Source organism: Schistosoma haematobium, chromosome 1 (genome assembly GCF_000699445.3).
Source record: "Schistosoma haematobium chromosome 1, whole genome shotgun sequence".
In the NCBI taxonomy this organism is placed as follows: Eukaryota; Metazoa; Platyhelminthes; class Trematoda; order Strigeidida; family Schistosomatidae; genus Schistosoma; species Schistosoma haematobium.
Genome location: NC_067196.1, coordinates 86,745,407 through 86,889,585, shown reverse-complemented (window position 1 = coordinate 86,889,585; position 144,179 = coordinate 86,745,407). Strand labels below are relative to the sequence as shown.

At 35.6% G+C, this 144,179-nt stretch overlaps 3 protein-coding genes across 6 annotated transcripts in view; 1 reads left to right on the top strand and 2 right to left on the bottom strand.

Moving 5' to 3' along the window:
- The window catches only part of MS3_00002358 (uncharacterized protein), a 45,377-nt gene extending 36,264 nt beyond the window's left edge, over positions 1 to 9,113 (top strand). For both annotated transcript variants that reach the window (XM_051209923.1, XM_051209924.1), the window contains 3 exons: positions 1,606 to 1,932; positions 4,409 to 4,456; positions 7,321 to 9,113. In XM_051209923.1, the coding sequence (XP_051075411.1) occupies positions 1,606 to 1,932; positions 4,409 to 4,456; positions 7,321 to 7,502 (557 nt within the window). In that variant the 3' untranslated portion in view covers positions 7,503 to 9,113. The remainder of the gene's footprint in view (positions 1 to 1,605; positions 1,933 to 4,408; positions 4,457 to 7,320) is intronic.
- Positions 9,114 to 42,832: 33,719 nt separating this feature from the next.
- On the bottom strand, positions 42,833 to 97,398 carry STK17A (Serine/threonine-protein kinase 17A). 2 transcript variants are annotated; one of them, XM_051209921.1, is made up of 9 exons: positions 97,340 to 97,398; positions 96,236 to 96,802; positions 91,248 to 91,509; positions 87,697 to 87,823; positions 75,509 to 75,557; positions 64,685 to 68,852; positions 62,601 to 62,780; positions 50,296 to 51,476; positions 42,833 to 44,556 (listed from the first exon to the last, which is right to left on the bottom strand). In XM_051209921.1, the coding sequence occupies exons 7-9, from the start codon at positions 62,705 to 62,707 to the stop codon at positions 44,486 to 44,488; spliced, it is 1,359 nt and encodes a 452-aa protein (XP_051075408.1). In that variant the 5' UTR covers positions 62,708 to 62,780; positions 64,685 to 68,852; positions 75,509 to 75,557; positions 87,697 to 87,823; positions 91,248 to 91,509; positions 96,236 to 96,802; positions 97,340 to 97,398; the 3' UTR covers positions 42,833 to 44,485. The 2 variants fall into 2 exon arrangements, with proteins under 2 accessions (XP_051075408.1, XP_051075409.1); XM_051209922.1 differs by lacking the exon at positions 64,685 to 68,852 and having other exon boundaries at positions 42,833 to 44,707; positions 96,236 to 96,610; positions 96,644 to 96,802.
- Positions 97,399 to 126,824: 29,426 nt separating this feature from the next.
- On the bottom strand, positions 126,825 to 139,645 carry UPF1_1 (ATP-dependent helicase NAM7). Of its 2 annotated transcripts, XM_051209919.1 has the most exons (12): positions 139,406 to 139,645; positions 139,169 to 139,368; positions 138,721 to 139,137; positions 138,513 to 138,685; positions 138,005 to 138,109; positions 135,330 to 135,983; positions 134,003 to 134,289; positions 132,448 to 132,683; positions 130,858 to 131,164; positions 129,928 to 130,525; positions 127,825 to 128,357; positions 126,825 to 127,383 (listed from the first exon to the last, which is right to left on the bottom strand). In XM_051209919.1, the coding sequence occupies exons 1-12, from the start codon at positions 139,589 to 139,591 to the stop codon at positions 127,111 to 127,113; spliced, it is 3,969 nt and encodes a 1,322-aa protein (XP_051075406.1). In that variant the 5' UTR covers positions 139,592 to 139,645; the 3' UTR covers positions 126,825 to 127,110. The 2 variants fall into 2 exon arrangements, with proteins under 2 accessions (XP_051075406.1, XP_051075407.1); XM_051209920.1 differs by having other exon boundaries at positions 138,721 to 139,368; positions 139,406 to 139,615.
- Positions 139,646 to 144,179: the final 4,534 nt, after the last annotated feature.

Genomic DNA, 144,179 nt, shown 5'->3' with positions numbered 1-144,179 from the left:
GATATTTCTATGGAATATTCAAAATATCCTGTATTAAAAGAGAAAACGATGTAACAAGAATATATATTACTACAATAATTATTATTTCTGTTTTTCTTAAGAATTGATATCGGCCAGAGAATCATTTAAACCAGGAAGCGTTGAACTGTTATTTTATCCCTCATCTGGAATTTTTCAACAAGAAGTCATTACATAACGTTAAAGCTAAAACGTTCAGATTTAGCCAACATCAAATCGTAATGAAGATGACTATGAATTTTTACAAAATGTCAACATCTGACGTGCAAACGAGTGTACCAGTGGTGACATGTGAACCTCATAAGTGAAACTGGTTCTCTCAAGGTTACAGGTACACCTTACTTACATGGGCTAACAAGAACGCATCCTAAGTTCAAGGCTTCTTACCGACTCCTTTCAAAGACCCAACATTAAGATACAATAATTTCAGTGTAATATTTACTTTGTAGTGAAAACTAATGTATCACATTACCGTCTATACATTTTGTTTATTCAAGATGGTAATATGATATGTATAAAAAATGTTTCATTTTATTAATTTAAAATTGTTGTACTACACTCCAATTGAAATCGAGTTATGCACAACTGAAGGATCAACGATAATAACTCATTAGTTAATGCCAGATTCGAAACAAAATCATCTATATTAGTAATAAGTTGCAGTATAGTACCTGATCGCATATGTAAGCTAATTAGATTTGTTGATCGATTTCTATCCGCGTGTACATAAAACTAAATTATGCTCCCGAAGCAGTTGCTATCACGATTGCAACTTATCTATTTTGACACAACAATCCAATAATTGATGTCAATTGTCAATCAATTGGTCAGCAATCTTGAAGAGTTCATTTTCGGATAATTGAGGACGGTGTATTATTAACATCATGCCGTAGTAATGTTATCTCATGACCACAGAAATACAGAAGATGGACACACATTCTCTTTTGACCTAGTTTATTTGTGTTAATGATTCCCTAAAGATCTCGTTGTCAATGAAAAGCATGCTCATATTCTCTATATTCATTAAATATTCGAAATTATATTAATAACCTAGTCCAATACTTCTTTCTTATTACCCATTCTTTCCGAAAAATTGAACAAAAAGTCATTACACCAGTACTTGTTTGTATCCACAGACGTTTCATTTTGGGACCCACACATGGCTCATCATTAGTAGACCCCATTAGGCGAATTGATTCAAAAATTCTATCACCTGATAAATCATCAACCAATCGTCATTTTTAACTCGTTATTCTATGGTCTCATTTTTTCTCTAAGAACCGTGTCCTTCGTATATGATTTTCCCTCATAGTTGAAGGTAGTTGGTCTGATTTTCTTCTCATTTTGTTAGATTTTTTCGTTATTATAATGGTAATTGTAGCATTCACACTCATGCCATATCTCAAGTTATTTATGGCTGATTCCCAATGCCAAATTCAAGTTGTCTGCTGATCTCCAAACTATCATAATTCAATTATTGAATCGATTTATTGATTTTTCACACCTTCAGTATTCTCACTTTCATTTATTGTGATTTCTTCTTACATATTTATATATACAAATATTTATATATTTCACAACTAGCAGCAAAACAGAATTTTCTGCCTACCGGTGAGTCAGAATTAGTCAGTTCATTAGGAACTCCACCGAAAATTAAACAATCATATAAACGAAGTAGTCAATCTAATTTACCGAATCGAACAATCAACAGTGCTAAATTCAATCAAAATGTTAATCTTATACTAACACGTAGAGTTTCATTATCTAATTCACAAATTCCATTTAATGAAGATACAGATGCAGCGGATTGTGTATCCACATTGTCCGGTGAAACTTCTCAAACAATGGAATATAATGAATTTAATAAAACTCATCACGGTTCTGATCGAAGTGCTGCTTCTGGACGATCTAAAAGTAAGCGTACTTATTGCTACTTACTTTCTTTTGTCGTTATATGGATCACCAGATTTGATCTCTTTTTTTCTTCCTTATTTTGATTTAATTTTCTTCATGAATATTTCAAACACTAATGTGAACATGATATAACTCCAATTCCACGTCATGCCAACTAACTTTTTATATCTTCTTAGTGTAAACACATGGTGAAATTAACTACTATTGATATTGTGATGTCGAAAAGTTAGATACAAAGAACTCATTTTAGAAAGGAAACCATCAGCAGATCACATTGATAATTGGCAGAAAAAGTGTTTGCATTTAAACCACATGAAAAACAAACATTGGAGTACACTCTTCAGGCGTTTAGTTATTTGGTTAAGTGTAAATAAATGAAAACGATAATACAGATTAGTTAAAATAGCTTTTGCAACTTAATAACTGTCCTAATTTCAACAGATTATTTAATGTATACAAAAAGAGGCCCCTACAAAGTACTCAGTTTTGAAGGCAAAGTATGTTTATAAGTGATCACAAAAGTAGAAATGTGGAAATGGTTTCAAACTACCAAATAGAAGTTCATATATTTGACTATGATTCATTGTTTCTAATTAAGAATGAATAATATATACTATTTGACAAGGTATTTGACTTTTAACCACTGATTCATAGGTTCACCTATCCCATTATATAACCTTGAAGATAATAAGAATTAAATATTGAATGCTGAAATTTAAGAAGTCATGGATTTATTTACCTTTTGAGTTTCGATAGACCCAGTCATATATCATGATACATGGAAAAATACTATAAATTGATATAAAGTAAAAGATATTACAACCTACTAAGTTGATCATTTGGGAGTCCAAATAAAAATGTAATAATTGTTAAAATTACAATAGAAGCACTTTGGATCATCATAAGACGGTAAAGAAAATCTCTAGTTCTGATAATAGACATTGGTAATGTACTATAAATCGTATGATTTATGTGTAACATTTTCTTTGTCAACATTGGTAACACATGATGGTGGAGAAGATTCAAACACTTCACTTCTATCTGAAGTTTGTGCTGATGATGTCGTTCAGAAGAACGATGAAAGCTCCACGACCAAACCATCCAGCTCAGAGAACAAAACTCCACCAAAATTGGTAACACATTTCAGAGACAAATGACCTGTTTAGATTTCTCTGTAAATGTCTAGAAATGTGTTCTTTTGACATAGGATATGATTTGTTGTTATTACTAATGGTATCATCACTGATTATACACACTTTTTGATTATTTATATTCCTGATATGATCATCGAGTTTGTATTTTTTTAAAAATGTTTTCTCCCTAGCTGAATTAGTTCTAGTATCACTGGCTGATCTGAATAAAAAAGTCTAAAAACCCTCTGATCTCCTTTGTACTCCATTTATTTCCATAGTCACATTTGTTCTCATTTATTAATATGACTGAAGGTGATGTTCATGAAACCTTGCTTGATCTACGCTTCTCATCAACTGTTTCTCGTTAGCATGGTATAGTTACAATTTTAAGAGAATTGATACTGCTTGAGAGATTTGACATGATTCAATCATTATTAACGATTAAATAAACGCTACAACGATCAAACAGTGTGAATGTCTCAGTTCTCTTGGAATTCAGTCGTGATTGCACGACTCAGTCGTAAAGTACTCAACTATAACACTGTATGACTCTAATTTCAACCTTATTAGGATCGGCAAGAATGCGGATAAACATTGTTAACGAATTATAATTGGCGTAAATCGCTAATCAAGCAGATCTTCTTGATAGTTGCCTCCAAATTTCTAATCAACAGTTATTCGCTTGTGTAAGAAAATCCTGGCAGCTTACTTCCCTTTGCACTTTTTTTTATGCTAAAAGTGTTATGCAAAAAGATAATTAATGTTTCAGAATTCAGTCATCCAAATCAAACATTGTTGTTCAACGACTGTTTATCATCCTTCTAAACTATAAATCTTTTCTACTTTTAATATTAATCATTCAAGAGTTGCATTGAAAGAAATATATTTTATTGCGTACTTCACGAATCCACATTATTCTGACAATCATTAAAAACCGGGGGACATTGAATAGCTGTTAGTTATCAACTAAAAGTAATATAGGATGACTGTGCAATATCGCGAATCGATTGAAGCTAGATACCAAAACCAGTGGAATTCGACCTAGTGATCTAAATTTTGGACACTTACCACGAAATCTGGAGATCCTGGGTTTGATTCCCATTGCGGTCATGGATGCGGACCATAACGAAACGATTGTCCGGTTTGTTCTAGTTTTCAATGGTTATCTAGGCGAGGTCAATTGATGAAGCAAAATATAAAATCCAACAATTCCTACAAACTGCTGTACTCATATATATATATATATATATCATCTTTTGTGTTACAGAGTAAATTGTGTTTGATTGATTCGCATGATGGGTATTTACTATCCAAAATCTCTCTTTTTATCGTCCTGATTTCAGGTATCATGGGTGCTAGTGAAGAAGAAGGTCTAAAACTTGAAAATGAAGGTTAGTGTAATATTTCTGTTATCAATAAAATCAATCCATTGCAGATCTAATTATTAATGCTACTAGAAAAATCAACTATTTTGTAAAATTAGGCAAATAAATCAACGAAACTGTCACTTGGTATCTGGTCGATGAATAATAATCAGTGTTAAGCCATGTCAGTCATAAACGAGGCAACGACCCAAACTGCTTCACTTCATATCAAGACGACAAAAATTATGATAATTTGGTGAATAGAATTAATGAATTCAAAGGTTAGAAGTTATGTAGTAATGTTAAACTGAAGAATAATGTGGAAAATTGGGATTTTGAACCCTTTTGTCTAAAATCTTCAAATATCCTCCATATACCTTAAGCAGAAAGTTTACACTTTTAAATATGGTTTAACAAAACAGTCAATAGCCTAATGCACTGACATCATATTTTGATCTGGCTGTCACGAGTCTTTTTCCAACTTGTTTTTATATTAGGAAATATAGTAAACTGATTGAGTTAATAACTGGCCTCCATGGTTAATCAAAGTTCACGTTCTCATTGTTCATTTCCTCATCTGTTTACAGTACATTACATTGAATTTCAATATTTCTCTCTTGGTAGTTCTACTATATATAAATTCTCCAGTTAAACCTTATCGACTCATTTCATACATATTTCAAATTACTTGGTGTGTCACTCTTGTTTTCAGGGTGATTTAATGTTGTTTTCATTTTAATAGTTGATTTCAGATTGATTTAGGTCATGGAACTACGTACTTCCATTACAAAATAAAACTATGTTGACTTCAAGTCATTCAGTAAGCGCTTATTTGCTTTGAACAACGCATATACAGATTATTTGCTATCAATTTAAAGCATTGAAGTGTACAAAGAAAATGCTTAATGTTCATACACTTCAATCAGAATACTTAGATGACTTAATATTTGTTTTTTAAAGTTTCTATGCAGTCTACTCTTTGACTGTTTTCCCATTGATATATTTTGCTTTAGAAATTCCACACACAAAAGCTCACAGAAACTATGATAGTTTCAACTTAGATATAAGTTGAAAACTGATTGTTTTTAAAAAATATAATTAACTAGCTGTAACGATTATGATGGTGCTGAAAATCAACGTACTATGAACCCTTCGTAGATTCAAAGTAGATGTTAAAATATAACGATCTCTAGAATTAAATCTCAACTGATAAAGATCCAAAATGTAATTTGAAGATGAGCATTGGGTAGATACTGCTTCATAGTTTGATATGTCCATCCAGTGCGACTCTAACCAAGATCAAAATCAACTGCCACACTGTCACAATAATCTTATACTAAGAAGCAAGAATTTAATAGTTGACTTTTAATTTAATGATTTATTTAAGAACAACACGTTAAACGGAATGAGTGAATGTCTACTAGCTTGGTTTGGAAAGGCTCAAACAAAGACAATACTTAATCCTATCTTGGCACACACAGTTGATAATGAATGGTAGATAAAACAAAATCATTTTAAGTGACCTATCGCATACATTTGTTATTTAGCAATGGGATTTAATCCCATCTCCTAAATATTAGCAGAACCTGTTAGGATTCGAACCTATAACCCTAGTTTATGTGACTAGAAGAAATTCGTGACACTCCTATCTTGGCCAGATATAACTTGATAAACAATTTTATCAATGTTTTCACATCTCGTATGTGTTTGTTACTTTTCACCTCTTTCCATTTATATTCTTCAATACGTAATTATTTACACACAAATTATGTAATTTTAATAATCTTTTTATGATTATTACTATTTTAAAGTCTAATTATCCAAGTTTGACCTATTTCCTATTTTGAACTATTAACTAGAACTTTTGCGATTTTACTATTCTTATCAGTAGACCCGTCTTTTTACTATCAGTTTGTACTGTTCACCTGTTATTCATAGATCATGGACTCATAAATTATTTTGGTGGAGTTTTGTTCTCTGAGCTGGACCAAACCATCCAGCTCAGAGAACAAAACTCCACCAAAATCATCCACCTGAGCTACAAATCTTCTCCACCATCTCAATTCATAAATTATTTTGACTGGTTTAGTATTCTCATATATATATTAAAGATTGATGACTACCTAACTGAAAATCATATTGTTCACTTATATGTGTTATTTTAATTTCACAACGATAATCTTTACTTATATAAGAATCGCTAATCGACATTATCCGATTGATTGGCATCAACGATTTTAACTTTCCGTTAAATTGTAAAATTCATTTTTCAAGTTGGTTATTGATGAGCAAGCAACTACCGTCATCTATAACTTTTGTGCTTCACCAGGTGTTGTTAGTTTTCAGTGAAAATTATCTGCAAATTCTGCGTACTGTCATTTTTGCGATCTTGGTTAGTAAGTTTAGACTTATTTACTTAAACACTGACTAAGTATTTTGTATGTGTTACATCATTTAGAGGCCATAGTTTGTTTGTGGCGGTAAATAACTCTATGAAGGTAAACTGTTCAACAGGTATTGATCATTTGATGTCAACCTTGTTAATTTCTATTGATTTAAGTAACTGTAAGTAGAGATGATCACGGATACATGCCATTTTCTGTCATATCTTTCATTCATATGAAATCCTTCTATCATACGTTTGATAACCAGTCTAATAGTTTCATCCTCATCTATCTCCACATACCACAGGATATACTGCAGCTCCCTAATACTACTACTACTACTACTGATTTTTTCTCATGAGTGATTTAAATAAAATGTTTAGAAGGGGTTTTGTATTAACATTATCATATTTTGTTATATCACGTTCCTTCATTATAAACTTATTAATTACTTTATGATCTTTTGTTCTTTCTTTTCATCAATATACATATCATGTGTCATGATAGCGTTACGTTCATTATTGAACGATGCTAATCATCTCATTAGTACTATCAAATCGCATACAATAACATTGGAAACGGAATTAAATGCAAAAGTCAACGATGTTGATCGTTTAGCCGAAGAATTATGTCGTTTGAAAAATCGTCTTCTTTTAGATGGATTAACTCAATATTTGGAAAAAGTATAGTAGTAAAAACCATCATCAAACATACACATCAAGGAATTAATTATTTTTTTTCTAAAAACAAAAATACAGATAAACGAGTATTGGACAGTCAAATTAAATATTCAAGTCAGCTTGATCATTATTATTATGATGATGATCAGGAGGAGGAGGATTACGAATATTAAATCTTTCAACTGTTGTTAATTGATTATTTCTGTATTAAGGCTTATTCTCTTATGTGTCTGTCTAGACTCTATTAGTTATTTTTTTTTGTTTTTGTGTTTATTCTCAACTTTCGTATTGTCTATTTGTTGACATGATATTGTTTGTTCTTTGTCTGTCTAACTCTTCCTCGGAATCCCACCACCACCAACCTGTTTTTGTCCCATTACTATTATTATTATTATTGTCTGTGTAAAGGCATTTAATTTTTATTACTACTATTATCACCATTACATGGTATCTATTCACTTTATTTGGTTTGATTCCAATTGTTTTTGTGTAAGTGTATGTATGCTTCGAGGTAGATATAGAACCAGATAGAATTAACGCCCTTTTATAGACTGTTTTCCTAAAAATTATCAAAATATATTGATCTCCTTTTATTCTTTATTATTGATATGAGCTCGTCTGATTAAAATCAAAGTGTTAGCACAATTTTAGAACTAGTTTAAATGGCTGGCATAGATACACCAATTTTCTTTTCTTCTGATGCGTACTATATGTAACAGTTGTCAGTTTTTATATACCTATATGATGCCTATCATATATCTATCGCCATTTTTTTTTAAAAAAAACAAAGACAAGCAATAATCTACAGATCAGATCTTCCAATATTACTTTCATTGTTTATCAGTTTTTGTTTACTTTTCAAATCAGAAAAGAAGAATCAACTCATTTCAGAAGCCGACATTTTTTTAAAAAAGAAATAGAGATGCCTATATCAGAATATTAGTTAATTGACTTATGAACTTTCTTTTTCAATATTACTCTATATTAGGCGACAACTATGCAAGACATCATAGAAACAGTATCGTTTATTATTTTTTTCTTCTCTATTCTAAACAAACACTTATGAACTTTTACACAGATTTTGATGTATACACATTCAGTTGTCATATATTTGCTCAGTGTAAGTTTGAAAGACACTAATTGATCATTTTTTTCCCATTTTTTTTAATTGTTTTTTTTTCTATTTCGAGTTAATCATTTGAATGAAAATAATAATACAACTGATAACCACTTGCTGCATTGTTCTGTTTTGTATAACCATAATAGTTGACATTCCAATCAACCAATCTATCTATCTTGATGGAGTCTTGTTTCCTGAGCTGACCAAACCATCCAGCTCAGAGAACAAAACTCCATCAAAATCATCCATCTGAGCTACAAATCTTCTGTACCATCTCAATCTATCTATCTATCTATCTACTCAGTAAACTTGATTAGGTGAATAATTTGTTTACTCACTAAAACTTACACTTTTCTTCGACTTACCATGTGATCTACCGATGATATGTGGCTTTTGCCTGACGTATCGTTTAACTTATTGAGATTGATGTTTATACAAGTTAATGATACTATTGAAACATTTTTGGCTTCAAATTTTTGGACTCAATAAACACAGACAAGCTTCTATCGTCTTCCCGAGTCCTTAATTCTATTAAGCATTAATGGATCTATAATATCCTTAACGATTATACTAATCATTAATTGAGTTGTAGTTAATGTTATGTTGTCTCGTTTTTAATACAGATCGAATCTTATCGACCGAATTGACCTTTAGCTGAAAATCTGAATGACTTGAGATAGTGGTGATCTTTCTTTAACTTGTGTTTAATTCTGTAAAGAAGTAAAACATTGTTTTCCTTAAAACTCCGTATACGATATGTGAATAAATACCAATTAGTGCAACAGATGATTCTTAGCTTCCTAAACATTGTTATCAATCGCTTCAAAAATTGATGAACTAGCTACTTAAATTCAATAAGGGGCATTTAATAGTTGAACATAACCTAGAATGAACTGTTTGTTAAAATATCTAACTCTAAGTTTCATGTTTATGAATTCGCTAGTTGTTAACTTATATTTACATCTATATACATGAATTATACCATAATTTATCTCAGCCTTTGTTTATTTTGTTAGTATAATCGTTTATCACAGATATTTGAATGTGTTTTTTGGAAATTGAATATAATCAATGAATATAGTATGTAAAAAGTCGTTCAACACTACTTTAGGGGGTTTGATACAATAATAATCATCATTAAACAGTGTACTAGGTTAACTTTGTTGTTCAGAAATTAATGCGTCCGAGCTATTCGGATCTAGACTTGATAAGGAAGCGAACCTAGTGCATTTAGATTTTTCTGATCTTTGAAAGGTGCGAAATTAAATACCATTCATGTTGAAAAAACTGACTTCATGATGAATATCGCAAAGTTTTACTAATAAGTGATAATCTCTGGTGTAAACTATGTCGTTGATTGATTATAGTTTGGACATTGTAGTGGCCCAAATCGTAGGATTAGTTAGACAGTTTACAATGTAGTACTAATAACTACATTTCATACAAAACTGAGAGGTCCGCATACAAACAGAACATAATAGTAGACGACAAAATGAAAACACTGTATAGAAATGAATGCTAATTGTAATATTTCTTGGTGGTAATCAGATACAACTGAAATACACTCAATAAGTCAAGCTGCCCTTGTCTGCTTGCGCTAAAATAGAATGATAGAGTATATATGCTTTACAGGATTTGATAGGAGGAGAATAAATAATCTCATGAAGTGAAGGGTTGCCCGAAAATACACATCAATAGTCAATGATGCAACCAATAAATGCGAAGCAGAAGACGACGAAAAAATATTTTGAGCACAGTTACATCAATAGAAATGAAACACTAATCGTACATGTAGTAATACAAAGCACGATTGATATGTCTGAACTAAACGTATTGAATCTCAACATGGTTAGATATATGATGTCACGGAGCGAGTGCTAACGCAGTAACCGAATGATACCGTTTCGCGTCAAAAATGTGATAATTCGAAGTTAGTTGTTGTGTGAAACCAAGTATAGTAAAATGAAAAAAACCAACTCGTCCGGCTTTTAACAGTTTATGGATGAAAGAAAACCTAACAAACAGAGTATCAACATGGTCTACTCAAATCAGTATTCTTGTTTTTTTTTAATCATTTTACTGACATTTTTCTAAAAGTCTGCAGTGTATATGAAAATCATCCAGTAACTCAACTACTTATTATTGCCGGCAATAGGAAGATTCGAGTAAACAATACCAAGTGAATTTAAACTTCCCACTGCACAAACAGGTGGCTATCAGGACTCAGTAGCTAAGTGGGTAACGCGATGGTGTTTGAAGCAAACGGTACTATGTTTGAGTCTAAGGATGAACATCAACTGTGAGATTCAGGTACATCCAGATGACAAGTCCCAAGTAGGACGGAACGCGCGTCTTGGATTCCACTGCTAGCCACTATCCATCCTTGTTTATTGATCACTATTGTTTGTTCAAATTCTACGAAACACTTAAAAACTGTCAATAAATTAATACACTATTTTACATTCATATGGTCAAATCTTCACTTTCTACAAAAGCTCTTCTCCATTTGGGATGTTGGCACCGACAATGTTGTTCAGTAAACATAATGGATTTGGTAGTCAGGTGGAAAACTCAGTGGCATTGGAAACGAATAATACTGGGTTAGAGTCTTGGAGTTAACATCATCTCTGTGATAAAGGTACATCTAGCTAATGAATATCAAATAAGACGAAACGCGCGTCCTGGACTTCACTGCTAGCCTAATTTCATATATTCCATGTGAAAAATTAGTCACAGTTAAACCATCTAATTCTGAGAACAAAATACAGAAGTTCAATCTAAAAGGATGATGTTATATTTAGTCGTCGCTGATTGCTGTGTCGGAAAAACGCTGATCACTTGTACTCGGAACGAGGGACCTCGGCAATTCCCACGATGCGAAGGTAAGAACACAAGACTGGTATAAGTGAATATTTATTAGCCCAAAAACACTATGACAACGACGAATCGTAATAGTCTAAAATACACTGGTTTATATATTGATTGTACACCCATTTTGATTAATAATTAGGATCAAATCACTTACTGACCATAGTTCCTGTCAAGTGAATACAAAAATATCGTATATTATACAGAAGAAAATATTATACTGGGAAAACAGTCAAATACTACACTGAATGATCCTCACGTTGAATCAAACGGATGTAATGTTGAATAAAACTCAATGAGTAATTCAATCGAAAATTGACTTTTCTTTCCATCATATCAGATGATCTATTAGAAGATCCCTTAATATCTAGGCAATCAGTATTATATAAACTGGCAGTTAATTATCAATCATTTGAATAAATTTCATAAAGTAATAAAGAATTTGCATCCTTCCAATGAAAAGTAATAGTAGTAAATGAATTTGATGAATAAAAACATTAAATTTGAGTAGTTCACCATTTCAATCAATACAGAAAAATTGTGAAATATTTTCTTAGATCGATTCCTATGTCACTTAGTTTCTTTAGTGATTAACTGACAAAACAGCAACTGTATGATCAATATTTTTTTAAAAATAACGAAAGATTTTGTGGAAGTTACCTACTTACTTACTTACTCCTGTTACTCCCTATGGAGCATAGGCCACCGACCAGCATTCTCCAACTCACTCTGTTCTGGGCCTTCCTTTCTAATTCTATCCAATTCGTGTACATTCTTCTCATATCTGTCTCCATTTCTCAGTGTAATCTGTTTTTTAGTCTTCCTCTCCTCCTCGGTCGATCTTGAGGATTCCATTTGAAGGCTTGCCTCGTGATGCAGTAGGATGATATCCTCAACGTGTGTCCTATACACTTCCAGCACTTCTTCTTGATTTCTTCCTCCACTGGGATGTGGTTTGTTCTCTCCCATAGTAGGTTGTTGCTGATAGTGTCTGGTCAACGAATCAAAAATATTTTGCCTAGACAACTATTAGTAAACACTCGTATCTTCTGGATGATAGCTTTCGTAGTTCTCTACCTGGAGTCCCTAAGGGGATACTGCCGGTCTCAATCCCTGATAAAGGAGGAGGGTTGAGTATGGAGTTAGTGACCCCATCCCGTAGAAAAAAACGCCAACCAGAAAAAATAATTCAAACCATTTGTGGAAATTACCAATATTGAAAGAATTATTGAAAACTACAGAGTACTGTGAGACAGTTTGTTTTCGTTTGAAATGCTTTAGAAGTGTTTTACTATCATTCCATGTGTTTGAAACAAGCATCTTTCTACCTACTACTGAACAGGAAGCTGTTTAAACCTAGAAATACAAATTTAGTTGTTTGTACTTGAAAATTCGGTTAATTCTTAATATAACACGACAATTATTTAAAGTGGACAACTGTCATATACTGAACATAACTGGACTACACTACAAATGGTTTTAGATAAGAACTTCGAGAATTTTATCTTATCATAGCTTTTCTATCTGGATTAGATTTAATGATGTAAATAGTAAAACTGAACGACCATCGATAGTCCACTTGGCCAAAGTATGCTTCTTGACATTTGTAGAGATTGGTAGTAGAACTATCCAAGAGAGACCATCGTTCAAACCTCAACAAAAAAAACCATTAATTTCAGAACACATGATCTCTCCAAATAATATTCAAATTTAACTACTACGGTGAGTACTACATCCTCCTTAAAGGATTTCAAACACAATTTTGTGTTGATGAAGTTGTTCAGAAGAAGAGTGAAAGGTCCACCACCAAACCATCTAGCTGAGAGAACGAAACTCCACCTAAATCATCCACCTGAGCTATAAATCTCCCCCAACATGTTGATTTGTGCGTTACCAGATTTCTGTGATCTTAATGGAAGACTAAATCACGACATCGTGCATATTCATTTGTGGTATTTCAGTCCGTACTTCAATTACCAGGCTAAATCAACTTCCCTACTGTCCACACCTATCTCACGGGGACTATTTGGCCCCAAAATGCAAGATAGTTATGTCCGTGTTGAGAGTGAGACTTTATAAAGATGATAAGATATGAAATAACGATTCAGTTGAACATTCTAACTTCTGAAGATTTTCGGGGATTTTATGAATAATATAAAGGAAGCGTATTCGTAAAAAGTGAAAAGTATTTTGAGGGAGAAAAGATCATTCTACCCTATGTGTTGTGAAATACAGTTTTTCTTACTTCAATTTTTGTATGAAGAGACTATGTCAATTACATCTTGCCTATTTATTTGTACAATTACAGCTTTAAACTGAATTACAAATGTAAATTTCGAATATTTGTCATAAAAATGTTTCAGAAAAATAGTTATTCATAAGTATATTATTACAGTAGATAATTTTAAAGTGATTATGGTCAAAATGAGGTTTGTAAAGATTGTAATAATTTAATGGTTGAATTCATGAGTCAATTAAAGCTAGACCACTATGGAAAATTTGCAAGCACTGGACAACCGTTTCGTCCTAGTATGGGACTTCTAAGTAGTGCGCATCCACGATCCCAAGACCTTCATTCTCACGCTAACACTTAACCTCTAGACCATTGAGCTTGCATCCAACGGTGTTAATGTCTAACTTGCATCGATCCATGATTTTGTACAACCCTTCATCCATTGTCTGAGGTGGATCGCTGTTTCATATCAGACATCGATTAAACTCCACTGGTCACGGCTTCTCACTACAACTCAAGGAAATACCTCTTGAAGCCAGTCACTAGTGAGTATATGATTATTTTTTCAGAAAGGGGGTTTTGTGGAGTTTAATCATGTCTGTTGTGAGGCAGTAACTTACTGAAGACAATGATGGACGGTAACTAGTTGAAGTGAGACATTAACACCATTTGATGCCATCTCAATGGTCTTGGGGTTAAGTGTTCACACGAGAATGAATGTCTTGGGTTCGAATCCCACGAGCAGGATTGTGAATATACACTACTAAGTCCTATACTAGAACGAAACGCCAATCCATTGATTCCAGGTTTTTCCATAGTGATCTAAATTTATTCAACTCATGAATTCAATTATTAAAATTACTACAATCTTTACAAAATCCCCTTTCAAAAAAATTGTATATTACATGAAACACTTACTGATTTGATAAATTGCACTAAAATTGATTATAAATAAATCAATAATTTGATTACAGCTCATAACCTTGAGGTTAACAAATCAATACATTTTTTTATTTCATTGAACTTAATCGATAAAATTCTGATTTTTGAAAAGAAACGTGATAGATAGAAGTGAATCTATATAAATGATTCTTAATTTATGGATCTTTTTTTTTTCTTCTTTTATTTGATAAATGATTCTTTTATTATATTTCTAAAAAAGATAAATACTTGACCTGAAATATTTGAATTTTATTAAATCATTTTAATAATTTAATGAAAAAAAGATGTTTAGTAGAAAACAAAAATGCCTAGAACTGAATTTCTAACTAAATTTTAATTATCACTATAATATATTTACAATTTCATCATTGTCTCCAAATGCTCTAGTACGACAGAGGGTGAGGACAGTCAACTTGGCCTCTACAAATGTTCTCACATGGCCATGTGTATATCATCACTAACAGGGAAGTCCTATTCACTGCATTCTCGAAGCATTATTGTTGTTTACGAAATTTAGAGGACGAAAACTGAATGTCCAGTGCTTTAAACGGGTTGGTGGATATGGAGGATCAACCGAGGGCAGTTGAAAAACCTTAATTTCAAAACATTGGTGCACGTGAGCTCCAGGATCCTGAGTGAACAAATGGTGTATGAACCAGTCGTTGATCACCGGCTACCATAGGACTACATCTCTTGACGTTGTTTCGCTGTCTTGTTGATTAGACCTTTAGCTCAAAAGCTCCATGTATGGCCCCCTAAGAGAACAACCTGTTTCGGTTTGGGCACCCGGGTAGTATCGCAGCCCATACACAAATCAAGTGGCTTGTATGGTGCATATGTATTCAGTGCTCCTTTGTACTAAGATTTATGTGTTCAAATAAATAAATAAATAAATATTTACAATTTTGAGGGATCTAATATCCACATAGAATTTGAACATATGTTATTCAGTTACACAACGGAGAAATTTACAGTTGAGATATTTATTCTAATATTTATGTTACCCTTTCTATCAGCGGAGATATTGCTTTATAAAAATAAAACGCAATTATTTAGTATCTACAGTGTTTATTTATTGCTTTTTTTTTTCTTTACCAAAAGTTGTGGATAGAAACCGAATTAGACTGCACTTGCTACATACTTAATTACTTGCACTCCAAATGAAACATAGGCCACCGACCATTATTCCCCAACTCACTCTGTACTGGACCTTCCTTTCTAATTCTATCCAATTCGTGTACATTCTTCTCATATCTCTCTCCATTTCTCAGAGTAATGTGTTCTTTGGTCTCCGGTGATCTTGAGGATTCCATATGAAGGCTTGCCTCGTGACGCAGTAGGATGATATCCTCAATGTGTGTCCTATACACTTCCAGCAATTCTTCCTCCACTGGGATGTGGTTTGTTCTCTCCCATAGTAGGTTGTTGCTGATAATGTCTGGTCAACGGATCTGAAGTATTTTGCGTAGACAAGTGTTAATAAACACTTGTATTTTCTGGATAATGGCTTTTGTATTTCTCCAGGTTTCCGCCCCATACAGTAGAAATGTCTTGACATTTGTATTGAAAATCCTGACCTTGGTGTTGGTTGACAGTTGCTTTGAGTTCCAGATGTTCCTCAGTTGTAAATATGCTGCTCTTACTTTGCCGTCTCGCACCTTCACATCTGCATCAGATCCATCGTGTTCATCAATGATGCTGCCCAGATATGTAAAGGTTTTTACATCCTCTAAATTTTCTCCATCAAGTGTGATTCGATTGTTGCATGTTAAATCTTGCTTTTCCCTTTGTATATATTGAGACTTATTTCTGCTAAGGCTGTTGCTGCTACACTTTTTCTCTTCTCCTGCATTTATTGCTGCATGTGCGATAGAACAGCCAGATCATTTGTGAAGTCTAGCTCGTCCAGCCACATACTGGAACTAAATCATTTTAGTGATATAAGTTTTAAATGAATTGAAATTATATACCTTTTTCGATTATATAATTAAATACTTCTTATATTTATCTATCGGTTATTAATCAAGTTGTTATGAACGGGGAATTAAGAAGCCCAGACAATTACGAAAGCTATTTTCTTGGGACGTTATTGCATTTCATTCAAAACCTGTAGAACACTTATATTTATTTTTGTCCCTATCTTATTCTACATAACACGAGCTTTCGTTCTATGTATCATTCATTAGCATACCCTTTTTTGTTCCAAAAATATTGTAATTTAAACATTATATTTTGCACTGTATTTTCTACCCTAATTCCCTGTTCGTAACATAACTGTATTTTTCCAAATTATCGTACGTCGTGGTCAAGATATGCACTTATTTATTCATGTACATTTTTGTAGTAATCCGAATTCAGAGAATCCAGAGTTTAGTGTTCCAACTGCCTTGTCTTCTTTCACTCGCGTGCTTGCCAACCAATCAGGATTTAGAATAGTTCTCTCTACCCCAATCGAACTCACGCGTATTAGACTCAAGGTTAGGCCACTCAGCCTAACGCGTCAAGGTCATAATTTAGACTACACGACCAAGGTCAAGTCATAACAAGTATCACGGGGTAAAAGCGATTCAAGGTCACAACACAAGTATTACTTAAATTCAAGGATTTCACTCGAATTGATTTTTGTAAATAAGAAGGCAGTAGCTGAAATTTCGATAATGTAATGAGAAGACGTAGTTTATCAGAATTATGTGATGTATTTGCGCAATACATTTCAAACAATCTGATCACACATATACTTGTTAAGAACATTTATATATGAAAATTAAAAGGTCAACTAGACAGGTTAAGGGTAAGCCATAAAAAAAGGAAAAATATTAAAGTACACAAAAACAAATATGATTACCATTTCAGATAATAAATCAGTATTACCATGGTAGGTTAAGTGTAAGGACAAATTGTTTTTAAACACATAAAGGGGGTTTCAATTTCCGTATTGCCAAGGCTTCGATAAACCTTAGCATACGTCCTTGAAGGCTTTTGTACAACACTACAAATGCTGATTTGATGTCAACCTTATGACCCGTCTCAATCAAATGTTTCGCAACGGATGTCTGTCTATCCTGTGGTCTTTTTGACCATTGGAATCCTTTTGTTTCTGCAACCATTTTGGTATGCGTTAACCCACCCTTAATTGCAAAACACGATTACTCCTCCCTATGTACGTGTTACCACACATACATGTAAATTGATAGACACAATGGGATGTGACACAATGATTTTTAATACTATAAAAGGTTTAACTTTATGATATGTCAGAAGGGGTTTGTGGAGATTTTAGAAATTTCACAGATTGAAATTGTGAGTCAATTAAAGCTAGACCATCATTGGAAACCCGGAAGCACTGGATGGCCGTTTCGTCCTAGTATAGGACCTCAGATGTACGCACCCAAGATCCCTCACCCCGCGAGATTCGAACCCAGGACCTATCAGTCTCGCGCCAAATGCTTAACCAACTAGACCACTGAGCCGGCATCCAATGGTGTTAATGTCTAACTTCAACCAATCCACAAAGTTGCGCCACCATATACCACTGTCTTCAGTGAGCTGACATCTCACAACAGACCTGGTTGAACTCCACTGGTAACGGATTCCCACTAGAACTTCAGGAGTATCTCTTGAAGTCAGTCAATAGTGAGCAGATGATTATTATCCGAAGGGGTTTGTGGAGATTTTAGAAGTTTCACAGATTGAAATCATGAGTCAATTTTTTATTTTTTTTATTATTAGAAGCATTATTCAACATTATATTTTTGGTACAACATAGAATTCTCAGCATAAAGTATTTCAACAAGTTTCCTTTTCTTATACCTTGATCGATTGTGACGATAAATTTTGAATGATGACCAGTTAGATGTTAGGAGTTCGGTAATCCACATTTCATTAATGTTCATTCGTTTCAATGCATATTGCCGGCCACCATGATGTCGCTGATTGTACCTTTTTGTATCCCGTATAGCGAAAGGTTGTAAACTTTTCATAAACGCGCCTGAATAGATTGTGTGCACAATAGACATAATGATGTGCTAAAACAAACAACAAAACAGATAACTTGATGAAGTATCTAGATCGGAGGAACAGGTAGCCCAGATATTCAAGTAGGCCGCCTTGAAGCTAGACCACCATGGAAAACCTGGAATCACTGGACGGCCGTTTCGTCCTAGTATGGGACTCCTCAGCAGTGCGCATCCACGATCCATGGTGGTCTAGCTTCAATGGACTCATGATTTCAATTTATGATATATATAAAAAACGAAAACAAGAACAACATTGATAGTAGACATGAAAGAAGAAGAATGCATTTGTAAAATCTCAGCGAAATAATTTGAAGTAATTCCAACGTTTCACCTGTCAATCTAGTCCAAGCTTTTTCAAGGAAAAAATATAATCAAACAACATTGATAGTAATTGCATTACTTAGACTAAATATTTTAATAATAAACCAATAGTAATATATTACTTCTATCAGTAGTATAGATTTCTTTTTCTTTTCTTTTTTCTTCTCTTTTTTTAAAAATAATGACGTAAACAACTCATGTTTAATAGTAAGAATAAAAAGAAAATTTTTCTTTTCATAAATTGACAATCATAATTTAACAATGAAGTATAGGAAAACTTGAATTCTCTTTAACTATAAAACAATAGAATGTTTCATATATGAATATTTATGGAAGTAGATTGAAATGAAATGACAATATTGATAGATATAAAAGACTATTATATATTGAATGATGAATATTCTTTTCGACAAAATTCTATTCAGATTCCTACAATTCAATGTATTCAAATTAATCATCCGAAAGATGATCAGGTTAAGGGTAAAGTACATTTTTCAAAATGAAAGCATGTGAATTTAAGATTGTCAAACAGAACAGAGTAAAGACGAGGATTGGCAAAGCAAGGGTAGCATTCCTACAATTGAAGAACATATGGAAGTCAAAACAACTTTCAACCAATATCAAAGTCAGGATCTTCAATACGAACACCAAGAAAGTTCTACAGTATGGAGATGAAATATGGAGAACTTCTACAACCATCATCAAGAAGGTACAAGTATTTATAAATGGTTGTCTACGCAAGATACTCAATGTCCGTTGGCCGGATAGCATCAGCAACATCTTACTGTGGGAGAGAACAAACCAGCTTCCAGTTGAAGAGGAAATTAGGAAAAGACGATGGAAATGGACAGAATATACACTAAGGAAATCACCTAACTGTATCACGAGGCAAGCCCTAATTTGGAATCCTGAAGGAAAACGGAAAAGAGGAAGGCCAAATAACACATCACGTCTGGAAATAGAAGCAGATATGAAAACGATGAATAACAACTGGAAGGAGCTGGAAAGGATTGCCCAGGACAGGGTTGGATGGAGAATGTTGATGAGCGACCTATGCTCCTTCACGAGGAGTAACAGGCGTTAGTAAGTAAGTAAACAAAATAGAATAAAATTATTAATGTTGATATGATTCATATGGAATGTTCACCTGAATCAGCTTATATGTTAAATAAAAATGTTAAGATCCATGATCAGAATAAATATGGATCGTATATACAACCTTAAAATCAAACTATGGATCTGTAGAACGATTACAGTCGATTAGGTGTTCAAGTATAGAACTCCTAACTGTTATCCTTTCATCCTTGTAGAACCATACTGGGACATGTTCCCGTATTCGAGTTCCAAGCGAGCGCTGACAACGGCCAACGTACCTTGCTCCACGGGAGCAGGTGAACTGGTAAATACACATGGAGGCGACCAGACCAGGATTGTCAAACAAAACAGAATAAAATTGTTCATGTGGATATGACTCATATAGAATGTTAACTTGAATATGCATATATGTTAAGTGAAAATGTTAGGATCTATAATCAGAATAAATTTGGGTCAGATAGGGTGAGCGAACTAACAATGCAGTTGCAAATTCGATCAAATTTATAGTGGAAGACTATATTGTGTAAAAACTTATTAGTAAGACATATCAATTGGATAAAACCAGGAAGAAAGGCCCAGGATAGAGTGAATTGGAGAATGCTGGTCGGTAGCCTATGCTCCATTGGGAGTAACAGGAGTAAGTAAGTAAGTGAGGCGTATTAAGATGGGATGAATGCATAGCGAATTAGTCATAAATTGAGAAGATTAATAATGATGTTTAATCAGTAGTAATAATAATAGTAAAAATACAAAGATTTGTGAATAAAGATAACAGAGACAATTACATTTGACTACGAAAGGTTGTAAGTACAATAGTTAAATTAGGTCATTTAATAGCTAAGATTACTATTCATTAATTGGCCTTGAGGTAGGTCAAGAGAAGAGGAGTGGTTGAAGATATTTCTTCTGCACACATAGCTCGGGTTTCTTCATCCGGATGGCTACTGCTTCAGCCGTTTAAATGATTTTGAGTCTGACAAGTTTAGGCAGAAAATTACTGACCTTACAAATAATTGAAAAAGATTGGTTTACACTAGCACTATGATCTGTTTGTACTAGATGGGCCAATATTGAGCTGTTCACTTTCTTCATCAAACCTTTATTTAGCCACGCTGGGAGGTGTTCACAAGCACGAAAATGTAAATTCCTAGAACTCCGACCTTTCGTAGTCAAATGTAACTGTCTCTGTTATCTTTATTCATAAATCTTTGTATTATTATTATTATTATTATTATTATTATTATTATTATTATTGAATAAGAAAAAGAGAATTCAGCGAAGAAAATTTTCTTTTCGACGAAATCATTTACTTAAGCTGTACATTCGTATATATAGTTATATGGAAAATATATGTCTATAGAAGGATAGAAACAATTGCATCACAAAAATGGATTCGAGACTAAATAACAAATGAGGTTACTTACTAATCAAGGGGTAAAGAAGAACAACATTTATGGGTCAAATAATAGTCCAATTGACAAATATGAAGAAAAGCGACAAACACAAATGTCACAATAATAGAATGAATAATAGTCAAGAAAACTTGTATAAGGTAATAATAACTGACTAGAGTTTAAAATGCAAAATAGTAATTTTAAAAATTCGATAATAATCAAACAAAAGCGCAGAAAAAAAAGCAAAAACAGAAACATACCCATTAAGGGAATTAGGGCCAAGGAAGGATGAGAGGTTGGACAAATCGTTTCTGCACTTGAAGTTCGGGCTTGAGTTCGTGAATTGTCAATACCTCAGCAGTGCATAGAATATTCATTCGACACCCGTTCGATCCAATTCCTTTGACTCTGTAGATCACATTAAAAGAAGAATATTTGGGAGCGGTGTGTCCAAAATTGATTAAATGCTCCTGTATAGAACTAGTGATTGTCTTACATTCTTCTTCTAAAAGCCAAGCCGGATAGTATTCTGAGATGCGTTTGGAAAGTGATCGCTTTGTTCGGGCTATATAACGAGCCCCACATGAGCACGTAAATTTATAAATACACATTGATGTGGCCCAAAGCAAAAGTTTATCTTTAACGCATCCAGGAATGGTAGGCCAGCTTGAGAAAACAATTCGGAGCTTGGCTGTGTAGAAGGTTTTATTCAATGATTTTGAAATCTGTTATTTAAGATTTCAGCAGCTGTGTCTCCTTTAAATTCCATATTGATGAACAGAGTTTTCTTCTATACTGTCGATACTTTCTCATGATGAATTCTAGGTGTTAAGTTACTATCGACAAATCTAGGTGGATACCCGTGTCTGATGAGTTTGTCGAAGTTGAATTAGTTCCTCATCGGTTGTGTCAGTGGAACGGATTCGCTTGATCCTAGAGGATAAAGAGTGGATTAAGTTCCTCTTTCTACTCAATGAGACTCAACTATGAGAATTAGTGTACTACCCATTCCAAGTAGGTTTTTTATATATAGATCGCTGTAAAAAACCATCGGGCATTCTTTTTAATCGGACATCAAGAAAGTAAAATTCATTATTTCCCTCGGTTTCTAAGGTAAATTGAATTGAGGGGTGACAATTATTGACAATTATTATTATTATTATTATCAGAAGGGGTTTGTGGAGATTTTTAGAAATTTTCACAGATCGAAATCATGAGTCAGTTGAAGCTAGACCACCATTGAAAATCTGGAAGCACTGGACGGCCGTTTCGTCCTAGTATGGGACTCCTCAAAAGCGCACATCCACGATCACGCAAGTCTCGAACCGAGGACCTATCAGTCTCGCGCCAGGCACTTAACCAACTAGACCACTGACCCGGCATCCAATGGTGTTAATGTCTAACTTCAACCAATCCACGGAGTTGGGTCACCGTACATCATTGTCTTCAGTGAGCTGATATCTCACAACAGACCTGGTTGAACTCCACTGGTCGTCCAGTGCTTCCAGGTTTTCCATGGTGGTCTAGCTTCAATTGACTCATGATTTCAACCAGAGTAATTTAATAGTTGAATTCATAAATTGATTTAAGCTGGATCATCCTAGAAAACATGATCTTCCATTGCATCCAAGTTTTTCAGAATGGTCTAACTTAAATCGACTCATGAATTCAACCATTAAATCAATCGAAAAAGCAATAAGCATAGTTTGTAAACGTATCTCATACCTAGAACTTGATTAGCATCAAAAAAATATAGATCAGTGTTTCATAAATCATTAGTTTAATGTCTAAGCATTTGTAATTTTTTTTCCTAAAAATCATTTTTCTTTGTTCCTGGAATGATCATAAGTGTACAGTACTACTAAGAAGTCCTATGTTAAAACAAGATATTTATTCAGTGCTCCTTGATTTTTAATAATGCCCTAATATTAGTCTTGTAATGAAATTCACAAAACTCAACAAGAATATTAGTAATTACACATATTTTCATATAACTTAATTTGGTATTAATTAATAGAGTTTAATCGCTCGCGCGCGAGACTGATAGGTCCTGGGTTCGAATCTCGCAGGGGGCGGGATCGTGGATGCGCACTGCTGAGGAGTCCTACAGTAGGACGAAACGGCCGCCCAGTGCTTCCAGGTTTTCCATAGTGATCTAGCTTTAATTGATTCATGATTTCAACCATTGAAATTATTGATTCACGATGTAATATCTAGTAATTTATCTTATACAATCAATACAGTAATATTTATGAATCAAGGTCATAACTGATTGACTACATCACATGGTTGTCCCCCTATTTCTTTAAATAAGTAGCTTATCAAAGTTACATATTTTGTGCTTAATTAGAATTAATTTTATTCTGAAGAATGATTTATAATAGTTTCTCTTGGTTTAATTCATCAATACAATATAGTATAGCATAGGATGATATGGAATCGGTCTAGGTGAAGAGAAAGAGACTGAAAAATGTCATTTTAATGCAAGTCTAGGCATTACAACTTATTTTGGTAAGAATATGATTCAGAGACCAGTAAAAATATATTGAAGAAGTATGGTTAATTTTCAGCTACTCTGATTGTAAACAATATAAATGAGCACTTTATTATATAGAGACCCAAATGATTATGGTAAGGATTAGAATTAAAAGTTTGAATTAAGAGTAGGGTAAAACAATGTCATGAGATCATATAAATGAATGATCTTTGATTTTAAACATCAAGAACCTTGAAATTACTGCTGAACATTCATAAATCATCGTCTTCATTCTTTAATCTTTCTATTTTTTTTATCAATGATGTCTTTGTTAGTAAATATGAAAGTTATCTATCATCACGTTTTGAATTTCACACAAGACATCAAGAGATTTTTTCTTAAACCTAATTGGTTTGTCAATTAAATGTACATTTTTTAAGTCATTTAAGTCTAACGTTGAGTCCTAAAAATTTGATAGTCGTGCTATTTGATAAATTGACCGAATTTATACGACAACATCATTGGATGGCAACTCAGTGGTATAGAAACTGAGTGTTTATGTTCAAGGCACAAGATCCTGAGTTCGAGCTCCATGTACGGGGTTGTGGGTGCACCCTGCTGAATAGTCCCGTACCAGAGTATCAATGGAACGATTCAAACAACCAATACAAATGAATCAAAGGCTGATATTACTTGATGCATGGGAGAAATCTTGACTGCATATGAAATATTGTTTATGTCCCAACTATAAATTCACAAATGATTCAAAAATCATATAAAAAGTACATGACAGATGATTCACTCAGTATAAATAAATAAATAACTTTGATAAATATAGCTAAACTAAAGAACCTCATTTCTGTTTCGTCTTGACAATAAACGCTATTGATTACCTTATAATCATCATGTTTTTTTGTAATCCGAGTTAACTGCTTATTCTTTGATTCGCAATTTAATCATACTACGATGTATGCTACTGACGTCGACAGATATAAGTAGTAGTATACATCATCATCAATTGAAAGTGAAATACCTAGAGGCAGAAGGTTAAGATCAAAGGAAAAAGAACGAAAACAAAGACTGATTGGTGTGGAAACGAAAGAACAATAAAGTCTGAGACAACTGATTGATATTTTGTAAATGGAACATTTACTGTATGATTCTTAGATTTTACTAAGATATTTTGTAATTTTGTATTCAAATACATTCGACTGTCTCCACTTATGTTCTCATTCACTACAATACTACTTTATTTAAATATTTTACAGATAAATTCTAGCTTAAATTCCGTAAAATATAAATTTACACATTTATTTCGTTGGTCAGTCATCTTATAACGAAACGGCCATCCAGTGCTTCCAGGTTTCTAAAGGTGGTCTAACATCAATCGGTTCATGATTTCAATAAAAAAACAACTTAATAATCTCCACAACCCCTATACTAGCAATTAACATGTGCTCACTAGTGACTAGCTTCGTGAGGAAATTCTCGGAGTTCTGGTGAGAAGCCGTGACCAGTGGAGCTAATCCATGCCGGGTAGAGACAGGTATCTACCTCAGTATAATGGAAGTTGGTCGCGCAATTTCGTGGATTGGTTGATGTTAGACACTATCACCACTGGATGTTGGCTCAGTGGTTCAGTAGGTTAGGCATTCGCACGCGAGCATGAAGGCCCTGGGTTCGAATCCCGCGGGCGGGATCATGGATGCGCACTGCTGAGGAGTCCCACGGTAGGACGAGACGGCCGCCCAGTTCTTCCAGGTTTCCAAAGGTGGTCTAACATCAATCGGCACATTTTTTAAATAAAAAACAAACTTAATAATCTCCTTAACTCCTATACTAGTAAAGCAATTCAGTTAATATTCAGCTATTGGTTTTGCAATATCCACTTGAAATGAACTGTATTATTCCATTTTTACCAATGAATTTACCAATCAATCAACCCTTAGTAAGTGTAAATAGTTTTGTGCGTGAACTTAATGAAATGAACATTGTCAATGTTGCAGGATAATGAATCTTAGTTATCTCGTAAGTGAAAACTGTTATATCCTTGATCTGTCTACCCACTTTTGTGCAGAGGATAACTTGTCTAATCTTGACGCGATAGATTCACTAACTTCACTTTGAGGCTAGTATGCGTGAGTTCGAAGTGAAACTAACTGCTTGGGGTAGGGAGACAAAAACTATTCTATCACCTGATTATCTGACAAGCACGTAAGTGAGGAAAGATAAGTCAACTGGAACACTATTCGATTTATTTTCAATCCCTATCTGGTTCCCGATTTCAAATCAGTGTAAAAAGAGTCATGAATACATGAATAAATAAATGACCAACCCGACCACAACGCACAATATTTATGTCCAAAAATGTGGATTAGCGTAGAAAATAGTGTATAAAATAATACGTTTAAACTATAATAGCTTTGGAACAAGAAGGGCTATGGTAGTGAATCCTACATCAAGCGAAAGCTTATGATCTGTAGAATAGACTAGAGGCAAAAATAAATGTTACTGTGTTTACAAGCTTTGAATTAAATGAAATAACGTCCCCCAAAAATAGCTTCCGTAATTTGTCAAGGCTTTTTGTTCCTCTGTTCACATCAAAAACATTACGAGAATAGGTGAGATATTTAATTAATAAAGATAATCAAAACAAAGCAAACAAAAATGAATTAAGAATTCAATGTACAGAACCATTTGAAAGAGTTTAGTCAATTCGTTACATCATTGATCCATGAACTAACATGAATGAACATTACTAATGATTCTCATAATAGAATTAAAAAAAGCATTCGACGATCCATATTTTTCAATGGTGAAGCTAACTCACTATAGGAAATCCGGAAGCACTGGAAGACCGTGAGCATCCATGATCCCACCTCTCGAGATTCAAACCCAGGGCCCGTCAGTCTCGCTCACGAGCGCTTGACCTCTCGACCACTGAGCCGGTATCCAACGTTTTTCAATGATACCCAAGTAAAATCATTATTTTTTTCTTCTCAATAATCGATCATTTATATTCTTATAAAATAATTATCGATATAGAAAAAAAAAGTGGGTGTGTAATTCTAAGGAAATTCAATGATAAAATAGTTAAGGAGTAATAAATTCATTTTAATTTATTAGCTAAAATATTGATTTCCAATATTATTATTATTCACTTGATATTGTTTTACTTGAATCTTCCCATTGATGTTTTAGGACTGAAATTGATTAGTCTCTTTGCTTGTAATGCTTGTAAATGAAGGCAATATCGAGGCATACGCACAGTATGCACATATGCCAATAAGATACTGATCAATTTCAGTCCTAAAACATCAATGGGAAGATTCAAATAAAACAATACCAAGTGAATTAAACTTCACCCCATTGCACAAGCAAGTGGCTATCAGGACTCAATAGCTAAGTGGATAACGCGATGGCGTTTGAAGCGAACGGTACTGAATTCGAGTCCCAGAGTGGACATCAACTATGAGATGCAGGTACATCCAGCTGACGAGTCCCAAGCAGGACGAAACGCGCGTCCTGGGTTCCACTGCTAGCCACTATCCATCTTTGCTTATTATTATTATTATTATTACTATTATTATTATTATTATTATTATTATTATTATTATTATTATTATTATTATTATTATTATTATTAAATTGTTTGAGTCATCACGAAGAAAAAGAAATGCCTACACATTACATATCATTTTAATTTTTTTCTATTAAACAATTTAAATGATTATTATAATTGATGCGTGGGCGTGAATGATAATGATTGGTTGTTTATTTGGTTTGACTTGTAGATAGTCTGACAGGTGTAAGATGAGTTAATATATTCCCTATCCTTATTATTATTATTATTATTATTATTATTATTATTATTATTATTATTATTATTGATTAATTAATCATTGTTATTGGATGGTGTCGGGTTTTTGGTGTGGAAATATATTTACGTCTAATCAAGCTAATCACGTGTTCTTGATCATCTGAGTTGTGTTGAAATCCTGTAGAATAGACATTGGGAAGGGAATCTAGTGTAGATATTCGTTTAAGGTAAATTAACGTCCCATAACATGTGGGAAACCGAGCGTTATAACACATAATCTGAAATTTCTCAAGTGTATTCATTCATTTACATCATATTTAATTCATTAAAATGTATTGAGTGATAATTTTAAGTACACAAGCTTTAAACTACCATGTTAGAATGCAGTTACCAGATGTAGGTTAACTCACTTTCCAGTTCTTTCCAGTTGCGATTCATCTTTTTCATATCTGCTTCTATTTCCAGACGTGATGTGTTATTTGGCCTTCCTCTTTTCCGTTTTCCTTCAGGATTCCAAATTAGGGCTTGCCTCGTGATACAGTTAGGTGATTTCCTTAGTGTATATTCTGTCCATTTCCATCGTCTTTTCCTAATTTCCACTTCAACTGGAAGTTGGTTAGTTCTCTCCCAGAGAAGGCTGTTACTGATGGTATCCGGCCAACGGACATTGAGTATCTTGCGTAGACAACCATTTATAAATACTTGTACCTTCTTGATGATGGTTGTAGAAGTTCTCCATATTTCATCTCCATACTGTAGAACTTTCTTGGTGTTCGTATTGAAGATCCTGACTTTGATATTGGTTGAAAGTTGTTTTGACTTCCATATGTTCTTCAATTGTAAGAATGCGGCCCGCACTTTACCAATCCTCGCCTTTACGTCTGCATGTGATCCTCCTTGTTCATCGATGATACTGTCCGGATACGTCAAAGATTTCACATCTTCCAGAGTTTTACCATCAAGTGTGATTTGGTTAGTGTTCTCCATGCTGTATTTCAGGATCATGCTTTTTCCTTTGAGGCCTATTTGTTGCAGTCATCAATTAATGTATTTCAAATCTTATCATTTAATGTAAATTTAGGCTGTTTTCAGAGAGCTTATGAGAAAACTTAATATAGAAGTGTAATTTTTGTCTTGTAAACTATTTTAATTAACAGACAGAATGGAGTTTAGACTCAAATGAATTATTACAAAACACTCATAATTCACTCATGATAATTTGACAATATACAGGTTGAATGAATACTTCATACTTTGGATGTATAGTTTCATTCTATTATTTGATATTGAAATTCAAACCCTCAGGCACTTGACCACTTCGTTTATTCTTTTAAAAATGGAATGAAATAGTAAGATTACAGAGATGAATGTAACTTAGGAGAAATGATAATTTGTTCATGAAATCAATCGTCAAATACGAAACGGGACAGAATCAATGATGAATTAATTAAGTAAATGTTTAGCGTTTTTGGCGTTCTTTTTTTGGTGAGTTAGTTTTCTACGGGAATGGGTCGTTTACCCCATACCCAACCCTCCTCCTTTATCCGGGCTTAAAACCAGCAGTAGTCCAAGTGTGGTTCCAAGAGGAGTTTAAGTAAATGTTAGAGACTTATCATTATTCTGTATGTAGATGAAATATTGAAAAAAAAGATAGTATAAGTTACATTTTGAGATAGAAAGTAATTGATTAAGTAATGTAACCAATAAAACTGAATTTCTACTTATTGTATCAATTTCAGTTTCATTTTTTTCATCGATACATCGATACCATGGGATTGAAATTCCTTTAACTTCAGTCTACGTAGAACATATGAGATGAAATACTAAATCAATTGATTATTATTGTGATTGCAGAGTTAGCTAATTTTTTTTTAATTGTATCATTTAGGTAAATCTTGTATTTATGTTACAATAATGAATAGAATCATATTAAATCATCTTATTGTTTAGGTGATATTCATCCAGAAGATACAAGTATTTATTAATAGTTGTCTATGCACAATATTTCGGATTCATTGACCAGACATTATCAGTAACAACCTATTGTGAGAGAGAACAAACCACATCCCAGTGGAGGTAGAAATCAGGAAGAAGCATTGAAAGTGTATAGGACACACATTGAGGATATCATCCTACTACGTCACGAGGCAAGCCTTCACATGGAATCCTCAAGATCGACGGAGGCGGAGAGGAAGACTAAAGAACAGATTACTCTGAGAAATGGAGACAGATATGAGAAGAATGAACAAAAATTGGATAGAAATAGAAAGGAAGGTCCAGTACAGAGTGGGTTGGAGAATACTGGTCGGTGGCCTATTCTCCATCGTGAGTAACAAGCGTAAGTAAGTAAGTACGTTAAGCGATATTCTTTCTCTTGTCAGTTTCTACTTTACAGTAGTTTAATACTCACTAAATTAACACAAGAATCATAGGTGATCAATCGAAAACATCTATTTATACATAAATAATAATGAATATATTTCATTGATTGGTTTACTTTTATATCAGATATTTATTTTTTTCTCTCTGAGTTGGATGGTTAGATCCTGAAGCTTTCATTACCTTTTGGGTAACATCATTTGAAGAAATTTCTAATAGAAGTAAGCCATTTAGATTTCTCTGTATATGACTGATAGTTTGTTTTGACGATCTTGATCATAATCGGTTGGTGAAATATGCTGAAAATCAATCTAATCAAATAGTCACTGCATTCCTATTAGTGACTAATTTCAAAATGAATTTCCAAAGTTCTAAGTACTTCAACTATATCGGTAGTCACATAATTAACAACCAATAGTATTGTGTGGCTATCTTACTATATAGGACATCATTAACATTTGAGTGATGGACTCTGACTCAATAGTCGAAATATGTCATGTTTCACTTAAGAACTGAAGATCATAGATTTATTCCTATACAAAATAATAGGTTTATAATGTCAAACAGTCTAGAATTAGTTATCCAGTCTTCTTTTATTTTCAATCATTTTTCAGTTTACATCAATATCTGACGAAAACTTATTTCTGACTGATCTCTGTTTAAATATAAATCTGCAGTTTCCTTAGCAAAGTTACCTATAAATTAATGAACAAGTTTGTAAATATATACAAATCATTAATTACAGATCAATGAATGATAGACTTTAGTATAGTTAATAAATACTACTAATGTGCATTTGTTTCTTACTTTATAGACGATCAATTTGTTTTCAGTTTAACTATTGATATTCTCAGTCATTTAGTATTAGTGTATTCAATCTAATGGAATTTTTCAATTACCTAGACAAATGACAAAGGCAAAAGAATATCAGTGGCATGTGAAGTTTATCATTTCGAAATGTATGTTTATTATTGAACCTTTTTCTTGTCTAAGCCAAATTGATGAAACAATAAATTATCATTATTATTTTTAGTGGCTTTATTTCAATATGATAATATTGATACATTATAGAATTCTCAGCATAAAATATTCTGGTCGTTTTTTTTACTTATTTCTTGATCGATCCTGGAGATGGTGGAGAAGATTTGTAGCTCAGGTGGATAATTTTGACGGAGTTTTGTTCTCTGAGCTGGATGGTTTGGTCGTAGAGCTTTCAATGGGAGACACAGTCAAAACAAACAAGTAAGCAATGACAAATTTAAGGTCAATAGGAACCAATCAACATTGAGGCGTACAGAACAAGCTGTGAAACGCATATGGAGAAATTCAAACACTTGACTTCTATCTGAAGTTTGTGCTGATGATGTCGTTCAGAAGAACAGTGAAAGCTCCACGACCAAACCATCTAGCCCAGAGAAAAAACTCCATCAAAAAAATCCTGGAGATAAATATTGAGTAGACGCCAGTGAGATGTTAGAAGTCTAGGAATCGACATCTGAATTATGTTCATTCTTTACAAAGGATATTACCAGCCATCACGATGTCTCTAATTGTACTTTTTTGTAACCTGTACAGCGAAACATCATAAACTTTCCACAGACACGCTTGAATAGATTATAGGCTTAATAGACACAATGATGTGCTAAAGCAAACAAAAGTAGATAACTTGTTGAAATATCTAGATGGTAGAAATAGGTGGCCCATATATTCGAGCAGGCCGCCGTCATCGTTTATGAAAGAACAAAACTCAAAATCTTCTGTTACTTTGTAAACGATCATTTATCAAATGGAAATACAAAGCATTTCGTGATGCAACTGAAAATTACTTGAAATAAGTAAAGGTATTTTTGTGTCGGTTACTTATGTTCAGCCCATATACCTTATTCTAGCTTTTGGATAGGCCAATCTATCCATTCTACTTGAGTCATATTTTGACCTTGTTAATTACTCACTTATCAACCGTGACTTTTTATGTAAGCGTATGTGTGTACACTTCTTATCCAATTCATCACATATCTGTAGCTTATTTTTGTGACCATAAATATTAATTAACTCTTGATTAAATTGAGTTGGTTCACATGCCTTCTCCACTGCGCGTCATTTCGCTCTCTCTTCTTCGCTTCCTTAGCTACATCTCTCTGATTATCTGTTCAGATCAACGAAATATATGTATTGGAAAATTCATTCTCCTATTTGACTTAATTCCGTTATTCACTAACGCGATCTAAGTCGATAATTATATACGAGGAATGATGATATGTATATCACAATAGCAATCAGAAACGATCTCACTGAAATCAGATTCCAGGCCACTAAATAATTTTACGGATAGTTACTTGACACATAACCTCATTGATGTGATTAGATTTCTGGTGAAATATATGTAAGTATTCGAGATTTCAAGTGGTATACGTTTTATGATTGATAAATACGTCATCTTCGTTGTGATCATTATCAGTTGTATTGAACATTTGAATACTAGCCACTATAAATCACTAGATGTAAATACTTCTACAGAGAGATTTAAATCGGAACTTTTCTGGATGCAGTCTTGATGAATAGCTTCATTTGATAAATTCTTGAAGATAAAGATGAATTTTCACTTATTTTCTTCATGCTAAACAAATACATAATTCTGTCTGTGAAATCTTAAACTTCTAGGCTCAGTCACTGGTGTTGTCTTTGACATTACAGTGTTATAAATTACAGCACAGAGATGAAATATCCACATACTATCCTTTAGTATTTAACAGAATTTTATTCATATCAGAAGGGTTTTGTGGATACTATAGTAATTTCAATGGTTGAGGTCGTGATTCAATTGAAGCTAAACCAACATGGAAAACCTGGAAGCACTGGAAAGTCGTTTTGTTGTATTGTGGGACTCCTCAAAAGTGCGCATTCACGATCCCACCTCACGACATTCGAACGCACGACCTACCAGTCTCGCACGTGAGCGCTTAACCTCTAGACCACCGAGCCGGCCGGCATCCAACGGTGTTAATGTCTAACCTCAACTAATCCACGAAATTGAGCAACACATCCACCATTTTCATCAGTGAGTTACTAACTCACAACAGACCAGGTTCAACTCCACTGGTCACTGCTTCTCACTAGAACTCCAGGAAATACCTCTTAAAGCCAGTCACTAGCGAGTATATGTTGACTATTATCAGAAGGGGTTTTTGTGGATATTATAGTAACACCATTGGGCACCGGCTCAGTGGTCTAGAGGTTAAGCATTCTCGCAAGAGACCGTTAGGTCCTGGGTTCAAATCTCGTGAGGCGGGATAGTGGATGGGCACTGTTGAGGAGTCTCACAATAGGACGAAGCCTTTGTCCAGTGCTTCCAGGTTTTCCATGGTGGTCAATTGACTCACTATCTCAACCATAGAAAGTTATTCGATAACTCTCTGTAATTGAATTTACCTGCTTATAAAATGATGTATTTTTAATCATTCATCTATCTATTCATGTTTCTTGATTATATAAACGATCAAAATAAGTGAGTTTTGAAAATATTATTATCACTGTGATGTTAATTTTACTTTATTCTTCAAAAATATTTTACTGAAATTAGTATTTGAAAATAAGTAGTATCTATCTAAGTATTATCTATATTGGTATATGTCAAAACATTGTTTAATCGAATACAATGATTTCCTTTCTCTAATAACTTGAAATAGTGATGATTGAACACTTGCGAATGTGAATAGAAAGAATTCAGCGAAGAAATCATTTCCTTAAATTGTACATTCGTAATTATAGATGTATGGAAAATACATGTCTATGGAAGGATAGAGAATATTGCATCATAAATTGATTCGAGACTCTTATTATCAACTGAGGTTACACAATAATCAAGGGGTAAGGAAGGAAATACAAGGATGAAAATAATTTACGGGTTAGATTACATTGGCCGCACAAAGCGATCACTTTCCAAACGTATCTCAGAACACTAATCGGCTTTACTAGTTCTATACAGAAACATTTAATCAACTGTGGACACATCGCTCCAAAGGAGTCTTCTTTGAAGCTAATCTATACAGTCAAAGTAATTGGATCGAAGGGATGTCGAATCAATATTTTATGTACTACTGAGGTATTGGCAATTCCCCAACTCAAGTTGTTATAACTGGTGGCCTGTGTGTCCTGTTAATGTATAACGTAACAATGCCGCCAATTAGAGAACAGTGAATTATCGATCGGACCAATGACGCGTAAAACCCGTGCGAGCAGTCTAGAGTCCTTATCGGTCCTGCTTCCTGCCTAGCCCAGCCAGTTAAGTCCAGAACACAATTTTCAGTCTCTGCGATATGAATCATTTATTTATATATACCAACCAGATAGACCACATCTTACCATAAAATGGGAAATAACATTTGTACAAGATTTGGCCAAATGTGGCTGTGAATGTGGGAGGTAGTGATTAATAAACAGGGCATAATTTGAGAATGCTAAATCGTATGATAATAGGTCATAGGTCAAAACAAAGCTCATAATAAGAGGGACATGAATATGAATGTTTGTTCTTGCTCTATTTAAATTCATAAAGGGAACCAATTACATGAACATGAATAGTTTAGTTATTTAACAATTATACGATAAAAATATACGCATAGTATTCGTCCATAAAGGGATCCCAAAAGTTACCGTTCATCATGCGTATCAGGACATAACACAAATCCCAACTCTACATGCAAAAACAATACGTTCAACCTCTCATCCTCCCTTGGCGCTAATTCCCTACTGTAGTATGTATTTTTTTAAAATTAGTGTTCTGTTATTTTAAACCGTAGTCAGTTATTGTTATTCAGTTTTTATCATTTTGACCTTTATGTTTGTCGTTTTCGGACAATTATCTGACCCGTAAATTATTTTCATCCTTGTATTTCCTTCCTTACCCCTTGATTATTGTGTAACCTCAGTTGATAATAAGAGTCTCGAATCAATTTATGATGCAATATTCTCTATCCTTCCATAGACATGTATTTTCCATACATCTATAATTACGAATGTACAATTTAAGGAAATGATTTCATCGAAAAGAAAATTTTCTTCGTTGAATTCTCTTTGTTCTTATTCGCTTACGAATGTTAAAATTTAATTACTGTGTAATAGTCAATTCATCCATCCATACACATATTTATTATTATTTCTAATAATGCCCTGGTACGGCCGAGAATGGGGAGAGTCCGCTCTCCCTCTCGAAATGCTTTCACATGGACACGCGTATATAGCCTCTGCCAGGGAAGTCCTACTCACTGCCTTCTCGTGGCACTACTGTTGTTTACGAAAATGAGAGGACGAAAAGCGAATATCCGGCGCTTTAACCGGATTCCAAACCAATGGTGCACATGGGCTCCAGTATCCTGCGGGAACAAATAGCGTATAAACGAATTGTTGGTCACCGGCTTCCATGGGACTGCATCTCCTTACGATGCTCCACTGCCTTGTGGATTAGACCTTCAGGTCAAAGGCTCGGAGAGTGGCTTCCTAAGAAAACTACCTGCTTCGGTTCGGGCACCCGGGCAGTATCACAGCTCTCACACACATCGAATGAGATTTGTGTGGCGCATATGTATTTGGTGCCTCCTTGTACCAATATCTATGTGTTAAAATAAATAAATAAATAAGTCATTATGTTCAAATGTCATTACTTTTGTGACTTTAAGTCCGGCTAGTTATCACGTGATTTATTTGCCAATCGAAATACGACTTATTCAATCTTGGTACTGTGCTAAACCAATGACCTTTGACTGGTATGAGTAGCCTAGCACCCTTATTAGTCCTTTGTTCGCCGAGCCCGTCCACTTGAGCCCAGAACATTAATAACAACTTCCACTATACAAATCGTTTATTTCAAACATACTTGGTTTATAAACCAGTGAAACAGACCTCATCACATCATAAAATAGGAAATAACATTTACATAAGATCAAGCCAAAAAGAGTTGCTGTGAACGTAGGAGACTGTAATCAACAAAATGAATATAACTAGACACAATCTAGTTACTGAATAGTTATACCATAAGTATATATATATAACATTAGTCCATTAATAGGTCTCGAAAGTTACTCGTAATTTAATCTTCACTAGGTATATAACGATTACAGTAAATTTCCTCGAGAACAACCGATTAAAAAAATTTAAAAAATTTTTTCCTTCATTCAGATTATCAATTTTAAATATAAATTGGTTTTCAGATAAACTTTCACTTAATCAATAAAAATGAAACCTTTTATATTGATTATCAAGTAGTAACCATATTGACTGTTTGTTCTTATTCAATAAAATATTGTTTATTGAATTAAGTGCTTTGAATTTGATGAGATACTACGTTAAATGAAATAAATCATTATCATATGATCGATATTATAAAATCATTAAAAAGGTTGGTGTTTTCTAATTTTAGACTTTGTAGTGTATATCCTTGATTAGTATTATTATTATTGTTACTAAGTGATTACAATATCAGTGACTTAAATTATTTTAGTAAATTAGCTTTCTTTCAAGTAAATAATCTAATTTAACAGCAGTCCACCTAATTCCATCAGACTGCGAATCCTACAGACGGCCGAAGCAATTGCTATTCGGATAAAAAAAAGACAGCTTTGCATCCAAAAGAAGTATGTTCAGCCACTCCTTTTACCCTGGCCAACTTTGGGGCCAACTAGTTAATAATTAATTTTATAATATGGTGACTTAATCTGATTAATCTTCATTTTATGTCCCATACTTATTATTATTATTATTGCTATTGTGATTATTATTGTTACCATTATTATTATTATTATTATTATTATTATTATTATTATTATTATTATTATTATCTTTATACTTGATAACCTTTTCAGGAATTTATTCAATATCCACCCCTAAATCTACTATATCTGACCTAATTTATATGATTCTACATATTACGTAACTTCAGATTTTTATTCCATTAGTTTCTCTCACACCCCATGTTGACCATATTTATTCTGATCATTATTTATCGCACAATTTCATTTCACTTATAAACTGATTCAAGTTAACACTTTATATTAAACAGCCCCAACATTAACGATCTGAATTGGTTTTATATATGACAAACAACAATTCTCAATTCACATATTACAATTTCCAAATGATGATGTACTCTTTGCCCTTAAATTTGGCCAATTTTATGGATTATTAATTTGGATATGAGAGAATTGTAGAACCTGGTGAGAAATTCATTGAAAAGAATATTCTTCATTCATATAAATTGTGTTTTAATATAATGGGAATTTTTCAGCGAATAATCTAATCTGTAATGATTTATTATCTATTAATTGTTTTAAAAAGTTTTCCACAAGTAAATGACAGTTAACTTCACTTGGTGTTGTTTCCTTGTATCTTCTGATTGTTGTTTAGGATTGCAATTGATCAGTCTCTTGTTGGAATATATGCATCATGTACGGATTGCCTCGATATTAACTTAAGTCACAAGCTTTATAAGCAAAAATGGATAAATTAAATGGATAACGTGATGGCATTTAAAACGAACGGTACTGGATTCGAATCATAGAGTGAACATCAACTCTAAGATGCTAGTACATCCAGTTGACGAATCCCAAATAGGATGAAACGCGCGTCACTGCTAGCCACTATCGAAAAATGACAGTTCTATTGAAATTCTCTCAAAAATGTGAATTCGCTCACTTGATCCTGAATAACTGGGCAGTGTAATGTAATCACCCTATATCTTTAAACGAATAAAATTAAAAATACTATTCCAATTGAAAACCTGTGATAATTATTTATAATTTACATCATGTATACTCGATCCAAGTTCGTTCCTTGTAAGTTTACATGACATAACTATATTACTTACAATTATTCAGTAAATAAAATATTAAAGCATAGATAAGTTTTTTCTGATTTTCTCAGTTTAGGTTTTGTATATCACTATGCCTTTTATTTGATATTTCATATTTTGAATTTAGGAAATTAACTAATTGTACCCCGAATAAGTGAAAATCATTGGGACAAAGCTGAACAGAAAGGGGTACAAGCGGGAGAAATGCTGCTGTACTCCGGTCACGAAGAGGGAAATGCTCCACACACTCAGGGAGTTGTCTGAAGTTGTCCAAAGAAGCACGAAATGCACTTATAAGATGAGAATCTCATGGATCCAGAATCATCAAAGCATCATTCAAAACAAAGAAAGAGGGGATCACAATGAATATTATCCAATCTTATGCACCCACCAATGATAGCAACGACGACGATAAAGATCAGTTCTATGAGAGCCTGCAACCGATCCTAGAAAAGTGCCCAAGAAAGGATTTCACCAACCTGATAGGAAAACTAAATGCCAAAGTCGGAATGGACAGCACCGGATATGAAGATATTATGTGACGACATGGACTGGGCGATAGAAACGAAAACGGGGAGACTTGCAAACCTATGTGCATTCAACAAATTGGTTATACGTTGCATAATATTCCCACACAAACCTACATGGGTGTCAACAGATAACACTATACAGAAACACATCAATTGTATCCAGAAAGTCAATGGAGGGCTTGGGAATCATGAGGGGAGCTGACATACGTTCAGATCACCACCTGGTGGTTGACAAGACGAGACGGAAACTAAAGAAGCGTTGGACAACCGGACAAACAGCATTACATACTGACGAATTCAAGATAGCTCTTATCAACACGTTCCAAGCCTTACAAGATGTTTTCAAAAGGGAAGAAACTACTATGGAGGACAACCGGAAAGGGATCCAAAAAGCACTTACTTCAACGTGTCACGAGGTGCTGGGCTGTAAAAAGCATCATCATAAGGAATGGATTTCTATGGAAACCCTGGACAAGATTCAAGGTAGGAAGAATAAGAAGACATTAACTAACAACTGCCAAACCAGAACAGAACAAGTCAAAGCACAAGCTGAATACACAGAAGCAAACAAGCAAGTGAAGATGAGCATAAGACTTAACAAGCAGAAACACGTGGAAGGGCTAGCAAGAAAAGGAAATATGAAACAACTATATAACGCGACAAAGAAACTGGTAGGGAAATACAGTAAACCAGAGATACCGGTAAGGGCAAGGAATGCAAACCAATCTACTGAAATTCATGGACAGATGGCTAGAACACTTCGAGGAACTCTTAGATAGACCAGCCCTACTGAATCCACCAGATATTGAGGTAGCGCACACAGACCTTCCTATAGATGTCACTCCACCAACGATCGAAGTCAGGACGGTCTGTCATCAGACAAAGTAAGAGTGGGAAAGCAGAAGGAACTGACAGTATACTAGCTGGATCTCTAAGATCAGATATACAAGTAACTGCAACTATGCTCCACGTTCTATTCAGGAAGATTTGGGAGGAAGGACAAGTGGCACTGACAGACTGGAAAGAGGGATTCTTCATTGGAATATCAAAGAAGAGAGATCTAAGCAAATGTGAAAACTACATTGGTACCAGGAAAGGTTTTCAACAGAGCGATGCTGAACTGAGTGGAAGATCCAGTAGATGCCCAAATTCCAAATCAACAGGTCGGATTCCGTAAAGATACTATGCAACGTAGCAACCCTTTGGTTTTTGTTGGGATATTTATGAAAAAAACCCCAAAAATTATTCTGTTAAGTCCAATGCTATTCTTGAACGTGAAAAAGTGTCGTTTTCCTATTGGTCAGTATTTATTTCACGTGTCATTTTCCTGGTGGTCAATTCACGGTCCTCCTAACTGTATAAATATGCATTTGTCTGTAAAGTATTCTTCTTCTTCTTCTTCTTCTCCTGACCCCGTAAACAATTTCCACCTAATGGTTCGTGTTCTCATATATTGGAGATTAGGGAACAGTATTGAGGTCGTACTGGGATATCTGGAGTTGATCAATCAGTAGAATTTAGAGTAGCCATCATCATTGACTTAATCTCTTCATATGCTTCTTAATAAGTTTGCCTGAATATCTTTCCCAGTTAAGTCGGTTTTGACCATTATTTAGCTCTTCCTCAGTCTTTTCTTTAGGATAAAATAAGCACGCCACGATGTGTCAGACGTTGCTCAATGTTGACTAAATATATATGAGGTACAAGACTTTCAGAATATGTATAATGATTATACTCTACATCCTTCTTTTTAAGTTTCTGTCCTATCACTACATGTCCGAGATTTTAAAACGCAATTGCACAAAGCGACCACTTTCTGAACGCATCTCGGAACATCACCCGACACAGATTTTAAAAGGAGACTGAATAACAGTTACCAGTTTAATACGGGAGCGTCTAACCAACTCTAGACACGTCGCTCCGAAAGTCTTTAAAAAAAAATAATCTGCACAATCAAGAGGACTGGATCAAAGGGAGGCCTAATCAAAAGCTTATGTACTGTTGAGGCATTAGTGATCCACCAGTTCAAGCCCAAACTCTGCGTGCAATAACAATACCTTCAACCTCTCATCCTTCCTTGACCCTAATTCCCTCCTGTAGTATGTTTTTTTAAACTAGTGCTTTGTAATTATAAACTGTTATCACTTATCATCCTTTAACAATTTTTCATGATTATTATTCAGTTTTTATTATGACCTCTATGTTCGTCGTTTTTTCTTCATATCTATCAAGACAGTTCTACTGTATGGGGCAGAAACCTGGAGAACTACGAAGGCCATCATCCAGAAAATACAGGTGTTTATTAACAGTTGTCTACGCAAAATACTTCGGATCCGTTGGCCGGACACTATTAGCAACAACGTACTGTGGGAGAGAACAAACCAGATCCCAGTGGAGGAAGAAATTAGGAAGAAGCGCTGGAAGTGGATAGGATACACATTGAGGAAAGCACCCAACTGCGTCACAAGACAAGCCCTCACATGGAATCCTCAAGGCCAAAGGAGAAGAGGAAGACCAAAGAACACATTACGCCGAGAAATGGAAATAGACATGAGAAAAATGAACAAGAATTGGATGGAACTAGAAAAGACGGCCCAGGACAGAGTGGGTTGGAGAATGCTGGTCGGCGGCCTATGCTCCATTGGGAGTAACAGGCGTAAGTAAAGTAAGTAAGTAAGTAAAGACAATTACCTTACATAATTTTGACCCGTAAATTATTTTCATCTTTCTGTTCTTATCTAACACTCCGATTATTACGTAACCTCATTTTATAATTAGTCTCTAATCGAATTCACTTTTTTTTGTTTGCTTGCATCTTCCCATTGATGTTTAGGTCTGCAATTGATCAGTCTCTTGTTGACACATATGCATCATATGTGGATTGCCTCGATATAGTCTTAAGTCACAAACTTTATAAGCAAAGATGGATAATGGCTAGCATCCCAGGTACATCCAGATGACGAGTCCCAAATACGACGAGATGTGCGTCCTGGATTCCACTACTAGCCATTGTCCATCGTTGCTTATAGTCTCGAATCAGTTTATGATGCAATCTTTCCTATCCTTCTATAGACACATATCTAACATACAACTATAAATACGAATGTACAGCTTAAGTAAATGATTTCGTGGAAAAGAAAGTTTTCTTCGTTGGATTCTCTTTATCCCAGTCTTTCGGCAATCACCGTATTATATCCTGTCAATAAATCAAACAGAGAATGCATTGTAGTAAATGACGACTCGCTAAATCATCCTAGCACAAAACCTATCAATCTGGCAACTGTGGAGTTACAGGGTACACAGATGGACGCTTTAGTCAAAATACACTTAGCAAATTCAGAAAATTTGATAACTCAAGGAATGAACTGGTGGTGAGGTCAATAGATGTAATAGAAATACATCACAGACTTCAAAACATCTAGGTTTCTTTCCTTTTGTTAATATATTTTAGTCACCACACATAACCGATTCTTAGATTTTTACTTAAACTATTACAATGACCTTTGATCTTTGATTATCTACCTTGTCATTTAGTGTGTTAGTTTTTTTTTCAATATTTTTCAGATGTCATTGTCTCTGCTATAAATTGAGGATATTAAAGCTCTCATGAATGTCTCGTTTTCTCTTTATACTATTTTAGTCGCCCGATCGATGTAGTTTGTGTAAATCCCGTCTAATAACTAAAAAAGCGTCTTACTCATCCGTCCGTTAAAATAAGAAAGTAATTCATAAATCATAACACTTAGGCTAGACGTTGGTCAAGCTGAATAATAGAAGCAATAAATTAATTATGGTGGGTAAAGAAATCTTAACAAAATTAGAGAAAGCTCTACACAAAATTAAGCACTGGAACTTGAAAATACTGTTGATAATGTTAGATAGATAATGAAACGTTTATCGAAGGATGAATATACTGAGGAAACGTTATCTCTATGTTACTAAAACATTGAAGGAAACTGAAATAAGATGATATGTGTTTAACTGTTGATACTTTCGAATGTGTTGGCGTTTGTTTAAAATATCGAATCAAGATTGTTAAAAAAAATTAAACATTATTCTCCATATGAGAATAAGAAAGTCGGTTAAGTTGTAAGCCTAAATCAGTTGTTTTGAGTAGCTAACATATTAGGTATAACTAGGTAAATACTAACTTAGTATTACATAAATCTCAAGAAGTAATTATTTGTTAGTTTGAATTACAACAAGGAATACAAGCTTCATTGCTAATTTCCATATTTTGAAAACAGAGTAGTTAAAAAGTTCAGACATGTTTCGGTGCTAAAAGCACATCAACTTGAAATGGTCACACTGTAAAAATTATCTATAGTATAATGTTTATCTACATATCCAATTATGAACTAAAAAATATTGAAAACATGTGAGGACGGTTCATGAGTGTACTCGAGGAAGCTCTAAGAAGCTCAGAAAGAGCAGAACATATTCCATCCAATCATCTTTCGGAAGAATATTTCAGAATCCCTACATGTAGCTTCCCTATTGGACAAATGCTGATAACTCCCTGTATGCTGATTGAAGGACTATAATAATTTCATTCTTACTAAAAACTAAGTACCTGACAGTTTTGTACCATAATTGATATTAATTGGAATATTATTTCTTTCACTTGTCGTCTGTCTTCTCATGTGTGATTTGGGAGGGTTCTAGCATTCCAGTATTCAAGTTATATGCGGCATATTAAAAATCTAAGCTCTAGATATAACAAAACAACTAACAATTATCACTTCATATATGTATTGAATTACTCCATTAAACATTTTCCATAAAATTAAAATGTATTCCTAAAATACAACTATATTGAGCAGTTATTTATCATATATATATATATATATATATATATATATATATATATATATATATATATATATATATATATATATGCTGTTATAAGAAATAAGTAATATCAGAATGTCTTTTAGAAAAAGCATACATAGGCAAACAGAAAAGAAAGAAAGAAAATTATCTGTCATTAAATGAAACCAACAAAAACAGTATGCTTATGGCGCATTAAGTCATTCGTTCAATCAGAAATAATATTTTATTCGAAATGATGAGAGATTACATATTGTTTATCATGAATGGATCAATTCAGCGATTTGAATTACTCGATATTCAAGAACTTGAAAATTCGTCTATTATTAAATAAAATGATTAAATTTAATAGACACTAAAAAGGCAATTGTAGTATAGTAGATTTCAACTGAACAATATATAACAGTTAATACATAAAAAGGAAAGGGGGAGAGAACAGAAGAGAGAACAGAAACATCATACAAAACTTGTTTCAAATAAGTGTACCCTTTATACAATTTAATTTCTTCTAGAGATTTAGTTTTCTTTATTAAAGTTTTTCTTCTTCTTTTTTTCTTCTCATTTCAATAATCGAAATAGAATTTTGAATATTGTCGAAAGTGAACATGTACACAAACATATTAACAGATCAAGAAAGAAACGAATTGAGTAAAAACAAACAAACGAACAACAACAACAAAAAGAAGAAGATTAAAAACGAGCGAAAACGAAAAATTATCACTACATATTAACGCAAAAAAAATAAATGAACAAGAAATTGGACAGATTCAAGTTCATTATCAACTGAAATCATTAATATGTAAGATAAAATGATGTCTCCTCCCCCTCGACCCCCCCCGCCCCACTTTTTTTCCTTTTTTTTGTTTTCATTTATTTTCAATAAACTTCTTTTCTTCTTATTTTTTTTCTTAATTTATTTACCAAATAATGATGGTAATAAAAAAAATAATAAATTTAAAAGATTTCTTAAAAATAAATTAATCCAATTGAATAAATCATGAAATAATCTTGTCTTAATTAATTGTATACGATGTACTATGCATGATAATGGTAAATTTATATATTTAATTTGACTAATATTAGACAATTTCATAATTGTTGTTTGGTTTTGTTGATAATGGCATTTTAATTGGTAGCGGTCATAATTATTGAATGAACAGTTGATGAATTGGTTGATGTTGAGAATTGGTTGATTGCTAATGATTGAATTACATCGAATATGATGATGATGATGATGATGATGATCACGTAAAGAAAACAACATTGAAGATGAAGTGATTAGAGGAGAATTGAATAAATTCCATGCTTTATTATCATTTCCACTATTATGATTATGCTTAATCCATGCTTTATTTAATATATAGAAAATGAATAAATTTTAATGCAAGCACATGCATAAATAAAGTATAAGAAATAATGACAAATAATTAAAAAAGATAATACACAAAATGTGGATTATGAAGCAATGGACTAATCATTATTTTTTTGTGAAATCATTCTGATAGAAAAAAAGCAACAGCAACAACAAAACATATATCTTCATGCATAGATTCATATGGTTTAGGGTTGAGAAATGATAATACAGTTGTAGATTGATCATTTTTAATGAATCATCAATGTAAATTATGATATGTGGTGTTTAAATGAAGAGAAGATAAAGTGATCACTTAGTGATTAAAGCTTTTGACCAGTAGGCTTTAGATTAAACTCGCACCCAACACACTTTCAATGGCCTAATGATCAGCTAAGGCTGATAAGTCCAACCCGAACGTTGTTGCTACATTGAAGTGGTGGTCGGGCTTGCCTATCGTGATAAACCAATTGAGGTATACTAGCTGGAACAATCATTCCTCAAAGTTCTACCATGTCAGACAGGTCGGTTGAAGAGTGGTAAGACTAAAAGCAGCAAACCCAGGGTCCGATGGCGAATTCGTACTGCTGACTGTACAGAGGTGTGACGGCAGTAAGGTGTTTCCTTCAGACAACCAGCGTAACAGCGGTGTTGCCTTCCCACAAGGAAGAGTGGGGTTAAAAAAGGTCGACTCTAAAAATGCACACCTCGCCTTATCTCATGGATATCCATCTCGGGCGGCAAAGTCACAACAAGTACGGAGCTAACACAAAAATTGCCCATAAAAAGGTCGTGTGTGACCGACCTCAAGCAGTTGTATCCCTTGCTCATTGCGGTCACGCTCTCAGGTCAGTAAGACCACCTCTAAACCAATTTGTTTTTTAGGTACCTTTAGAAGAACCCTTTCACGGTGTGGGCAACCGGGAAGTGATAACCGCCCTCATACCTCTAACAACACTCAAGATCACTGACTGACTAACTGCTGAGAAGTCCACTCTATTTATAAAAATGCTTTCATACGGTTGGTCATGTGTTTACAGCCTCTATCAAAAACAGTTAAATCGTTACCTTTATATGCTAGAGGATATTTTTATTATACAGTAAGACTACTACTCTATGTCTGCTACAGATGTATACATTTATATAAAAAAAAACCTGAGTAAGTATAAAGATGATGTTAGCTAATCGAATTGAAAGTATATAAATAATTGACTAATAAATATCTTTTCCCCTCAAAAAAATAAAACCATATACATTCTCAACCAATAGAATACAATTAATTCCATGGAAGAAAATCATATTTCATTATCTTTAGCTTAAACCTATATTCTATAAAAGAAACCTAATACTCAGAGAATCTTGAAAAAAAAAACTCATTTATATTCCATGAAATGTTCACATTTTTTTTTGTTATAAATTACATGAACATAAGTAAACAAACAAAAAAACAAAAGAAAAGAAAATTGTTTAAATTACATAAAAATATATTTTTATCTATTTTTTTCTTTTTCTTTTTTTCTCTCTAGAAAACTTATCATAAATATAAGTAAAACAAAATATACAAATTAAAATCAATAAAAAAAGAACGTTAATATTATGAAATTGATAAAGATGAGTTCATGTAAACAATGAAATAGATTTTTTTTTAAAAAAAAAAGAAAAGTAAAGTAATAAAGAAATCAAAAGAAAAAAATAATTGATTCATTCAATATTAAATTTTAACTTTTTTTTGGAAGATAAACTTCAATAAAAAATAAAGACGCCATGTACTTTTTTTTTAAAGAAAAAAGGAAAAAGAATAAAGAGGTACCATAATTCAAATAGAAATTGAAAATAAATAAAAAAAAATAAAACATAAATTTCGAAATAAATCGTGTAATGAGTTAAACAAATAACTTAATCTAAGATAATTATACTTAGATGATTATTATGAGGATAGTGGAGAAGATTTGTAGCTAAGATGGATGATGTTGATAGAGTTTTGTTCTCTGAGTTCGATTAATCAAACCATTCAGCTTAGAGAACAAAACTCAATCAAGATGAACATTATTTTTCGTAATATTTAAAAAAGAAAGTAGAAAGTTTTCTTTATATTTAGTAGTATGTATCACGGAATATTGGATTGGAACTGACCCATAAATTTTGTTCTCTCTTACCCCTTGATTAGTATGTTAACCTCATTTTTTAATTATTCTCGAATCAATTTTGTGATGCAATTGTTTCTATCCTTCTATAGACATACATTTTCCATATAACTATATATACGAATGTACAGCTTAAGTAAATGATTTCGTCGAAAAGAAAATTTTCTCTTTTTCTTACTAAATAACAGGCTGTTTAAATTATACTATAGGATAAGACGGAAACATTTATTGTAATATAACTGATAATAACTTTTGATATTTACGGTGTAGATCAGTTAAACCTAGTAGTCAAAGTACATGGCTTACTAATGTAGTGAGCGAGAACACAAATGGGGATAATCGAATGTACTAGAACATAAAATTACAAAATATCTTAGTAAAATCTGAGAACCATATAGTAAATGGTTCATTTGCAAAATGTCAATCAATCGTCTCAGACATCATTGTTCCTTGGTTTTCACAGCAAACATTCTCTGTTTTCTTTTCTTCGATCTTCTTAACCTTTTGCCTCCAGGCATTTCAATTTCGACGGATGATACATACTACTCATATCTGTCGACATTAGTAGCACACGCCACACTGTTAATAAAATCACATGTCTAGACTCCATTCGAAATGACCGTCTAGGCTCTCATTTAGTAATTCTGTGCTGTTTTAAACTGATTGAATGAAGGCCGAGAACCAAAGGTATAAAAAATTACCATTTTTGGTGTTTGTCAGATAAAGAATGTTTTCATTTGTATCACTGGTATAAACAATAAGTCGTTTTATAAAAGTCACCAAATATGAAACAGGACAACTTTATGTAACTCAAAGCAAATTTTTCGTACATTGCATCACTATACTTAGGTCAATTCGGCCAACATCTACATTGACTGGTGCGGACTACTGATTTAGTCGCACTGCTCACTGATGGTGAGGGAAGATATTTAATATGAAACTAGTAATTAAGCATTATGCATATAAATAAGGTTTACCCATTAGCATTACTAGCATGGTTTTTACCGAAAATTGTCAATTTCTCAGAAGCAATGATAATCAAACGTAAAGAGTGGCCAAACATCATCAACTCGAAAGCATAAAACACAATCGATTTCACTGGTGCGTTACAAAGCAGAACTTTTAGAGTTAAACTGGAACTACATTGTCGCTAAAGATAATTTATGTAGGTAAAAGTCGCTCTACCTTTCACTATACACACATTGACTTCATTTTTGAATTTAACACCAGCACCAAAATATCTACTCAGGTAAACAATTTTTTCAAATATTTCCAATAGTACACCGCAAAAAGTGAAAAAAGTACATGCTGGTCAAACAGTACTTCACATTCAGAAGGTATAGAATACTTCCAAAAACTAATTCCCAACTAATTTAGTGCACAATAATACAGTTTAACGACAGACCACATATATTTCCTGATACACCTTGAAAAGAACATCACCACCGTAAACTGATTAACTGTATTAAATATGTTTGCAGCTTATCCTACGAAATTGACTTTTAATCAAAATAAATATCAATTTTTATTTCTTTCGACTTCAGAATCGATTAGTTATAGACGTACGACGCAGGGTTCGACAAATAATTCATTGTACGAATAACCTTTTATTACAATCTTCAACTAAATTCATAAATATTCTACTCCAAGATCATTCATCATTTTGAGTAGTCAATGCTAAGAGTATTCCTTCACAATATCAACCCATTTTACTCTACACTATCATAATTATGCTTTAGTCATATCAATAATTCATGTTAAGTTGATAAGCGAATAGCTGACAAGGTCAAAATGTGAATCAAGAAGAATAAATAAATTGGCTTGTCTGGAAGCCAGAATAAAGACCGAAGCTACATATATCGATGATTGGACAAAATTTTTAAAAATGTGAACAATTGCACAACTCAATAGAATGTTTACTGAGAAGATAAGAGGTTCTTGACATGCACTACTAAAAAGCCACATAATAAAATGAAAAAGCGGTGCAATGCTCTTTGCTTCTCAATAGTTGTGATTTAAATTTCAACCTGAATCATTTTTAAAAAAACATCCCATGTCAATGGAAACAAATAAATAAATTATCATTTGTGTGTATGACATTAGAAACAGAAACACAGATTCAAAACATGCATTATGCTATATTGCACACAGAAAATTAGCTAAGATTTTACCCAAACAAAATAATATCGAATCATATTTCTTTTGGAAATATTTCACTACTTATAAGTAGTGAATACTAATAAAACTCATAACACGCGAAACAAATTACATTTCATGCATTTATCATGTTATTCTAAGCAAAGTTAAAGAATATTGAATCGCTATAACTGAATAAAATCAACTTTAATCTTTCTATGCACAGTAAATGTCTAACTTATACAGAACTTTATATGATGAGTTAATTTTCATGTATTTTAAAACGACTAAATCATTACTATAACTACTGAGTCACATAGGAACCATGAACAGTACTAAATAACAATATAACACATCTATCGGGTACAGATTCATGTACTTATCTTTGTATTACACGGCTATTTATATTAAATTATGACGGAACCGTGTCGGAATTTGCAATCTAACTACTTACATTTCATAAAATCTAGTACATAAACTATTGCTTCAAATGAATAACACTAATGAGACAACAATTTTACACTTTTCAATAGAAATATGCATCTCAAAGAATCTTAGGAGTTAAGAGATGTTGTAATAGATTCAGGAAATAATAAATAAATATTAATTAAACACTAAGACTTAAATATTTTTGATATCTAGGTTGAATGTTACAGAATTAAAAATTAACTAAATCATATAGTTGTTAAACATTTCAGTTTAAACAACAGAGTAACACTGACTTTGGACATAAAATCCGATTTCAAATATTGAAGATGTATGTGTTAGTCTTATAGATCAGTTAAGATCTGAATAATGCAGTTCATTATGAAGCTTAGTGACAAGAATTCAAACATCACTAAGACCATCGATTAGTTGAAGATAGCAAACAGTGTACTCTATTTGACCTAGGTTTCATGTTAGTTAGCCATCATCATTTAAAAATACCTATGATCTTGGGAGCATTAGTTCTTACAAAAATGAAATTTAATATTTCCCATTTTTGGAAACGAATTATTTGTTCACCAATTCATTAAAATAATTAATCGGTACCATAATCATTCTTCTATTGAATGTTTATATAAGTTTGATTTTACAAATTATTAAAAACAAAACAATTCACCTTTTTTTAATAATTAGATGATAGTAATTTCAATGATTGAGATCGTGAGTCAGTTGATGTTAGACCACCATGGGAAACCTGGTTTCGAATGGTGGTCTAGCTTCAATTGACTCATGATCTTAACCACTGAAATTACTGTAATATCCACAAAACTCCTTCTGATATCAATTAAATTATACTTTAAAAATATCATATAACTTACAAAAGTCATAGGATAAATAGTCTCTTGTATGATTAAAATTATAATGATCATCTGAGGAATTCATTAGTTTCAATTTTTCTTTTATTGATGAATTTAATTCAATACGAATTGTGGAAATATGTGAATTTATAAAATTTTTCGGGATAATTTCATTCACTTTTGGCATTATATCAGTAGTATATTTAGATATTTTAATTAATTCTTTCATTTCATAATTTCTATTCATTACATTTTGAGTTATATCATTTTCATTAGGTTGTTGTTGTTTCTGGTGGTGAATTTTGCTTGACAATGGAGAATTTACAAATAATTCAATATTTGTATTAATAGAATCTTTGATACTACTACTACTACTATCAACAATATTAGTAGTATTATGACGGTTAAAGAAATAAAAATCACGATCAAGTAATTTATAATAATTTAAATCACAAAACATTAAGAATAATTGATATTCTTGTAAATAATTTGAAATAAACAAATAAATTGATACACAATTTTCAGTCGATTTGTTGTTTCTCCAACTATTATACTCAACTACGTTAGAATTTGACAAGTTGTTGATGGATAGTTTAGAATAACTGGTTAATGATCTTGATTCATCATGTATACCGATGGGATGCCTATTCATCAACTGATAACACTTATCAGTATCAACATAACGATTGCCACTGTTCGAATTACTTGAACAAATTTTGGTTGACTCGGAAAGACTTTTAAGTAGATTGAAATGTCCATTGATTAATTTTTTGGATATCTTTCTAATAAACTGTTCGGATGATGATGGGTGGTTGTTTATCGAAGAGGTAAAATGTGTAGATGCTGCTGAGTTGATAATAGGAAGATAGTTAACACATAATTTTAATGAAGGCATTAGTTTAGAAAAATTTGTTTGACTAACAACATCTACATATGGAACAATATATACAGGAGATTGTACTATAAACTGGGCTAAACAATGTGGTGATATAAATTCATCAACAATTTCAACAACTGGATCTACACTGAATAATTCAAGAGCGTATTTCACATTATGATCACTACTACTACTACTATTCTTGTTATTATACAGTGTGGTTTGTGATGATTGATGACTAATGTCTGTTTCGATTATGATTGGTTGATTTAATGACTGGAGGAGCCAAGGATGATTGAGACATTCTTTGGCAGACATACGTTGTCTTGAAAGAGAAAAATAATGAGAATAAAAGCGATGTGAGTAGAGGATAAAACAATACAGTAAACTGATAAAATGCAATCTTCGTTTTAAAAGAAGTACTTACATCAACTAGACTCAACTGAAAAAGTAGAGTTAATGACAGAAATTATGACTCAGGTTTGTAGTATAACAGGAGTAAACACACTAATAATTATAGAATAATTAAGGAGGAACAGTCAAATATTACTTTATGATTAACATGTACCTTTTAAAACTCTTTGTGTAGATAATTATCTCACAGATTTTATTAAAATTCTATGATCGAATAGACAATGGTGCTTTCATATATAATCATTATTCTCTGATTAATTGTGCATAAAATTTGCCAAATACAATAATATAAATCCATTTTATTTCAATTTTTAAATGAAAAACAATATGATTCTCTATCACAAAGAAGTTGTTATAACTTGACCTTGGATCGTTTTTTTACCCCGTCGACAATTGTTATAACTGTGACTGAGGATTAGACGGCAGTGAATTATCGATCGGACCAAAGACGCGTAAAACACGTAAGAACGACCTAGAGTCTTGATTGGCCCTACTTCCCTGTCTAGCCCAGCCAGTTGAGTCCAAAACACTAATCTCAGCCTCTGAGATATGAATCATTACATTTCAAGCATACTGAGTTTATATACCAAACAAACCGACCACAATGTACCAATAAAATATGAAACAACATTTGTACAAGAATTAGCCAGACGTGGCTGTGAATGAGGGAGGTAGAGATTAACAGACAGGGAATAATTCATGAATGGTAAATCGTATAATAATAGTTCATAGGTCAAAATAAAGCTCATAATAAGAGGGGCATGAATATGAACAGTTTAGTTACATAACAATTATACGATAAAAATATATTCATAGTATTGGTCCATAAATAGATCCCAAAAATTACCATTCACTATGCTTATCAGGATACAACAGAAGTAGATTGGAATAAAGTTGGAGATGAGCATAACATGAAATAGTACTAATCAATGAAGTCGTTGAGATTACTCGTCTGAACCATATCGGCAGACGTGTACTTTTCAGTTGCAGCCCCTACGTAATACTAATACTCATTGATTGCAGAAATTGTGTGAAATAGTGCAAAATCGGGTAACAGTGAAACAATTGCGCTTACCTTCTATCTTACCCTAAACTTTAAGTGTTAAGTACTATTATTATTATTATTATTAATACTTCCATTGAAAATATCTCTCTTGTTTAGACTTGCGTTACGATTAAGATATTACAGCAATTTAAAATCGTGTTTTAAATTATTATTATTATTATCATTATCGTACAACATCTTTTTTAAACAAACATGGTTTTCATCATGAATACACAAATAATCTAGTTGTAAATTTGTATAACTTTAAACGGAGGTGAACAATTGCTCAATGTTTAGAAAGCCCAAATGTAAAACAGAGCAGTTCGTTCCGTCCTACTTTATGGCAGTGAAACATGGCCGGTAAGAGTAGAGGATATTCGTAGGTTACTAGTATTTGATCATAGGTGTCTTCGAAAAATTGATCGTATATCATGGGACCATGGAGTAAGTAACACAGTTGTTAGGACACGGGTACTAGGTAAGGATGGCAAATCAATTGATGAAGTAGTGAAACTTAATAAGTTGAGGTGGTTGGGACATGTGTTACGTATGCCCAACCACCGACTGCCTCGACGTGCGATGTTTTATGGTGTGGGAGTAGGTTGGAAGAAAGCTAGGGGGCGGCCAGACCAAAATATGACACAAGTCCATGAAGTCACTGAAAAGTAAACTGAGTCATATTGGTAGGTGTAGACTACCTGGTTGGAGACCACGAGATGATAGCAACCGATGGTTAGAGACCCTGAATGACATGGCTCAAAATCGTTTGCAATGGCGCAGGTGCATTCACTCTTTGTGTTCTCCCAAATTCTTATCTTCTGAATTCTTCATGTCCGTTTCTTTTTTCTCTTTCCAAATTTATTTCACTGAATTATACTCTTTGAATAACATCTTCAAACCCTATTTTTTTATTATGGCTTATAATTTTACTGCATCTAGCACTACGGGATTTGAATCGACCACTGCATCTCTGTGCTAATGTGGTGTGGCAACTCGAACTGATGTACGTCCGTACGAAGTTCTACGTTGTTACTGACTGACTATCTGTTGTTCAATAGCTTACATTAATTCTTTTCAATTTATATCAGTTTCCAATAAGAAGGATTGTGTTTGGCAACAACAGAAAAAAAGTACTTACATCAGTGAAAAAAATATATGTTACTGTCTTTTAGCTATTTTCTCATTGTAATTTCACATGATTTATCTAAGTGTTTTTTTTTTTCAACCACAAAGCAAAAATCTTGATTAAAGGTATTTTAAGAATAATCTTCCTATGATTAGAACTATGGTAAATTTCTTAGAAATATCTAAAGAATTTGTGTGGAATTCTGGACAAATGTGTAGAACTTACATTTTGGACAAGATTATTATCATTATAAGTAAATATATACAGATATAAATAGTCGAATGGTTAGTTACTTAGTTAGTTCATTAGATTATGGCAAGAGAGATAAAATGTTTTATTAAAGTTTAGTATTTCTCGAATATCTTCGAATCCTTATTATTATGATTGAGGATACAAATAAATAAAAGCTTTACAGTAGCATTCATTATTACGTAATATATATATGAGAGATAGAGAGAGAGGGGATGTAATACAAATGTCTTTTCTTTTACAAAATACACTGGAGAGAGGGAAAATAAAACATAAAACCGACTAAAGCGGTAAACTATTGTGATGGAATTTCAAAGGAGAAGGTACAGAAAGTGAAAAAATATAAATAATTGAGTGAAAGTATGTGAAAGAGAGAGTTATGCAAACTATGGAAAATGTATGAAAGCATAAACAATAAATATAATAACCTGTATCTAAACAAAAAATGTGTCCATGTAATGTGAAAAAAAAAGAAGAGAAAAACAAAACAAACAAACAAATATGATTTGATCAAATGAAAATTTATTATTATTAATGATGCACTAGATTGTTAGAATAAAATGTAATTTACTTACAATCAACTAGAGAAATATAGAAACAAGGAAGATTGATTCAGTAAAGAGATGAGTTCTTACAATTTCCCCTATGAATTTACCTTCAAATAATAAGTAATAAGTGTTTTTATTTTTAAAACAACATGAGAAATGTTAATAGTAAAACAATCAGTTTTTCTGTTGATACATTTGAATAATGCAATATGAACTATGAAGAAACAAACCTGAATGGCTAAAAAAAGAGAACTGCAATGAACAAATACGATCATAGCATGAATAAATATCCTCTTTTGCGAAACATTTATGTATTTATTTGAACACATAAATACTGGTACACGTGGGCACCAGTTACATATGCGCCACACAAATCTCATTTGATATGTGTGAGGGATATGATACTGCCCGAGTGCCTAGACCAAAACAGGTGGTTTTCTTAGGGGGCCACATCCCGAGCCTTCGACCTAAAGGTCTGATCCACAAGGCAGTGGAGCATCGTAAGGAGATGTAGTCCCATGGTAGCCGGCGACCAACCATTGGTTCATACGCCATTGGTTTCTACAGGATACTGGAGCCCATGTGCACCGTTGGTTTGGAATCAGGGTTTTCCAACTCCCCTAGGTGGAGTCTCCAATGTCCACCAACCCGGTTAAAGCGCCGGACATTCGCTTTCCGTCCTCTCAATTTCGTAAACAACACCCCTACCTCGAGAAGGCAGTGAGTAGGACTTCCCTAGTAGAGGCTATATACGCGTGGCCGTGTGGGAGCATTTCGAGAGGAAGAGCGGAGTCTCCCCACTCTCGGCCGTACCAGGGCATTTGGGGGCTGCGAAACATTTGGTTGAGATCATTCATAAGGTTAATATCGAGTCACTCTTTTTAGTGTTATGCAATAGGGTCCAACGGTGTATACTCAGGTTTATTGAAGCCCTGGATATACGAAAACTGAAACTCTATTTATGTGTTCAATAACAGCTTGTTTTTATTTTGAATCATCTTTACAAAGATAAACGAAGTTGAATATCAAGTCTTTTTACATCACTACTAATGAAATAGCACTGAAACGAAAAATTGACATCTTAAATATTATAGCAAAACTATTCAACAATCAAGTACAGACTACTGTAGTCAGACCAATGGAAATCTCCTAGTAAAACTCATAAACTTTTACTGTCTTTCCAGATGAAATTATCATCATCAGCATAGACTTCAGATGGAAATAAGCTATGAGAATTTCTTCACAAATCTAGAAAGAAAATGAAAGCTTCACAATTAAATCATCCGATTTGGATTGGAATACGTAATTTCAATGAAATCATCCACCCTTGTTATAAATACCCCCCCATCAACTCAAAACTTTTGGGGTGCTAATTGAAGTGAATTATAAGTAGAACAAGGTAAGAAACGACAATGTACTGACCAAAAGTATAGTGATTAAGCCGATGGAAGCGATCATTCCATGTGTATATAAATGCATATACCCATATATATATATATATATATATATATATATATATATATATATAAAATCGATAAACATGACTTATTATACAATTATTCAATATCAGAATAAATAAATAAATAAACAGACATTCGAAAAACACAAGAGGAAAAAAAGAACAGGGAAGTAAAATGAAAGAAAATTCAAAAAAAAAGAATCCGTGTGCCAAAAATACATTGAAAAAAAAACACACAGCAACAAATCAATAATCATAATAATCGAAAAAAAATTTGTGAAAATGAAAAAAAAGAAGGAAAAATAGCCGCATTACTACTACCACTACAAAATATTATATATCATTTTGGAAATTAATTGTGTTGAATTGCCATTTTCTCTGGGTTTTTTTTCTTACTACCTAAATCACAAACATAGTTTTGTAGTGATTATTAAGTAAATGTATAAACAAAGTGATAAAGTGTGAGAGAGAGAGAGAGAGAGAGAGAGAGAGAAACAAGAAATGTAAGTTAAATGCATAAGGGAAAGATAAAATGGCATAAAATGAATGGAATGTGATAGACTGATGGTGACGAACGTATGCTTTTTTTAAAAAAAAATCACCCATACTATTAAAACTAAGGGTAACAAATATGTATGCAGTGCTTTGATGTTAAAGGGGTGGGACCAACTAGCAACAAGCACACATTTACAATAACTGGCTGGAACTAAGTAATCCAAATCAAGATATCTTATGGGTAGTGTGGGGAGGCGAGAAGCATCAGTTGTCTCAGAATTGACGAGATATATTGATGATAATGATGACGAGTGACAACTGGCATATAATCTGGATAAAAACAGAGCTTCTTGTGGCTTGTGCCTAGTCATATATCATCAAAACATTTACAATTGGTTGATCTCTGAGTAGTAACCAATATAATGTTTGTGTAGCCCTTTAGTGCAAATCGAATTCTATTGATTAAGTTGCAATGTTCCCATTAGTTTTAGTAGTTCGAGATCATATACATCTTGTTGAAGAGGGTCAACTAGCATGAAACCTACATCCAATATCAGTTTCTTGGCGTTTGTTTTCAACTACCTTATGTCGAAAGATAGTATACACGCAATTAGATAAACAGTTAATATGCAATGTAATCGATAGAATTTAGTCAGCACTAATAAATTGACAACATAATGTCAGTTACCACAACTATTTAGCGATCAGTTAGTATGAATGTGTAAAAACGTACAGATAATGACATTTAAACTAACATTCGAAAGAAAAAGTGGAAAACACATTTGATCATAATCTCACATCTCTATGGTCCAAGGTGGATGAAGGCAATTGGATGAAAATTATGAAACAAGGTTTAGTGCTACCTGGTATAAATCAGCAAGAAGCAACACTACAAGCTCGAGAGAAATCATATTAATTGTCAGATTCAGATCCGAGTTGTCCAGACTCACAGTTTGTAATGTCACTACTATTCTCTCTATTATTACTTGAATAGTCGTTATAGTAACGATAATAACCGTGAATATTTTCATGGATAACAACTTTCTACTTTAAACAATAGATAATAATTTGCAGTTTAATATTGGGAATACTAATATTTGTTAAAATGTAAAGACACATTGAATTTATGACGTAAAAATAAAACAAAAAACCACATTGCAGATTCTTAATAAGCTCTATACATTAAGTTTGAGACATTGAATAGTAGATCGATCTCTAGACCCTCCCCCCCCCACAAACTTTGACACTTGAACTTCGCAAGAAAACCAGAGCGAAAGACGTTTCAGTTTCAAAGTTAGTTTAATTTAGAAAATGAAATGTGTTTTTGCAAGGTGTCATCATCTAAACCTAGCCCTAAACCTTAACTGATAAAACGACTAAGAAAAACTGTTGATAAAAAAATTAATGCATTTAAATTGAAAGCGGTTCTTTACGATCGTTCGGTAATGAAAATCACTAACAAAGATACTTACTTACTTAATCACGCCTGTTACTCCCAATGGAACATAGGCCGCCGACCAGCATTCTCTAACCCACTCTGCCTTCTTTTCTAGTTCCATCCAATTCTTGTTCATTTTCCTCATGTCTATTTCCATTTCTCGGCGTAATGTGTTCTTTGGTCTTCCTCTTTTCCTTTGGCCTTGAGGATTCCATGTGAGGACTTGTCTTATGACGCAGTTGGGTGCTTTCCTCAATGTGTGTCCTATCCACTTCCAGCAATTCTTCCTGATTTCATCCTCCGCTGGGATCTGGTTTGTTCCCTCCCACAGTACGTTGTTGCTAATAATGTCCGGCCAATCGATCTGAAGTATTTTGCGTAGACAACTGTTAATAAACACCTGTATTTTCTGGATGATGGCCTTCGTAGTTCTCCAGGTTTCCGCCCCATACAGTAGAAATGTCTTGACATTTGTATTGAAAATTCTGACCTTGGTGTTGGTTGACAGTTGCTTTGAGTTCCAGATGTTCCTCAGTTGTAAATATGCTGCTTTTGCTTTGCCGATCCGCGCCTTCACATCTGCATCAGACCCACCCTGTTCATCAATGATGCTGTCCAAATACGTAAAGGTTTTTACATCTTCCAAATCTTCTCCGTCAATTGTGATTGGATTGGTGCATTCTGTGTTGTATCGGAGAATCCTGTTTTTCCCTTTGTGTATATTGAGACCTACTGCTGCTGAGGCTGCTGCCACACTGTTCGTCTTCTCCTGCATCTGTTGTTGCGTTTGAGATAGAAGGGCCAGGTCGTCTGCGAAGTCTAGATCGTTCAACTGCATCTTAGATGTCCATTGTATCCCGCGCTTCCCTTCAGACGTTGACGTCTACTAACAAAGATAGACTGTCTAAATTAATCACATCTATATGTCCTTACCAATATAACTTTTCCTGTTTAGCAAGTTAGATAGGTCATAAGTAATTGTATAACAGAATGTTATCAGGATGCGTTGAGCAAAGGATAATCAAGATATTAAGATTGATTAGCCCAGGACATATAAGTTGACTCGGAAAAACTTTTAAAGTTATTTACTATAATCCATTAAATTTACCACATAGTTTACGGGTTCATTTTTTACCCAACGCTGAAGCTATCACAATACACATACAGAAACCTAACCTATATACTGAAAAGCTTGTAGATCACTGATTCTACAAGTTTTGAAACTTCTCTCTGTATCTTAACCATAAGCAAAAGTCATATGTTTTATCAAATCTGATTTTTCTTTCACTTGATTGTTTATATATATGGATAGATAGATTAGCAACTAAATATCTGAAAGGAAATCTTCCTCATACTTTTGTAATTATAATAATTCCGCTAAAAACACGGTAGATTTAAGCTAAATTGTCTTTCTTTGTTAATGTTATTATTATTATTATTAGATAAAATGGTCACTATTATAGTCATCATTATCATTTACATCAGTCATAACCCAGACAGAAATTGACATTAAAAAAGAACAACAACATAAGAACAACTAACTAGTAACTACATCATGAATCATACATGATTCACATGTAATATGAATAAGCATGATTTTTGCGACAATTTATTTGAAATTAGAAAAGCGTAACGCACACAGCATCAATAACTTCCCTACTTAACAATAATAATAATAATAATAATAATAATAATAATAATAATAATCCAATATATATAGCATCGATAAAAGGAAGTAATTTTAAAGCATTACTACAATTGTTTCTTCTGTCACTCTCGTTATCACATATATGGGAATGAAAATTTTAATTTCAGAATAAAGTTTGTTTATACATAAATATTTTAAAGGTGATTTTTGTCATGAATATATATCAGTCAGTCAGCTACAACGTAGGACAAGGTACATATATGCATCCATCCAAGTTGACACACCTCATTAGCAAAACAAGACGAACATCAAACTCATAGTAGTTACTTCAATGGTGGTGATAAATAAAAGAAAGATTCCATATAAAGAGAAAAAATTAGATCGTAGAAAGAAAGTTATAAAGTAATTCTAATCTCACAGTTTAAGGGAAGACAAAGAGTGTATACACTGACACCATTGTGATTGATTCTAAGTCATGTCACACACACTCTACAACCAGTGTTTACCATAGTCGCGTCGACCACAACCAAGTAGTCTGCATCTACCAACATGACTTACACCAGAAGTTAGTGACTTCAAGTACTGATACCACGTTTTGGTATGGCCGCCCATAACTTTCTTCCAACCACTCACAACACTAGTCAGCGTTGCGCGTTGTGGTAATCGGTGTTCGGGCATATGTAACACGTGACCCAACCATCTCACTCGATAAAGCTTCACAACCTCATCAATTGATTTACCACCATTCTCTAATACCCATAAATATATATCAACTGGGGAGGAACTAAGAGTCAAGTCAGACAGTTGTTTCATCTTAATTCAGGACTCATCGTCAGTACGTATCCACGACGCTGTTAGTACTGGTAGTTTTCACAGAGACTGAGATGATTTTAGAAGGGGTCGAGTAGGAATTCGCTGAGGTTGAATGTTTCAAATCTACTTAATTTCCAACACAAAACGCTACGGTTATTAATTCCAAATTGGTAAATTGATTGCTTACAACCAATATGATTGAGGTTCACTAATTATAAAACGCTTAATTTTATCAAGCTGTTTATGTGAGTCCTAATGATTCTAGCTGGCTGGCCAAACTGAAATAGGTGGAGTGGGGTTCAAACCTGCAACCGACCGATAGAAAGCCTAATGAATTCACCGTTAACTTCACGTTCCAGTGTGTAAAACCAGTTTGAATATGATCCAAATTATTATGTAAGTGATTGTTTTAACGACTTACAATTAATATACAAATCGAACCATTTGTATCGATGAAGGAAAACAGCGCGAACGCTACGTTAAATGGTTTTAATTTTCAAAAGTGAAACTGAAGCAGCGCTTGTGTATAATGGTACCCACCAAGTAGAGTTGTAAACTAACATTATCTAAAACGTGTGTTAGTTATACGTACTCGACGTCCAATCCTCACTAACATAACAGTAATTTTTAGAAAAAAAAAGAGTTAAGAACTGTCAAATTTAGGTATGGGATCAGATTTCTAAAACTATAAGGTCGTATATCGTAGGGACAAAATGGAATCTTTGTAACTTTTTAACGTCTAAATAAAGGTGCTCAAACTAAAAAACTACAAAATGGAAAAACAAACACACGCAATGTGTAATTCTCTATGATGACCTAATTTATTAGAGAAAAGACGTCCATTTTAGTCAAAGCTAAATAACATACATTTAGTCTGAAATTTAATGATACTAGTTGAGTGAAACAGGATTTGAATTTACAATGAATCAGTTGAAATATATATGCCTAGTTTATTTAAGTGAATACATTATTCAATCATTGGATAAATAGACTGATACAAACAATTTCAAACTGTTACGCACATAAGAATTGTTATCATGAAAATGAACATGCAGAATAATAACTAATATCTAAACGTTATAATTTACAAATACATGAAACTAAATAGTATATCATATCCAATAAATCAATGTGTTGGATTTATTTATCTACCTGCCTACCTAAGTAAGTACCTACCTGTTAGATAAATGAAAAACCGAAAAAGTCGAATGAATTTCGATTTATACTGCAATCGTGAATAATTTAGATTAGAGTACGAACACAACAGTATAACGCAAACAACAATAACACATAAATAACAGAATAAATATGATATGATGTTTTATGAAAGTTATATGATCATTACAGAGTCTATCCACCATGTAAACACAAGTGTTTAAGCTTTAGTAACAGTTCAATACTTCTAAAATCAATCTGTTTCGGCTTAGTAGTATCAAAAAGATGCTTCATATAATCTGAAATGCACAATCAGTGCAGTTAGAGGAGTAAAAGAGGTTTTCACATTCCGGTTGTCCAAATCAAGGAATAGTATTTCTTCATAGGAGACCAGAAAAGGAACTGGTTCAGAGTGGATGTAGAGTTCTGGAAGTGTGACCACACAGCCCAAGAAAGAACTCCTCAAGGTAGGTGAGACGTTTGTAATGTGTTAGCTCCGTGCCTCGAAAGGTCTTACCACTTGCGACCAAAATCCGCGAGGTAAGGTGAGACGTAACATTTCTTGGGTCAAACTTTTCCAGCTCTCTTCCTTCTGTTGGGAAAAGACAATATCGTTGAAGATGCTGGGAGATACCTTACTCTCATCACACCTCAGTACAATTAGCAGTACGACTCCCCCCCTCGGAAAATGAATATTTTGCTTTTAGTCTTACTGTTCCCCAATTGACCAGGTTGAAAAAGTTGGACCTAACGAAGTAATTGTTCCACCCAATATAGCTCAGCCAGGTCATTAGGATAGGCAAGCCCGATCAACAAGTAAAGATAGCAACAACGGTTGGAGAAATACACAATGAAAATTCGCTTCATTTTACCTTCACCTGTCTCCGAATCGAAAAAAATAAAATAAAAGTAGTGGCGTGATATTTTCATCATCTGTTCTAATTGTAGTACCAGTTCAGTAACATTTTTAAGAAGAAGAAAATACTACTCAAACCATCAACGAAATCAATTTTCTAAAACTGAGAAAAATAAAACATGTATGTACTACACAAAACTTACGTCGGTGAACGTTGTAGAAGGCGCTGAATAAAGTCAATTGAATCGGGTGAACGATTATTAAAAAGGGAATCAGGATACGTAATTGTATTATGAGTAATATTTTGCATTGTGATATATTTATCTTCACCAAGAAATGGAGAGATTCCAGTAAGTAGATAATATGTAAGAACCCCAACAGACCTGATAGTAACCATAAAGAAAACAGTATGAAACTAACAGAAGCATAATGGAATATTACTGCTGATACATTTGAGAAGGGGGAACTGGACTGAAACAAATCAAATGTAAAACGATCGGCAGGCAATTCTGGATATCAGTATTGAACTTACCAGTACTCAAAAACAATCTGTATAATACATCATGAAGGGGCTTGTTTTTTAACATTAACTGAAGCATGAATCATTTGGTGCTACAAGTTATAAACGCCATCAACAGAGCATAAATTGTTGACCAAGATAAAATATATGATATTGCTGAGTATTGGAGTTTGTTCGGTATAGGCTTACGGTACTTATTAATTAGAAAACGACCAAGTTTATTCTAATACGAACGTGTCTCTACGACAGACTCAACGAAACGGCAACAAACATACCCACTACAATAATATTCAGTTGCGAAAGAACACAGAAGAAGGTTGAGAGTGCAGTAAAACTTGTTATTCAAACACACAAACTGAAATAATACCACATCGTGTATATAGTAACGAAAACATAACCTTGGAGCAAATATAAAATTAGTTAGCAACCAATCAGACAGGTAATGGAAAAATATGAGTTAGAAAAATTGTTAAATGAAAGAACTTAACATTTATAAACAAAAACTGTGCAACATATGGTCCCTTTAATAGAAAAAGGGATGGGGTCACATTCTATTAAATTCTCAATGCTGACTTCGTTAAAAACGTATAACTAAATGCTAAAACATTACGTTGTACTCCGAAATATTAAGCTAATCATTCCTTAAAAGATAACTAACGTCGTGATTTTAGGACTTGGAGCTAATTCAACTTAAGTAACCGAATATTTTTAAAGCATTGTTAAGAAAATAAGCGACTCGACATGGTGGTGCAAACTGTTTGATGACTGAAATTTAGGGACATTCAGCAGTATAGACTAGGGTCTATGATTCATATCTGTGATCCCTCAACATCATAGCGAACCTGTAACATTGAAGGAATTTAATTATCTTCCACAAACGTGACTAACCCTTTGATGGCTGTAAATAATTACCAGGTGAATTTGACCATGCTTTACATGAAATTAGCAGAAACCCTTGAGATCCATGTTTGGGACTGAGGCGTTAAATGATGCCTTCTCAACTTTCCTAGAAGGTTTGTGTAAGCATGTTAAAGAAAGACGTCAGCAAAATGATGACCATTCTGAGAGCCTTTGTAAACAATACAACTATTTAGAAACCATTTTCCTCTATATAAAGTCAAAATATTGCTCCAAAACAAGTTTGCATTAATATTTAATTAGATCATATCGAGTGTAGTAGTTGAGCACGTTACCTTACCATTATATCTATATTTGTAACCTAATAAAATCTTTATTACAACAATGGACTAATGCTCCCTAACTTTGATAAATATTCTCTCAAAACTGTTTATAGATTAACGATGAACATCATGTAAAAAGTTTTGTTAGTTAATAAATCATTCTTAGTAAACTTACGCATACAATTTATACCCAAATAATTCAAGTTTAAATATAATAAAATGTCTTATGTTAAGTGTTGAGCTTTATCGAGACACATTAATTTTATAGTTTTTGATGAATGGAGAATGATAAAAACAATAAAAAAACATGTTGTATCTCAAAGACTAGATAAATCAACATTGAAAAATACATTTCAGTATAATAAAATGCTAATATGTAATGTATAATTAGTGGTAGCAATAACACTCCTACTCATCCTCCTCCTCCTACTACTACTACTACTACTACCACTACTACTACTACTACTACTACTACTACTACTACTAATAATAATAATAATAATAATAATAATAATAATAATAATAATAATAATGGTAATAATAATAAACGATTGTAAATAATAATACTGAAACAAGTGTAACACACCTTCTAACGATTCATCCTAATCTATCATCATCAACTATTAAAAAAAGAACACAATTCAACTTGGTGAATTCAATCCATCTCATGTTTCTTTCACAGTTTTTTTTGTGGAAGGAAAGTTTTAGATTCATTAAACAGTCATTTTTAACAACAATCATGATTAGGCATAATTATACTAATAAAGAAACAGAAATATATTCGTATACAATAATAAAGTGACTTAACACTCATACATACATACATACACACACACACACACAAAATCAAAGATACAGAGAAACATCAAAAAGCGATTTGACGTTTATGACAGATAAATGGTTGACCTGGAAAGGAATGTAGACTTTGAAAATGCTTTGGGTATATTTTTCACAACGAAAGTAATTGTTCACAATTTGCTTTAAACAAACACATAGATACCGCTTTGTTCAAAAAAAAAGAAAAAGAAGGATAAAGAACGGAATATAACTTTTACAAGAAGTAAAAAAAAACGTACTGAAGGAATATTGGAATTTAATGAATGTGTCATTTTCTCACTAGTTTTGATCCTATAATTTTTCATCATGAATTTCGAGCACATTCTTAAAAGAGTAAGTAAATTCATCATGTCTGTGTGTGTATGTGTGTACATTTTAATCATCAATTATTTAATAAGTAAATGTAATATGTGTAAACGTCGAATCTGACACGAAACTGTGGATGTATATAGCTTAAGTTGGTACATTTTATATCAGAGCAACGAGAAAAAGCGAAAGAAGGGAAGATGAGAGAAGGAAAATGCAAGAGAAAGCGAATGAATCAAAACAATAAAAATGATAATAAACTCAATATTTTTTTAAAAAAAACCTTTTTTTATTTCTTTTTGTATTTGCTACTGCCTTTTTGTTCGTTGTTCAATAAGTAACTTGTTGAAATACCCTGTGCTGAGAATTCTATATTGTACCAAAAAGATAATATTGAATAAAGCCATTAATAATAAAAAAAAAATAAATAAAATCATGAAACATTGAACAGTAATTTAAGCTGTCCATATGATTTAATATTATTTATTGATCAAGTACATATTTAATATAAATAGGGCTTTGAGACGTACTATCCGAGTTACCCAAATCATTCCAAGTGGAATGAGATTCGAATATTTGATCTTAGTTAAAAGTTGAATACAGTTCAAACACTAGGTTTCCATTTCATTCTCTGTTATATGCTTGAATTAAGCCTTTTTTTATTGCTTACAATGAGTACACGCCATCAGTTTAATGTTAACTTGTTTCTAAATAAAATATAAAAGCTTTAAGGTAAGAAGATTAGATCAACAAAGTTAGAATACAACGGTGTGAATTAATAACATAAAATGATATCTATAATGCATCTACACTATACAAATACACTAACCAAAGGTTTTCGTTGTAATGTCTGATTAATAAGAAAGCAAAAAAGTAACTCACTGAAAGATAATAAAAATGTTCACCCTTTTTATTCATGCAACTCTATCATATCTCACAACAAACAATACAGATTCAGATTAGAAGAATTGAGTGGAAATCCTACACAAACCAAATAGTAGTGTTTACATCACTGACATTAGGATCTAACACTTTTCGACTAACATTTATTAATAAATATAGTTTTAGACGATACTTACTAATAAAGCATTCTTCTCATATACTTATCGTTTGACGTCCAATTTCTCTTATTTTATCTTCTCTAACCTTATGTAGGTGACTTTCACTACATTGTGTATGAAGTTTCTATGAAGTTTTACTTTCTAGAGAATAAATCATGAAATAACCATCTTCTTATAGTTTACCATGTAAATAGAAGCCTGAAGACAGTTATCAAATGTTATAAACCATAATTAATACGAAATTCAGTACAAACTACATATCCAAAGTCATTTATATAACTCAGTTGCTATTGTTTGTGTTGTGCTGAGTGATGAGCGCTGAGCTTCAAAATCAAACTAATCAACGGTTATAGAACACAATACAACTAAAAGCATTCATCTAAGTTACAACCTTTCCCCAATTATTTCAAAGACTATTCTGTTGATGTATTCATTGTATTTCCTATCAATGATGTAAAGGTATTTCACACATTGTCACATCCCACGATGTCAATTAACGATGAACACACCCTACAAATAAACAGTCAATTTAGGAAGATAAAATTTAAAAGAAAAGTCCCGATTTAAGTCATAAACATTGTAAATTATTAATTGGATAATCAATATTCTACTATTTTAGTGATCACGATAGCAATAATAATAATCGTTTTATTAAATGTCAAATTATTGAATACTGTGAGGAAATCGATACATAGAATTTCAACAACTTATAAATAAATTTCTTTAATGCTATATGTTTAAGTACAAACAACAATATTTTTGACGGTCGGATTCACGAGTCGATCTAAGCCAGACCACCATTGAAAACCTGGAAACACTGGACAGCCGTTTCATCCTAACATGAGGCTCCTCAGTTTAGATCAATTTGTGAATTCAACAGTAAAAGTACTGCAGTCTTCACAAATCCCCATATCGATAATAATATTTTTGACCAGTTCCGTGTACTCTACAATATTAATTCTCTTTATAATAGTATCAAATATATGATAGCTAGATATGATATTATAGAGGATCAATTATGTTGTGTTTTTTTTTAACAATTTTTCTGTTTAACAAAAGGATAATCAATAGAGAGAGAGAGGGAAAGAGAGAAATACTCGAACTATTTATGTATGTTAATGTGCACCCAATTTCAACACTGTCAGTTAAATTCAAAAAACCAACCTTTTTTAAAATAGGAAAGATGATACGGCGAAATAATCAGAAATTGGGATTTCTTCACCAATGATTTGACAATATCTGATTGACCTACTGTGATCAAAGATCTGCTCAATTGTTTATTATACGTATTTTCATTTGTGTAGATATTTTAATCGACTTTTCTGTTATTAATGTCATTTGAACTGAATAACTATGAATGTATATTGTATGTACTCTCAAGATATTTATAAAAAACTTATAAATTATTGAAATGATAAATACTGGGAAATCCTAATAAAAACACAATAGTTCTTAATGTATATTTCTTTATATTTATCGTTTTAATTGATAAGAATTTATATATCGTATATATATATATATATATATATATATATATATGATGAATCAAACAAAAATGTATATAGTTACAGTAGATGAATTGATAACAATCTCTTGTAACTACAGATAAGTAGTAGATATGGACTATTGAAAAATACATAATAAAACATTTTTTCTGAATAATTATAATTGGATTACATTTTAAACGGATATTTATTGTAATAGTACACAAATAAAGTTGAGAGTTTCATATAGTTGTGCCCCCAAATGCCCTGGTATGGCCGAGAGTTGAGTGGGTCCACCATCTCTCTCGAAATACTCTCACACGGCCACGCGTATACAGCTTCTGCCAGGGAAGTGCTACTCACTGCCTTCTCGAGGTAGGGGTGTTGTTTACGAAATTGAGAGGACGAAAAGCGAATGTCCGGCACTTTAACCGGATCCCAAACCAATGGTGCACATGGGCTCCGGTATCCTAAGGGAACAAATGGTGTATGAACCAATCATTGGTCACCGGCTACCATGGGACTACATCTCCTCACGATGCTCCACTGCCTTGTGGATCAGACCTTTAGGTCAAAGGCTCGGGGTGTGGACTACTAAGAAAACCACCTGCTTCGGTCTGGGCACCCGGGCAGTATCACAACCCACACACAAAAATCTGGTGTGGAGCATATATATTTGGTGCCCTCTTGTACCAATATTTGTGTGTTCATATAGTAACAAAACATTATTATTATTATTACTATTATTATTAAGGGTTCATAATAATTAAAACATGAAACGGTAAGTTAAAGATCTATACATACAAAAAAAAATGCAAATCCCCCCCAAATAAACAAGAAATATACTTATACTACTTAAGTATATTATGATTGACGAATTTGATAAATAATAAAATACATAAATAATTTAATTCTAATTTCTCTACATTAATTATTTATTAAATGTACTTTTAAAAACAAATAAAATTTGACATGATAAAACTTATCTTTTAATGAGAGAAGAAGAATAAAGAAAGTACATTAGTTTCTTCTTGTGATTACACTATGGAAGCAAACAAAATATTTTCTAAAAAAAAAAACAACCAAATTGACGAAAGAAAATCAGTTGCTGTGGGAAAAAAATAATTTAATTTTAAAAAAATCTATTTTTTTTCTGATCTGTACCAACAACAAAAAAAATAATAAGGAAAGACGTACAATGAAGATAAGTACAATTTTCCTAAGGAATAATTCAATTCATTTACTCTCTCTTTCTCTCTATCTCTCTCTGTTTGTGTATGTATGTGGAAACAAAATTTAAAAAAATGGTTAGGTTATAAAATAATTACAAATTTTTTATTTGGGGGAAAAAAGAGGTCAAAAATTACATTTTTTTTCATTTTTTTTTTTACTGGAAAAATAACAATAATTTGTTCGGATTTACTGAATAGTATGATTGATATTAATAATGTATTTCATTATAGAATATTTTGAGATAAGATGATGGTTGGGAGATAGTTAACAGGAAACTCTATAACCATTATCTTATATCAACATAGTGTATGCAATGTAAAGTCACCTAGATTGGTGGTTACATTGCAACTTGATCGATAGGATTCGATTTGCACTTATAAGGATCTAACACATATGACATTGAATATCACCGAGTGATTAATCAATTGTAAATAGAATATTTTCATTGAAATATGTTAGTGAAACTTATATGTTCAAACTTCATTCTCTATGTCTATGATTGAGGATTATAGTGTGGATTAAGCCACTAACTGAGTATAGATTCATACATTTGCCCTTCATACGTAAGTTTTTATCATATAAGAGCCAACGATATTATTCGGCTCCAAAAATTGAAATCCATTAAGCATGCTTCAAAACGCTCTTGTGAATTTATTATGAAGCAATTGAAAAATGATTTAACATCTGGTTAGAATATACCTGTACAGATTATTCATATACGGTGGTCTAATCCTTAGTGTCATTTGGATACCATTAACGAAATTACAACTTCTCTTTGTTTGACCTATGTTTCATGCTTGTAAACATTCGCTAGTACAACGTATTTCCAACTTTGGGGGATTCTAATCCACTATGCATATCATTGAGTGTCACATTCAAAAACATTATTATTGAGGTGTTGAGGCTGAGACCGACAAGCTCCCGTAAGGTTGAGGATTCGGGCCGAGTAAATATATATAACTAAGGATTTGTGTACAGATTCAAACAACTAATGTAAATTAATTAAAATTCATTCTACTACGCAAACTAGTTGCTATCTGGAGTCAATAACTTAGTGGATAGAGCGGTAGTGTTTACAACGAACGATACTGGGTTGCAGTCCCGAAGTGAACACCGACTCTGGAATTCAGGAACATCCATTCACTGAGTCACAAGTAGGAGGAAACGTGCGCACTGGATTCTAATACTAGCCACTATCCGATTCCGCTTACAAAGATTATTTATCTTAACATACAAACACAAATACACGTATGTGAAAAGTATTAGCTAAAGCTAAAATGTCAAATGAAATGGGCGGAAAGGAAATAAATGGAGAAATTGTGAAGAGAGGCCCATTACAAAATAAAGTAACACGATACAGATTACAATTTATATACTATACAGAAATGTTTCCAAAATGGAGATATTGTTGATAGTAGTAGTAGCCAAAATATTAATAATAATAACATAGATGATAAGAATGGATTAAAACTTTTCACCCTTTTCTATCTTTCTTAAAGGGTTGTATCATTTATAGTTGATTAGTTTCATTTACAAGAGAGAAAAATACAGTACTAATAGTGGTATTGAATTTATATATCTTTAGGAAAAGTAGTATTCATACATACACATACAGACGGGAATAAGTACCACAATCTTATCACAATTGATTGATCACTGGGTGGTGATCAATCTCATGCTTGTCTAGTCCCTATTAGTGCAGATCGAATGCTATCGATCATGTTGCAATGTGGCCACCAGTCTAGGTGACTCGACACTGCGGGCACTATGTATTGAGATTAGATGGTGGTTGGAGGTAGTCAACAGGAAACCCTGGACCCGGGTTTCGTGCTACTTGGCACTCGTCAGCAAGGTGTACCTGTAATCTTGAGGGAACTGGTGCTCCCTGGCGGATTCGATCTCGTGTCACCCAGCTTCACAGTCAGAGACGTTACCACTGAGCTGACGAGTGCCAAGTAGCACGAAACCCGGGTCCAGGGTTTCCTGTTGACTACCTCCAACCACCATCTAATCTCACCACAATCTTATGCCAAAAAGTTATCTACCATTTCCCTTTTTTATCTCTCTCTCTCTCTCTCTCTTAGAAAGTCAGTTCACTTTCTTTTTTCTAGAATAAATGTAGACAATCTACTTAAGATTGATAAAAGTTAAATAGATGACACAAGTATATTATTTGTTATACATAAATAATACCATTGAACTTGTTTGGTTATAGACACACCCATAATGTTTAGTTAATCTAATTAAAAATATGAATATTAAATATTTATATAAAATTAGAGAGAAGTAGTAGGAAATAGGAAATAATCAAGGTTTCTATTGAAGTCATGACTCAATGTATGCATTAATATGTCTAATCATCATCAACTATCAATAATATTAAACCTGAAAAGGTACAGGAGAAAAATATTATGAGAAAGTACTGCTTCGCCTGTAAGATGAAGACGATATCGAGGCAATTCACACAGGATAAACATATGCTAATATGAGACTCATTAATTGAAGTCCTAAACATCAATGGGAAGATTCAGACAACCAATACAAAAATAGACAATACGTTATACGTTCCATATTCTGTTCAACTTTATATTTATTTAAGTAATTGATGGTATTATTAGTATTACTGGAACTATCACCGAAACAATATAACTAAAAGTAGAGTACATAAATCTAGACAATTTGTAAATCAAAAATCTTGTTAAAAAGGAAGTAAACAGCTCTGATCAATTATCAAAGCATATACATAACAAAAACCAATTCTTTGAAATAATAAGATCTTTTTTAGGCCTAAAAGATTAAATCAAATATTTGGATAAGGGTTTGGTTTAATTGGTTACTGATATACAGAACTCAATCATTGTTTTATGGTTAAAACATTTGAATTTTAACAACTAAGTCACAAGTTCAAAGCCTTCTCCATTTGGTGAAAAATCTAATTATAAATGAGATAATTCAATCCCTCGCTAATAATATTACAAATACCATACACAATAAACAAATTAGTTGTTAAGTTTAGGGTATAACGCGTTAGAAATTTGAAGCGAAAAATACTATATTCTAGATCGAACGTGAATATCAACACTGGACTGGAGGTACAGTCAATTGACGAGCCCCAAATAGAAAGAAACTCACATACATTCTTCACTCCATTGCCATTCATAATCTATCTATTCCAATGAATCAAGTGGGTGAAAATGTAAAAAGGATTGAAAAATAAGCAGTATGAAATAGTAATTATTATCTACTTAATTAATTTGTACATTTTAACCAAGTAAGTCTACACTTTAATTTATCAATCATTATTATTTTGCGTTTACCGTTTCAAAAATACAAGTTAAAAATATGCAAACATATAACTCAGTTTTTTTTAAATATCAGAAACATCATTTAATTATGTATACTTAATGAGATTATGAAATGAAACCATAGCAACAACATGTATTTCTTATGAACTATCATTTATCAAAACAAAACAAAAAAAAATCTGAGGAAAATTTTGAAAATGTTAAAATATAGAGTAACATGAAATAATGTGGACAACATCATTTCAATGATACAACAGAAATATCAACTTAATACACTTGACTTTCAACAACTGAGTTTATCCACACACACACACACACACATACATACGTGCTAGAACGAGATCGTAAATAAAAAATACACGTAAAAGGTGCACAAAACCCTTAGGGTTTTAAAAGCCAATTTTACAAGTAAACAAATAAACCTAAGTTAGAAATTATTTACGTATATTCCTTGTTTTTATATATATATATAAATTAATCATCAAATCTAAACATATACAAATGCATATTTTGTTTACAAATCAAATTAAATATAAACATTTCACTCAATTATGATAACTAATTCACAATACGATGTAGAAAAAAAAAGAAGAAAAGAAGAATCTTTTTTTTTATAAGCTCCTCAGAATACCACGAAAGAAAAAGGAATTACATATTCACTTAAAATATCATATTAAATGATTTAACACCAATCGGTTACAAATTAAGGATTATTAATTAAGGAAAATCAATTCTGTTGTCATGGTAATATATATATATATATGGAAAAAGTCTGTGATAAAATATAGATCGATGTGTAATGGGATAATTAGACGTATAGTAATTGGGTGATTGTCAACATAAAAGTTGAGGTTTGAAAACTTTAAATGAAAGAGTAGAGTGCTATGTAGATACGGTTTATTGATGCATTGCCCCAAATGCGGTACGGTCGAGGGTGGTGAGAGTCAGCTATCTTTGTCGAAATGCACATACGTGGTTATGCATGCACAACCATTGCCGGGGGTTCTACTTAATGCTTTATCGCGACCAAAAGCGAATGTCCGGATCCTTAACCAGGTTGGTGGATAGAGAGGATCCACTTAGGAGAGTTGGAAAATTCTGATTCCAGACTAATGGTGTATATATAGGCTCTAGGATTCTGTAAAAACTAATGAGGTATGAATCTGTTGTTGGTCACTGGCTATTATGAGACTGCAATCTCTTTACGTTGCTCCACTTTCTTATAGATTAGACTTCTAGGTCAAAGACTCGAGGAGTGGCCTCTCATGAAAACCATCTGCTTTGGTTTGTGCACCCGGATAGTATTCTATCCCTCACACAAATCCAATGATATATGTGGCGCATATATATTTGGTGCCTCCTTGTACCAATGTTTATGTTTTTAAATAAATAAATAAATGGAGTTGTGAATTTTTAAAGTCCTACATAGTTAGAAATCAATTAATTACATGTAATATACTGGAATGTTAAAACAGAGACCAGATTTTAAGGCACTTTTATGAGTCAATGATGTAGATTACACAGATAATGATGATCATTATAAGAAATTTGACAGTATAATTACAAATGTTGCAGTAGTAGTAGTGATAGGAAAAATGAAAACAGGATGATAAAAAATTATAAATATTTCTTTATTGCGAGAAAACAGAAAATACTTATTTGACAATAATCTTTATCACATGACTCTCAACTATTGAAGTGTAAGTTCGAACCCTGTCAGATCTACTCTAGTATGATGAGCCGGCTTGCCTACCTTGTACTCAATACAAAAAGTATGCCTTAAAAATATAGCACAAAAATCTTGGTTTTTAAGAAAGATAGGAACTGGGAACTAATCAGCCTCACCCCCCACACACACACATGATCAGTGATTTTACAGACTGATCTTACATATTGGTTTTTAACAACTTACTCCAACACTGCCCAGTGTATTATCGTTTCGAGTAGGTGTAGTCGTTGATAATACATATGTCTTAGGCAGGCTCAGTAAACAAAGATTTATAGTCTCACCAACACATTCACCCAATCTACCAATTATCCACTAGATGACTTTACTATGTGTAAAAAGTGCTTTGAAGACACCTATGATTAAATATTTGCAGTTTATACCCTATAATTTCATGTTTCACAATTGCAAAAAAATATAGTGATATGATGAATGGACTGTGAAACTAAAAAAGATCAGTTTGACTATATAATTACAGTAAGCAATCGACAATTAAAGATAAATATAGAACTATATAAGATATACAATTCAAAACTTGAAGTAAAAAATTTTTTAATTTTAGAAACACAGTAACAACATTTTAAAAGGTTAACTCAAATTGTGGAGATTCTACTATCATACTCAACAACAATTCCCTTTATGAACTGATATCAATTATAGAACCATTATGAAATTAAAATGTACAAAACACCTTTATCATTTGGAGATAAAATACCTTCAAATTGAATGAAATGTTTATAAAAGAATTTTAATTATCATTAATTATACATTACAGACTAGATTTCATTGATATTTCTCAAAATTATAGTGGGAATTAGCGACTGATGAAGTCAATCACGTAGAGATTAAGCCAAATATTTTATCGATGAAAGTCAATTTCAATCTCATTGTGACAAATTTAGAAACAATAGATTTATGTAACAATAGATGCGACATAGCAGACATTGCAAAATATAAACTTCCTTGGATTACTAACCAATCAATGTGGTTGTGAGTGATCATGGTTGGAAGTTTCAAAAGACAGTTATTCAATACTCTCTCTGTTTTTCAATGGCTTTCTAACTGACATCGGTAACGTCATTTCAACATTTTAACATATTAAAACTGTCCTATCATCACTCTGCATAACTATTTTGAATTTTAGGGACAGAAATATATCCCAGAGACCTCATTATGATAAGTAGAAAGAGTGGTTGTACGGACAATTACGAATGAATTAGCAATCACATTGTTGTAGTACAGCGACCACACATTAGTAACACATATATTCAGTTGCACAAGATCCATGTCAATAAGGTCACAATGACTAAAGACGGCAAAAGTTTAAATCGCAGTGCAATTGATCCTTTGTTTACTGGTTATCTATAACTAACGACCTTAGTAACTAGCCGGCCCAGTTTACATATTTATTAGACAGATCAAATATACACTTAACAACTTGTTGTATGATTAACTTACCACATATCTGTAGCAAATGTGATAGGATCATAGTTAATAATTTCCGGTGCTAAAAAGATGAGAAAAAAGAAGTATAAATAATCTATTTAATACTCAATTAACGAATAGTTTATTATTAAATTCTCCCAATCATTATGAAACTGAGTTCCAACTTATATAAATCCAATTTTTATTATCTTACAATTAAATAGAAGTAATTTTACTTGATAGTAACACAGGCCAAACAATAGGTTTATACACTCGAGCAGCTTTGAAAAACAGTTCAAATGTCACAACAATTGATACTATTCAATTTGTCAAAATGAAATAAGTGAGAAAAAATTCGAACATTTAATCTATTACTATATGAGATTTGAATGCTTTACAGATATTTGTCAGTTACTAGGTTACCCATCACTTTTTTTTACAAATGCAAGCGATTAGCACTCTTCCTGTGGCTTACGGCTAGTGAGATTCATCCAAATCTAGATACTTTTGATAGTCTAAAGTTAGTCAATACTAGTTGAATTCATGATACGATTATCATCCTTTTATTAACAAGACAGAGTCATGACGTGGTTAGTTTAGGTTCAAATTTGAATATACTGATTATCTTTATCTCAATCAGTCAGCGTTAGTGAACAAGTTGAGAAAATGCTAGAAGATGTGATATAGTATAGAGACGAGCGTAATATTCAAATACCATCTGTAGCGAGCAGTAGAAATACATTTGTACAATGCTCAGAACGTTTAAAGTCACAGCGAAAAGTTAGTTTTTGTCATTAAATAGTAAAAATGATAATTTTAAATATATCAATTGGTCAATTCTGTTTACATAGATTGAACTGAACATGAAAATATAAAATATCCCTAATGCACTTTTCGATTACAACTTGTGTTAGTCCATGATAAAAACTGAAATCCTTAATCCCATAATCCTAAACATTAATACATAACTCTAATCAAGACCAATGTGGAAACTCCTAAAAATCTACTTAGGTTCTTTAAAAGGTTCGAGAATACAGATAATCTATATCTATAAGGATAAATTCATTCTTAATTAACGGTAGAGTAATCTAAAGAAAACTTTAACAGATTTACTAATTATATAAAATCTATTTACACACTGATATTACTGTTTTATTTATTATAAACTATTCATTTACAAAAGCCATTTTCTAATTTGGTTAAGAACTGGTTGAAAATTCGTCGCAGTTATTTTGAAATCATTTCTACACTATAATTTTATCGAACATTTATGCTCTTAAATTTTAAGTAAACTTTGATACTACTACTACTACTAGTACGGTGGTGAACAAGAACACGAGTGGGGACAATCGAATGTATTCAACATGAAATTACAGAGTATCTCACTAAAATCTGAGAACCATATATAGTAAATAGTTAATTTGCAAAATATTAATCCATCGTCTCAAACTTCACTGTTCCTTTTGTAAATATCAGTCCATTCGCATTCGCAGAACAGCACCCCTCCCCCTCCTGGTTGACAGCGACACCAAATGTAGTGAACACAAACACCAGTGGGGAACAATCGAATGTATATAACACAATATTACAGGACTTGTTAATAAAATCTAACAATCATAAAGCAAATGCTTAATTTGCAAAATGTCCACCAATTGTCTCAAAATCACTCAGCCTTCATTCTTCTCGCATTTTCATACAAATTGCATCCTGTTCCATTCTTTACCATTCGATCCAGACCTTCTGTTCACCACTAACATCATATACTACTTATGTCAATATAAGTAGCACACACCACAATATTACTTATGCGGATATAAGTAACCCACACCACACTACTACTAATACTATAATCTATGTTGTTCAGATTCATTGGAATTTATATATCATTCTTTCTTAATTCTTGTTCTAATCTAAAGTATATATTGTATAGTTAAGGTATACCAAAACAATGAAGAACAATAACATCGTTGATACTTTCGCTTAAACTGTAAAACATCTAAAAAATCATAATGATAGCAGATTATCTATTCACAAAATTATTTCCATAAAATTAAATTAAATTTATTAATGATTCACTAGTTCATAATAGAAAATGCGGGTATTTTATAAGTAATTTATTGAATAGAAAAAGAAATTGAATTAAATTACCCGTATATTTAATTGAATGAATTAAAAATTTATTAAATAATCAATAGTAAATGAATAAGTTATATGGTTCATTTTTATTATTATTACTAATACATGAAATAAGGAAATTTCAATCAACAATATTCTATACATAGATATACAGTTTCTCTTATATAATTGGTTCTAATTGAAGAAAGTTAGGGGCGGCCAAACCAAAACGTGGTATCAGTGCGTGAACTCACTAACTTCTAGTCTGAGTCATGTTGGTAGATGCAGACTACTTGGTTGGGGTCCGCGTGACCATCGTAACTAATGGTTGGAGACTGAGTGACATGGTTCAGGATTGATCACAATGGCGTAGGTGCATAAACTCTCTGTTTTCCCTTAAACTATGAGATTGAAATCCCTTCATACCTTTTTTTCTACCAACTAATTCTTTCTTCCTGTACTATATCCTTATATGCAATCTTTCTTTTATATATTACCACCACTGAATTGACTACTTTTATGAATCTGGTGATCGTCTTGCTGTGCGAATGAGGTATGGGAACTTGGACCGATGCATATATGTGCCTGGTCCTACGTTGTAGCTGACTGACTGACTCTAATTGAAATGAGGAAAAACTTAGAGAAAAGAAAATACGTTTTAATGAAGTTTTGTTCTCTGAGCAAAATGGTTTTGTTATGCTCACAGAACATCATCAAAATCATCCACCTGAGCTGCAAATCTTCTCCACCATCTCAAAAAAAAATACTTGATGAAATAAATCATAACAGTTCGGTTAAAATTGGATTTCATTATATCTAACAGATGTCAGTCACTTTCTTCCCGATAACACCTACAAAGAGTACACAAAAATAAAGTCTGACATTTCATACACATAGTTCCCTTTATCGTTTTGAAAAGAACAAGAACAAACATTCTAGCACAATAGCATGAACTCATTTTGATTTCGTTGGTTCTCATCAGCTGCTTACAACCTGTGATATTTAAAATCATAATTATATAATGGGTTTAAATTACTTACATGAAAGCGTTTGATTGTAGGTTATATTGAAGACATATTCGTATAGTATAGCAAGGGTATAAATAAATTGAATAGACTGAATATGGTAAATATATATATACCTTATGTAAAAGAGCATTCTACAACATTGATTGTGACAACAATTCAAACGGCTAGAAACAAGTGATTATATAATGAATAAATATTGATACGAATAAAATGAGTAGAGTTCAGTTGATAAAATAAGATTATTAATTCGGAAGATAGTTGAATTAAAACTCAATGATGTAATAAATGTGAGAAAGAGTTGAAATAAAAAATGTAGAATTTTCTTTCATATAAGCTATATATTTGCAATATTCAGTCTATTCAATTTATTTATACCCTTGCTATACTATACGAATATGTCTTCAATATAACCTACAATCAAACGCTTTCATGTAAGTAATTTAAACCCATTATATAATTATGATATTAAATATCACAGGTTGTAAGCAGCTGACGAGGATCAACGAAATCAAAATGAATTCATGCTATTCTGCTAAAATGTTTGTTCTTGCTCTTTTCAAAATGCTAAAAGGAACTATGTGTACGAAACAGACAATTGTTACATTCTAACATGTGAATCCTCCAAAGTAGTTTATAACTATAACCTTGAATGAGATAATAAGTAATACAGAAACTTAAAATTGATATTCATTAAAAATTTCCATGGTGGTCTAGCTTCAATTGACTCATGATTTCAACCAGTGAAATTTCTAAAAATCTCCACAAAACCCATTCTGAAAGAATAACTAACAAGAACTTTAAAAATATGTAAATTTAGGACTCGTCAGTTGAATGTACCTACATCCCAGTAGTTGATGTTCAATCCGGAACTCGAACCCATTGCCATTCGCTCCAAATGCCATCACATTATTTACTTAACTACTGAGTTCAGAAAGCTATTAGCTTGTGCAATGGGATGAAGTTTTAATTCAGTTTTGTATTGGTTGTTTGGGTTATCCCATTGATGTTTAGGACTGCAATTGATCAGTTTCATCTAAATTTATACATACTAAATGAAATACAAAGTAATAAATTAAACAAGATAATAATAGGCATTCATCTTTTCTAATTGTTCAATATTTCTATTTCTATGAAATTTGAATTATAGTGAATTGAAATTTTTAAAAGCATGATAACATATATCTTAGATGTTATAAACTGGATTACTTCAGTAACATCAGTAGCATTCCTCAAGTTCTTTTGATATTATTAATACTTTTTTAAACGATATTCGTAAAAGACTGTAGAATGTTCTTTCACATAAGGTATACATTTACAATATTCAGTCTATTCAATCTATTTAAACCCTTGCTATACTATACGAATATGTCTTCACAATATAACTTCCAACCAAACCCTTTAGTGTAAGTAATTTAAACCCATTATGTAATTATGATTTTAAATATCACAGGTTGTAAGCAACTGACGAGAACCTACGAAATAAAAATAAAGTCTGACAGTTAGGTTTTAATGTCACTGAAGTGTAAGTGACAGAAAAATAATCTGAATCTCTCAATCGATTTCGAACAATTTCAAATTATAGTTATTTTTATATTTAGCAGCATTTTCTACATTTAAGTTATTTTCGTCTAAGAAAGTCTATTCCATTGTCATTTGATAACATTCTAACACGCAAGATTTATTGTAGAAATAATTTCATTTCATTAACAGTTTTCGTTTTATTAATGTATTATTAACTAGTATCTATCGATCTCAATTGTATTTATTATTTAACCAATACAAGTATATGACCATATTCATAGCATATTCGAAATTATTCATCGTAAAAATAACACAATACATTAAGTGAAATATATATAGTTCATCTATTTATTTGTTTAGACACACAAACTTTGATATAAGGAGGCACCAAATACATATGCGCCATATAAATCATTCGATTTATATGAGGGCTGGAATACTGCCCGGGTGCCCAGACCGAAGCAGGTGGTTTTCTTAGGGGACCACTCCCTGAGCCTTGAACCCAAAGGTCTGATCCACAAGGCAGCGGAGCATCGTAAGGAGATGCAGTCCCATGGTAACCGGTGACCAACAACTGGTTCATATGCCATTTGCTCCCTCAGGATACTGGAGCCCATGTGCACCATTGGTTTGGGATCCGGTTAAAGCGCCGGACATTCGCTTTTCGTCCTCTCAATTTCGTAAACAACAACCCCGCCACGAGAAGGCAGTGAGTAGGACTGCCCTAATATATATACGCCATACAAATCATTGGATTTGTGTGGGGCATAGAAAACTGTCCGGGTGCACAAACCAAAGCAGATGGTTTTCATGAGAGGCCACTCCTCGAGTCTTTGACCTAGAAGTTTAATCTATAAGAAAGTGGAGCAACATAAAGAGATTGCAGTCTCATAGTAGCCAGTAACCAACAATAGATTCATACCTCATTAGTTTTTACAGAATCCTAGAGCCTATATATACACCATTAGTCTGGAGTCAGAATTTTCCAACTCTTTTAGGTGGATCCTCCATATCCTGATTTTAAAAAATATCTTGCAATGTGAGAAAAACTAATTAAAAAGTTTATTTAGTTCACTGTATACTATTTTTCTCTATCGAAAATTAAACGTGAGAGAAAAGATAATAATGATACAAAGACATTTCACAGGTTACCTTACCTTATTTAAAAAGAACCACTTATGATTGCTAAAAAACTAACACGGAGTAAGAAGAAAAAAAATAGCACAATACATTTTCTAGGCAGTTTTCTTTCTTTTCTCGGATAACAAAAAACTACTTGTTTCAATATTATATTTCAATGTTATACACTTGATAGATTGTGTTAGTTTTGTATTGTGACTATTGTTTAATGTTCTCATATGTAGGTGTAGGTGTGTGTGTTTGTTTGTTTGTTTGTTTGTTTTATATTAATGGTATATATATGTACATATTGATCAAAGATTGAATTTATCACCAAAATAAATAAATAAATAAATTGACAAAATCTTTAATTCATTCATGACTAGTAAATTAATTTGATTAAATTTTACATGGAAACAATTATACACATGTATTTTGAACAACAACTAAACAGTGAGTAAAATCCGATGACAAAAAGTAGATATAAGACAATAATAAATATTAAGCTAAGAGCATTAATCGAATTCATTAGAGACTTGATTAATCGTATAGATACAAATGATAATACAGACGAGTTTTGGTGACCAATAAAGTTTAACTATATCGGATGTGAAGCAATTACCTATCAGTGATATTAGAAGATGGTTATACAATATGGTGAATTGATTGAAATTAAACATGTAAGTTCCTGAATGCCAGTCAACAGAACTAAAGTTTAAGTGCTCAATATGATAATTGGGGGTTCGATTCTCTGTGGGGTTGTGGATAGAAATTCTTGAGGAATCCTGTACTAGAACGAAACAATTGTCTAGCATTTCCTAGTTTCAAGTGAGTGCTTATCTAAGATATGTTAGTGAGATAAAACGCGATAAACTAGTCAGTCAAACTTACTTCAACATGGTTATCATTTCTAACACACATAAAACTTCATTTAGACTCATCAGTCCAATATGTACCTGTACCAGAGTGTTTATGATCCCAATAGGACTAGAACCTGTTAGTCAATGCTTCAAACGACATAACGTTTAACTGGTATAATGATACGCAATATTGATGGTGAGGATTTGCACTTTTTTACTAGTATTTTTAAAAATAAAAAACCTCTCAACTTAGATTTCGTATTTATAAACAATTGTATGCTCAGAAAAATCATATTTTATAAGAAAAAGAAAATGAGTAACAACTAGCCTGTAACCAAACTAGAATAACAGACTTTGATGGCAAACCAACGTGGCTTGATCAACGTAAATGACAAAAAACCTACGAAACGAGAGGACAGATAGATGTAGTAGTTTGGTGATCAACTTGTAATGTGAATTCTCACTCTTGGCAGATCAGTCAATCAGTAAGCCAGCTACAACGTGAGATCAGGCACACATATGTATCCATCCAAGTTGCCACACCTCATTAGCAAAACAAGACGAACATCAAACTCATAGTAGTTACTTCAATGGTGGTGATAAATAAAAGAAAGATTCCATATAAAGAGAAAAAATTAGATCGTAGAAAGAAAGTTATAAAGTAATTCTAATCTCACAGTTTAAGGGAAGACAAAGAGTGTATACACTGACACCATTGTGATTGATTCTAAGTCATGTCACACACACTCTACAACCAGTGTTTACCATAGTCGCGTCGACCACAACCAAGTAGTCTGCATCTACCAACATGACTCACACCAGACGTTTGTGACTTCAAGCACTGATACCACGTTTTGGTATGGCCGCCCATAACTTTCTTCCAACCACTCACAACACTAGTCAGCGTTGCGCGTTGTGGTAATCGGTGTTCGGGCATACGTAACACGTGACCCAACCATCTCACTCGATGAAGATTCACAACCTCATCAACTGATTTATCATCATTCAATAATACCCTGCGTCTAACCTCACTATTATTTACCCGGTCATACCAGCAGACAAAAGCAATATTTCTAAGGCATCTGTCATCAAATACTAGTATCTTACGGGTATCTTCTACTCTTAATGGCCACGTTTCGCAGCCGTAAATTAGAACAGAACGAACTACGGCGCAATATACTCGTCCTTTAATTGATAGACGGATATCACGCGTTTGCCAAAGGTGGTGACGTATGTTCGCAAAAGTCAAACGAGCTTTCTGAATCCGTGCCGAGATTTCATCAAACACTAACCCATTAGTGCTGATCAGACTTCCAAGACAAGTCTTGGTTAAATACTTTTTGATATGATGAGGCTTTAATTCCATTGTAGAGTGAGTGACCTACAGAACCACAACTATTCAAGACATACCATCATGCTTACTATTCTCTTAATAATTCGTATATAAGTATGTTCTTTAATCAAATGAAAAAACCTAGTCCCTTGCCTTAAGGTCATATAAGTAGGTATTCTGATTGCTGATTTTGTCACATGATAATTGACAGGGGTAAAAGTCATAAAAGAAACGATGACCTATTTGACAGGAAGAAAAAGAAAACTTATTTTAGAACAAAAAGATAAGAAGGAAAATGATTTTAAGTAGTTCTTTCTGTATTAGAATAGGTGGACTGTAGTTAACAGTGGAATCTAAGATACTAGTTTCTCACACATAGTTCCCTTTATCGTTTTGAAAAGAACAAGAACAAACATTCTAGCACAATAGCATGAACTCATTTTGATTTCCTTGGTTCTCGTCAGTTGCTTACAACCTGTGATATTTAAAATCATAATTACATAATGGGTTTAAATTACTTACACTAAAGGGTTTGGTTGGAAGTTATATTGTGAAGACATATTCGTATAGTATAGCAAGGGTTTAAATAGATTGAATAGACTGAATATTGTAAATGTATACCTTATGTGAAAGAACATTCTACAGTCTTTTACGAATATCGTTTAAAAAAGTATTAATAATATCAAAAGAACTTGAGGAATGCTACTGATGTTACTGAAGTAATCCAGTTTATAACATCTAAGATATATATTATCATGCTTTTAAAAATTTCAATTCGCTATAATTCAAATTTCATAGAAATAGAAATATTGAACAATTAGAAAAGATGAATGCCTATTATTATCTTGTTTAATTTATTACTTTGTATTTCATTTAGTATGTATAAATTTAGATGAAACTGATCAATTGCAGTCCTAAACATCAATGGGATAACCCAAACAACCAATACAAAACTGAATTAAAACTTCATCCCATTGCACAAGCTAATAGCTTTCTGAACTCAGTAGTTAAGTAAATAATGTGATGGCATTTGGAGCGAATGGCAATGGGTTCGAGTTCCGGATTGAACATCAACTACTGGGATGTAGGTACATTCAACTGACGAGTCATAAATTTACATATTTTTAAAGTTCTTGTTAGTTATTCTTTCAGAATGGGTTTTGTGGAGATTTTTAGAAATTTCACTGGTTGAAATCATGAGTCAATTGAAGCTAGACCACCATGGAAAACCTGTAAGCACTGGACGGCCGTTTTCTCATAGTATGGGACTCCTCAGCAGTGCGCATCCACGACCCAGGACCTATCAGTCTCTCACTCGAACGCCTAACTAACTAGGCCACTGAGCCGGCATCCAACAATGTTAATGTCTAACTTCAACCAGTCCACAAAGTTGCGCCACCGTACACCATTGTCTTCAGTGAGTTCCTATCTCTCAACAGACCTGGTTGAACTCCACTGGTAACAACTTCTCACTAGATCGCGGGGGGCGGGATCATGGATGCGCACTGCTGAGGAGTCCCATACTAGGACGAAACATCCATCCAGTGCTTCCAGGTTTTCCATGGTGGTCTAGCTTCAATTGACTCATGATTTCAAACAGTTATTCTTTCAACTGTTTACCGAGGTCACAAGTTACCAAATACACTTATCATTGTATAGCATTTATGTATATGTATATATCCCATAATAAATAGACTGGGTTTTGATTTCGTAACTAGAAAAAAAGAATTCGAAATTCTACTAACATAACATGAAGAAAAATATAGATAGATAGATATTCATGTGGTGTAATTAGTTTAGAGAGGTATAATTGACTATTTCATAGAAATTGTTTATTTTACTTTTTCAATTCTATGCTGATAACAATTACACTTTACAAGTTATAAAGTTCAATCAATCTAACTACTGGACAAAGTATCAGCTGAAAAACAAACTTGATATACACATATATGTATGATAATTTAATTGTGTTTTTTTCTTAGAGGTATTAACTATTCGGAAAACTGATAATAAACACTTCTTAAAACCATTAAATTTTAACAGGTTTATTTACTTCTATAGTAAAATAATTTGATTTACACAGACTCTCTGGTTGGTGGCCTATGCTCCTCTACGAGAAATAACAGAAGTAAGTAAATTTGTTCATTGGTTAACATTGAATATCAAAATTAAAGGATAACTTTAACGTCATTCTACGCTTGTGCCCTACATTATAGTTTACCCACATTTCATTGAAAGTTCTTACGAATACATATATTTCAATATAAACATTGATGGTGATGATGATAAGAATCACTGAGTAATGAAAGAAATCTCATTCATAATTATACTTTAATATTCTAAAAAAAACGGAATTTATGCATATTGCAAATTCAACTTCCAGTTACAGTATTCAGTTCGTTAGTTTTCAGATATTCAAACGTTAAACAATGCAATGATACTAATTACAATACACATACTGTACAGAACATTGAATGTAGGATAAGTAAAGCTGCATCTCAATACTTAAAATATATGATGCATATCGAAATTGTGGTGAAAAAAGAAAGTGCAAATGATCGATAAGTAGTAATCAGTTTTACAACATTTACAACATTTATAACATTTGTCCACTGTTTAAGTAGTATATATATATATTGAAGCAAATTAACATAATGATTTTGGTCTTATTGTATTAAAATAACTTATTGAAAACTAATACCAACTTTGAATGTAAACCATTAGATTACTAAATAAGAACTTTCGTCTAAATTTGAACGAAAAGTTTCACAATATTTTGGCGCCAAGTTAATGTGAGACATTAAAGAGAAAGAATGTTGTACATGTAAAATCTCAGCGAAAGAATTTTGAAGTAGATTTACTTTAAATTCTTTTGCTGAGATTTTACAAGTACAACATTTGTCGTCTTTAATGTCTCACATTAGATTATTAGTTAAAAATAATTTCAAAATCTACTTTTGATAAATGTTATAAGTGCGATATAGAAAATGGGAAAAACTGAAGTACTTCGATAATACATTAATATAAACACTTTCAATATAATGTGAGTGTTATAATGGTTAAATACATAAATCAATTCATATTAAGAAAAATATTTAGTCAGTGTTTATAAAGACTAACCTGAAATGATAAAGTCGTAGAAATTTCGACAGAAAAATATATATACATATGTAGAACAATACAATTAGCAAAATGAATGAACGTTAACTGCAAGAGATTACAAAGTGTTTGCATAGTAAATATAGATAGCTTTTGGTCATCTATTAAAGCAACTGTCAACCAACACCAAGGTCAGAATTTTCAATACAAATGTCAAGACAGTTCTACTGTATGGGGCAGAAACCTGGAGAACTACGAAAGCCATCATCCAGAAAATACAGGTGTTTATTAACAGTTGTCTACGCAAAATACTTCGGATCCGTTGGCCGGACACTATTAGCAACAACGTACTGTGGGAGAGAACAAACCAGATCCCAGTGGAGGAGGGAATTAGGAAGAAGCGCTGAAAGTGGATAGGACACACATTGAGGAAAGCACCCAACTGCGTCATAAGACAAGCCCTCACATGGAATCCTCAAGGCCAAAGGAAAAGAGGAAGACCAAAGAACACATTACGCCGAGAAATGGAAATAGACATGAGAAAAATGAACAAGAATTGGATGGAACTAGAAAAGAAGGCCCAGGACAGAGTGGGTTGGAGAATGCTGGTCGGCGGCTTATGCTCCATTGGGAGTAACAGGCGTAAGTAAGTAAGTAAGTTTGGTCATCTATTTGCATCTTCCGGTGCGTTCTGCAATGTGAACTGTCTTCTCGTCAGGTCTTCAAGTATTCTGCTTAAACCGTGTTTTTGACGTTGTGATCCTCTTCTTCTCTCCGTCTGATGACTGACAGCTCCAAAGTCGCGTTCCACTACACACTGCTTACAAGTAGTGTTGTGAGTAGCGTACATCATACTTAAATCATGAGTCAATATAGTACTGATATGACATAAGGATAAAAAACAATTTGTTATTGATGATCTTCTACAAGAAGTAGGCGCTACTTATGTTGCTCAGAAGAGCAATGAAAGTTGAACGATTAACCAATACAGCTACAAGAACACAACAGCACTAAAAATGTTAAACTTATGACTATATCCTCTTCGTTATTTCACTATCAATCTAACAAGTGAAGTACTCACAGAAAGCTCACAAAAAAATCAATATTAATTTTGAAAGAGTGAGGACAAAATATAAATGCACTTACCAACATAATCAGGAGTTCCTGCAAGCTCTCGATGTTGTTTACCTTCAGTTAATATGGTCGCTAAACCGAAATCTGTGAAAAATACATCAGTAGACGGATAGGGTTGACGCAGTAAAAGATTTTCAGCCTTTAATAAAAAAATAAGTAGGTAGATGGGTGAAATATTGATTACTTTCTAACATTAAAGTTGATATTTATCAAATATAACAACCCTATAGCACATTAATTATTTAAATAAGACGAATAAAGAGAAGAAATATTTTGTTACAAATGGTTTTTCATCATGGCTCTACGCCAATATATGTGTTTAACAATAATAATAAAATCGATACCGGAAATTCGAACCGTTCTTCGCTTCAACTATGTGCATTTACCAATTCAACTGCCCCTACAAAGTCAGTTACATCGAACCCACAAGTATCCAGGTCCATCGCATTGTCTCGTTAAGTAAGAGACTACTAAAATCAGTTAAAAGTTGCGCACTGGCTCATTCAACTAATACGGAACATCAAGTGGGTGTAAACAATTCATTTTAAATCATTCATCTGATCCCAACAAATATGTCGCACGATAAGATGGTGGTTGGAGGTAGTCGATAGGAAAACATTAACTAATGTTTCATGATATTTGACACTCGTCAGTAAGGTGTACCTTTAATATCAAGGGAATAGGTGCTCCCTGACAGTTTCGACCTTGTGTAACCCAAATTCACATTCAGAGACGTTACCACTGAGCTATCCGAGCCACGATGTACCTTCTATAAGACTGACATGGATTTGCAATAGGTTGGTCACTGAATAGCGATCAATATCATGTGCGAGGTTATTCTTAGTTCCCTTGGGATTACAGGTACACCTTGCTAACAAGTACTGAATAGCATGAAAATTAAGTCCACGGTTTCCTATCGACTTATTTATTTGAACACATAAACATTGGTACAATGGGTCACCAAATACATATGCGCTACACAATAACAATGAGGCCAGTAGCAGTTATCATTGATATGTGTGAGGGATATGATACTGCCCGAGTGCCTAGACCAAAGCAGGTGGTTTTCTAAGGAGGCCACATCCCGAGCCTTCGACCTAAAGGTCTGGTCCACAAGGCAGTGGAGCATCGTAAGGAGATGTAGTCCCATGGTAGCCGGCGACCAACCATTGGTTCATACGCCATTGGTTTCTACAGGATACTGGAGCCCATGTGCACCGTTGGTTTGGAATCAGGGTTTTCCAACTCCCCTAGGTGGAGTCTCCATGTCCACCAACCCGGTTAAAGCGCCGGACATTCGCTTTCCGTCCTCTCAATTTCGTAAACAACACCCCTACCTCGAGAAGGCAGTGAGTAGGACTTCCCTGGCAGAGGCTTTGAACCATTAAGGTTTCAAGTCCCAATCTCACTTTTATCTACTTCAGTTTGGGCAACTGGATAGTAATAACATTTGACTAGTACAAAAATAATTCCCTTTAAAATCGAGAGCAGAAACCTTGAATTTGATGTGCATATGTAGTGAACGAAGAATTGGTGGAGAAAACCAACTCCTCGTTTTATGCGAAAGCACACAATGCCTTTGGAAAATATGAAAACCATAAATTAAATACATCATTCACATATCTTCCTTTAGTTGTCCCTTACACACTTCATTATTCTTCCGATCCTGTTGTTATTCTGAATTCTCTCCGTTTCCCTTCCCCCCTCTTTATTTCATTCTTCTGCTGGTAAGCATTCTACTTCCACTTCCTGTTACATAATACTTGCCTCTCCACATAAGTAGCCCACATCATATATATATATATATATATATATATATATATATATATATATATTACACGTGCCAAATACTCAGTTTTGCCTATGTGCATTGCATATAACAGCCTGACACTGACTCTAAATCCTAATTATAAACGCTTAATCCTGAGACCAACCTTAAGCAGGTGACATGATGTTTTATGGACGAATAAAGTATATAGCATCTCTTTCATTTTTTGTGCGAAACATAATCATCCATATGACTACAGAGCATTTTTGCATTATAGCTCATGATAAAAATTTCAATTATAAACCCCTAATCTTTACCCTAACCAAGGAAAATGTGAGAACCCTTAGAAATTCATTTCGGTCTTCATAAGAGTTTGACAGGACGTATTATATATGTTCATAGAGATGAACTTATATATCGTTGATTTTTCAGTTCATAGGCAGAATAACTCGTAGAAAACACTAATAGATTCACTAATTATATAAAATCTGTTTACATTTCACAATACTATTATTTTATATAAACTTATAAACTTATTTATGTTTAACCTTTTCTACTACCACTGATACTGTTACTACTACTACTACTACTCTGACATTTATCATTATAGCTGCATCTTACTGCGCTGATTCGATATGTCAACTTGGAGCAATTCAAGTATGTCTCAGGTTATACGTTGCTTATGATTGATTGAGTATATCCACAACCTTAAACAGAATTCAATCTGCTTACGTGATGAGCACAATATATTTTTCGACAACTTATCCCATAGTTAAACAATTATACAACTGAAATGCCTAAATATTTTTTTAACGATGGGAGGTCAAACTTTGTAAAGTTTAAAAATGAAAAAAATATTTATGGGCAAAATTAACATATTCACAATGACCTAGAATGGAATGTTTATACCTTTTAGTAATATGGAGTGAATAAATTTTCTGTTGTAATGCTGATAAAGATGATGATTATGATCATTATGATAAGTAAAAATGACCGAAAAGAATTCATATATTTAACCTAAGTCTTGTACTTTGAACTTATGTTAATAATCATCGATAATATGAAAATAACAGTGTAATTAAAACTGATGATTATAATAGTGATAGTAAACAATCGGATTCAGAGTGAGTACTGGATCGCATTCAGTATAACAAGATCTACTAGATATTCGCCATCGATAATATGAAATTATAGTTTACTGAAAATGTAATACAAAATTATAAGTAAAAAGGGTCTATATATCACCAAAAGGATTTTCAAATAAAAATAACTAAACATTATTACTTTGGCCTTGGCTATCCTCTTTAATTAACAATTTTTATGTTGACTAATTTTTGTATGAAAATAAGTTCTAAATGGTGAACAGAAGTATTCGATTGTATTTTTGACGAAACTTTTTATAAAGATTATTTAAATTTGTAGGTGGCTTTTATTACGGATTCATACAAACTGGGGTATACTGAAGACCAAGAAGCACAGAATGGGTTGTTTGCTTTAGTATCGAACTTATTACTTCTGACTACTCACAACTTTTTGCAGGGCACGGATCAAGAACCACCCTATCTTAAAGTAGATGCTTAGCCAGTAGACTACTGAGTCGGAATCCAATATTCTACATTTTAATTTTCGACTGATTTGTGATAAAACTCGAAATCGTCCAACTCCACTCGTGATAACTATTTAGTTAAAGCAAAATTATACACATCTTGACAATGTGAAGTGCATCCTAGTTTTATTGAAGCCAAAAGCATTTAAAATTAACAGAAACTGTATTTCGATGTTTTTCCAAACCTACCTTAACATCTAGGTGAACCATCCTAAGATTATCATGCATGTAGACCAAAGCTTCAAGGATGCTGATTAGTAGTTGACGAATATATGATTCAGACAATCCATCAAATGAACCAGGGTGTTTCGACTGTGGGATTGTTGTGTGTGAATTAGAAACACCAGAATTAGGAATGGATAAATCACCGCAAGGAGAACTGGTTGAACTAGCAGCAAAGTCATATGGGTAAGCAGATCTACACAAGTCGTATAAAGATCCACCACTAGCACTTCAAAAGAAAATGAATAATCATTGGTACAAACACGGGAAAAACGTAATATTTAGATGTAAATTAGAAAATAGAACAAATCCCCATTAGTGTTATTTAAAACTTAGATAGTGGTCAACTGATTAGCTGAACTAACCTATACTGATAGGTGGCAGTCATAAATCTATATTTATACATTTAATCAGCTACAAATATAGAACTGTAAAATAAATTTTAATCGCGCAAACTTTATACCGAATTCATAAGCAATTTGAATTACAATGGACAAATCAGATTTTCATTATATGACATGTAATTTGTATGTCCATACAATTTACAAACTGAATTATTGTCAATAGTCTGTTCGTTGCGAGCCGTCAAAATAAACGGGAAAACTTAATTAAATCGGTTGGTTGCAATTTCTGTCTTGGCCAAGTTTGGTTTAAATTATGGTCAATGTAGAACCTAGAACAAAAATGAGAGTTTTGTATGCCATCTCATGAAATCAGTAGATAAATAATTATCTTCCTCCGAGAGAAAACATTTTACATCTTCACATTATATATTTGATAACTACGGCGGAAATAATTTGCTGCTATCCTATCTCAATGACTAATGCTGAAATTTACAAAGTTATGACACGCTGTATCGTTCAATTATTATTATCAGGAATCTACAGATATTAAAACGTTTTAAAAATTTAATGCTATATGTTTTAAAGTAAACAAATTCGGAAGGTTTGAAGAATCCCACCAGCATAAGTGCTGGTGGTGGCGTGAGTGATGAAATCAACGCATGTATAGTGAAAGCCAGAGCGGCTTATGCCAATCTGGGCCATCTTTGTCACCTTCGTGATGTTAGTCTGGCTGTAAAAGGTCGGATCTACAACGCGTCGGTGAGAGCAGTTTTGCTCTATGCTTGTGAAACCTGCCCTCTCTGAGTTGAGGATGTTAGACGACTCTCTGTGTTCGATCGTCGTTGTCTCCGAAGGATTGCTGACATCCAGTGGCAACACCATGTTAGTAATGCAGAGGTTCGGCATCGTGTGTTCGGTCACAGAGACGATAATGCAATCGACGTCACCATCTTGAAACACCGACTTCGGTGGCTTCGACATGTTCTACGAATGTCATCCCAGAGAATTCCACGTCGTGCATTATTTGCCGACGCTGGGACTGGTTGGAAAAAGCGGAGAGGTGGTCCGAGAGATGGTGCAACACAATGGCTAAAGACGTTATCAGACATGGCTCAGAATAGGAGACAGTGGCGATCCTGCTGTAACCTTCTTTTACTTTCTTCATTAAAAAATGGTTGTTTCCTCCTTAACCGAAAGATTTCTTCTGATTATACCTTTCCGTTTCCCCCATTATTATTATTATTACACTACCTTACATTGATCTGTTTGTTAATGTCCTTTTTTTACGCTCCTTACCTTATTTTTTTCTCTTCGAACTCTCATTGTTTTGTGTGGCGCATATATATTTGGTGCCCTCTTGTACCAATATTTATGTGTTCAAATAAATAAATAATAAAAATAAACAAGCTCGGATAAAGAAGGAGGGTTGGGCATGGGGTCAGCAACCCAACCTCATAGAAAAAACCTTGCCAGAAAAAACGCTAACCGGAATAAACAATTTATACCATTTAAACTCCATCCCCCGAGTTAAACGATCTTGGTTCAGAGGAATTATGACGCCTTTTATGGAGAAAATCGCGATTTCTTGGAAATCACAAAACCGATTTTCTTTTTGACAACTACAGCAACAATTAATATAGATACATGGGAAGTCCGGATAATGTGGGATACCAGGAGGACCTATCAAATAGCTACGGAAATGAGGATATACAACATGGTGGTGCTCAGAGTAAGCGAAACACATTGGACCCTAGCTGAACAGAAAATATTAGATTCGGAAGATGCTGTTGTACTCTGATCACGAGGAAAACGCTTATCTCATGCAAGGAGCTACACTGATATTGTTTAAGAAACACGACAAACACTTTTCGGATGAGAATCTCAAATGCCCTGGTAAGGCCGAGAGTGGGGTGAGTCCACTCTCCATCTCCAGACGCTCTCATATGGCCACGCGTATACAGCCACTGTCAGGGAAGTCCCACTCACTGCCTTCTCGCAGAGAGGGGGTAATGTTTACGAATTTGAGATGTTTAGAAGCGAATGTTCGGTGCTTTAACCGGGTTGCTGAATATGGAGGATCCACCCAGAGGAGTTGGGAAACCCTGATTCCAAATCAATGGTGCACATGATCTCCAGGATCCTGAGGGAACAAAAGTTGTATGAACCTATTGGTGGTCACCGGCTACCATGGGACAGAGAGTATATACACCGACGCCATTGTGATCGATTCTAAGCAATGTCACAAACAGTCTACAATCATTGGTTACGATAGTCATGCGGACACCAACGAAGTAGTCTGCATCTACCAACATGACTCACACCAGAAGTTTGTGACTTCATGAACTGATGCCACGTTTTGGTTTGGTCGCCCCTTACTTTCTTCCAACCATCTCCAACACCCGTTAGCATTGCATTTCGTGGTAATCGGTGTTCAGGCATACGTAACACGTAGCCCAACCATCTCACTCGATGAAGATTCACAACCTCATCAACTGATTTATCATCATTCAATAATACCCTGCGTCTAACCTCACTATTATTTACCCGGTCATACCAGCAGACAAAAGCAATATTTCTAAGGCATCTGTCATCAAATACTAGTATCTTACGGGTATCTTCTACTCTTAATGGCCACGTTTCGCGGCCGTAAATTAGAACAGAACAAACTACGGCGCAATATACTCGTCCTTTAATTGATAGACGGATATCACGCGTTTGCCATAGGTGGTGACGTATGTTCGCAAAAGCCAAATGAGCCTTCTGAATCCGTGCCGAGATTTCGCCACACACTAACCCATTAGTGCTGATCAGAGTTCCAAGATAAGTAAAGTTGTTGACGCGTTCGACTACTTCACTCCCTATTCAAAACTCATGGATCCAGGATCATCAAAGCATCTTTCAAAACAAAGAAGGAGAGGATCGTAATAAATATTATCCAGTGCTATGCACCCTCCAATGATAGCAGCAAAGATAATAAAGACCAGTTTTATGAGAAACTGCAACTAAGCGTAGAGAAGTGCTCGGGAAGGAACTTGACTATTCTATTAAGAGACCTAGACTCCAAAGTCAGAATGGTACAACACTGGGTATGAAAATATCATGGGACGACATGTACTGGGAGAAAGAAATGAGAATGATTACAGACTTGCAAATTTATCTGCATTTGACAAAATGGTTATAGGCGGTACAACATTCCCACACAAACGTAATTAAAAAGCTACATGGGTCTCACCAGATCACACTATACAGAACCAGATAGGTCATAGTTGCATTACGAAAACATTCAGAAAGTCACAATCCTCAATACGAACGTCAAGATAGTTTCACTGTACGGAGATGAAACTTGGAGAACTTCTACAACCATCGTCAAAAAGGTACAAGTATTTATAATCAGTTGTCTACGCAAGATATTCAGTGTCCGTTGGCCGGATACCATTAGCAACAGCCTACTGTGGGAGGGAAAAAACCAGCTTCCAGCTGAAGAGAAAATTAGGAAGAGACGATGGAGACGGATAGGACATACATTACGGAAATCATCAAACTGCATCACGGGGCAAGCCCCGACTTCGAATAATGAGTGGAAACGGGAAAAGTGATAGACAAAAGAACATAATGAGTCGGGAATTGGAAGCGGACATGAAAAGGATCTCCCAGGACAAGGTTGGATGGAGAATGCTGGTAGTGGACGGACTATGCTCCTCCATGAGGGGTAACAGACATAAATAAGCAATTTCACTTCGAAATTGTATCTGTAGGGTCTTTTTCAATCATATGAATTGTTTTATTTCTTACTTATGAGCTCTATACTATATCTACAAAATCAACTCCGAACTAATTAACGTGGGATACCAAGGCGATAATATCTTTTGAATAATTTTGAAACATGCTGTTTTCGATTCCATAGTATTCTAGGCGGCAAATCACTCGTAACTATTTTGACAAAGTCTGTTCCGCAGAAATATTGATAAAGTTCCTCATGAAAGGCGAAATACGGTATCACAAGAGTTTTCGACAGAAAAAAAAACAACATTAAGAGTGACTAAAACTGAAAAGGAAAATGAAACGTCTGAGTAGAGCTTTATTTCACAGTTATGTTGATTTAGTATTTTCGTTTCGAGAACAAGAAGTCATAAATATTTTTATTTAAAGGCCTCAAGACTTGCAATATGTCAGGAGAATCCTACTATTTTTTAACCTGGTTTCAGCATAAGTAACTTGATAGGTAGTGAACATAAAAATTTACAGAATACCAATACATACATTAAAATTAAGACACTCGTAATGAGATTCCAATGTTGCATAAATTTACGTGGTGATACTTTCAATGTCTATGAGCTATAATACCATCCAAGCTAGATTTATGTTTCTTAGAAAGCTAATTCGGAAAAATGATTCAATACATGTTCATGCAGGTAGGAAGTTGGCAAGTTCATACGAAACACATCTGTACTAGAATCTTAAGTGGCAATTTATAAAACCAAATGCAATAATATTGAAAATGTTGATAAATATTTAATCAGATTGTAAAAAGCTTTGATATGAATTATATTCAAACTTTCAGCACAATAACTGGTCTATCAATCGATACATTTAATTACGCCAAAAACTTACTACTCCATGATAATAGCAACTTCCATTGAGTCTTTATAAACTGCAAACAGCTTAGGTGAGGCTGATTTAGGAGGAACTTGATGGTTACAAATTCTGGAAGGTTTTTCAGATGGCTTATTATACACAGAGTTATGATAAGTATTAAGATGATTTCTTTGCAAACTGACCATAGCTTGAACTTCAGAGGTAATTTTTGCAATAGTATCCTTTCCTCCACGAAACCTACGGATGACTTTGCAAGCTAAATATTCTCCGGGCCCAGTATAAGCACTTTCTGAATACATTGTTGCTGTGAGCTGGGACTTCGTCACTATCAAAGGATCCAGTAGCTCCATGTTACCAGTAGTAATTTTGTAAACTTTCCCGGCATAACCACTATACAAACTTTTAATCCAAAAGTAAACATACCGTCCAATAGGGTCACCTTCAACTTTGTATAAGTTTTTCCAAGAATGGTGAGGTTTACTAAATCTTAAACAGGAATCACGTCGCGACGACATAGTAATAAACTACTTCATCACACAAAATACCGTGATTGTAAAAACCAGGTCAGATAAACATGCGAAGCTGAAAATTAATGGATAATGCAGTGGATGAAGACAATCTTGCAACTAAATACAAGTATTTAATTTAAAAAGCATTCAACTAGGAACGTGCAAACTTTTATCAGCCTCAGTAGTTTATCAATCCTCAAAGTACAATATTCTGATATGTGAAGAAAGTGTCGATTATCATTATCCCTTGAATAACTTAAATACTTTTTGACGCAGGACATTCGTGTTTAGCCGAGCTAATCTAGTTTTGAGGTTTTTCCATACAATTTCCACTGACTGAGAAGCCATCGGAATTCTCATAAGTCCAATGCCTACCACAAACATTTCTTCGAATGCAAGGAGAAACGACTAATTTTTAAATGGTTCGATGGAAAACCCCAAAATCGGGAGATGGTAGAAATCGGGTAATATCGTATTAGTAGAGCTAAGTCGAAAATACGTAAAAACTGAATAAAACATGCCAACAACTCAGGTTCCTCGGTAACACATTCAAAAACACTACCCAAAACTTATACAATTAGGATGCTAGGAACATCTACACAACTAATACCTCAACGGCAGCCAAAACATACCAAGTGGCCTTGATCGGAATTGAGCGCTGGAACTCAGTGGTGATATATATTGAACAGCGTAAACAAATTTTAGTGAGCAACAACGAAAACAGTGGGTTTTCTGGTTTGTGTCTTTTTGGATTCTTCTTGAAATTATTCTCCGTTTGAGAAAGAGAGTCGACTGACGATAACTGGACGAACTTGTTGGAACTGTCTGTTGGGTAATGGAAATTTCACAATGGCACTGACTGCTGTTTGAACTTGCTGCGATAGCACTGTGTGCAGGTTTTGACCAAAATTTTGCACCAGCATCAATTTTTAGCCAAACAAAATGTGCCGTGATGAGTTTTTCTGTAGCTCTGATCCCTGGTTGTTATAACTCATGGAGCTGTTGACATACTCTTCGCCGACAAGCTTCAGGAACAATAAGACAGCCGTTACCCGTTAAAAAGTCACACATGATGGAAAAATCCAATAAGGGAGTCTATACTTGTTTGAGAATCAAGTTAGAGTTCTATTTTCATGTTTTTGAATATGTGTCGTCTACTTGTGTCTTGTCCATGGTTTCCAGATTGATATCTTGTTTTTGTACCAGAGTGTTCATGTCCTTTAGAGATAAACTGTCTGTCACACCATAAAGGTGACTTTTTTCGACTGAGTGTCCTTTGAAAATAGTGATATTTGATGCAATAATCGCGCTCCATGTAGTGATTGATGATCATATGATTTACTAAAGAAATAACATAAGGGTTTTTTTCAGTCGTTATCACTAACGTACCTGTAATAAGAAAATAAAAATTTTTACCGCCCGATAAATCTGTGTTAATTTTCCCCAGAAGGTGCTATAGTGTGTCTGGGCTAGTGACATGCGTTTAGAGAAAACGCTGGAGGTGTAGTGATGTAGCTGGCTCGTTGTTGTGACACAGAAATTATGGAGTTCTGTGAAACAACAGTGCATAAAAAATAGATTGATTATAGGGTCTCCTTTTAGACAAACCAATATAGTAGCAGTTTCCGTAGTGGACTTGGTGTTACTTAAAGCCTCTTCTTCATCGGGTTGTAAGCTATAGTCGTTCTTCATCTGTATTTTTCTTCGGTTAAGCTAGTGGTGCGTAGTTAACGTTAACTGTAAAAGTAGCAAACAAAAATTTGTACAACACTCGATAATGTACAGTGTCACATGAGGGGTGTGTATTATATGAAAATGTCATACTTATGCAAAAGAATACATGAATATCGAAAAGGCGCGGACAAAAATGGAAATGTTAGCATGTGAATATGAGCAAATTGATGAGCGTACAAAAAAATTAACATGTACTAATGCTATGACTGTCTGAACGATAAAATAACACGTCTGTATGAGCGATTCAAAATATCGTGAAAATAATAATAAATTGTTTGTGGGTATGATAGAGAAATAAATCGTGAAAATAAGTAAAGTAGAATATGACAGAAATTGGTCTGTGATGCTGACAGAAATAGTGAAATACGTTAAATATATGTTCTGTTGAGTCGCAGCAGAATAAATAGCATCGACTAGTGATGAGTGAATTCGAATTTAAATTCGTAGTTCCCGTTTGTAGGATGATAATAGGCAAGTCGTGAAATGATATCTGCATCGACGGGTGATATTCGTTGCTGTACTGCATTTGATAATAATCATAAAATTTGAAGTCAGTGAACGTTGTCGTCTGCGTTATGACAGATGCACCGAGTTATAGTTGAATATATATTAGTAGAAGAATGACCAGAGGAACAGAATAGTGACTGAGTAGACAAGGTACGTAGAGTCGTATTCCTTTTTGGTCATGAAGCCTTGAGTGGTTTGTGTGGTTTGAGGGAGATGCGCTCGATCTCGCTTGTTACAAAACCGTACCAAGGCATGACAAAAATACCAATACATATGATTAGCGATGGCAACGTATGAGACTGACTTGGATGTAACGAACAAGAGTGTATCTTTGAGAGACTAGCTCTAAACTCTATGTTCTGATATACAGTGCGATGGGTATAGAATAGTAGTTGCAGTACTCGAATAGCGTTTTCGAGTGATAAGTGATGCAGAATGTAGTAATGCACGTGGAAGAATAGATAAAATGAACGTAATGGTTACTAATCAGCTAGTTAGAAGCATCCACAGACATAATAGGAGGCGATTTCGAAACGAAAAATGTATGTTGTGATAGCATAAATTGCTGACCTCGACTAAGTGAATGAATGCAATATTAGATCAAAATGACATGAAAAAATTGGAACGAACTCACTTAAAGCAGGAAAATTTCACGTTTTTGAATAGTAAAAATATCCTAATGAGTTCCCACAAAGTGGAGTGGAATTTTCATAAAATGATAATTTGTTCGGTGAGTGACATGATTGCGAAAATGTCAATTTAGTGACAGCACGAACAAGATTAATAATTCCACATTCGGTCATGATATTGATAATAATGTAATAATAAGCATATAATGATAATTTGAATCGTAATGGAGCAAACCGACGAATGGATCAATGAGAATGGTTGACATGAGTACAAAGTATCGATAAGATAATACGACTTGAGCATGTCCATACCATGATGCACAGGCTTTGCTGATTGCATCGGATTGGATATTGCGCTGGCTTCGCTGAATTTGTTCGTCGAACGTATAGAGTGCAGAAGTTCCTTCGTCGACGTAGCTTGCTGCGTTGCGTTCGTCGTCGGCGGGCTTACCACTTTAGTGGTTGGTCTGTATTCGATATAATCCTTAAACTTCGTATACAGCTCGTCTTGATAACCGTTCTATATAACGTCCCAACGGTATATTAATCAGAAGACAAATACGAAGTGTTGATTACGTTTATTACGAGACCACACACATATATCCAAATGTACAGATGCGTTAAACAAGCATAGAAGAGTTGTGCTGAAAGGCAAGCAAGCGAGCGAGAGCCATGGCAAAGCAATTTTGACGCGTATGGAAGATGGCTGGGAAGCCAACTCCATCTTTGTCAAGCGTTACTCAATATTTATAGTCAGACAAAATAAAGCTACAGACATGTGATTAATGGGATAAGAAGGGCACACACATATACGCTCATATAAAAACAGTCTAGATTGATAAGCGAATAAATAACAAGGTCAATGTATGGCTCAAGTAAAATGAATAGAATGGGATGTCCGAAAGCTCGAATAAGGTATATGGGCTTGGAATAATAACTGACACTACAAGCTCAGATCAGCCAGAGACTATATTGCTGTCGCGTAATTAGGCAAAAATCGGCGATAGAAATTACAGATCTTCAGGAATCTTTCCAACGGTCTTGTTGGATTTGGTTCTGGATAGTTAATAAATGTTGTAAAGATCCAGAAAATTCGTCGAAAAAGCCGAATAGGCTCTAGAACGCTGAGAAACATCTTATCCAACCACTATTCAATAGAGTTTTTGCTAGAAACGTCCAGAAAGTGAAGAGTCATATGTCACATGTCTGGTTAGATGATTACCTACCATGCTATCATGTTTAGTACGGTTTATGAACCTTCCAGAAGCCCAATTTCATCTGATATGCTATAAATACGCTCGATTTTCTGTACATAAACTAACCTTGGAGAAAGCGTTATTTCTATATCACACACCTTTTCTCTCACGTCCAAGTCACTGTGTGCAGCCTGCGTATTACTAAAAGGGCTTAGGAGGCAAATCTAGTGTTTAGTTAAAAAAGATCGACATTTCCTTGGGGAGACTCTATACCGTGTGAATCTATGTGATGACCCAGGAAGGTAAAACCTGGAACCTCGAGTACCCACTTTGAAGGATTAACCACAACCCCATAGCTGCTAAAGCGACTGAACGGAATGAGTGGATGCTGTGTATGTTCCTTAGAATTATGATCTATTTCGTTATTGCTTACGCCTGTTACGCCTCATAGAGGATCATAGGTCGCCCATGCAGCACTCTCCATCCAAATCTTTCTTGGGCTGCTTGCAGTTCCTATTCATCCTCTTTATGTCCGCTTCCCATTTTCGACGCGGCGTGTTCTTTGGTCTTCCTGCTTTAAATCCTCTTTGTTCATCGATGGTACTAGCAACGTAAGTTTCCACCCCTTCCATCAAGTGTGACTAGTTTAAGGTTCTCCGCGTTGTATTCGAATATGTTGGTTTTGCCCTTGTGTATGTTGAGGCCTACTGACGCAGAGGCTCCTGGTACACTAGTGGTCTTCATCTGCATTTGTTCGTGTGTATGGGCAAGAAGAACTAGGTCATCTACAAAGTCCGAATTATCCTGTTGCATGCAAGCTGTCTATTGTATTCCGTGCTTACCCTCAGATATGTAAGTCTTTATAATCTAAGCAACCACCAAAAGAAAAAGGAAGCGGGAGTAGACAGTCTTATGTGACTCCGGTCCTTACTTGAAATGCATTTGTCGAATGTTCTCCATGCACCACTTTGCATTGTAGTCCGTAGTATGAATTCTGGATGATTTTGACGATCTCCCCAACTACGCACTCCATAATGTCGACGAAGTTTCCATAAAGTCCACCTATCCACATTATCGAATACTTTCTCATAGTCAATGAAGTTGATTTATAGTGACTAGTTCCACTCAACTGATTGTTTAACGATGTTCCGTAGCGTCGCAATTTAGTCTGTGCACGATCGATCCTTACAGAATCTGACCTGTTGATTCCGAAGTTGAACATCTACTGAATCTTTTATCAGGTTCAGAAACGCTGTTGAAAACTTTTCGTGATACCGATAGTAGTGTGATTTCCCCGTAGTTCTCACATTCGCTCACATCTTCTCTCTTTGGTACCTTGATGAGGTGTCCGTCTTTCCAGTTTGTCGACAATTGTTGGTGAATAACACAACTAGGTAGACCGAACTCCGAGGATGGATTTTGAATATAGATATTTCATGCATTTGAACAGGCAGCTAAGGAGACGAAACAAGCAGGAAGAGAGAATTAGATTGGAGAAGACAATTCGGCCAACTTGATTTAATCAAACGTTAATCGATATATATCCCAACAAAAATAGATTACAGGGACTTGATGAGTAAGATCATTTATGCACACACATTCGCTTGCATAAAAACGTCAAGGTTGGCAAGCGAACAATTAATAAGTTCAAAATGTAGCTTGAGGAGAAGGGATGGGTCAGTTCATCTAGAAGCTAGAATAAGCTATGTGGGCTCGACATAAGACCAGCCACTACAAAGTACCCTTCTTCCAGGTCTGTCAGTGGCACCTGTTCTTCTTTTTAAATCTTTTTGAATAGAACAAGAGGTATGCTCGCAGTTGCCTCTGTGTCTGACTTCAGAGCTTAGGCTGGTATATTGTAAGGTCCTGCTGGTTTCTCACTCTTGATTTTTCTGATGACCATGCCAACTTCTTCGATCGTTGGTGGAGTGACATCTGTAGGAAGATTCATGTGTGCTACTTCGATATCCGGTGGATTCGATGAAACTAGTCTATTCAAGAGTTCCTCGAAGTATTCTACCCATCTGTTCCTCTGTCCCTGAATTTCAGTGATTGATTTGTCCTTGACTGGTCTCTCTGGTTCACTATATTTCCCTGCTAGTTTCTTCGTTATGTCATATAGTTGCTTGATATTTCCTTCTCTTGAAGCTTATTCTGCTATCGTTGCTATCTCTCCCATGTATTTCTGCTTGTCAGTTCTAATGCTACTCTTCACTTGCTTATTTGTTTCTGTGTGTTCAGTTTGTGCCTTGACATTCTCTGTTCTTGTTCAACTGTTGTTAATGGATGTATTGTTTTACCTTGAATCCTGCTAAGGGTTTCCATAGAGAATCATTCCTTATGATGATGTCTCTTTCAGCTCACAACCTCCTGACACGTTGAAGTTAGTGCTTCTTTGATCCCTTTCCAATTGCTTCCATCATAGTTTCTTCTTCTTGAGTAGATGTTGTGAGTCCTGGGACGTGATGTTGAGTCATCTTGAATTGGTTTATTTTTATGTGAAAGCAAGGCTGTGTTGAACCTTTGTAATGCTGTTTGTACAGTTGTCCAACGCTTTTTTAGCTCCGGTTTCCTTTTGGCGACCACCCGGTGGTGATCTGGAGCTATACCAGATCCGCTCTTTGTTCCTGCCTTGTCCGTTGACCTTCTGAATGTTTTAGTGATGCAAATATGATCTATATCGTTCTGTGTAGTGTGATACGGTGAGACCCATTCAGCCTTGTACTTGCGTTTGTGTGGAAATGTTGTGTCGAAAACCTCCATGTCGTATCTCGTCAGTTTCGTCGCTATTTAACTGATCCTCACAGTCTTCCACATTATCTGGATCTTCTATTTACCCGTAAAATTTGTTGCTCTAGTTGTTTGAAGCGACACCGGCTTAGTACCTTCCGAAGCTTCTCGGCTGTCATCATAAGGCGTCATAATCCTTCCTTCAACTCGGAGGGCAGATTTTAAGTGGTTTATGTTGTTTGTTCTGGTTAGCGCCTTAGCTTTTATCCTCAACTTAGCCCAGTGTGCTTAAGAAATCATAATCTTTGCTATTCAATAATAATCTGTTGCAGCGTTTCGTGATGCCTTCTAAATTAACATGAAATTAGAATGCACTTAATAACAGTTGCCAGTGTGGCTAAATAATGGGGTAAAGCCAATTCTCCCAAAGTCATGACACCATGGGCCAGATATTAATTGCACTGAATACTACTAGCCAGTGACCAACCGACTGTAAATACATTTCAGTTCTATAGCAGGTCAGTCGCAACCCGTATAAGTCAGTGCAAACGTTTCCGACCATGAGGCTGGGTGACACGAGGTTGAACCCGTCAGGGAGCAGCAGGTCCCTCAAGATTACAGGTACACCTCCCTAATGAGTTGCAAATACCACGGTTATCTGTCGACTACCTCCAACCATCATCACTATTAATTTGAAATGTATTGTTCAAGATATTAGTTTGCAGTGGGTTAGAGATTAGTTGAATTGACGAGCTATAAGGTTTATACTTTACGTCCTTGATTCTAACGCACAATATATTATTACAAGCAATCTCATTATGACAAGACTTATCAGTCGAATATATTTTCTTTCAATTAGTTAAGCGGCCGTGACAGAGTTATTGATTACGAACACGTAGTTCAGCGAAGGGGGCTCTTTTCAGCGAATCCACCATCTCAATTTATTATCAAGTTGTACAATCGTAAACTTTTCATGATAAAGTACTAGTTCGATGAGAAAATATGAACAAGGGATAACCATGATGATGCAATAGAAATATTTTGACAATAAATCACGCAATACGAGTAATAAAAATAGACCTGATAAGTAAGTACCGAATTATAATGCGAATTAAAGGTAATTACATGTGATAGAGGTGAAAAAATAAATGAAACGAGATCATAAATAATCATGAATAGAGTCGTGGGAATATGAGACATAGGTAACAGGAGAAATCAAACAAGAAATTCGATGATGGTAGATTAAACGAAGGAGCTAGTGATTTCCGATTTGCTAAAACAAAATAAGTGGGACGAAACCCAAGTATCTAATCTAACTGCTTACACTTTAGTACATTATATGCTAAAGTTTTGGGGATGTCAAGATCTATTGAGTGGAAAAGAATGCTAGATATATTCATTGGCTTAGTTGGATGAAAATCTTGACTTCATCCTGCACCATCCTTAAAGCCTTGGATATTCCAAAGGGACATAAGGTTGCGATTTCTAGAAGCTCATACCTTCAATGGACCTATCCTTGACCATCAGTTGCACATTCGCAACGCAACTTTCATGAAGCGCGCCAACTATAGTACTGATTAAAACCACCTACATTCATATCTTATAAATTATCAACCCAGCTACGTAATTTACTACAGTGTATATTGTATCATTTGTATCAATTTGATCTTGCCAGTAAACTGGCATGCCTCATGTAACAAACTGTTATTTGAGAATAAATTATATATATATATATATTCCACTTATTATTACAACATAATCATCCATATATATATATATATATATATATATTAGCAAAATAAGTGCTTTTGTCTTCTGGAATAAAAATATATATATGGGCATATTAAAAAGTTTGCTTTCTTTTGTTTCTTTCTCACACAATAATATCAAAAAATTGAAATGAAACAAGGTGTTATGTAGTGTCTTAAGTGCAGTAGTCATTCAAGTGTTCTGAAAACCTCATTTTTCTCCTGGAACGTGTTATTTTAAGTCGGTTGTTAGATACAACTGAAGTGTCATCCTGACTTTTATTTATCGGGTGAGGTATCATGACTGTGAGACTCGCGTAATTCGATTGTACCTAAGAAGGATCGACACGATTAGTATCTCATTTTAAATATGAGGCTTTGAGATAATCGATGCTGATGGTATCTTTAGTCCCGTTCAACTCAGTGACATAGTATTTAAGTTCGCGCTAAAGAACCATGAAGAGTCCTTCATATGCTCTTTTGATAGGTTGTCGAAATGAGTTACGACCTACAAAACGAGTGTGCGTGTTGAATATAGCAAGCTGCTAGAAGAGTGTTTACAAACGACAAAATCGTTGGGTTTAATCCTCTGATTGATTATGTCTTATGGTTATCACTTCCTCACTAGGAGGAGAGTGATCTGTAGCGGTAAATAAATCCCCAAAATAAATAGGTTTGTAAATCCTCCACATCTTTTGCTGACCGCATTAGTGCTAATAGATTCATCTAACTGAGGACGCACGGTCAAACATCCGCACCAGATCACCAGTGTGTACGTGATGCTACGTATCCCTTTCAACTATCAGCTAGCCTAGACCAAACGTTCCTCAGCATACCAACAGTCTTAACATACATCTTCGAACTCCTTCATTTCTGACTCCTGATTTGACTGGGTTGCCATACTTCGATTATAAAGGTGTTGCTGGTTAGGGCTTTGTCAAACCCCGAACACCTGTGGCATCTTTCAACAACGCGCGCGTTTAAAAAAAAGCAGTGATTTTGTACTTGTCGTTATCCCCGCTTTTGTGTACTTATTGCATCAAAGAAGCATTCTTGGTCTACTTAAACTCGAAGTATTTCGTTTAAAGTTTGAAATTTCGCTCAACCTTGTCCTGTGTTAACTTCTTTCTCATTGACTCTGACACTTGTGTTCATATTGCGATCGTATTGTATTTTAAGCCTTCTTAATCTGATTACAATGGTTGGCGGTACTTATACATGTGGGCAGCCAAACGGTTTATACTCCGTGGAGGAAGAAATGCAATGCAAGTGTAAAAAGTGGTTCCATAAGATGTGTACCCATTTAAGTCCCACCGCGTACAAAAGATGCTCGGAGCCTAACTCGCATTGGCTTTGCATATTTCGCTTTGTAAATAAGACGTTACTAATCCTGAAGGCTGTGAGCCTATTGGCATTTGCCTTTACGAAGAGATGGTTGTCGCACGGGTAACACGAGTACTGACAGTAAAGAATGTGTCAGTGTAGTACGTACTGTTACGAGGCGCGTTAAACAATCGACTGTGATTGACAGAAAAGTGAAATATCCGCTAAAACTGATGAGGAGTGAAGCACCACTTGATGTTGACATAGGTAGTCATGCATCTGTAGGGCCAGTGAAATGTCACTAAGCCCTAGCCAAATAATCCGCATTTGGGTCACTGGATATCGATCCGATCGTTGATCCCCGTCAAGGTGGAGGACGACCAACGCGCATCATTTATTCGTACGCCATGGACTGACCCATGCGGTGGTCTTATTTTCGCCTGTGTCTACTTTAAATGATATATTACTGTAATAACGTCCTTTGTGTTGTGCAGTCTTCAAAGCACTGATAGTACTTCAGTACGTCGATGAGGCAATCCACACAAAGTGCTGATCACGAGGTGTGACTTCGACGTCTGGTGGTTCGTCACACCACTCCCGTCTCACGTTGGTAGGCCCTCCATCATTCAACATAGATCATCTACGCTGGTGATCTACACATCTCCAGCGGAAGTTGAAGACCCAGATAAAGCCGTCACCGTTCCAAATAGTCCCGGGGTGGCTGTCCTGAGTGATGAAAAATGGACGGCAGTACCGACAGAACTCCACCCTGGCGTGAATGAGAAGAATTTAATCTCATCGAATATTATTGTGGGTAACTTGCCGGTGTCAAACGACTCTGATCCCCAAATCGGACGCGCGCATGATCCGTAGCACCTTGCGAGATAACTCTGAAGGAGTCCAGGTAAAAAAAATTGGTTAGAATACTTAAACGGAAAAGCACTCGTATTTGCGACAATACCGAGTAAGACGTGACATATCTCTTGAAGAAACAATAAAAATGAATACGACACTAGCTGAACTAGAAACCCATCGACAAAACAGTGAGGAAAATCTCTGATTAGTGAGTTTTCGAATATTCGGATATTCGAATATTCTACCAAGGCCCGAGTGAATAGGTTTTATCCCTAGGAGCTTTATATGCAAATGCTCGTAATCTAAGAAATAAATTCTATGAACCAGGAACGCTAGTGGACATATAAAGACCACTCGCTGTAGCTGTGACGGATACTTGATAACTTTGACATTACTCCAGAATTATCCGGATACTACTGCCTAAGAAGTGATAGACATAGATGTAGGAAAGGAGGTGGCGTCTTTTTACACATAGCCAGCAATATAAAAATCCGCTTCTATGCTTGTGAGCCCCACGATAGGGGAACATGTGAAGTCATTAGCTGTGAGCTCATTATCGAATGTTGTACATTTATATTCTGTGTCATCTATCGCAGCCCACTCTACTTAGCTGGTGACTTTATTTTAGAGCACACTCAGCTATGAAGTGAAAATAACATATGCTTGGTATTAGGAGACTTTAATGCACCTGATATTAGTTGGACTGAGATGACCACGGAAGGATCTATAAACTCGTTTCATAGTAGGTTCCTGATAACAGTAATGGAGCATGCATTAGTACAGCATGTTTCCAAACCCACACGTTTTGGTGCAAACCAAGTTTCTTCTCTCTTGAACTTGGTACTCACTCATGCGACTGAGGATATTGCTAACCTGAATATTTTTTCATCGTTAGTGAATGGCGATCACGCTGTTCCATCATTCACGTTTACAGCTAATGATATGATTTACGATAGGGTTAAAATGTATGGAGAGTAAACATGTCAGCCATTCAGGAGTGAGCTGCTAAGACAGATTGGTCAGTAGATACTAGCTCATCAGTTAAAGAAGCATGGTCTATATTTAAAGGTAAGTTCAGTTTAGTTACGTCTCTGATCATACTACACCTGGTACCACGTAAACCGAATACCTGTCCGCCATAGATAACTGAACAAGTCAAGAAACTTCTAAAACGTAGAAAAAAGTATTGGAATATGTTCATCTCTACTGGCTTAGGACAGTACAGGTTCAGTTATTGTAAGACTAGGAATGCTTGTAAAGCGTTAGCAAGTAAGACTCGGCAGTCATGTGAAAAACTATTAGTTAGTGATGCAATTACAGTACGAAACGGTTATTCTAGTATATAAAAAGGCGAACTCAGAGAAGTGATGGAATCCCATCATTTCTGACACAACAAAATCCGTTAATATTGGCAAGAAATGATGACGAACAAGCTGAAGCTCTGTCGAAATATTTGAGTAAAGTGTTTTCTGCCGGTAATAAACGACCAACGATTCACTGTGATTGTGGCGGTTCGTTGATGGACCCTGTAGTCATTGAGAAAGGTACCATCTTAAGACAACTTTGGCATTTCAAACCTGATAAGTTCGGTTGTCTTTATGATATTCGTCCTAGGATTATGGAAGCCCTATCAGATGCAATTACTGAACCTATAGCGATACTGTTTGATATGTCTCTGAGGCAGTCTAGACTGCCAAGAAACTGGAAATTCGAGTTAATAGGTCCGGTGTATAAGGATGGGAGTAGGGATTTAGTTAGCAATTATAGACCCGTTAGCTTAACTAGTGTAGTTGTAAAACTGATGGAAAAAACTATTCAGATATCTGTTATAAACTATGTGAAAGAGCATAACCTTTTCTCCAGGGAACAACATGGTTTTCGGAAAGGACTATCATGTTTGACAAATCTCATTACAAGAGAAGATTGGGCTGCTGCAGAAGATCGGAATATTTCTGTAGATGTGATCTTCATAGATCTAAGCAAAGCTTTTGATAGGGTTACACATTATGGTCTGGAGTTGAAACTGGAATGTTTGAGAATCCGTTATACTGTCATAGACTGGATAACTGACTATCTCTATGACAGGAGACAGAGGATAATGGTGGGAACCTGTAAAAAGTGAACTTCCCCAAAGTACAATCCTCGGTCGTCTTCCCTTTTTGCTTTATGTAAATGAATTACCAACTGTAGAAAAGTCATCCGTTCTACTCTTCTTTGATGACATAGAGATTCGGAGACCAATGCACAGCGTGTCAGACAGAATAGTATTACAAGATGATCTCAAATAACTGGTGGCATGGATGGACGGGTGGTCAGTAGAAGTGAGTCCTAACAAGAGTGTGGTGATGCAATTATACAACCATGATGACTCGTATCACTACACAGTGCGTCTATTCGTGTTACCTAAGGTAATAAACTATAAGGACTTAAGAATCATCATAAGCAGCGATCTAAAAAATACGAGTAACTCAGAGGCTGCCGATGCTGCCAAAGGCTTTAGGGTATCATAGGCTCTTCTTAGGTCTTTTCAGTATTTGAACGAAGTAATGTTCAAATTATTATACACAACTCTCGTGAAACCACATTTGTAATATGGGATTCAAGCAGCGAGTCCTTATTCCAAGCATGAGGCGGATATACTGGAACAAGTTCAACGACGAGGGACTGAGACGGTAAAAGGTCTAGCTGGCTTATCTTTTGAAGACAGTGACACAGCTAAACTTATGTCCGTTACCTTACCGTAGAATATGGGGTGGTCTAATACTGGTTTATCATAACCTTGGTATAAATATGTCTTACTATTTCCTCCCGTCTAGGACTGATCATCTGAGAGGACATTCGAAAAAGTTAAAAAAACCGAGTCCAAATCGTCTAGGTCTGCAGTTTCGTTCCTCGTGCCGAGTAGTGAATTATTGGAAAAAGCATCAAGACTGGGAATAATCTGATTTATAACTTTCTGAAACACTGCATGGGAGACATTTAGCCAGAGCAAATGGAGTTTGTATCTGAGCAGCTCGAATGATGTATTAGTAGAAGTTAGTTCACTAGAGATCTCATCCAATGGAATTTGAAAATACACACCTTTCAAGTAACTCTAGAAAAATACCTTGACCCTCGTAATTTACATAGGATATCTTCAGTTTCTTCAGTGATACAGCTCTGTTGCAATAACCGAGTACATAGTGTTAAGCGCTAATCACAAATTTAAGGTGTTTCTCCATCCGCCCTTAATGAAGTCGCAATGGGAGTAGCTCATTTAGACTATCATCCATCTTCCAACCAGTTTATGTTGCTCGTTCTTCACAGCCTTTCTTAAACCATATGAAGTTAGTCTACACTTCAAGAAAACGCGTCCTCTCTTTTGGTTCAAGTTTATTGGGTGAATTTTCATACCTCACAAAATGATGTCGCCCTTATCGGTGAATACTTTTAAGAAGAAGCCAAATCCTTATTGTTAAAAAACTGTAAGAATTAGCACAGGTCCACCAATTTGCTATTCTTATTACTGAAGGCCTGCTAAGCCGCAAAAGGCATTGTTGGGCGGAATACAAACGAACTAATAACGATGGGGCGTATAGGCAATATAAACATATCAGGAACATATGCACGAAGGCTATAAGAGAAGACACGCTTCAGTACCAGACAAAGCTTATGGACAAATTTACCTCTAACCCTAGAAGCCTATTCCGTTATGCAGCCTCTCTTCGTCAAGCCAAAACAGGAGTTTCTCAACTGGTAGGTCTTAACGGCCCGACCAACAACGATGGCGATGCCGCTAACCTTCTGGCGGCACGTTACTCTCAAACATTTCAACCGGCTGACATCAACGTTATTGACGATAGTTTCATCTGCAGTTCCACAGGACTTTCTGAAGTGGACCTAAGCGCTGACTTGGTGTTCCGGAAATTGCAGCACTTAAGACTAGATACTTCTCCTGGCCCGGATATGGTTCATCCTGCCATACTGAGGGAGGCAGCCTCAATCCTGGCAACGCCGCCTAGCGTGATGTTTTCACACTCGCTTAGCCGAGGCAAATTACCGGAAAATTGGAAGTTGGCTCACATCACATCAATTTTCAAAGGTGGTTGACGCAATGAACCTTTAAGTTATCGGCCTGTGGCTCTTCTGTCATTACCTTCAAAACTCATGGAGTCCCTGATATGCGACGGTTTAAACAACTATCTACTGTCCTTAAATTTCTTCTCACCCCAACAGCATTGTTTCAGGAAGGGTTACCCTTGTATAACCAACCTGCTGACTGCGGTGGACAGATGGACAAGCATCCTCGATTGCAAGGGAAAGGTTGATATCATTTACTTTGATTTCTCAAAAGCTTTTGATAAGGTTAACCACTTGTGTCTTATCAACAAGCTCAAACGACTAGGTATCAAACCACCCCTAATCGATTGGCTTACTTCATACCTAAAAAATCGACACTTTAAGGTTAGGGTTAATTTCACTTTATCTCAGGCTATGGAATGTCCTAGTGGGGTCCTCCAGCGCTCAGTACTAGGGCCTCTTCTCTTCTTGATCTACATAAATGATCTTCCTCAACAGGTAACGTCAGACTTACTACTTTTTGCCGACGACGTGAAACTTTGGAGACAGATAAGCAACCAAGACGATATACAGGCACTTCAGGAGGATCTGACTCGACTTCAAAGTTGGGCAGACGATAACGGACTTACCTTTAACACTTCAAAGTGTAAAGTAGTCCATCTGCGACATGTCGCAAACTACAGTTACAACTTAGGAAACTCCTCTCTAGCAGTATCCCAAGTCGAAAAAGATTTAGGAGTCCTGTTGCCCCCCCCAGGAAAAGCAGTCTCCAATGAGGCCCGCCTTAAACAAAAGCTCAAGAAAAGTAGGGTCTTCTGTTCCCCGTCTCACAGATGGGATCCAAAAGGAAACACCTAGAAGCCGCAGTCGCAAGGCTCGATCGGTTTCAAGCGGTAACCATAACCCGACCTCTCAGGTCGTCGACAACCCCCCAAAATCCAACACTAGGTTTGACGCAACTGTTATTGCTTCTACCAGCACCGTTGACGAATGGGTACAGGTTGTAAGGAAAAAAAGTGGGGATATAAAAGGGAACCCTGCCCCCGTAAAAGTAGTTGAAAAATCGAAAGCTGATCATAGCGACAGATCAGCTATTTTTCATAGAATCAAGGAGAGCGAGAGCCCTGAACCTAAAGCTCGCTTTGAGCATGACATTGTACTGATTAGGCAGCTGCTTAATCAACTCATGCCTCAAAATATGACTGGGGTCACCTTGCTAAAGGTGTATAGACTAGGGAGTCTAACGGACTCGAAACCAAATCATTCCAGACTGCTTAAAGTAGTATTCGGCTCTTCAAACGAACGTGACCTAATTTTGCAAAATGGACACAAATTAAAGGGTTCAGGAGTCTTTATCCGAAAGGACCTACCGTTGGCAGACCGTGTTAAAAGACGGGAAGCCGAGAAAGAACTACAACATAGGTTAGACGCTGGCGAAAAGGACCTGAAAATTGTAAATTTTCGGGTTGTAAGACTTCGACAGAGAATGATGCCGAAGCCACTCTGGGTGGAGCACGAAGGCACTTAAACAGGCTTCGGATCTGTTACACCAACGCACGAAGCTTACTTAATAAGCGATCGGAACTAGGTGTACAGATTGACTCTACAAAGCCAGACATAATCGCAGTAACAGAAACCTGGCTGACACAGGCTATAGATAGTATGGAACTTGATTTCGAGGGTTTTACGTTAGTAAGGGCCGACAGAACACAAAAGCGCAAAGGAGGGGAAGTAGCTCTATTCATTAGGAATGCTATCCCATTTGCCATTATAGATAGTGAATCCCATGAAAGTGGGACGTGTGAATTAGTTAGTCTTCGCTTAAAATGCAAGGGACAAGAGCTGCTGATTGGTTTGGTCTATCGCAGTCCAAGCTGTGAGGCAAATGAGATCCTGTTAAGCAGTCTCAATACTTGGTCCCAAAGTGGTCGATGTCTAATCCTAGGGGACTTCAATGCACCTATGGTAGACTGGGAAAATCTGCGAACTAAATCGTCGGAGAATTCTTTCGAGTAGGAACTAGTTGATGCGGTTATCACATGTGCTCTAGTGCAACATGTGAAAGAAGCGACAAGGTACGATCCGGACACTGAATCATCCCTATTGGATCTTATACTGACTCACTATGAGGATGATGTTGCGAACCTCCACCATATGCCACCCCAAGGTAAAAGTGACCACGCAGTTTTAACTTTCGACTTCCACATAACTGCCAGTCACGAGCACGCGTCAGTCCAGTCCAGACCCAACGTCTGGAAAGCAAACATACCAGACATCATGCATTCAGCATCGCTAATAGATTGGACAATAGACCCAGAGTCCTCCATTGAAACGGCCTGGGACGCATTTCGAAATTCATACTTAAAAGTTACCACACCTCACATCCCTTGGACTATACCAAAGGGGCCGAAAAGCTCACCACTATGGCTCAGTAGGGAGGTCCGTATCCTTCTCCGTAAGAAAAGGAAAATGTGGGGTAGATTTAGGTGACTGGGGACTGATGAGTCAAAATCTCAGTATCGAAAGGCTCGGAATACTTGTGCCTCGACCCTCCGTAAGTCTAGAAAGTTGTACGAAGAAAAGATTGTTAAGGACTCCGTAGAATGTCCTAAACGCTTGCATTCTTATATAAACCAAAGGACAAAGAGAAGAGGAAATATTCCTGCTCTATGGGGAGACAGTACTGCTTCATCATTAGTGGAAGACGACTTTGGTAAGGCTCAAGTGTTCTCGAACTACTTTAGCAACGTATATACCATAGAAGCGCCCTTCCCGTCAGCGTATACAGATCCCCCCATACATACACTGGATAGCGTGACCATTAAAGAACTCGATGTCTTTGGTCTGCTAAATAAGCTTGACATAGGTAAATCCATGGGGTCCGATGAATTACATCCTAGGCTACTGAAGGAATTATCTAACTTCGTTGCAAGCCCTTTAAGTACATGCTTTAACCTATCCGTTACGCAGGGTCGTTTACCAAAAGACTGGAAAAATGCCATAGTAAGTCCTGTCTTCAAAACAGGTACGAAACACAAACCTGAGAACTACTGCCCCGTTAGCCTAACTAGTGTGGTTGTTAAAATCTTAGAAAAGATTATTCGGAAGGAGCTGTTTAAGTATCTCGATAAAAATCGGATCCTCTCGGAGAAGCAGCACGGCTTCAGAATAGGTTACTCTTGTCTCACTAACTTATTAGTGGCTCGTGAAAGCTGGTGCGCTCTTAAGGACCAAAAGCTACCTGTAGACGTCGCCTTCATTGATTTCAGTAAAGCTTTTGACAAAGTTCCGCACAACCGGCTGTTATATAAGTTAAGAAATGTCGGGATCGGAGGTAATTTATTGATGTGGATAAAAGACTTCTTAGTTGGGCGTCAACAAAGAGTTCGGGTGAACTCAAAGTTATCTAGCTGGGAAACTGTGCTTAGTGGAGTGCCCCAGGGTACAGTTTTGGGGCCAGTGCTATTCCTCTTGTATGTAAATGACCTTCCTTGTCTCCTATCATCATCGGTCTTGCTATATGCTGACGATGTCAAGATATGGAAAACGATACGATGTAAGAGTGATAGCTTAGAACTTCAAAATGACCTGAAGAAGTTATCTGAATGGTCTCAAACATGGCAGTTGCCGATAAATACTTCCAAGTGTGTTGTGATGCATATCGGTCATCAAGGCACAGATACATACACGATGAATAACACTGAGCTACCTGTCGTCCAGACATATAATGACTTAGGAGTTATCATTAGCCAAGACTTAAAGACTACCGCACACTGCCGTGCAATAGCCACCAAAAGTTTTAGAACGTTATGGTCAATACGTAGAGCTTTTAGTCATGTCGACGCCAAAACGTTTTTGACTTTGTATACAGTGTTCGTACGTCCCAAACTTGAGTACTGCATACAAGCGGCTAGCCCTTGCTTAAAAAAAGACAGTGAGCTTCTGGAAAAGGTTCAGAGAACGGCGACTAAGCTGATTTCCGGAATAGCGAAGCTTCCGTATGAATCTCGATTGGCCAAGCTGAACCTTTTCCCGTTGTCTTATCGCAGAACTAGAGGCGACTTGATTACAGTGTTCAAATTGCTTAGTGCCAAATTTGCACCTGATATGCCCTCATTTTTCTTGTCTTCCAAAACAGAGAATTTACGAGGACACTCCAAAAAAGTTCACAAGCCGAGAACAAATTACTTGTCAGCTGACTATCGACTTTCCCATCGAATCATCAACTAGTGGAATTCACTACCTCAGCACGTGGTTGAGGCTCCATCCGTCGACTCTTTCAAAAGAAAGTTGGATCAACTGAGAGACCACCATTGCCAGGACTAACATAGGCCGTCGAGCCTGCTGTCCTTCCCAAATTGAAACTGAAACTGATTTAAAGTCTTACGCTAACTGTGACAAAAATGCCTTCCGAGCAAACCTTGCACTGGTAACGTTGAAGCGCATTTTCGGACAGTTTGACGGACGAACTTTCCATACAATCCTCAATAGTTTCATCCGTCCCGATTTAGAGTACGGAAACATAGTACTCCCCACCTCACTCCAAAAGGACAAGGTCACTTTGGAGCGTATCCAACGACGAGCCACGAAATCAGTTCGAAGACTCAAATCTAAACCTTACGAAGAACGCCTCCATTCACTAGACCTTTACCCATTAGAGTGTAGGCGTCTTAGAGGTGATTTATTAATGGTTTATAGTATTCCTAACACTTCTGGACATCCTCTTGAACACCTACTTAAGCTTAGTTCGAATAATAACCTAAGGGGTAACACCCAGAAACTGGAAACACAACATAGCAAGACGGAATGTAGACACAACTTCTACTCCTTAAGAGTTGTCAAAATCTGGAATTCGCTGCCGGCCGAGCTAGTCCAAGCGACTTCTCAGGAGTCCTTCAAGAGGCAACTTGACCTATTCTTAAGGACCAAGGACAGCATCACACTATGATTTACCAATTTCTTTTCCTCTTTTATTGTTAACATACCTAGGTTCCTGCCTGGAGGATTTGGTGATCCCCTGCTACTAGACACGGAAGCCTGTTAAGCGAAAGCTTCTTCTATTCCGTCCACAACCATTTGAACCATTTGAACCATTTAAGCGCACTTTATGTAGACGACGTTACTTCGCAGGTTTTGTCGTTCAATGTTGTGGTTAGTTTGGTATAATATAATTGTACTAACAATTTGTTTGACATCAATACAAATTGCTTATTAAACAAAGTGTGTAGGCTACAGTTTACCGGTTGCCTTAAATAGCGATGTTTGATTCCTGTGGAGATAGGTATGACAAACTTATTTTGCAAGTAATATCGAAAACCATTTACAAAATAAGCTTGTCATGCATATCTCCACATTCCTAATTATCAGCTAACAGCTGCGTGATGGAAGTTTATGAACGATCTTGGAGTACTTTATAGTTAACAAGAAGACAGTGTTTGATTGAAAAACGACTCGAAATCAAAATAGTATTGAAGTTGTAGTTGATAAAGAGATTGGGGTTCAGATGGTCCTAGATAGAATAAAAACTTTCGCTTGGCGGGCTTCCGTATCTGGAAGTAGATATATCAGGTTTTATCTCAGACCCAGATTTTCACAATAAGGGAAAGACCCGACGGCCTGTGTTTTCTTTTTTAAGTGAACTTATTATTGGCTATTATTTCCTTGAATGACAACCTTAGTTTCGGACACAAATTTTTAAAGTGGTAGGACCTAAGAATTGATAACTCAATATCGAAACCTGTATGCCACTAGTAATTTTTTCGTTCTTGGCTTTCGGACTCGTCCGTTATTTCTGAGTTGTCCTAATCTTGTAGGAAAGAGAGGATATATTTGGTCCAAAATCGCTTACAGCGCGCTATGCAAAAGTGACGTTAGTTTTTTACCAAATAAATCTTATGTTTCTGTTTATACTTATTTGAATTCAATTGTCAATTAAAGTACCATGAAAGTTCTGGTTTCTGCATAATGTCATTTTCATATCAGCTTTTGACTAAACTCTTTTTGAGAGTGCAAAAAGTTTATCGAGTGGTCTGTGATCCTGAGTGTTATTACAGGTATGAGGGCGGTTATCGATTGCTCACACCGTGGAAGGGTTCTTCTAGAGGTACCTGAAAAAGAAATTGGATTAGAGGCGGTCTTAGTGACCTGAGAGCGTGACCGCAGTGCCCAAGGGACAACTGCTTGAGGTCGGTCACACACGACCTTCTTATGGGTGATTTTTGTGTTAGCTCCGTACTTGTTGAGACCTTACCGCCGGAGACGGATATCCGTGGGATAAGGCGAGGTGTGCATTTTTAGGGTCGACCTTTTCTAACCCCACTCTTCCTTGTGGGAAGGCAACACCGCTGTCATGCTGGTTGTCTGAAGGAAACACCTTACTGCCGTCACACCTCTGTACAGTCCTACCGCTCTTCAGCCGATCTATCTCACATGGTGGGACCTTGAGGAACGATTGTTCCAACCACTATAGTTCGACGGGTTCATCACGATAAGCAAGCCCGACCAACACGTCAAGGTAGTAGCAACGGTCAGGTTTGCAGTTGGTGGATCATACAGTTCACTTGTGAAACAGGTTTCTCGCTTTTTCTGTGTTAATTGTTTATCATTTTAGTGGTTAAACACATTTTATACTAATTGATTGATCACTGGGTGGTGATCAATGTCATGCTTGTCTAGTCCTTTTTAGTGCAGATCGAATGCTATCGATCATGTTGCAATGTGGCCACCAGTCTAGGTGACTCGACACTGCGGGCACTATGTATTGATATTTATACTAAATTTTCTGTCTATTTTTGGTGTTTACAATGCTTTATTTCTGCCCGAGTCCACTTGCCAAAATAAATGGTCCAGGAAAACCCACTCGGGTAGACCCACATGCTTCTTTCTGGCCGATGATAAAATTCAGTATGATAACTGCAACAAGTGGCATCATAGCGTGTAAGCTGGTCTCACTCGTGCTGCATACGAGGTGTTACGAGCCACAATCGCGCCGACTGTACAAAGCGAATTGATCTATAAGATCTCCGCTGATTCTCGAGGCGATTGACCTCCTGAATACAGCTAGAAAGCTTCCCTCAGATGAACAGCAAGCTGTAGATGACATGGTGTGATTTTTAGGTCTCGAGAATGCAGTCAATCCAGTCGCAGATCTGAATAAGACCATCACAGTGGAATCTCGAAACCCTGTAGTTGGTAAGCATACTAATGCAGAGGAGGCTACAAAAGTACAAAAAAGAAGAAAAGGAGCTCCGAAAAGTGAAACGAAGGGTTGAACTTGAGAATGCCGCATCAATACAACGAAGACTATACCAGAGCCTGACATGCGCATTTTAGAAGATTTGGCTAGGGAAAAAGATGAAGTCAATAATTGGCTAACAGTGACGTGATGGTCAGGGTTGCCTATCATGATTACTTAACCGAGCTGTAATGTCTGGAACACATGTTCCTTTAGGTCTCACTATGCCAGACATGTCGGTTGGATAACGGCAAATCTATGACCATCAACTTAAGGCCCGAGGATGATGTACTGCTGACTGTATGGTGACAACAGTAGGGCGTTGCCCTCGAACAATCAGCCTCTGCAGCGATGCTGCAGACCCTAAAGATGTCACACCCCACCCTAGCCCACGGATCATCGTCTCCAGCGGTAAAGCCTTTCGACGTGCAGAGCTAACACATCAAAAACTTCCCATAAAAAGGCCATGCGCCACCAGCCTCAAGCATTTGTCCTTTGGGCTCGACAGTCACGCAACCTGACCTCTAAGACCATCACTAATTCAGATTCTTTTTCAGGTTCTTGAAGAAGAAATATCCTTCCACTGCGTGAGCAGCCAGGAAGTGACAATCGCCCTCATACCTCTACCAGCACCCGAGACCATATTGTTGACGATCGAACCCTTTCTTCACCTCAATATTTATTCTATCTCCATGGCTAACCCTTATTTATCTTTGTCGCCACGCGCCACCAATGCTAATTATTTAACTTCACGAACTGTAATTCCTGGTCTTCTGAAACCAGGCTATAAACTACATGTTGAAGCTTTTAATGTTCGAACCTTGTATCAGGTAGGAAAACAGGCTTCTTTTGCTAGGACTCCAGAATCTGGTGCCATCGATCCATGTTGTGTCTCCAAAACGCACATACAGGATCCAAGTGCGGTCATTCATTTGACCTCACTTTGTCAATATAAAGAACTGGCATGATTTAGCCTTCGAGCATCTGGAGACCTCACTGCTACTTCGCGCAGCCTCTCTGGTGTAGGTATAGCATTAAGTTCTGAAGCAGAACTTGCTCTGTTAGACTGGATTTCAATAGACAGTCACTTGTGCACTTTTTGGCTAAAAGGGACAGTAAGAACTCGAAGTGATAGTTACCCACGCTGTCGTCTTTTCATTGTCTGTGTCTGCACCTTTACTGATTGCAGCTCGAACGAAGTTGAAGACGAATTTCTCAGGAAGCTATTCAACCTCCAAAAAAGTGAGAGCTCTGATGTAGTAATGGTGGCAGGTGATTTCAATGCTCAAGTAGGTAAACAAAACCACTTGAACGGACCTTACGGTGTTGCGGATCGGCGAACAGATAATGGCAACCGTCTGTTCCAACTATACTCAGATAATCGTCTATTTCTGATAGTGGGGTTAGACAGAGTTGCACAATCTCACCATTCCTCTCCAACCTTGCCATCGACGAAGTTCTGGAAACAGCTCTGATGGATGTAGGTAATGGCGGTGTGGATCTGTTGCCCGTAGAAAGACTACTCGACCTTGAGTATAAGAATGATATTGTTATATTGTGAAATAATACCCAAGCCATGTAATCCGCACTTAACCAGTAGGCAATTAGTATCCGTAGGTATGGTATATACTTCACACTTTCGAGGTGCAAAGTACTTTTACAAGACTGGTAGGACCCTGATTCCGCACTCACCGTGGGTAGTGAGCTGATAGAAGTAGTCAAGAAGTTCATGTACCTGGGTAACTGCATAAGTGCTGGTGTCGACATGAGTGGTGAGATCAATGCACGTATAGTGAAAGCCACAGCGGCTTATGCCAATCTGGACCATCTTTGGCGCCTTCGTGATGTTGTTGTGGTATGAAAGAAAGTTGTACGGGACTGGCTTCTGTCGGTCCTTCACGACTCTCTGGTTGGGGTCCTAGAGATAGTATAATACAATGGCTTAAGACGTTATCAGATATGGCTCAATAAAAGCCAGTGGCAATCCTGCTGTAACGTTATTTTACTTCATAAAAAGTGGAAGTAAATTCTTTAACTGGAAGATTTCTTTCTGCTTGTAACTTTGCTGACTGAACTGATTCTCCCATTATCATTTCACTATCATACACTAATTTCTGTTCGTTAGTGTTCCCCTTTTTCTTATACGCACCTTAAATTCTCTATCTCTTCATATTCTGATTGTTATTGTGCGGCGCTTATGTATCTGGTGTCACTGTACCAGTATTTATGTGTTCAAATAAATAAATATATCTGGCAAATACCAACGTTACACATAAGGCGAAACATCATCTGACGTGGCGATCTCCATAATCAATCCATCAATTGACTCAAACTGATCACATGTTCACTAGCCATCGTTGGAGAGGCTCGATTGTAGACTGTTACTCATTCTGGAACACGTGGTCAGACTCGGATCATGCTCTAGCTCGAGTACTGCTTGTCGGCGTCTTACTGGATATCAAACAGCCACAGATAGAAAATCTTTTAGAGTTCAACTTAATGATGGAAAAGGATGTATTTTAGGAACAACTAAAGAAAGAGCTCGTCAACCGTGAAAATGATATTTACTCCGAAATAGCTCCGTATGATATCCAAAAGGCTATAAAAACAGTAGTGATATCTCCCAGCAACTTAAACCAAAAGGTTAGGAAAAATCAGTGAATTTCAGTGGCGTATACAGAACCGTTAAATGCTCGGAAACTCATCCTGTCTTGCTCTGAACATGATCAGGAGCGAAGGCAGCTAAAACGTAAGCTGATAAAATGCCTACGCAATGATCGTGAGCAGTAGTGGTTAGTGAAAGCAGAAGAGATGAAGAACACAGCAGCAGTAGGTAACAGTAAACAACTGTTCAGACTTATCAAAGAAACGGGTATTAAAAATCCGGCTGTTAGTGAAACTATCTCGGAAAAAGGAGGGACCATTTTTCACTCTCAATCAACCGATGGGCAGAACACTTTAGGGAACAGTTCAACTGGGTTTCAGCTATACTTCAGTTACCCACTATCTCCAAGCAACTTGAATGGCAAACTATATTCATTGACCTAAAGGTGGCGTTCGACGCTGTTGATCATGAGGTTCTATGGCAGTGTCTGGTATTGAAAGGTGTACCCAAGAAGTACATTAACCTTGTGCAGACACCCTACTCAAACACTAATGGTCGAGCCAGAGCTTAATGGCGAACTGTCATCGGAATTGGTTACTTCAAGGTTATCCTCTTTATTTTTATTTAACGTTGTCATAGACATGCATTCAGAGATCACGCTTTCATTGTTTGACTTTCCAGGGCTTGATCTTCTACCACGAGATTTAATTTTTGACTTGGAATGTGCAGATGATATAGTTCTGTTTTGTTAAGACGCTGAAAAAATGCAAATCTTAAACAACAATCCAAGCATGATTGCGTGCGTCTCTCTCCAAATATAAAATGTCACTTCGGGATTGGTTTACACCATCGCCTGAATTAGTGATAGGGAGTGAAGTAGTTGAACACTTCACTGATGTCGGTGGTCTGATCAGTCCGGTGTCTGACGAGATCTCAGCATGGATTCAGTAGGCTTCATTGGCCCCCGAATGCCCTGGTACGACCGAGAGTGGGGAGAGTCCGCTCTCCCTCTCGAAATGCTCTCACATGGCCACGCGTATATAGCCTCTGCCAGGGAAGTCCTACTCACTGCCTTCTCGCGGCGGCGTTTTTTACGAAATTGAGAGGACGAAAAGCCAATGTCCAGCGCTTTAACCGGGTTGGTGAACATGGAGACTCCACCTAGGGGAGTTGGAAAACCCTGGTTCCAAACCAATGGTGCACCTGAACTCTAGGATCCTGAAGGGGCAAATGGCGTATAAACCAATGGTTGGTCACCGGCTACCATAGGACTGCATCTCCTTATGTTGCTCCACTACCTTGTGGATCAGACCTTCATCGTGTGCAGAACCTGATGGGATGAGTTTGCGAGAATCCATCAGTGCAAAAGATCTTGAAGAAATCCACTGGTTTTTTGTAACCCTGTGGTTTAAATCACTAATAGATCTCATTGCTGTTTCCGCAGCTGCTTGTATATTTTTCCAAGCAACATCTGGGTCAACCTCGTATTCAGAACTACCTAATTGTGACCTCATTTGTTCCTGGAACCTACTTATGGTTTTCTGGTTACTCAATTAAGTCTTAATAGGTCTTTTTACTGAGGCTTTTTTGCGTCCAGTGAGGCGCAAGCAGATGCGTGCCCGTATTAGGGCATGGTCGGAGTTCAAGCAGGTACTCCAGAATGAGCGACAATCTTCTACCGACCCTCTCCAACGATGACTGATGGCAACATGTCTATTTGAGTCCATCGTTGGTTTGGTGTAGGGGGTCGCCATGTTAGACGATGTATCTCCTTATGCTTAAAATTTAAGTTTGCTAAAAATAAGCGATTGTCTGAGCACAGTTGCTTCAGACGATCACCATTATCTGTTCGCTGTGCCGGAATGCTAAAATACCCACCCAAATGCCTTTCTGTTTGGTTTAAGCTACCTATCTGAGCATTAAAGTCACCTGCAACGAGTACTATGTCTGACCGTTTAGCTTTCCGAAGAAGTTTAGATAGCTTTCTGTAAAATTCTTCTTTCACTTCATCCGAGCTGCAGTCAGTGGGAGCGTAGGCAGAAACGATGAAAAGGCAACGACGTGTGTCCCTATCCTTCCGAGTTCTTACGGAGCCTTTTAGCCGAACAGCACCTAAACGACTGTTAACGGGAAACCACTCTAACAGTGTTTGTTCCGCCCTCATGCTTAGTGCTATGCCTACACCTGCCAGTCCACGAGAACTGGCCACCGGGTCACCAGATACACGGAGGGTGTATCTCGTCGGCTCTCCATTTTGCCGAGGTGATGTCAAGTGAATGACCACACTAGGATCCTGTATGCGTGTTTCAGAGACACAGCATACACCAATGGTGCGAGATTCTAGGGTTTTAGCCAAAGAAATCTCCATTAACTGAAGTGGTTGGGACATGTGCTGCGTATGCCCAACCACCATCTACCTTGACGGGCAATGTTCCGTAGTGCAGGATTAGTATGGAAGAAAGTTTGGGGCGGCCAAACAAAAACGTGACACCAGTCCATGAAGTCACTGACAGTTGGACTTGACCATGTTATTAGGTATAGACTATTTGGTTAGGTTCTGTGTTATTATTGTAACCAGTGATTAGTCTGAATTACATGGCTAAAAATCGTTCGTAATAGGGCAGGTGCACCCATATTTTCCCTTCTCGTAAATCCTGGGATTGTAAACTCCTCATAATGCTTTCCACTGATTAATATTTTCTTTCCAAGTTGTTTATTCGATGGCTAGTGTTTTCTGTTACTACCTCTACTATTATGGGACTTTGCTAGACAATTTCATCTAAGTGTGCTAACGGGTGTGGCAACTTGAACCGATGTACATACATACATCCTGATCAAACCGATTGCCGAAGTCTTATAGCAGGCAACTTCAATGCCCCTCCCTACCACTGCATAAGGTCATTGAGAACATCGTTTGATAAAAAACTGCCCTAGCTTTACTCCCACTAGATATGATCTGAAGCACTCTTCTGTCCTGGATTAATTTCTGACTCACGATGATGATGCTAGTACTTTTCACCTATAAGAATGAGTGGTCATGCGATTGTCCTAGTCAGGTTCATTGCTGCTGTGGTTTTTCAAGCATAAAGACGATGAACTCTGTGGGCTCGAACCATGGGAAAATCGAATCGGATGCATCAAAGGGAAGAGGCATGGAGCAATTACGGCAGTTATACATCCAAGTAACTCAACCGTTTATATCCTGGACATTCCCAAAAAATCAAAAAATACAACCGCTCGCAGTTAGACCGTCAGGTTCGACGTTTACTAAAATAAAAGCGAAATTGTCGGAGCGTTACAAGTGAACCTGAGGTAAGTTTATTAACACAGTCCGTGCAGCCCAGCGGAAGTCTAAAAGCCAATTGGCACAACCTGTGACCAGATAGTTGAGACGATTATCCTCATACATTATACAAAGGACAAGAACACGCCCATGGGTTCTCAATTAAATAACTAAAAGGAGTGCATCTCAAGTGTAAAGGAAGACTAGGCAGATGCAGTGGTTACTTACCTCGGAATGGTCTTCACTCATGACCCTCCTCTTGATGAAGGAGTAAGCCCAGAAAAAACGTCAAGTTGGCTGCTCAGTGTAATAGAGTTGTGCACATTATGGTAAACTCAACTTAATAGATGTCCCTCTTAAAACACAGAGGGTTGGGCTGCGGTCTTAATGTATAAAAAGTAGAGGACTTGTAACGGCACTCCAATAAGTGCTGGGTTCCATGGAAAACACTTGGGATCTGTTCTTGCCTTTTATCGGTGAACTACAGAAAAATTTTTGTCCCGCTTATACAGAGATCCGGCAATTTGCAGATTTTCCGCCTTTAATATGCGGCACCTTACCAGGTGCTTCACAGTAGTGCACTGATTTCCCCATCATCAAACCACACCATCCATCCATAAGAACTATAGGCTACACATTGGTATGAAAAAAGCACCCACCAGCCTCGTAGTTTCTAATATTTACACGAAAAGTTTGTTCGCTTGATTTTCACATGCGTCATTGTTAAACCAGGTGAACAAGTTGAAGACCTCAGTCAGTCAGCTGACTGAAGACCTCAGGTAAGAGATGAATCTTGTTAGAGATTGCAACCCCCCTTAATCCTGAGTGACTTGTGCAAGCGCACTAACTCTGGGTTCAGACTTGCATGCAAAAACACTTAACATCTACAGCTTCTAAGAGTTGCTGAAGTTTTTAGTATGTTTGTCTATTTCCGATAGATTTGATGGTAACAAAGTGCTGCAATTTCGAACCATAGCTGCCTTATATCCCACGGTTTTCAGGAAGTAAAACAGACAATTGCTGGAAATGGGTACCTTTTTCTCCAAACGTCAAAGTGTAGAATTTACCTTGATCCCGTCAGAAGAAATAAGCGGCCCATTGGGCCTAGGTAAGTCGAAAATAAAATTCATACACAAGATTACATACTTTGTTTTTTGTGCGTAACAAGAGTGGGTATATCCGATTTTGAAACTAAGATGAGACGCATGATTCAAAACGAGGAAATCTTTAATGGTTAATATGAAGCCAACCAGGGCAACACAATATTTAAGACCTAAAAAACATGTATTGAAGCATAAGAACCGATCTTCGACTGCATCACTCTTCTACCGAAACACTCATCCATAGTTCCGATCTACAGTCGGTAAATCCAAGGTTCGGCTGTTCTGGTTTTATTCATCTCTAACGAAACAAATCCACTCGATTAAATTATCCTTCCAACTGAGTTGCAACCATTACTTATTAGTCTAAGTTTAACTACAACTTTGTTCATCAGGCGGTCACACTATACATTAGCGATTACTCAACGACACCATCGATAAGGTATTTCCGACACATTCACTTTCGACCTGATCCCAGTGGTAGATGCAAAAAGGTTAACACACCGCTGCATACCTGTCTTAAATTTCGTCTCGCTGAATTGAATTCTGTCCTAATAATTTGTATCAGGTATTACTGTATTTTAGTTGCAATTTCGAATGTTAAGCTAGTTGCTAAAACTTTGACACTTCAACCCTTCTGCAGGTGACCCTGAAAGTAAAGAAATCACGAAGGTTGAAGAGGAGAGCATTATACCGGCGCTTATGCAAGACAGATTGAGAACGAAACAATGCGCGAAGCTTTGGGACGGTAAGTATTATTCACTACTGAACATTCCATGTTTTCAGAATGGTCAAACTGTACACAAAAATACTACTGGGCAGCAATGTACATTTGCAAGACGGACTTTCATAAGGCTTTAGAGTGCAACAAAAGATAGTAAGAAAATTTTTTTAAAAATTCATGATTTCAGCCTACAAGACCCTCAGTTTTTCGAAGAAATGAAGAATTTATATCTGAAAATGCGTTCGAACTACAGGAGGACGGGGTTGGAACAACGCGTTGTACGAACCGACAAAACATTCTAGTCTTAAATAGAAGCTACAAACACGTCATCACATTGTCCCTCTTTTTGAAGTTGAAAGGCAACCAGGTTATTAGTAGAATAAAAGCTTTGTATATTGAGGAGTTTATAACGAAAGTAAACACCTTGTAACCAAATATTAATACGAATTAGTATAGTCAGGGGGTTAAAAACAAGTAGTGCAACCTTCGGAGTGCATGTTGGTTTTTATATTTTTTGTACTTCCAAGTGATGCACTCCGAATAATCGATTTATTCCGTCGTCGCTGCAGATGTCTGTAGACAGACACCCTTGAGAAACTATATGTTCGTTGATGATCATTGATACGCGGCCCAAAGTTAAGCCGGATGAGATCCCTAAAACTGCGAGAGCGGTGCACCACTGCTCGCACAGCTGACTGCGTTTTGAGAGACACCAATATTTTCTAAATCGGTCCCATTAACCAGACCAGAATCGAAATTTATGTTGGTATGATCCTCGCTTCCGGTAGCGAACAAATTTGATCCCCTTTGTGAATTTGCTTTGCTCGCAGGTACAGTTGCACCTTGAAATGTAGAATCTTGAGAAAGAAGCAAGTTGTCCATTTGACTGGCACCCTGACCAAGACGAAAGTCCAACGAAGTGCTCTCCTAGAAACATAAATTAGAGTTTTGATATTCGACTTTAAATAGAAAGCACCAATGAAATAACTTATATAATTGTTTTAAGGCTTTTATGTCGGTGATTAGTCAGTGTAATAAGTGAATTTGTAATAAACTAGCATCAATAAGTGAATATTAAAATTTTTATCTGCATATGGACAATGAATCGATACAAAACATTAAAGGCGCAAATGCACTGCGCAAAAGCGTTTGCAAATCCGGATACCTATGATATTTTCTCAACAAAGAATTACGAAGGTTTGCATTAAGGTTAAGGAAATAACCTACTAACTTGTCCTTTAAAAGAACAGGAAATCAAAGCTAGGAGAAATACATAACTATTCACAAAGATCTACGAAACAAATATCCTTATGACTAACAACCATGTATATCGGTAAAACCTAATGTGAGTATCAAAGATTAAACTACCTGAGATAAACCGGAAAGTCCTGAATTACGCGACTGACTACTGAATACACCCATGTTACTAAGACCAGATGTGCCTTGAGTTCCAGAAAATTCTGACAAACCAGGCTGAGAAAGTAGACCAGCACCTGAGTTGGAAGTTTTAGTATTACCGCGTTCCACAGAAATGTTGATCAGACTACTGGGCCCATCAATTTGACGTGACTTTGAAGCGCCAACCGAAGCATTTTGTGAACTAGCTTGTACATTTCGACGTGCATTTCCAAGATACCGAGGAGCTGCAGAACCAACCACGTTATTTCCAGGAAGAGGACCGCCTGGTGCTCTCGTACTTCCCGTATTTAGTTGTGAGTAGTTGGGATGCACGTTTAGTGGACCCAAAGTTTGTATTGATCTACCAAGTGGCGCAGCTGCCCCAAGGTTGGTGCCATATTTTCCATTGCCAAAATGACCAGAAGACGCAAACGGATTTGCTGCGTTGGTAGGATTCGATATTCGACCAGCAGGCATCAACATGCTGAGTGGCATAGGAAGATCTAGATAAAACGAGTGATAAAAGAAGTCAACAGTAGAATGAGGTAGTGACAAACTTTGTCAGGAACTATCTTATAAGAACACTTTGATGTCATCCTTACAAAGGGCGAGTTTTTTAGGCTTTAACGCTTGCAACTAAAATTTTCAAATTTTAACCTCTTCTGTGTAGTGCCAACAATTCAACGAGTATATGCCCTTAATTATGCATGACCTCGTATATACGAGTTTACATCACGTTGTCGTTGAGAGAGCATATATTTCTTGGAAAACTGGAAATATAAGCTAGGTAATCATCAAAAAATAATGTGAAATATCAAGTGAATTTCAAAGGATATGAAGAAAAATTATAACAGTCAGATGACTATTGGATTAGTGTTTTACTAATAAAAATTATAAAACAGCCTACATATATTTAATATCTAAAGATTGTTAAGTGTAAACCTATATGAAGAACAGTCAGTCAGTCAGTAACAACGTAGAACTTTGTACGTACGTACATCAGTTCGAGTTGCCACACCACCTTAGCACAGAGATGCAGTTGTCGATCCAAATCCCGTAGTGGTAGAGGTAGCAAGAGTATAAACAGGCTCCTACGTGCAGTTTAGAGCGTGGTTTCAGAAGACCAGGAATAGCGTTCCACGTACTCGAATCGTTTGCCCTAGCGGTGCGAGGTGATAAAGAGACGTGAGGAGGGTTAGTCATGGAGATAAGAGAGGTATTAGGAGGTGTGGGAAGGATTTGAATGTGACCAACTTGATCTCGTGTGCTGTTACGGGTATGAGGGCTGATGTCACTTCCCGGCTGCCCACACCGTGGAAGGATATTTTTCGAGGAACCTGAAAAGGAAATTGGATTAGTGTTGGTCTTGACGACCTGGGAGCGTGACTGTAGAGCCCAAGGGATAACTGCTTGAGGCCGGTCGCGCATGGCCTTTTTGTGGAAGGTTTTTGACGTGTTAGCTCCGTTCTTCAAAGGGCCTTACCGCCGAAGACGGAAATCCGTGAGGTAAGGTGAGGTGTGACATTTTTAGGGTCGACCTTTTCTAACCCCACCCCTCCTTGTGGGAAGGCAGCATCACTGTCATGCTGGTTGTCTGAAGGAAACACCTTACTGCTGTCACACCTCTCTACAGTCATCAGTACGACTTCGCCCTCGGACCTTGAGTTGCTGCTTTTAGTCTTACCGTTCACCAATCGACCTGCCTGGCATGGTAGAACCTACAGGAACATATGTTCCAGCCAATATAGCTCGGTTGGGTCATCACGATAGGCAAGCCCGACCACCGCGTCAACGTAGCAGCTTCGGTCGGGAATATGAAGAACAGGTCTCGATGGCCATATCAAGCTTGTTGAAATGCATCTTGAGTACCACCACCACCACTAGAAACCTCACAATAAACTTCAGAAAATCACATGAAACAGTTATGAATACAGAGGACTCCACAGAAAACTTTGCACTTTACTGGTTGCCTTCATATCAGTAAAATTGTCGAAAAATATTTCACTCGAACTTCTATTTGCGATCGACAGGAAACTGAGGTGATGTATATATATTACTCAATGAATTACTTACTTGAACTAGCGTTGGCTTCTGCATATTGTCGATTTGGTCCTATATACCCAACCTGGTCGAATAATGACTGGTTTAATAGTTGATGCATACTATGAGAACTACCATTTGTTTGACTAGAATACGGTTGACTTGATTGATGTTGAGCAGCTGCAGCAGCCGCAACAGCATAAGCTGCAGCATGGCTTGCTCCAGGTTGGTTGAGTGCTGACGACCCATGTAATCCTAAGGTTGAGACATTCGGGCGCGTATTTGAACCAGATCCTCCGAAGTAAGCCGCAGCAGCCGCTGCCGCCATAGCTGCTACTAAGGCTGTTGGTCCATTAGGATTATCAAAACATGGTTGAGACGGATTTGAAACATGAGAAAGATAATTAAATTGATTTCCGGGGTGTGTATTCAATTGCCCATTTAACTGACTGCTATTTAATAATGCGGGATTTGCGGATAACTGCGCTAGATAATGCCCACCAGGTTTGAAAGTGTACGGAACTTTGGGTCTAGGAAACTGTAACATGTATTCACCTAGATTGTTTAAGGGTCCCTCCACGAGTAAATGCTGATCACGATAAAAGTGTAGCAGCTGGTTCCAAAGTGGTTGCTGAAAAGTAGAATATTCATGTCAGAATGAAAGACAAGGATTCATACGAAGTTAACTTTCACTGCAAATGAATTCTACAATACGGTGAACGTTACAACCATAAAGTTTAATGAATCATATATTCGTACGTTAAATTGTCTGTAGGATTTCAGACTTATGTACAAATGATTTAAAGTTGATATGCAAAATTTGTAGGATTTGTGTATTTTCTTAAAAAATAAATCCTGCGAAGTATATTATCCACTAGGACAATGAATGGTTTGGTCTAAAACACCAATTATCAAGATAAATTCAATATACTCATAATACACTGCAAAAAATAAAAACATTACCTTGCACAAAGCCTTTGGATTTCCAACTACTATTAATCCGTAACGAGCACGAGTGAGAGCAACATTCAAACGGCGTGGATCATTGAGAAAACCAATACCTTGATTTTCATTTGCTCGGACACAGGACAAAATGATATAATCCTTTTCTCGCCCCTGGAAGGCATCCACGCTAGCGATTTCGATTTCTTGGTACAATTTGGCATTTAAGGAACCAGAATAATGAAGATAATGTGCTAAGTATGCACGTTGTCCCTCATAAGGTGTGATTACTCCGATAGTATTCGGATGAACACCTATTTTCAGCATCCTGTAAAACAAATTGCAGAGTTTATACTTGAAACATGTGCTAGTGGCTAGCAAGTTTAAATTAATTTAAAGTGGAGGTCAAATAGAATTGAAGAACACCAAAATATACTAAGTACCTGATTGTAACACTGATAAGCGACATCAAACTTAAGTTAATGGGAACTGTGCCAACAGTAAAATGAAAGCTAAACAAATATTTGACAGTATTTTATGCCATTTTAATTGAGTGATACTGAATTATGTTTAGAATGATGCTTTATAAATACAAAGGACAATGGCGAATTCTAAACTAAAATTACGAAAAACTCGATTGATCATGGATCAACTCTTAGGCATGGTTATACAACTAAATTTTCTACAATGGGGGTGCCAAGAGGTGAACATTTAAAAGTATAGACCCTGAGAAGCTATTTTCTAGTGATTTCGTAACATGTATTCATTTATCAAACAATTGATTTCTGTATGATCTTAAATCTAAACTTTTGTTCGATATTATTAACCATGACAATAAATTTGCCATCCGTAAGTTACAGCAATCTAGCTACTGACATACTATTCATATTAATATTCACGGCGTGCTTTATTATTATTATATTTCAAGTAAATAAATATATCATTTAACGTCTGAATAGTATGAAATAGTGCGAGATACTTGTATGATCTTCCTGATCGGTAGTTTGAGGAACGAATCCTTATGTCGTATGGGTTATCAATCGTTTTAGAATACATAGTGAACAGTATTAGCTGATTCAACGGGCATGAAAATCCACAACTAGTTCACAGCAAAAGCAGGTTTAGTTCATTGCAAAAAAACAGGTCACTTTGGCCTAAATCGGTAACCAGTGGTTACTAACGTTCTACTCACTGTTTTCTCGTGGTGGGGATGTTTACGAAATTGAGAGGACGAAAAACGAATTTCCGGCGCTTTAACCGGGTTGGTGGACACGGAGACTCCACTTAGGGGAGTTGGAAAACCCTGATCCCAAACCATTGGTGCACATGGGCTCCAGTATCCTGGAGGAACAAATGGCGTATGAACCAATGGTTGGTCACTGGCTACCATGGGACTGCATCTCCTTGCGTTGCTCCACTACCTTGTGGATCAGACCTTCAGATCGAAGGCCCCGGGTGTGGCCCCTGGGCAGTATCACAGCCCACACACAAGTAAGATGAAATGACAATAAACGTTCTTAATACAACAAAATAAGTTAAATTTATAGGGAACAATTTATGTCTCATAGAAAGTAACAAAAATACAAATTAAAAATCTTTAAGTTAACTCACTTTGTGACGATTTTTTCAACTGTTGCTGCCTCTGTTCGATTTAGGTATGATACACCATTACCGGATATTTCTTCCTGTCCAGATGTGCAGTAGAAAAACATAGGCCTGTCTGGATTTGGCCATGGAAAATCGATCTTTTTGCAACGATCCTCTGCTGTCACTCCATTTTGCAAACTACCTTCATAAAAAACATTACTTGGGAAGGCCGAAAGAGCGGGGTGCATACGATACTGGACCTTAACAATAGAAGTACCAAACAATCAGATTGGAATATGCTCTTTACGATATTACTTGGATGTCAAGTAGAAATTAATTGAAACAATGAGTTATAGGATCTGTATTTTATATTCTTTATTCCAATTTATAATATATTATTACGAGCAAACGCACAATGACAGAACTTAGCAGTCGAATGTATTTTCTCTCAGTTAAGCTTTTGCGTCAGAGCTAGTGATGCCTGACTTTCTAAAACAAAATAAACGGGACGAAACCCAAGTATCTAATCTAACTGCTTACACTTTAGTACATTATATGCTAAAGTTTTGGGGATGTCGATATCTATTGAGTGGAATGCTAGATATATTCATTGGCTTAGTTGAATTAAAATCATGATAACCAAAACAGGTCAGTAAACCTACGGAATCCTTAAGCTCATCAATCTCAGTTCCAGCGACAACATTAAACACACTGCCTTTCGAAACGAGCGAGGACTTCGGATGATTACTGAAACTTATTACAGGTGTTTTAAATCGTCCAACTATTTTATTTATGAAGCGCCTGTAATACCATTAGATATCGGCAGCTTAGGAAACTCAAATACAATACAGAATCGAGACAGGTTACCATCTTAAAAGTAATAGTGAGGTTAGACGCAGGGTATTAGGGAATGATGGTAAATCAGTTGACGAGTTTGTTAATCTTCATCGACTGAGATGGTTGGGTCACGTGTTGCGTATGCCCGGACACCGATTACCACGACGTGCAGTGCTAACCGGTGTTGGAGATGGTTGGAAGAAGGTTAGGGGCGGCCAAGCCAAATCGTGGCATCAGTGCTTGAAGTCACTAACTTCTAGTTTGAGTCATGTTGGTAGATGCAGACTACTTGGTTGGTGTCCGCGTGACCATCGCAACCAATGATTGTAGACTATGTGTGACATGGCTTAGAATCGATCACAATGGCGTAGGTGTATACACTCTATCTTCCCTTAAACTGTGCGATTAAAATCGCTTCATATCTTTCTTTCTACGAAGTAATTCTTTCTTCCTGTACTATATCCTTATATGCAATCTTTCTTTTATATATTACCACCATTGACTTAACTACTATGAATCTGGTGTTCATCTTGCTGTGCTAATGAGGTATGGCAACTTGGACCGATGCATATATGTGCCTGGTCCTACGTTGTAGCTGACTGACTTAAAATGCAAACGACTACTGTGTGGAAAAAACGGTTATTTCATTTGGTAAGACCACTTTGCTACATTCGGAAATTAAAACGTGCAAAAACAAGCGTTTGTTTCAACGAAGATGCATGATTCAAAATATCTGACGTACCTGTAGACGTATAGGTCGAATACCCAGCAAAACAAATCGCTCAAACAAACTCTGAGTTAATCCGGCGCTAGCAGCTTTTTTACACGTAATTACAGGTCCCAATTGACAATGATCACCAACTAGAACAACCTGGCGACAACCTACCATTAATGGTATTAGACACTCTGGTTCAGTAGCCTGGGTAGACTCATCAATTAAAACGGAATGAAAACTTAAGCGCTCCAGACGTGCATCACCAGCAGTTACACATGTACAGCAAACCACATCAGCTGCCATAAGGAGTTCCCCTGATGAGAAAAACAGAACACTTATTAGACAACTAAATACAGAAAGTGATGCTTGGTTACATAATGCCATAGACAATACCAATGCGTTTTCTGATAGAAAATAACCAGTTAATAATAATAACAATAACTATAACCCCCAAATGCTCTGGTACGGACGACAGTGGGGAGAGTCAGCTCTTCCTCTCGAAACGCTCTCACATGGCCACGTGCATACAACCACTGTCAGGAAAGTCTCATTCACTGCCCTCACACGACCATACTATTGTTTACGAAATTGAGAGGACGAAAAGCCAATGTCCGGCGCTCTAACCAGGTTGGTGGGTATGGAAGGTCCACCTGGGGAAGTTGGAAAACTCTGATTCCAAACCAATGGTGCACATGAACTCCAGGATCCTGAGGGAACAAATGGCGTTTGAACCTATTAGTGGTCACCGATTGCCATGAGACTGTATCCCTTGAAGTTGCTCCACGGTCTGATGGGTCAGGCCTTTAAGTCGAAGGCTCGGGGCGTGGGCCTGCTAAGAAAGCCATCTGCTACGATCTGGGCACCCGAGCAGTGCCACAGCTCTCACACAAATCGAATGGTTTACGTGGCGCATATCTATTTGGTACCTCGTTGCGCCTATGTTCATGTGTTTAAGTAAATAAAAAGCAAATAAGCAATAATCATACATTTTAATAGTTGAATTCATGAGTCGATTAAAGCTAGAGCACCATGGAAAACCTGGGAGCGCTGGAGGACTGATCGTGGATGCACACTGTCAAGGAGTCCCACACTAGGACGGGACGACTTTTAGTGCTTCCAGGTTTTCCATGGTGTTCTAGCTTTAATCGACTAGTGAATTGAACTATTAAATTACTACAATCTCCACAAAATCTTTCTGACGATATATATATATATATATAGGTCTTTAATGTGACCAAATATTTTTTTAACTTTATTAACGCTTTTACAAAAGGAACTAATTGTGATAATCAGTATTTCTTAGCCCCTACAGTTCACACATAGTATAAAAGTTTTGTTAAAACTCGTAACTTACGTTCAAGTTCCCGTTTTAGAACTCGATAACGTTTATCATCATCCTGACTCAGTTCACCAGTCTCATCTTTCAATTGTTGTAACTTTCGGAGTTCACTATGACCTTTCACATTTTGGGCCTGTATGTGTAGCATAAGACGGCTGACAGGAGATGCTAGAGCTTCTCTAGATCTTGCACATAGGCGCACAACTTTTAATCCGGTACGGTCAATCTTTTCGCACAACTGGTCGACTGCAGTGTTGCTAGGAGCTACAACCAATACCTTTTTTTGATGTATTTGGTTCAAGTGATAAACTATTGATGCAGACGTCACAGTTTTACCCGTTCCGGGTGGACCCTGTATTAGACTAAGTGGACGTTGGAGAACTGTTTTGACGGCAAACACTTGGCTGTGATTTAGCTCCGGTAAGTCTGGTGCAGAATAGCGTTTAGGTAAGTTGCACTTTAACACCATATCATCTAATTCTTGGCCAAGCAATCGGTAGAATATATATGGTGGTAATAAACCGTGTTGTTCGTCGGTAACGACAGAAATCGCTCGTCTCATTCTATCGAATGGAGTTGACTTCCATTTAAATTCGATTTTGTACGTCACAGGTTCTAGAGGTGTATCAATGACTTGCTTCATTTCCAAACCAACTTCATCACTGAAATCTAAGGAGAAAACATGAAGCATCACCTTGTAGTAAAATTTATTGAAGAGATGAAAAGTACATAAGCGAAATCCACTTCATATTTTTGTCTTATTAGAATAGCACAATAAAATGAAACATAATTCAGTCGCATCAAAAACCTCATTTTAGGAACGGTGAAAAACGACCACGTCTGAAACCGATCAAAATCAAGATGAGACTATTAGGGTCTGCGATCTAGACCCAGTTTTTAATCACTTGATAAAAGATTGCAATGCCGTAATATACTGGCATCCACATCACAGCCAGTCATAAGGTAGAATCTGGTACGTATGTACATCGGTTTAAGTCAGTCAGCTACAACGTAGGACCAGGCACATATGTGCATCGGTCCAAGTTGCCAAACCTCATTAGCACAAGATGAACAAATTCATAGTTACTTTAATGATAGTAATATATAAAAGAAAGATTGCATATAAGGAGAATTAGTTCGTAATTCTAATTTTACGGTCTAAGGCTAGACAAGGTGTATACACCTACGCCATCGTGGTCGATTCTGAGCCATATCAGTCTCCAACCAAGTAGTCTGCATCTACCAACATGGTTTAGACCAGAAGTTAGTGACTTCAAGCGCTGATACCGCACTTTGATTTAGTCAACCATAACTTTCTTTCAACCGTCTCCAACACTAGTCAGCTTTTTGCGCCGTGGTAAACGGTGTTCAGGCATACGCGACACATGGCCTAACCATCTCAGTTGATGAAGATTCACAACTTCATAGACTGATTCACCATCATTCCGTAATACCCTGCGTCTATCCTCACTATTACTTACCCGGTGATTCCAGCAGATGCGAGCAATATGTCATCAAATACTAATAGATCACAAGTAACTACCCTAAAAGGTAATGTTTTGCAGCCATAAAGTAGAATCGCTTTATATAGCCATACCTCACCTACATCTACAAATAAACGGCACTGAAACTAGTCAAATAAAAATGAATCTTTACTTCTAAGTATATTTTGGTAAACCCCACGAGAATCGTCAGCCAACTTTGTGAGTTATTGTGACCACTATCTCCCACAAGTTATTAATAGGTACTAAGATAGTAACAACCTACGAAAAAGCTTACAGACAATTATCGTTTTTGATCTGCCATGGGAAGTGTACAGTCTTACAAAAGGAAGAGATGCTCATCCACAATTTGACCAGTCCAATATTTAATTGACACAAGGATTTTCTTTTGATAACAGCAGAACGTAGTGATGATATGAAATGGATACCTCAACATTATTTTGGAAATGGCAATTAGTGCCAAACACGTGTGCGAGTGAACTTAAATTTGATGTTTGGTAGTATGATTTTTTGACGGTATTTTAAATAAAAACTAATTGCATTAGCTCAGAACAAGTGAGACATTTTCAGAAGATATTTAAATCTATTCAAGCCACTCTATCATCTAAATTCACGCAGATACCAACAAAATGATAGAATTTAGTTAGCTATTTATACGTAACATAGAACTTGGTAAATACGTACACCAGTATAAGTCGTTATACCCCATTAGCACAGAGAGATGAAATTGTTAGGGTAAATTCAGTAGAGGCTGTAACAGTATTAGTGGGAACAGAAATGGCCATCGAAGATACAATTCGATAAAATATGGATATGTAAAACAAGAAAATTTGGAAGGTATTTAGAAACGTAGGACCTAAGGAAAAACAGTGAATGCATTTGCGCTACTGAGAACTATACAAGAGGAAGTTCAGGTTCCCCCGTGTCATCCTTGCGCAAAAGCCATACTAGCTTTCTCTGTAATATTCCAATTTCACTGTCATCGAATGATTAAAACACCTGATGACTAGTTTATTTACACACAACATAAATTATTGCCATGCTCACTAACTTGTTACTTGAAGCATATCTTTAGGAGAAATACGAATAAAATCTGAAGTACGGTTAGGCACATAAAATGACTATGCAAATGGTAATATACACCTGTATAAAGTTCGTATATATATGTCATATGATGCACAAACTTACTGTCAGGCACTTTGATAACATGACCGTCACCAACCAAATAATCGTTTGGACTGTTAAATTGACGAATGATCAACTCATCCCCATGCATAATACGTAGTTCTGGGCCTAGAAAGTAATACGATGTATTAGTGAAGATATATCAAAATCATATGCAAATATCACTCAGCACATAAAGTAAATACGTTAAAGGAATGCATACACGAACCAATAGGATAATCTCTATCGGCAAAAGTTAGTGTGGAAGATTTACAGATTATAGTAAGCATTCACTTTGTTCTATAAAACTAGCTTCACGAAATGCTCTGAAATCATAAGGACAACGTTATAACATAAGAGCGATTCACTGTACGGACCCGAAGACTTCGTTGCCATGTATTTTCAGTATGATATTGAAAAACCTGTAGTTTTATCTGCAAGCTATTTTTAAAAAAAATTATATACATGACTGAGAACTTAAAAATCCAGGTGTAATGTATGAGAAAACTTGAAATACTAATAACTTATGTACCTTCGTTAGCACCTGGAATCCGGAAGTAAGCCACTCGGCGTTTGTTAAGGGCAGTCTCCCAACGAACGGAAACATTCTCCAACTTCAGCGATTCTTTGATCTTTTTGTCGTAGTCAGCCTCTAATTCCACTAAAGGTATGAATACATCTCGATACTGCTGTGAATTTTCATATCTTTAAGAGATGAGGAGCTCGGGGGTAAAGCTTACCTTAACAATACTGGGTTGACTTCGTTATCTGCACCGGGTTTCTCTAGATCCTCGACTGCCGCCTGAGGATTTTCTTTCCATATTTCTTCCAGTCGGTTTATTTGTTGAGCCGATATCTGACGAGCTTTTGCTTGCTGTTCATCACTTGGAACTTTCACAAGCCAAGCAAGAAACTGACGTCCTTGAATTATCGGTTGCCACTGAGCAGGATCCCAGTACATGTCTTTGTTGGCATTAGCACAGATGTTACGGCACAGAAGCACGACGACAGACTCTGACTTCGCCGGCACAAAACCAAGCAGAAAAACATTTTTTGACCCACATACATAGCATTCCAAGAGAGTATCTTTTAAAGGTCCGTCTTTGTGCAAAGTAACTTCTTTCGCACGAGCTCTAACAAGATGATTGATGATATGACTGAACAAAATAATATACGTAGTTGACTAACCTCCCTGAGGTGTTGCCTCGACCATTGCAAAACCACTTCTTCGTGGTGTTACAAAATACTACACAAGCAGGGTCATGAATACCGCAGTAAGCACATGCGTGCTCTGGTAAGTCGACACTAGAGTCATCTATGTCCTCATCTTTGAAGTCCAAGTCAGCAACACGTTGGGACAGCACGTCAATGGTATTGGACCCATCATGCTGATAACATATAAGACTAAGTATAGTACCAACATACCTGCTGAGAGAAGCAATTTTTATCAGGGTCAAGTTGAGATGCCTGTGTTTGAGACTGTGAAGGCAGAGTGAAATCAGAACAGTCATAATCAGGTCCCTGTGTATCTCCTCCAATTAAATCATTCTCTTCAGGGTCGAAGAACGTTAAGGCTTGCGAATTCGGACCATAAGCATCGAAAGAACCCATGTGGCCAACCCGTTTTAAGATTACGCGACTAAATTCACATGTATGAATTTAAACAATGACATGTAAGGATGAATTGCGAAGTAAAACTAATCACCTAGCCGACTTTTCGCTTTAAGTTTCAAGGCTATGGTATCAATAAAATGGCTGATTTTCTAGTGTTTTCTTTCTTAGATATCTTGAAATAAAATCGTCGTTCAATGATCACTGACATTTGGTAGTAGACAAAGATGGTAAAATGGTATTTATTCACGTTTGAAAAATAAAAAATGTGAAGAACAATCCCTTCTCTAAATTCATAATCGATGTGAAATAATGAATAAACATTGACCGGATATTTATTACTCGGGGTGTTCATGTAGTAGTAAATAAAATCCCAAAATAAATAACTCTGTAAGTCTTCGACTCACCTAGCTAAAGGCTCTCAGTCACGCATCCGCACCATATCACAAGTGAGTACTCTGCGCTTCACATCTCCTCCAACCACTAGTCAGCTTAGATTAGTCACTTCTCGATATAACGATATTCTATCAAATATATCTTCGCACCTCTTCTGACATTTGATTTCAGTGAGTGGGCACCATTCAATTACAGAAGATGTTACTGGTTAAAATGTTATTGAACTCTGAATACTTGCGGCATCTTCATTGGTGAGCTCGGTGTGAAAAAGAAAAACCTCAAACGACATAAAACGACGTTACGGAACTCTGTCACTCTCAAAGGTTACGTTCGTATTCGTAAACAATCACAAATCCCTCGAATGAGTCCTTCACATAAACGGTGTCTCTAGACCACGAGAGACAGATAACTCTGACTGCTGCTGGTATCATAATCAGTATGGAAAATACCGAAATTGAAGAAAATCCTGAAGTTTTCAGAACTCCAAACCGATTGACATGAAAAATGTTTCGAGAATCTCCCCAGACAGTACGTGTTATCGGCAACCTTAACCGGCGAATATATCTATCTGTTATACGTCACTGATGTGATTACAAAGGTTCGCTACCTTGTCGACACATGCAGAAGTTGATGTTCTTCCGGCAGATTCTAACGGTCGGTTTCACGAATCTGTTTTAAACTTAGAGGCGGCAAACGGAAAACGGATCGCCACATATGGTAAGCGATGAGTCTACTTTAATGTGAGTTTACTCAAACCCATCCACTGAATTTTTGTTATTGCAGATGCTTCTATGTCAATCATTAATAAAGACCTGCTACAACACCACAATCTACTCATCGATACACGCAAACGGAGGCTAATAGATAGAAAAACCAACTTATCTGTGTGCGTAACTTCTTTTTCCGGTTTCAGATCATCTCCTGTCACACTTAGGCACACGATAGGCCTATTCTATCAACCATTACTCAATAACTATTCTGGTATATACCAAACGCAACCGAAATCGTCATGTGTAACCAGCAATGTTACAGATTACATCACGACTACAAGACCTCCTGTATTCTTGAAAGCGCGCCGACTGGCTCCCGAAAAGCTGAGGTTGGCTTAAAACGGACTTAATCATATGATAGATCTAGGAATCACTCGGACATCAAGCAGCCCATGGGCATCACTCTTGCACATGGTCCCTAAGAAGGACAACAACTACTAGAGACCAACTGGAGACTACCGGCGACTGAACGCGAAAACCGTTCCCGATCGTTATCCGTTGCCCCACATTCGCGACTTGACAGCTACCTTGAAAGGTACAATTGTCTTTTCGAAAATCGACTTGGTTAAAGCTTATAACCGAATTCTCATGACCACTGACGATATTCCAAAAACTGCTATTATAACTCCCTTCGGCCTTTACAAATTTTCGCTCGTGTCTTTCGGCCTAAGAAATGCTGCCCAAACATTCCAAAGGTTCATCGATGACGTTTTTCGAGGTCTCAACTTCATATATACGTATGTTGATGACTGCTTGATTGCAAGTCTGGACAGAGAATCCCATCTCCAGCATCCAGACGTTGCCTTTGAAGGACTACAAAATCACGGGATTACTGTAAACATTCAGAAATGTCAAGTCAGAACTGACTCCCTAGATTTCCTTGGACACACTATTGATGTTCAAGGAAACCAACCTCTAAAACCAGAATGGCGGCCATTTTGAATTGCCCAGAACCGACCGCCATTAAGCAGTTACGCACATTCAACAGCCTTGTAAGTTTCTATAGACGGTTGATACCGAACTGCGCGTCCCTTATGAAACCTCTAGCCGACGAACTTCGTGGAAATGCGAAATCCACCAACTTGGAAGATACCGCACAAAAAGCATTGTTCACGATTAAGGAACATGAAGTTTACCTTATTAACGATTTTGTTAATCTCTTTCTTCACCTTAGAACTACTCTTTACTTCAACAGGAAATACATCAGTTGCATCACTAAATACATCCATGGTTTGTGAGTGCGATTCCCGATTTAATTTTTTGAGCATATGTTCCTTACAGTAGCCGTTGAGTAGAATACTAGACCTAAATAATTGAATTGAAGAATTGATTTTATTTCTGTGACTAAAAATAACATGTTTGTAAACTCGTAATACAGAACATTACAATGGGCTTCAGGTATGCATCTTTGATACGAGAAGTTACAATGTATTTACACAATACATATAGATAGTCTTCAATCGCCTATTTGCATCTCCCGGTGTGTTCCGCAATATGAACTGCCTTCTCCACTGGCCTTCAAGTATTCTGCCAACGCCGTGCTTTTGGTGCGCTGAAACTCTTCACTCTGTCCGACAGTCGTTGCAACTTTAACACTACGTTCTGTTACACGATACTTCTAAACATAATTGTGAGGAGCGTATATGTGGTGTTTGAATGAACTAATGATACCTTTGTACTTGTTGAATGCTTAATTTCGAATTCTAAATACAATGCATTCGTCCGTGCTTGTCTAGTACTTCTTGACTCGATTGCGTTAATTCTGGGATTCTTAGTTCATACTACAATTCAAATAATTCGAAACATTATATTGGCATCGCGATGGAGCCTGTAATGGAAAAGTTAGATATTCATTCAACTTCTGAAGCTCTTGAGGATTACTTTGAAAGGTTCGAAATCTGGGCTATGACCAAAGAAGATGATGAGGATGTTAATATTGTAGAACATTTCCTCACATTCATCGGAAAAGAAGCATATAGATTATAAAAAACTCTGGCTTTACCGGAAAAGCCCATTTTGCTTCCGTGTACAGCTCTCAAGGATCTACTGCTAGACTATGTTCAGTATGCAAATTTCGAATGTCGTAAAGGAGGAAGATTTAGTAAAACGATTCATGAGGATATGAAAAATTCCACTGCATTACGTCATCCCAACCCAGTTTATACTCAAGGTTATGCAGCTAATTCATTGAGGAGTTGCGATGTAGTTCACGAAGATGGGCACAAGTCTGGTCAATGTTTGTCCTGTGGCAGGTTATACTCTTTTAACTCATGTAAATTTCGTAATTATTAGTGCTTTAAATGTGTTGATATTGGACATATTCAGTCAGTTTGTAATACTATTGTTCATCTTGCTGCAACTAATATTAAGTCTTTTAATTCTGATTCTATTAAGTCCAGTGTTCCTAATGATCATCTATCTTTATCGATGATTGCAATAGACAGTGTAGAGTCATATGGCTGTTCAGAGTTAAATGAAATTCCGAATTCTTGCGAGACAACAGTTCCTAATCAATCAACTTGTCAGATTTCTCGTGTTATTGTACCAGATTTGGTTTTTCCTAATGATTCACTTATTTTTAACGAAATTCCTCGCAAATCTGAGGAAAATATGTTGAGTGAACATAATTATGTTCGAAAACCTGATGTAGTTTTGATGGATGTTGGTTTTTCTAACGATCCTATGCTCTCCAATGCCATTCCTAATAAATTTGAGGAAACTATCTCAGAAGAATCAAATCTTGATGTCATATCAAATATGATTTTGTCCTCATAATGCATTTGTTTCTTGTGGGAAACTTGTTCAGTGCGAAGCACAAGTACTAAACGAGCTCGATTTTGATTACAATTCAGATGATTTCATATCAACTGCTGTTTATCCTTATCACGAAGTCACTTCTAATGTTTACTCTACCCAATGTGAGAAATATGTTTTAAATGAAGCCACATCATTCATAAATTGTGAATATAAAGATCTAACATTGTTTCGTGGGGGGATAGTCTTAGTTTATGGTTTAAATTCTAGGTAGCAGCGGTTTCAGTACACAACCGACATGCTGATTACACAATCCCAGGAGGCAGGTGAGTCTGTTCCAATTTTGTTTGTTAATTCTAATACTAATGAGCACATTCTAGATACTACATAGTTTTTGTCCAATACAATGTCGGACAGACACAGGATGAACTTAAGAAGACGTACAATCGATTACAAACACTTAGACTCTAATTTAAGCTGTGACGGATGTGGTGTTTGAATGAACTAATGATACCTTTGTACTTGTTGAATGCTTAATTTCGAATTCTAAATACAATGCATTCGTTCGTGCTTGTCTAGTACTTCTTGACTCGATTGCGTTAATTCTGAGATTCTTAGTTCATACTACAATTCAAATAATTCAAAACATCAAAGTCCACTACAGTCAC

What these genes read in the sequence shown, in the direction of transcription:
- STK17A (XM_051209922.1), bottom strand. Translation starts at nt 96,735, where the DNA reads ATGTCGTCGCGACGTGATTCCTGTTTAAGATTTAGTAAACCTCACCAT. An exon ending in GAAGGTGACCCTATTGGACG is followed by an intron (nt 96,611 to 96,643) that starts GTATGTTTACTT and finishes AAGTTTGTATAG; the next exon opens with TGGTTATGCCGGGAAAGTTT. An exon ending in CTTCTACAACGTTCACCGAC is followed by an intron (nt 51,477 to 62,600) that starts GTAAGTTTTGTG and finishes TTCTCTTTCAAG; the next exon opens with ACAACGTATGTCTGCCAAAG.
- UPF1_1 (XM_051209919.1), bottom strand. Translation starts at nt 139,591, where the DNA reads ATGGGTTCTTTCGATGCTTATGGTCCGAATTCGCAAGCCTTAACGTTC. An exon ending in GATTCCAGGTGCTAACGAAG is followed by an intron (nt 138,110 to 138,512) that starts GTACATAAGTTA and finishes ATTACTTTCTAG; the next exon opens with GCCCAGAACTACGTATTATG. An exon ending in TGTTATCAAAGTGCCTGACA is followed by an intron (nt 135,984 to 138,004) that starts GTAAGTTTGTGC and finishes TTTTCTCCTTAG; the next exon opens with ATTTCAGTGATGAAGTTGGT.